General features: G+C 46.3%; 3 protein-coding genes across 6 annotated transcripts in view; 2 read left to right on the top strand and 1 right to left on the bottom strand.

Moving 5' to 3' along the window:
- DDX18 (DEAD-box helicase 18) overlaps window positions 1-2,450 on the top strand; it is a 13,172-nt gene extending 10,722 nt beyond the window's left edge. The window contains exons 13-14 of the mRNA XM_027590916.2: window positions 338-515; window positions 1,551-2,450. Of these exons, the coding sequence (XP_027446717.1) occupies window positions 338-515; window positions 1,551-1,693 (321 nt within the window). The 3' untranslated portion in view covers window positions 1,694-2,450. The remainder of the gene's footprint in view (window positions 1-337; window positions 516-1,550) is intronic.
- Window positions 2,451-28,722: 26,272 nt separating this feature from the next.
- On the top strand, window positions 28,723-41,890 carry LOC113920833 (5-hydroxytryptamine receptor 5B). Its single transcript, XM_027591199.1, has 2 exons — window positions 28,723-29,502; window positions 40,732-41,890. The coding sequence occupies exons 1-2, from the start codon at window positions 28,723-28,725 to the stop codon at window positions 41,065-41,067; spliced, it is 1,116 nt and encodes a 371-aa protein (XP_027447000.1). The 3' UTR covers window positions 41,068-41,890.
- An 8,038-nt stretch (window positions 41,891-49,928) lies between these two features.
- Window positions 49,929-137,750, bottom strand: CCDC93 (coiled-coil domain containing 93). Of its 4 annotated transcripts, XM_027589562.2 has the most exons (26): window positions 137,564-137,683; window positions 134,863-134,997; window positions 133,866-133,968; window positions 133,175-133,288; window positions 131,632-131,726; window positions 123,346-123,457; window positions 118,710-118,808; window positions 117,861-117,917; window positions 108,383-108,483; window positions 100,663-100,699; window positions 97,399-97,491; window positions 97,062-97,112; window positions 96,119-96,205; window positions 80,937-81,053; window positions 78,066-78,128; window positions 74,435-74,508; window positions 72,938-73,019; window positions 72,404-72,475; window positions 71,081-71,134; window positions 69,585-69,647; window positions 66,800-66,908; window positions 63,417-63,499; window positions 61,386-61,423; window positions 59,864-59,948; window positions 54,754-54,867; window positions 49,929-50,328 (listed from the first exon to the last, which is right to left on the bottom strand). In XM_027589562.2, exons 5-26 carry the CDS (start codon window positions 131,712-131,714, stop codon window positions 50,275-50,277), a joined length of 1,728 nt encoding a protein of 575 aa, XP_027445363.1. In that variant the 5' UTR covers window positions 131,715-131,726; window positions 133,175-133,288; window positions 133,866-133,968; window positions 134,863-134,997; window positions 137,564-137,683; the 3' UTR covers window positions 49,929-50,274. The 4 variants fall into 4 exon arrangements, with proteins under 4 accessions (XP_027445363.1, XP_027445362.1, XP_027445360.1 ...); XM_027589561.2 differs by lacking the exon at window positions 134,863-134,997 and having other exon boundaries at window positions 137,564-137,695; XM_027589559.2 differs by lacking the exons at window positions 133,866-133,968; window positions 134,863-134,997 and having other exon boundaries at window positions 137,564-137,750.
- Window positions 137,751-143,688: the final 5,938 nt, after the last annotated feature.

Here is a 143,688-nt window from a genome sequence, read left to right as displayed (position 1 = left end):
TTTGTATTTTGTTTTTTTTTTTTTTAACATTTGTGAGGAAAAGGTAGCCTCCATTGGTAATCACTGTCCTCTGACTCTCCCTTTTCATGAACCAGGTTTGGACTGTGATTCTTTAGGGTTCTTACTATGCTGCTTATCACATTCCTATGTTTCCTACCTTGTTCCAGTTCATACCTTAGAACCCTGACATTCTTCTTACTGCACCCTGATTTTGCCAGTATTACAAAACTTGGAGCAAGTGTATTGGAACAAATGTTTTTTTACAGGATGGTTTTATTCTAATATGTCTGAAGTCTGCTTTTGTATTTTATTGAAACCAGTGTTTTCTTCATTTCAGCTTGAAAAATTGATTGAAAAGAACTACTTCCTTCACAAATCAGCCCAGGAAGCATATAAGTCCTACATTCGAGCATATGATTCCCATTCTCTGAAACAGATCTTCAATGTTAATAACTTAAATTTGCCTCAAGTTGCTCTGTCGTTTGGTTTCAAGGTGCCTCCTTTTGTTGATCTGAGTATCCTTTTCTTTGTTGTCAGGAGTTCATCCGAGGACAGAGGGGCACTTGGCTTGGTGTGTGCTCCGGCGAGGTCTGGTCCGTGTCTGCTTGTCAGCGCCAGCACACAGGAGGCAGGGCTTCACTGTCGCAGTGGGGTTACAGACACAAGACAGCCTGTGCTTTAAGCCTCTAGGAATTGGACAGGCAGACAGGGAGAAGCCAGAGTTGTGCGTTCCGGAGAGAAGCCCAGGGGGGTGCAGTTGCAGGGCTTGGGCTCTTGTGAGGCTTCCCTATATGAGGTCATGGAGAGCAGCATGCCCTGGGGCTGGAGAGAGAAGATGGGACCTCAAAGTGTTTATCCCCTCAGGGCCATGGAAGGATTTCGTACAAGGAAGTTGCAAGACTAGCAGAAGACAATAACCCATAAGTGCTACTCAGGGTAAAAGGCAGAGGAAACCCCTCCAGTTGCAGTTGATCATCTGCACTTCATCCTCATGTTTTCCACCGAGGAAACGAACAGCGAAAGTGAGGCCTGTGAGCTGAGCTAGCGCTGTGGCTCCCGACTCCCGAGGGGACGAGACGGGGGGTCACCGTCCCCCTCGTAGGCAGCGAGTAAGTGTCCAGTGTGGTGCCTACTTGCCGAATCGTTGAGGAAGGAAGAGCGGCTCCTTCAGTTGGTTAAGCATTCCCGAATCCACTCCGAACAGAGGGGAAAGTCATTTGTTTTGACATGGAGCGTGGTTTTTACTGTGTTTCTGTAGACTTGCTGATGTACCTCTCAACTCCCTGTGAATAATTGTCTTCAGTTTAGTTGTGCAGACAACAGTATCAGTATCTAACATGACTGTTACATTGGCTTAAAAGTCACACCTGCTCATTGTAGTCCATGATCACGTGACCACTCCAGACTTCCTGGAAATGGGTCACGTGGGCTCATGGTCGCATTTTTGGGGCGGGGGGGGGGGGGGGACATGCTGGTTGGTCCTCTGTATGGATATTAGGTGGGAGCTCATTGTCTTCGAGTTGCTTGATTTCCTTAACCTTCACCTTTAGACGTGAACAGCAATGACGGCAAGCTTAAAAAGAGAGGCGGCGGCGGTGGCTTCGGCTACCAGAAAGCCAAGAAAGTCGAGAAGTCCAAAATCTTCAAACACATTAGCAAGAAGTCCTCCGACAGCCGGCAGTTCTCCCACTGAAGACACGCCTTCCTTTGGTCTTGAATGGCTTTGTCCTGAAGTGGATGTTTTCCCTTTCTCTAACAAAGGAACTGTTGTGGTTTCAGAATTGGGACTGATGGAACAGGGGTATGAATTGACGTGGGTTACAAGCACCAGGCACTGATACTTCCAGGAGATACCACTCTTATTTGGGGATGTAAAACAGAGTTCAGTTTTTCTGGGTTGTTCAAGAGCAAAGCAAGGGATCTTTTGGATTTTGTTATGACGACAGAGTATTTTAAATCTTTGACCTCCAAATTTGTCATTGTTTTGAGGGGGTGGGGTATTTTTTATTTAAAATCAATTAACATGTAATGTGTTAATGGTTTCATAGGTGGAGTTCGGTGATTCATCAGTCTTATATAACACCCAGTGCTCATTATATCACGTGCCCTCCTTAATGGCCCCATCACCCAGTTCAACCTGCCTTAGAAGGTTGAACTTAGAAGTGACCTGGTACGCTGGGGCTGGTGATGCAGAAGATTGTCTCGGGTTTTTTGTTTTTTTGGTTTTGGTGGTTTCTTGGACCTTAACCATAGTTCCTGACCTCCCCTGAAAATGCTACTGCGGCTAGGAAGCACTTTTAATGTACGGTGCCGTTGGTTTTTATATATGCCAGATTTTAAAGCAGTGAGCCTTTCCCATTTTTTTAAAAGCACAAAGTGTGGGTTATTTGTCACTGTTACTTGAATAAAGCACCCTTAGCAGTCCTAACATTTGTTGGGAACAGTGGGAATCTGAGATTTTTGAGCCTCGTTTACACCAATATAAGTGTAATAATCTGTTCTCCATTTAATAACTTAGCAAAACCCTTCTTGAAAAAGGCACAAAGCAATGACACAGCTCATTCAACTTCGTTTCACGTGGTTTGGATTTTGGTGAACCCTTCCAACTCTGCAGAATACTCAGGAGACGAAGCATCTTTTTGAGAAAAATTTCCCCTTCCAGAACTGTGAAACAGAAATAGGTTTATGATGAAAATTGGAAATGAACAGCAGTCAAAAAAGAGCAGCAAAAGATGGGGGTTTCGTCATGTGGGGTTTTTGTTGTAGGAACTCTTGACTTCCAGAGTGCTTTACGTGTCTTGTTTTATTTCCAGTGCATTTTATAACGACAAAATGGTTATTACATTTTGATCAATTTGAAACCAAAGTTGCTGGCATGGTTTTGCTGTTGTGCCAGTTAATGTTCATAGTTTCCTGTTAAATAAATACAAGTACACTGAGAACTTCAGATGGGGAGGAAACAGCCTGATACAAGAGCATCCCAGTAGTAAAAACAAGAAGTGATCCTTTGAGTCTGGGCTTGGCCACTGTCCCCCTGGCTGGACCTGCCCTAGGGTTCAGGCCTTGACTGCTGGACTCCTGGCATTGAAGAACTCTTCATCTAAAACATCCAGTAACTTGTTTTTCTTTTTTGTTTCAGAAATAGTCATGTCTCAAAAAATACACAAAAACAAAGGGAAAACTCTTTAATCACAGAGTGGGAGTAAAAACTGTCGATATTTTTGTACCTAGCCATCAGGGGTTTTGTATACATACTTTTAAATTTTCTATCAGGAGTGAAGTCATCCTTTACCCCCTACTTGTAACCAGCTTGTTTCATAACGTGTTATTTTCCTGTGTCATTAAATAATTAACGTCCATTTTATATTTCATTTATGACTATCCTTTGTTAATAACCCTGCTTGGTCTGCCTAGACCAAGGTTCTAGGTCCCTGCTCATCACAGAGGGGCTCTCCTACCTTAGCCTGTCCGTGCTTCTATTTGTCCTGCCATGGTTGACGTCCAGGAGGAGTAGAAGTCAGTCGGCAGAGATTTTATGAGTTAAGTACATAAAAAGGTGGAAAGATGGTGCTTTCTACAGTGATGGCTCATTCCAGGTACTTGCGGAGTCAGGAGGTTCTGCTGGCAAGATGGCGCAGACGAGGGACCTCCAGACAGCCAGTCTTGACCAACCTGGCCAGGATTCGGTTGTGAGAGAGCCTAGGATCAGAAAGAGGGTCAGGGCAGCCGCATGTGCAAGGCTCAGTTGCACAAGAGGAAGGGATCCTTGGGCTTCTGTGCTGAGAACACAGCTGCTGGTGGCATGTGTTGGGGCTGTTAACTTGACAAATGGGATTAAGTGGCTTCAGCCAGGCAGGTTAGGCAGCATGAGCAGGGAGCCAGGCAGATCACTCCGTGCCAATAGAAACCTCTGGGTCCTCTGGGCTGCCAGGGACAGTAAGTCCTTGCTTATCTAAGTTTGTTTTTGTCTCAAGTGGCCATGTTGGTGTAAGGCCAAATTCAAGATACCCAGAAAGGATCTTTATTGAAAAATAGGTAGTGGTTAAAAAGGAGTGCTCTGGAACCAGAGTGCCTGCATTCAGATTCCAGCGGTGCCTCTTTTCTGGGTCTGTTAAATGAGGAAGGCAAAGGAATAAAACCTACGACATAAGGCGGTGGGAACTGAATGAGCTAATGGAAGTGCATGGTAGCGTGCCTGGTGGCACAGCTCCGTACCTGTCCGCTCTGTTGAGTGCATCCCCCAGGAAAGGTTTGCTGTTAGTAGCATCGGGTACAGCGACTGGTTGAAAATCCTGAGCCAGCGTGGGCCTTTTGGAGTACAGTCTGGATTTCTGGCCGTTCCTGGAATTGTGATCTGGCCCAGGTTTTAGAAAGTGGTCCAGCTCAGCATCTTCCTAGGGCTACTCTCCATTGTACTAGGTGTTAGGTGGAGGCAGTAATTGTGCCTTCGTGTAATCCTAGGTTGTCACAAATTGAAAGCCTGCTAGGTGCCAGAGTACAGGAATAAGGATGGCCAAGCTCCTCTTAGGAACCTGGTTACAGTATAGAGAAGGGAAAGAGGTGTCCTAAAACAATTGGCAATATTGTTTTCCCAGTCGTGCGATGGATGCACATAGAGATTCCGGCCATTTCTAAGGCTGGGAAATCTGCATTCTTGACTTCTGGTAAACAGTGGCTGGTGGAAAGGTAATGGAACCTCCTCTGCCTATAGAAGGTAGTCCTCTGTTCTGGAACAGGAGTTCCCAGATGCTGGTTGTGCTAGACTGGCTACTTAAGAAACACCAACGTGTTTTAAGCTTTTCTTGCCCCGTGTCTAGGACACTGATTTGCGCCTTTGGTGGGGCAGAAAACCTCTGGAGAGTTCTTGTGTACGGGTAGGTTTGGGAACATCCATACGGATACAGCCTCTTATTAAACCTTTTATGTTCTCATCTTGCAGGGTGAAAATGCCCAATACAGGAAATGGTGTTAGGATGTTTAGTCCTTCACAAATGGGTGGCCCAGAGGAGGCACACAGACCAGGCTTTCCGGAGGGAACGGCTGTGAGTGGGTTTGAATGGCTTACATGGGAAGAGGCACGCTGTAGGTCAGCGTAACAACCATGGCTCCCTACTGCGTCCAGCCGAAGCCTCCAGATCCCCCGTTCAGTTGGAACGCGGTTGATGGGTGTTGGCACAAGAGAGGAAACAGGTTTGCCTTGGCCACTTGTATAGGACTCCGCATCCTCATCCATGTTTAAGGGGGAATGTGACAATTTTTTTTTTTTTTTTTTAAGATTTATTTGATAGCGAGAGAGGGAACACAAGCAGGGGGAGCGGGAGAGGGAGAAGCAGGCCTCCTGCTGAGCAGGGAGCCCAATGTCGGGCTCGATCCCAGGACCCTAGCATCATGACCCGAGCCGAAGGCAGGTGCTCAACAACTAAGCCACCCAGGTGCCCTGGAATGTGACAATTTTAACTGGATGACACTAGTGGACATTTTTCATTGGGGATGCTGCCCAGCGTCTAACCTTCCTTTGTTTGGAGACCATGCCATTTAAAAATGCCCTGCTGGGTCTTCAAAGCACTTTGCATCAGAAAAGTCCCCTGCAGCCAGGACCGGCCTGCAGCCTAGCTTTGACAGATGAGCTATGCCTGCCCCGGCCTCTGAAGGAGGTCCTAGTGAAGCAGGCGGCAGCCTTGTCATCCCGCTCTGGAGGCCGCGGCGTCAAGAGCAGAGGGCACTCTGGCTGGGCCACCCAGGCGACTGGGGCATGACCAACTCTGGTCTTCCAACCCTGGCCCCGTAGCCATCCATGATTGCCATTGTTTCAATTCGCTCCTTTTTAATGAATTCAGAGTAGTTCTCTGTTGCTCATAAGTGAGAAGCCGAGGCCCCTCTAACATCTAGTGATTCTCAGACTGGGTTTCTCGCTCTCCCTCTGTGGCTAAAATGTCTGGGTTGCTCCCCGTCCTTCAAGCTCTCCATGCCCAGAGCTGCCCTGCTCCAGAGCTCAGGGGGAATGGTGGGTTCGGAGCAAGGCCGGGACTGGAAACATGAAAGGCAAGGATGTGTCAGAGGAAGAACGAGTGGCCCAGCTTGCCACCTCTCAGGACAGGTCCTGGAAAAGCTGGTGCGGAGCTGGAGGCAGGAGAAAGCGGTACCCCCGGCATCGCTCAGCCTGCTGGGGGTGTACTGGTCCGGGGAGGAGGCAGCCTGGCAGTCCTCGGGTGGCCCCGGGCAGCGGTTTCCAGAGGGAGGCCGACCTGGGTGGGATCTCAGTCGCACTGCTTACTGTGAGGCCTTGAACCAGTGACTTCCGTCTCTGTGCTGAGGTGCCTGAGCCCTAGAGGGAAGCACAGGATCAAATGCAGTCATGCTCGAGAAGCCTTCAGCACAGGGTGGAGCAGGCAGCTATTAGAAATGACAGCTCTTGATACCTCTTCCAAGAACATCAGGAAAGGGGGCCGATGGTCAGAAACGAGGAAAAAATGATACTCTCTAGGACTTGCCTGCTCTCCCCACCGCCAGCATGTCACGGGTTCAGCGGCTTTAGGCCAAGAAAGTGGCCCTTCTCCCTGTTCTGTTTCCCGAAGCTCCCCAGCAGAGGGCCCTTGGCCGGGGCTGAAAGGGGCAAGGCTGCTGCCGGCCTGTTGCTCTCGCCCTACACCTCTGCATACGGTCCCAGGGGCGGGGGTGACTAGGCTCCGATTTGTGGTAGGGGAGGGCTGCAGGGGGCTGCTTCTCTCCAGCTAGGAAAGGGGGACAGCATGGGGGAGAGCAGGAACAAACACTTGCCAGGCCCTATCATCCTCAAAGCATGCGGTCAGGACGCTGAGCAGCGCGTCTGATCCCCGGGGAGGCCAGGCTCTGACCTAAGAGCTCCACAGACTTGAACTCCTCTACACCTGCGTCCTGACAGCCCTGGGAAGGACGGGTATGCTCCCCGCGTTACAGAGAGGAAAAGGAAGCTCAGAGAGGGTGACTAATAGCTCTTCAGTCAATGGCCTAGCCACTTACGTACGGCACCATCTCTCTGTTGCTCTGGAAAGCGCACTGTCCTGTTCAGCCGGAAGCCAGGGCACCGTCCCTCTCAATGGACTCCTAGGCCGGCTGAGCTGGGCTTTCCTCCTGCAGGAGAGGGAAGGCTGGTGTCCGCAGATGCAGATGGGAGAAACCGGAGTCCTCATGGGGCTGCCGGTGCTGGGCAGGGACATGCAAGGTCTGGCTTGCAGCCCCGACACCAGTCCTTACGGCTACGAGAGCCACTGCTTTGACTGAGGAGAACAAACAAGGTCAGAAACCACATGAGCGGTGGCCTCAACTTCGTTCTCTGTACCGTCTCCCCCACCCCCCCATTGCCGGTTGAAGGACTTTTTTTTTTTTTTTTTTTTTAAGATTTTTATTTGACAGACACGGCGAGAGAGGGAACACAAGCAGGGGGAGTGGGAGAGAGGGAGAAGCAGGCTTCCCGCTGAGCAGGGAGCCCGATGCGGGGCTCGATCCCAGGACCCTGGGATCATGACCTGAGCTGAAGGCAGACGCTTAACGACTGAGGCACCCAGGCGCCCCTGAAGGACTTATTTGTACAAGTGCACATCTCTCAGGATTCTTGGCAACCATTTGAAAAAAGAGAAGCTGCCAAAACCCAGGCTCCTGTATTCAGCCTCGAGACCGTGTTTCACAGCCATAAAAACTGGGGTCGAATGTTAATGGAGCTCCACAGGAATTGAAGAAACTTGAAGACAAGCTATGTGTTGGCCCCAAGTTAGACATTTAGCAGCCGCCTGACAGACGGTTCTACAAACCCCAATGTGGCTCGGAATTAAATTCACCAGTCCATGCCTTAGAGAATTGTCCTCTGACAAATCCAGTCAGGGTCACCCTTTCTCATCTGCAACAGAAAGCACAGCAACTTACCTTTATGTGTGTGTGTCTCCCTTAACTCTTTCAAGCGCCTGGGGGGGCTGTAAATGGGGACCGAATGGCTGGAGGACTCTGCTTCTGTCCATCTTTCTCCTCACCTCTAAGAACCTGCTTCACATGCCTGAATAGGTTTCCATAGCAATATTTTCTGAGCAATAGGTGAACTGAATTGCACTATGGAAGAAGCCCAGGAGAAAATATTAATAACCTGAGAAAGTCCAAATTGTTCCACAAGCCTTGAGGCTGTTAGAAATGAGGGCAGGGTGGATGCATTCCCTGGCGTTTGAGAGTGCAGCCACCCACTCACACAACACAGGGTGTGGAAAGCTACAGATCACCCCAACTCCCCGCCCCTCACCTCCAAGCTACCCATCCCAAAATCTCAAATGACAGAAGACACATGTAAACGGGGAGGGAGGGAGATAGTTGAAACTTATATCAAAAAAGAAGGGCTTCGCAAAGATCTCCTACAGGAATTCCGGGAAGATGGTGGCAGCGATGCCAGGATCATTTTTGGATTTTTCTGAACCCCCACATAAAAGTGGAGCCCCTAGAGAGCAAAACTAAAAAGCCGCAAACAATAATTACAACAGACGTAGGTGACAGGTGTCCCCAAAATACAAGCGGGGAGGGGCGGGGGACAAAGCACGGAACAGCCATGAGACCAGCTTGTTCTCGGCAAAGTGCAGGAGGAAATAATACAGCAGCTGATGGACCTGAGAACAGGAGAACCCCTCCAGAACACCCAAGTGGGACCAGTCAGAGGACGGCAGCTGGACCTGGAGGGCTTTCCCACTCTAGGGTGAGTGAGACACGGTCTGAGCGGCTGGAGGAGTCGCCTCCCTTTGAACACTGTCCAGTGCTTTTATTGAGATCTGTGTTATCATGTAGCTCACATACCATACCATTCACACATTTAAAGTGTTTTTCACCCACAGACTTGTGCAACCACCACCACAACCAATGTGTGCACATTTCCCCCGCCTCAGAGAAACCCAGGACCTATGAGTAGTCGCTCCTCAAGTCCCGTGCCCCAGGCCCTGGGAACCGCTATCCACATTCTGTTTTTATGGATCTGCCTGTTCTGGATCTTTCATCAAAGTGAAATCATAAAACAGGGGGCCCTGTGCGTCTGGCTTCTTTCACCTAGCATGTTTTCAAGGTTCATCCATGTTGTCACACAAATCAATACTTCATTCCTCCCTGTGGCCAAATAATATAGTCCATGGTGTGAATATAACCACATGTTATTTATCCGGTTCTCCACTGATGGACACTCGGGTGGTTTCCCTATTTTGATTATTATAAACGATGCTGCGATGGACATTTGAACAAGTTTTTGTGTGAACATAAGTTTTCATTTCTCTTGGGAATACACGTAGGGGTAGAATTGCTGGACTGAGATAGATCTATCTACCTACCTACCTATCTAAAGGGAGAGAGAGTTATTGTAGAAATTGGCTCACCCGAGTGTGGGAGCTGAGAAGTCCCCGATACGCCATCTGCAAACTGGAAACCCAGGAAAGCTGGTGGTGTGGCTCAGTCCCATTCCTGAGGTCTGGGGACCTGGAGGGGATCCAGTGGTGTGTGTCCCAGGCCACGTCTGAAGGCCCAAGAACCAGGAGCACCAAGGTCCAAGGGCAGGAGAAGATGAGTGTCCCAGCTCAAACGGGGAGAGGGCGATTCCCTCTACTCCTGCCTTTGTGTTCTCTTTGGGCCCTCAGTGAATTCAATATATCTTTAAAAATTACAAGTTTCAGATATACTTGGAAGGGAAAGCCACCAAAATAGTGGGGAATATTTAGGTTTATGTTGTCTTAATGAAAATAAATGTATTTGGCCAAGAATGTGGGGCCTCTCCGCTCAGACCAATGCGAGGTGCAGGAAAGAGACTAAGTTTTCTGCACCGTGCGTCAACAGAGGTGGTGGAGTCGAGGCAGAGCACCACTGAATGAGCCCAGGGGTGGGGGTGGGGGGTAAGCAAAGGCCATCCTGTGCCCACAGCCCCCTCCATGCCCCAGGGTAACACAGCCCCTCATCAGATGGGTGGTTGCACGGTGAGAGGAAGCAGACAAACGCAAATATCATCAGGAGCGGAGTCCCCTCTGCTTGTTTTCACACCTGAAGGGAGGACCGGGGAGATTACTGACTGAAGAAGTCTCACCTCCTCCTCAAGAGCCTCCGGGTACTGCGCATGCCCCCCTGCTTTGGTAAAAGCCCAACCCCGGAAACCCAATATTGGTACATCTATATGGTCACCCCCATTCTGCCTGTCCCTGCTACAGCCTAAAACGAACCTCCAGGCTGGAAGCTCATCCTCCAGGTGGACGCAGGCCAGGCGGGCAAGGGTAGCGTCCTGCTGCTTCAGCTGCCTTCCCTCACCTTGATGTGCCCGGCAGGTGGGGAGAGCCAAGCCAGTCTCCGATGCTTAATTAAATGTCAGCTGTTGAATGTCCAGTAGTTTGTATTTATTTACTTACTAGGGAGTTAGAACACTTTTTCATTATTTTCTTTAGCCATTTGTATTTCTTCTTTTTGGATTGCCTCGTCAGGACCTCTGTGTGCTTTTTTCTAACACTGTATTTTGAAAAAATTCGAACATATGGCAAAGTTGAAAAAAATGATTCAGTAATACCCATCAATTTACCACTGACATTGTACCACTAATATTTAATTATACTTTCAGTCTGCTTTTATTTGGAATTTTGCTTTTTTATTTGTTGCATCGCTTTATCTGTTAGCATTAACCCTTTATTTATGATCACATGTTCTAGCTCCTTGATGGAAGGATTTCTCTAGTTTATTGACTTCCTCTATTCCATACTTCTGCATACGTTTCTCTCTTTACCTTCTATGTTGGTTCACTTTCCTGCCTATCAAAATTCAGGGCCCGGTTGTCTGTCTGCAACTGTAACTGCTTCTTAATCATTAGAAAATTTGTATTTTAAGTGAATCAGTCTATCAAAAATGCAATAACTTAATCTACTTATGAAACAAGGCACTGGTCTGGGCATCAGGAGTTCTGGACTAGTGTGATTTGGGATTTCACCATTTTGGCCCCCAGTTCACTCATCTACAAAAATAGAAAGAGGATAAGATATATTTGCTGGATCTGCCATTCCATTTTATGGAAAAAATAGAATAATAGTGGGATTACATTTTATTTTTTTAAAGATTTTTTTTATTTTTAAAGATTTTATTTATTTATTTCAGAGAGAGAGAGAGAATGAGATAGAGAGCATGAGAGGGAAGAGGGTCAGAGGGAGAAGCAGACTCCCCGCTGAGCAGGGACCCCGATGCAGAACTCGATCCCGGGACCCCAGGATCATGACCTGAGCCGAAGGCCGTCACTTAACCAACTGAGCCACCCAGATGCCCGGGATTACATTTTAAATAGAAGTTAGATTCCAAATTCAGACCATAATGTGGAAAACTTATATAGTTAAACTTTCCCTAGAAAATTCATTAAATCACCCAAAAAATACAGTGTGAATGTCTCTTGAGTGACCCTTGATGGCCATCAATGCTAGGTTCATTTTGGCTGTATTTGCATGCCTGATTAGAGAGTTGACATAATACCTCTCAGTAAATCCAAACAAAACTGATTTTTTTTCTCCAGAAACAGACTTTTTTTTAGAGGACAGGTGAAGTGATTCTTTTTTTTTTAAAGATTTTATTTATTTATTTGACAGAGAGAGACACAGCGAGAGAGGGAACACAAGCAGGGGGAGTGGGAGAGGGAGAAGCAAGCTTCCTGCGGAGCAGGGAGCCCAGTGCGGGGCTTGATCCCAGGACCCCGGGATCTTGACCGGAGTCGAAGACAGACGCTTAAGGACTGAGCCACCCAGGCGCCACAGTTCTTTTTTTTTTTTTTTTAAGAGGACAGGTGAAGTGACTGTCTTGACTTTAGAGGTCATTTCCAATGGGGAAAAATGCTCGTCTCACACTCAGTCAAGTGAGATCCTCACTGTGTGATAGAGACATGGAACCTGAGACCAGCTTCAGATGTAGCAGGTGGACAGCTCCCATGTCACTCCCTCTTCCTCCAGGGAGCACGCTCACTAGAGAGTGGAACTGCGTCTTTTGGGGGCTTTCATCTGTGATAGGACACTCAACCCTCAAAAGGGCCTAAAGTATAAGGGGCTTTTCTCCATCATCTAACGAGAAGTCCAGGGCTTGGGGATTCAGGGTTGGTCATTAATTGCTCTGCGTGATCTTCCCTGTGGTTTCCCTTTTTTTCTCCTCATGGTGGCAAAAAGGTTACAGCAGCTCCAGGAATCACAGCTTCACATGACAATATCCAAAAGCAAGAAGGAAGGCAAGTTTCTCTTTTAGTCTCCTTCTCTTTTTTTTCCCTGAGAGGTAAATATCTTCCTAGATTACCCTAGCAGTTTATCGTTCAATGTGTGGACCATGGACCAACAACACTTGAGAGCTTTTTGAAATGAGAAATTCGACTCCACCCCAGACCTATTGAACCATGATCATTTTCCACAGCAGCTGGACTATTTTGCATTCTGGCAGAAAAGATTAAGAGTTCCAATTTCTCCACACCCTTGACAATACTTGTTATTTTTCATTTTTTATTTTTTTAAGATTTTATTTTATTTATTTGACAGAGAAAGAGAACATGAGAGAGGGAACACAAGCAGGGGGAGTGGGAGAGGGAGAAGCAGGCTCCCCGCCAAGCAGGGAGCCTGATGCGGGCTCCATCCCAGGACCCTGGGATCATGACCTGAGCTGAAGGCAGACGCTTAACGATTGAGCCACCCAGGCACCTCCATTTTTCATTGTTTAAATTATAGCCATCCTAGTGGGTGTAAAATGGTATCTTGTGAGTTTGATTTGCATTTACCTGGTGACTAATGTCTTTAAGCCTCTTTTCATGTACTTGTTAGCATTTGTGTATCTTCTTTGGAAAAATGGTCATTCGGATCAAAAGTGGGTTGTTTTTATGGTTGTTTGTTGTTGAGTCGAAATAGTTCTTTATTTTAGAACCTAGACCCTTATCAAATAGGTCATTTGCAAAGATTTTCTCCCATTTTGCAGGTTGTCTTTTACTAGTGGTTTTTTGATGCACAAAAATTTTTAATTTTGATTAAGTTTAATTTACCAATTTTTTTTTTTAAAGATTTTATTTATTTGACAGGGAGAGACACAGTGAGAGAGGGAACACAAGCAGGGGGAATTGGAGAGAGAGAAGCAGGGTTCCCGTGGAGCAGGGAGCCCGATGCAGGGCTTGATCCCAGGACCCTGGAATCAGGACTTGAGCCGAAGGCAGACGCTTAACGACTGAGCCCCCCAGGCGCCCCTCTTTGGTTGCATGTACCTTTTGTGTTATATTTAAGAAAATATTACCAATGCCAAGATCATGAAGATTTTCCTTTATGTTGTCTTCTAAGAGTTTTATACCTTTAACTCTTACATCTTGGTCTTTGGTCCATTTTAGTTCATTTTTGTATATGGTGTGAGGTAAGGATGTAACATCATTCTTTTATGTGTGGAGATTCAGTTGTCCCAGCTCCATCTGTTGAAGAGGATGCTTTTTTCCCCATTGAATGGTCTTGGCATTGTTGTCAAAATCAGTTGGCCATAGATATATGGGTCTATTTCTATACTCTCTATTCTGACGGTCTATTGTCTATCCTTCTGCCAGTACCACACTGTTTTGATTATTGTGACTTTGTAGTAACTTTGAACTTGAGAATTATGAGTCCTTCAACTTTGCTCTTTTTCAAAATTATTACGGCTATTTAGGGTCCCTTGAGAGTCAGTATGAATTTTAGGATTAAGCTTTCCATTTCTGCAAAACAGCCATTGTAATTTTCAGAGGGATTGCATTGAAACTGTAGATCACACTGGGGTAGTTCTATCTTAACAATATTGTCTACTAATACATGAACACAAAATGTCTTTCCATTTATTTAGGTCTCTTAAAATTTCTTTCAGCAAAATTTTGTAGTTTTCATTTACAAGTCTCACACTTCTTTGGTTAACTTTATTCCTAAAGTTTTCTTTGATGCTATTGTAAATGGAATTTTTCCTTAGTTTCCTTTTTGAATCACCCAGTTGTTTGTATATGGAAATATAATGTGGGACGCCTGTGTGGCTCAATCGGTTAAGCGTCTGCCTCGACCCTGGGGACCCTGGGATCGAGTCCCACATGGGGCTCCCTGCTCATTGGGGAGTCTGCTTCTCCCTCAGCCCCTCCCTCCTCATGTGCTCTCCCTCTCTCTCTCTCTCTCACAAAAATAAATCTTAAAAAAAGAAAGAAATATAACCCAGTTTTGCATGTTGATATTGTAACTTGCAACTTTGATGAATTCATTTATTAGCTTTTAATATTTGTTATTCTTTAGAGTTTTTTACATGTAACATCATGTTATCTGTGACTTGCTTCCTTTCTAATATGGATGCCTTTCATTTATTTTTCTCATCTAACTGCTGTGGCTATAACCATGGTGAACAGAAGTGGTGACAGTGAGAATCTTTGTCTTTTTTAATCTTAGGGGAAAAGCTTTCTGACTCTCACCATTGAACATGATGCTAGCCGTGGGTTTTTCATCTCTATCCTTGCTTATGTTGAGGAAGTTCCCTTCTAATTCTAGTTGATTGAATGTTTTATCTTGAAAGGGTGTTAGATTTGTCAAATGCCTTTTTAAATTATTATATGCTGGTATAATTTTTTAAAGATTTGGAAACAGCACCCAAAGGTCATCTTTCCCCCATTTCATATTCAAAACATGCAAGGGAAGAGAAAGAAAAGAAAGCATTCTTATTTTCCACTGTGATTGCCATTCCTGAAATCCTTAATGGAAGTAATGGCTAGTATTTGGGGAAGTTTTTAAAGAAAGACAACCTGAGAATTTCCAGAATTTGTCATGGAGTCAATCATGGCAGGGTAAGGATGGGTCTGGTTGTAGTGACTTCCATAGCCCTGTATCATTTCATCCTCAATAAAGAACGCTATGATCTTACGAGTTTCATATTTGGCCAACAGAATATAAATGTTACCCCAAAAAGACAACAAGGACTAGCAGCTTTCTTGACTAGATGAGTTCAACTGTCTGATTGCTCAGGAAACAGAAAAATCCCCATTGGACCGTACAGGCATAACGCAAGACATTCAAAAGAGAAAAACAGAGAAAACAAGAAAATCTTCCATGACAAGATCATCTGGGAAGTGAAATGCATTTTTTTTAAAGATTTTATTTATTTGAGAGAGGGAGAGTAAGAGAGAGCACAAGCAGGGAGAGGGGCAGAGGGAGAAGAAGCAGACTCATGGCTGAGCAGGGAGTCCAATGAAGGGCTCGATCCCAGCACCCTGGGATCACGACCTGAGCCAAAGGCTGACGCTTAACCAGCTGAGCCACCCAGGTGCCCCAGGTGAAAAGCAATTTGAATGGAGAGCTTCATAACATAAAATGTGAGCTCCTTGAAAGCAGTTAAGTCTTTTCATAATTTCTTACTTTGCTCCTTTGTGCGTGATTTAATTTGTATCTATTTCCAAAAAGATATACACTAAAAACCCAACAAGACCATGAGTAAGAGAAAAAAAGCTAATTTATTAAAATTATTGCAAAGAAAGGAAACAGAAATATGCAAAAATAATTTCTGCAATTAAGAATTAAATATTAGCTACAATGAGCTACCACTTCACATCCACGAGGATATCCACAGTTTGAAAAATGGAAAATAACAAGTGCGAGTGAGAATGCGGAGAAACTAACTTGTATACATTGCTGATGGAGAACGAAAGGGTACAGGCACTGTGGACCACAGGTTTGGTGGCTTCTCGGTGGGTTACACACAGCATCACCCTATGACCCAGCAGGTGTATTTTCCACCACCAGGTGTATACCCAAAGGAACTGAAGACAGGCACTCATACACTCACTCGCATGTCCATGTTCACAATAGCCAGAAGGCAGAAATAACCCAGCATCCAGCAACAGATGCATGGTTAAACAAAACGTGGTTTACACATTTCAACTGCATATTATTCAGCCATAAAAAGGAATGAGATTTTGATTCTTGCTGCAACACTTGCCCCAGCCTCAGTCCCAGCTCCCTTTGCTCCCCACGTACATCAGTGAACTTTTCACCCATCTCGTTTCCTTCCGCCAACCTTGTCCCAACGCTAACCCAATTGTATAAACTGCTGGCAAAATAATCCTCCTAAACACACACACCGAGGAAGGGGGCAAGCACGGTGGCTCATGCCCGGTGCCCTCTCTCAGAATCCCAGCATAATGTGCCCACAGCCCAGGAGGGGGAAGTGTACCTGCAATGGAACAGCCAGAAGTTCAGGACCAACCACACCTGTCGTGAAATTTGGGTCATTTTTCTCCTTTACGACAACTTAAAAATTAGTGAATTTTTGTTAAAATTAGGTCAAATTGGGAGTGATTTTCAACTACTGGCATCAAGTATTATGAAATCTCTGCCCCCCCCAGTGCCAACAGTCAGAGTCACCTGTACCTAAGCATGCTTCATGTGTCCCAATCCTGCTCCAGCGTGCGTACTTGTTCCTCACCACTTTTGAGGATGTCTCTGTCTGGTGGCCAGGGTTCTTTCAAAACTGATGTCTAACCACAATCGAGCTTATCCAAGCCCTATACCTGTCCCACCCCACAACAAATGCTGTCTGCTTTGCTCATGTACAACTCCTATTTCACAAACTAGGAATGTTCCTTCTCAAATCATTCGAGCAATTTCCTCTACCTGAAGCCTCCTGTGCAGTTCCTGGCCCATTTCAAATCCTACCCCTGGGCAAGTCCCAGCTCTTACCGTACCTCCTCCAGGAAGCCTCCCCTCAGGCCTTGCAGCCCATCAGTGCTTTCCTGTGAATGTGTTGTTTGAATGGTAGCTCATGATTCTTTATTAGTAATCGTCTTGTGTTGCTACCCATCTATTTCATGTGTATTTCTTTTTTTGTCCATCAAATCATGTCTTCTCATGGCTGTTGCAGGTCAGGTTCCCTGGGGCACAGGCGCTGAGGTGGAGATTAGTGTGCAGGAGGTTAATCAGGTGTGACATAGGGGGAAACATCTCCTTTGGGGATGAATGAAGGTTTGGGCTGAGGGAACAGCTGAACCTTGATCTCGCTAACGTCATATCTAAGCCCATTGCCAGGTTCAGAAGCTGTGACTGACCCTTCTGAGTCTTGAGTTGGGCAAAGGGGGCCAGGACTTGAGAGTCTGTGTTGATCGCGGCTGAAGGCTGCTCCCGGAAGGGGCTGCGACTTTGGGCAAGGGACTCCCTCAGTGGAGGCAACTCCGCAAGGAGCTGGGGGTTCAGGACCATCTGTGGCAGCAGCTCCAGGGGACAGAACAAGTCCTTCAGGCCGAAAAGGAGACCTGGGTGTCAACTCTGGTAGCTTAAAGAGGAAGTGAGGGAAGAAAGGGGGAGAATGGAGGGGGAGCGGAAGGGGGAAGGAGTCCACCACGCTAACTTGTTGCGTGTCATCTGGAACAGAGAGTGACGAGGTAGTCACTCCCTTATTAAGGGTGCAGGAGGACTGTGCTGAGCAGTGAAGTGTCCTGACCAAAGGGCACTCTGCTGGCCACCGCTGAGCTGGCGCCGCCACCCACACCTTCAGGCTCCAGAGATTCCCACTTTGTTCTTTGCTCAGGTGGCAAACCAAGCCTCAGGTCATGCCATTGTTCAAGATGTATGTAGAGAGGATGCAGGACAAGTGGGTGCCCAAACAAAGAAAGAAAACCTTGAAAGCCCTCTGCTTTCTCTGTAACCCGGAGAGACCGAGAGAAAAATTCCATACAAGGAAAATGATCCATTGCATAAACCATGTTTTTCAAGGTAAAAGTCAAGTTTGCCTGAAGTTTAAGAGTATCCAGAGACCATACTCTCTGTAAGGGCCAGAAAAAAAGTTCAGACTTCATGAGATAAAAGTATGCCTGAAATGTGTTGGGATCGGAAATTATAAACATCAAAGAAGGTCCATGGAGGAGGCATGATAATCCCACCCTTAGGAAGTCACATTCCAGCAAAGAGAAAGATCAAAATGACAGCGAGGCGGGGGGGTGGGGGGCGGCAGAAAGCAAGGGGGCCAAGAGGAGCCCAGTCAGTGTGATCCTGGTGACTGGAAAGCATTATTCCCTGCTTTCCACTTTGGAAGTTCGTTGAGGCAATTTCTCCCCATCCTGCTCCCGTCCTCCGCCCCCCTGCTTCCCCCACCCCATCACAGCAGGAACATAGGAACCACAGGGCCTCTACTGCAGCAGGAATTTGCAGTCATCTCAGAACCAGACAGTGGTCCCCCGGAATGAAAGTCTAGGGCTTCCGGAAATCATGATACCTCTGCCCTCAAGGATCATGGGCAAAATAGCGATTTTCATCCAGGAGTGTGAGGCAGAACAGGGAGTGAGGGATTTTTCTTAGAATCTGTACTTTTTCCAAATAATTCATGCTTTTCAAAACTTGACAGCTAAAATTCACCAACAAGGAGCACCTGGGTGGCTCAGGCTCAGTGGGTTGAGCATCCAGCTCTTGGTTTTGGCTCAGGTCATTGTCTCAGGATGGGGTGTGGAGCCCCAAGTCTGGCTCTGTGCTCAGCACGGACTCTGCTGGAGATTCTTTCTCTCTCCCTCTGCCCTTCCCCTGCTCGGGCTCTCTCTCTTTCTCTCCCTCTCTCAAATAAATAAATGAGTAAAATCTTTAAAAAAAATAAATAAAATTCACCAACAAGCAACAAATTGTAGGATATTTCCTAATGGCTCTCTGTATTCATCCTATAAATCTAGATATTAAACTTACCGAGTGTCATCTTGTCTTGATCTATTTTTCTCATGTACGCGTCATGCCATTTCCTAATTCACCTTTCCAAATTAAGAGCCTTGGAGTTCTTGGATTCATTTTGTGTTTTAAGCACTTTTCTCTTTTGCTCCTGGGGAGTTCAAAATTGCAACTATTGGTCTTTCTAGAATGTTATAGGATCTGAGGCTAAAGCACCTTGTCCTTGGGACTCAGGGCAGGGTGCAGTATGTAAATTAGCCTACAGGGGGAACGGAGGTGATTCCCGACCTCATTATAGACCTCCTTCTCAATTTTGCCTTCCAGTTCACAGGAAGGCTTACCACTCTCTTTCATGCACGCCTCTCCTTTCATGCCTTATTCTGCTTCTATCCCTTCTTCTGATGAAGGGCCCAACAAGTGGCAAGATGAGCCAGAGGGAATAAGACTCGGGTGGGAACAGACCCAGAGCCCCCAGACTGTTGAACTGGACAGAGTCTTTAGCTGCCTGCTTGCAGTGGATCCATGCTGAGATGAGCCCGGTATGCATGGGGACCTGGGGGGACTGGGTTGTCTTTATGCTCATCATTGACTCGGGAGAACTTTCAGCTCCAGACCAAGGGTCTTTGCCAGAGGACTTGGCTTTCGTGAGAGCGGTGGGATTTTTAAGGGTTGAGGTTTGAATGCATGGAAATGTAAAAACAAAAACCAAAAGCACCCATTTTTGGTACTGTAAAAGAAAGCAGCCTGGGGGGTGGGGTGGGGAAGGAGCCCATCTGCTAATTAAGACTCCAAGAGTAGTGGGAGGAACAATTACTCTAAGGCACTGTCTCTCCCCACATTCCTGCAAACAAATTAGCTCCGACACCCACATAATGGAAAAACAAAGGCCAGTTATGCCTCGATGTTTCCTGGAACATGTTTTCTCTTCCCCATCACCATCTGATTATTAATATTACTTTGATAGTGGGTTGGAGATAAGCCCATTGCTTATCTGGAGAAATTATTTTCCCCCACGTTCATTCAAAAGCAAAGCCACAGTAGTGGGGAGGCTGGGGCCAACACAGAAGCCAAGGCAATTTCTCCCTGGGTGGGAGGCGGGAAAGACCACCACCTCCACGGAGAACGCAAGTCTGGAGGTCTGAGGACAAACGACAGTAGTTTATAGCAGAGAAGAGGAATGTGGTTTTTTTTAAAAAAAAAGTAATAAATTTCAGCGTAAGACATAAATGAAGAAATGTGGTTAACAATCATTTTCTAAAGGCAGATGACACTATGGCAGATGTTAATGTATAGAGGATACCTTTCCAGATTTATTTCCAACTCTAGATGTAACGGGGTACCTGGCTGAGACTAGCTTCCATGCTTTTTAAAACTTGATAAAGGCAAGCAGTGGGTGTGAGGGGGAGAGATGGCTATTTTAAAGTTGCAGGCAGCTTTTTGGTGTTTCTGGAGGTGGAGGCCTGAATTTCACCTCTGCTGGCAGTCAGCTCTTTTGAGTTTTTTGGTTATGCCAAGGCAAAGGGGCAATCCTTTCTGGAACAACAGGTTCCGGAAGCACAAGGAGAGTATTTTCCCTCTGTGTGGAGTTCTTGTCTGCTGATCGTGTTCCCTTAGGGGAAAAAAAATTCCTCCAATGTGGATTGAGACTATACTGTCCCTAAAATATTTTCGTTTGTTCCTGAGGGGTGTGTGTGTGTGTGTGTATGCAGAAGCATGCTTGTTCGAGAACTTAACCACCTGTGATAGGAGCAAAATGGTGCTGGGACCGTAGCCAGGAGCATGCAGTGCATGTCTTCTTTTCATCCTTTCTTCTTAATGCTTCCCATCAGGCATTGTTGCAGATTGAATCATTCTGATTGCAGGGAACATAGCTCTTCTGGGGTTTCAACTAGTATTTGTCTAGGAGAGGGAGGGAACTTTAATCTGGATGGGAGTAGACATGCTGGGGGCTGGACACCCCAGAAATGGGCTACAAGGTGTGAGGACTGAGGGGTTGAAGGTGGAGCTCCAGAAAGGGGAGAAATGTTCAAGGGCCCTCACGTGGAGGGAGGTGGCTAACCCTTGCAAAATGGTGATTTCCAACAGCTATATCCAGCACCCAGGGGTTTTTTTCAGTGTGATTCCTTATAAAGAATGTAGGTTATCACGTGGGAAACCATGTCAATGTTGAGGACCATTCTCTCAGAAACCACAGGAGGGGTACCTAGAAGGATTCAGAATTCCTGTGGTCAAGCAGGACATTCCAGATGGGAGATGCCAGCTAGAGAGAGACATCCAATTGGCCTAAGTCCGTGGTTCTCAACTGCGGCTACTTTGACCCCCTGGGGACATTTGGTAACGTCTGGAGACATTTTTGATTGTCACAGTTGGGGAGCTGCTACTGGCTGCTAGTGGGTAGAGATCAAATGCTGCTAAACATACTAGAACAACAGCACCCCCTCCCCACTGCCCCGGACACCCTACACACAACAAAGAATTATCTAGCGCATAATGTCAATAGTGCTTAGGTTGAGAAACTCTGACCTAGATGGAGGTAGTAAATGCATTTATCATTTTTTTAAAGATTTTATTTATTTATTTGACAGAGAGAGACACAGCGAGAGCAGGAACACAAGCAGGGGGAATGGGAGAGGGAGAAGCAGGCTTCCCACTGAGCAGGGAGCCCGATGTGGGACTTGATCCCAGGACTCTGGGATCATGACCCGAGCCGAAGGCAGACGCTTAACAACTGAGCCACCCAGGCGCCCGGAGGTAGTAAATGCATTTAGATGTTTATATGAAAATATAACAAAAGGCTGAATCTCCAAGATATGAATAATGTTGATTTTAAAAGAAAAGATTGTCTGGCAAAAGGCAACACAACAAGATGTATTTATTGATGGTCAAGAATATGTCAGGTTTCGTGCTGGGGACCCAGCAGCCAACAGAACAAATTTCTTGTCCTCATGGAACTTGTGTTCTAGTTGGGAAAGTAGACCCTTAAGAATCGTGTACATTTCACGTCATAATTATAATGATAGTCTTTGTGAATTGACTCATTTAATTCAACAATCCTCTGAGATATGTGCTACGCTAACCCCCACTTATTGAAGACGGTAAGGCATAGAAGTAAGTAGCTTGTCCATGATCCCACAGCTGACAGACCCAGCCTGACTTCTTGATAGCATTTAACATTGCCTATAGTCAAACAGATTTTAGACCTTAGCAACATGATTTTGGTACCAAAACTTACTTTGTCTTGCTGCTTCCTTCATGTGTAGAATGAAGGTAATAAAAGTATCTCATAAGATTGTTGTCAAAATTAAATGTGTTAATGTATAGAGAGTGCTTGGCATTCAGTGGGGGTTAATGAGTTATATGGAGGAAATGGCAAGTGGATAGAGAATGGCTGAAAACATACTTTAGATGAGTGGTTCTCAAAGTGTGGTCCCCAGATCAGCAGCATCAGCATCAGCATTAGCATTAGCTGGTTATAAATACAAACTCTTGGCCCCCAGCTCAGACCTAACCCCGGGGTGGGGGGGGGGGGGGGTTGGTGTCCCAGCAATCTGTGTGTGTGTGTGTGTTTTTTCCCAGCAATCTGTGTTTTAACAAGCTCTCCAGATGCACACTGAGGTTTGAGAACTGAGGAATCAGATCATTCTGAGGAGGTGATGTTTGAGCTGTGACGTAGGAATTGCTCGAAACCCTGCCCTGACTTCTTCCCTGGCTACAGACTGGTTGCTTTTCTTCTTTCAGTCATTTGGAAATTCTACTTCCTTCCTTCTCTTTTTGCTGTTTCTTTCTTCTACTTAGCTTCCTGCTTAGCAGACCCTTTCTCCTCACCTTCTTTTTTTTTTTTTTTTAAGATTTTATTTATTCATTTGAGAAAGAGAGAGAGCACAAGCAGGGGGAGAGGCAGAGGGAGAGGGAGAAGCAGACTCCCCACTGAGCAGGGAGCTCAATGCGTGGCTCGATCCCAGGACCCTGGGATCATGACCCGAGTTGAAGGCAGACGCCCAACCATCTGAGCCACCCAGGTGCCCCTCTCCTCACCTTCTATGATAAAGTATTTTCCCTGATATCCTTAAACACTGTGAACTTTTTTCCATCTTCAGTGAACTGGCCCTTCCTTCCTCCCTCCCTCCCTCCCTCCCCTCCTCCAGGCAGGTTTCCGAGCCACTCCAGGCACTGAGTAATGCCTGGAGGAGGAGCAGGGAGAGGCCCCACCATATCCTCAGGGACCCTGTCATCTAGTAGAGAGACAAAAATGTGTCCCTGTCCCAGGACCGGCTTCCAGGGCCAGCCTGAGCAAGGACACCAGCGGAGTCTGGGGGTGCAGAGGAGGTGGGGAACAGAACAGCTTCTCACGGGAGGTAATGCTTGTCTGAGACTTAATGAACAAATAGGAAAAAAGCCTGATACAATGATATTAAAAAATCATCTGGAAGAACACAAGGGCAATAATATCAAAGAATGAATGCTTTTTAATAACAGCACAACAGCCCAGAAACAAAATCATGGGAAAGGCATGAAAGTAGTAAAGAGAAATAGAGGGATCAGCTGACTAAAGATGAGAGAAATGTTCTCCCTGTGTTTGCATTAAAAATAAAAGCTGACAAGCCAAAACTGAATAAACTCTCATTTAGTCAGTGTTGGGTGCTTCCTGATCATTCTCTGTTGGTATGTTTAGTATGTTGTTGCTCTTCTTTTGCCTCTAAGCCTTGGCTCACCCTTCTCCCCCTGCCCAGCAGGTAAAAATCCTCCAGGGTCTTAATGTCCATGTCAAAATCTGCCTCCTTCAAGAGACCTTCTCTGCCCTTCCTCATCGGAGGTGATTTCTCTCCTCCAGCAAGACCAGAAACCCTTTTTATACTTCTAATCAGCTGCTGGCGCATTTTGCTGCATTCTGGTGATCAGATTTTCTTCCCTGGTAGCCGGAAGAGATCCAGGACCAGGACAGCATCTTAGCTGCCTTTGTACTAACACCACGTCTTGCTCTCAAGAACCCGGGCTAGGCTCCTCTGGACAGGATTACACACAGCATGGGGATGAGATGGCCCAGACCCCCATTGCCTGCTGGGTCCCACACGACTCCAGAGGAATCGAAGAGTAACATTTCTAAGTCTGCTCAGAAATTTCAATAGCAAAAGTAGAGAGCAGGAAAGCAATTTCTGATCACAGAGTACATTAAGGACATTGATGGAGACAGGATCAATGTATCTTACTATATAAAAGAAAAGCTTATTCAACAAAATGTAATAGAATAAATGCAAAGAGAGGAATGACAGGGGAAAAGGCAGGTGACAACACTGATGAAAATCTGCTCCCTAATTACATTGCCGTTGATCGATAGTCATAAGTTCAGTACCCAGATTCCTGTATTTAGTTAAAATGGGATGAACAGCTCTACATAGATAGAAAATAAGTCACCATGTGGAAAAACGCAGGATTTTCAGCCATTGAAGAAATGCAAATGAAAACAAAATATATCATAATACACCAATTAAACATTTTTCTTCTAATGATAAAAAAAATGATTTTGGCAAGGTTGTCAATCTTTCTCTCTTGTTTCTCCAAAGTCTGGGCCAAGAGAACAATAAATCCATTAAATCTCTCTGAGGTACAACTTGGAAATATGTAAAAAGAACAATCATACTATTCCTTTGTTTCAGCTCAGTTATTAAATTTGGGAGAAAAATGCATCAAAGAAAAGTCCCAAAGGGGCAAAAGACTACTGCTCATTGTAATTTGAAACTCAGCAAATGGAACACCTGTACAGTACTGTGCGGGGCCAGGGCTTTGATGGTCCTTGGTGCCCACAAGCAACAAGCTACTTGCTAAGTGTTCCAGATGTTGTCAGAAGACATGAGACAACAGGTCAGAGACAAAGGACATTATTGCTCTGGGCTAGAGCTGGAGCTGGAGCTCCATGTGTATTTGTGCCGGGTCCCCACATCTCCCAAGTCCCATGGGGGTTACAGACGGGCCTGTGATGGACACCCAGGCCTGGACGGGGTGGGGCATGGACTACTGTGTTACAGGAGTGCAGTGCTGGGCTTGGGGGATCCTCCACCTTCTATGGTGAGCAGAAGCAAGCTTGCCCTGTGCCTGGGGGGAGAGGTCACCCCATCCGTTAAGGCCGCCTGCTGCAAACACAACTCTGCCAAATGGCCTTCGTGGTGAGCAGTCCAGGGCCCTGTATCCGTGGCATGCCCTACAGGAACGTGCAGGAGTGCTCGGGGCGCATGGATCACCTCTCCCAACAATGCCTCTTTTGTTCCTTCAACACATCCATTCAAATTTACTCAGGCACCTTCTGCGTACACAGAACTCGATGTTAAGAGACAGCAGTGAGAAGATTCTCTGCCTAGGAGGAGCTCAGATGTTAGTGGGGAACGCAGGTAACAAAAAGGAATGAAATTAAACAACATGATGTCACATGGTGAAGTGTTGTGAAGACAAATAAAGCAGAATAGTGGGATAGAGAACACCTTATTAATTAATTTAGCTTTCTGATAAATTAGATTTATTCATTACCAGAAAAACCTTCTGCTATTAACATTGCAAAATCTGAAGACATTTGGTTTACTTTTTATAACTTTATTCAAAAGGTAAAACTAGGATATTTAGAATCTCCTTTTTTTTAAGATTTTATTTATTTATTTGACAGAGAGATAGAGAGCGAGCACAAGTAGGCAGAGCGGCAGGCAGAGAGAGAGGGAGAAGCAGGCTCCCTGCTGAGCAGGGAGCCTGATGCGGGGCTTGATCCCAGGACCCGGGGATCATGACCTGAGCCGAAGGCAGACGCTTAACTGACTGAGCCACCCAGGCGGCCCTAGAATCTCTTTTTTTTTTAATGACAAGCCTCTTTCCTGTTGGAAGTGATATTTTGATTCATCAATTCTTCGTTCCTCATTTCGTCTTCCTTTTGTTTATTTTCTTCATCCGAAAGTGTGTTTCTGTGTGTTGTTCATGCTTTACATTCCTCCCACGTATTTCAGAGTTACTTTCTCACTTTGGTTTTAAGCAGAGAGAACACCTTTAGAGAGAGGAATAGATGGTCGATCGGTGGTCAGGGGAGGCCAGAGATGGTGACACTGGAGCAGAGACCAGGATGGAGTCAGAGAATGAGCCTCGCCTGAGGGAAGAGCATCCCAGGGACCCGTTCAAGAAACCTGAGGCCAGGGTGGCTGGAGTGCAGCGAGCAGGCCGAGAGGAATCTGAGATGAGGGGGGAGAAGCCCAAAAGCCCAAGCTGACTTGTAATTGAGACAAGAGAGTTTTCTTTCTTTTTTTCTTAGACAGAGAGAGCCCGAGAGCGCTCTCAAGGGTGGGGGAGGGGCAGAGGGAGAGAGAGAATCTTAAGCAGGCTCCACACCCAGCATGGCGTCGGGCTCCATCTCACAACCCTGACATCATGACCTGAGCCGAAATCAGGAGTCGAACCCTTAACCGACTGAGCCACCCAGGTGCCCCAGAGACAATATAGCTTTCTAACATAACAAACAGACTTTTGATATCAAGTAATTTCTAGAAGAGGGTTAAAGGAAAACAATGAGACTGGACGCCAGTTCAGCGTATAGAGGGCAGCTTGGCTTCGTGGACACATGGGGTGGGGGGTGGGGAGGAGTCGGAAGAGCGGAGTCCCAGCTGTGAGGCACAAGGCAAGTCCACAGACCTCTCTGTTCTCCACCTGCAAATGGGAGTGAGGCCTAAAAGGGGTGTGGGTAAGATCAAGTGAAATAAAATGCGTGCAAAAGTTTTCTTGTTACAAATGTTCGAGGGATTGCAATTGTGCAAACAGGATCTACATCGAAAGACCACAAGAGAGCTGAATGGAAGGTTTAAACTCAAAGTGAGATGGTTGCAATAGTCACCACGTACTGAGCACTTCCTCAGCCCTCTGTAACTAGACGGTTCTGTGATCCTCTCTCCACAGATGGAATTCGTCTCATTTTTGAAATGAGGAAACAGAGTCTAAGTTGCTCAAAGCCTCTCAAGTAATAAATGGTACAATATAAAAAGCGCAACTATGAGGAGAATATATAGAAACATGGAAAGTGTTATGGGAAATCTACAAAGAAAAAATTGACGTTAGGCTTTAAAAATGTATGTGGCTGGGAGCAAAGGCAAGAGAACAACAGTGAGCCAGGCATCTGACTAGGGCGATATGAGTGCTTGTACATTTTTGATATTCTGTGTTCTTGTTACAATTTTGTCCAGTAAAATGGGGAGCACATTATTGTGAAACTATTTCAAAGGCTAGTCCCCATTTTCTGTTAAAGGACCGTCCTCATCATGTGAGTTTTCTCAAAACCATCCAATATCCAGCTTTTGCCAAGACCAAATGCAAAAACCCTGCTCCTTGGCATCGGCACCTGCGTCTCGTTGACCCCAGCCTTTCATGCCAGGTGCAACCCTCCATTCATCTTGCCCAACATCCACACTTCCTCCCTGCATTTCAGGAAGTGGGAAGCCTTCTCCAACCACAGCACCCCCATCTTTGTGACCCGTGAAAAGCCCATTTCTGGGGTTGACACTTACGCCTGTAAGTACACCTGTACGTATTTTTAACTTCGTTGCCTGTTGCTTTCCCCGCCCTACGAGTGTGCTATCAAGTCTGAGTGTGTAAGCAAGGACCGCCGTACACAGTATGCAGAAAGCAGAAAGCACCTACTTAGCAAACGGATGAAGAAGGGAGAGCAGAGAAGGACATTCTTGGGTGTCCTTCCTGCTGGGTCCAGATCCCCAAACATTGCCCCAGGTGCCAGAGGTGGGACTGCTTAGGAGAAGAAAACCCTTCCACCTGCTACAGACTCAGGGGCCCTTCCAGAAAGCGTCTCTCTGAGAGCTGACTCTCAGAGTGCAGTGCCCACTCTGGCTGTTCTAGGATGTTGGCAAGAAGCCAGTGGATGACTTCCGGTCTGCTGCAGTGAAAAGAGAAGGGGCACTTTTGGCTCTGCGGTCATGTTTCTATCCTACACCCAGGAACGGAAGTAATGCAGCCTTGGGTTGAATTAATTATGACTGAATTATTTTTTAAAAGCATGAGACTGAAAATGGGGGGCCGGGTGGAAGGTTAGGGTGATTTCGCCTCTTCCAATTGGTTTCTACCTTTGCCTAAAGGTCAACAAAAAATAATTCCAACCTGGATGTGAAAGCCTGGAAGGTATATAGTACAGTCAGGAATGTTAGCAAATGCAAGGCGGGGGGGGGGGGGGTGAGGTGGGAAGGACAGGTGCAGATACGGTGGGGCAGGGTTAGGGATGGCAAGGACGGGTTGTAATCCCTCCCTCTTCTGGGACCTCTGCCAAACTGCCTAGAGGCTGCGTTCTTTCTGCCCAGAGCCAGAGTGAACTTGTCAAGGCACCACGAAGCCCCTGTGTCGCGGGTGAAGTGGCAGGATGGGGCCGGCTTTAGGAGCTTCCACTTTGGGGTACCTCAGTACCCGAACCTCCTCTTTTAGATATACGTGGGATCGTGATTCGACGAAACTAGAACTCCTCCGTCCGGGAGAGGGGTTGGGGGAGCGCCTCTGTTTCTCGATGTCAAACCGGGTCCGAGGGATCCGCGAGGGTGGCGGCTACGGAATGGCTGCGTGAAGGCCTGTGGATGGTGTTGTGGCGGGTCCCCGGGCCGCCACCCCCTCCCCCGCCCGCCCTCCCCGGTGCAGCCCGGCTCCTGCGGCCGCCCGCTGTGGGTGGGGGCACCTCTCCAACCCGCCCCTGCGCGCGGACACTCAGCGGCGCTCCCGGATTCCCAGCCCTGTGACAGCACGTTGCCCCGGGGACGGCGCGGAGAGGTGGGAGGGACGGGCTCGCCGAGCCCAGCTGGACTCCTGAGGGGGTCCCACTCTCTTTTTTTCTTCCACTGGAAAGGAGATCCACGAGGGCTCCGAGCAGAGGAGCCAAAAGGGGGCTGCGACCCAAGGGGGGGCTGGGTAGGGCGACCTGGACCCCTCTCTGTCCTCCCGGGGTTACGCAGCGACCCCTTCCACGCCCGCACCCGCCGGGTCCCCACGAGCCCGGGGCGGCGCGCGTGTGTCCCCTGCCGGGAAGCCGGGATCCCGCGCGCCGCGCGCCATGGAAGCAGCTAACCTCTCGGTGGCTGCCACCGGCGTCGCCCTTCCCCTGGGATCCGAGGCCTGCAGCATCGGCCCGAGCCCCGGCGGGGTCGTCGGGTCGACCCCCGGCGGTGCCGCCCTGCCGGGCCGCGAGCCGCCTTTCTCCGTCTTCACGGTGCTGGTGGTGACGCTGCTGGTGCTGCTGATCGCGGCCACTTTCCTGTGGAACCTGCTGGTTCTGGTCACCATCCTGCGCGTCCGCGCCTTCCATCGTGTGCCGCATAACTTGGTGGCCTCGACGGCCCTGTCGGACGTGCTGGTGGCGGCGCTGGTGATGCCCCTGAGCCTGGTGAGCGAGCTGTCGGCCGGGCGGCGCTGGCGGCTGGGCCGGAGTCTGTGCCACGTGTGGATCTCCTTCGACGTGCTGTGCTGCACCGCCAGCATCTGGAACGTGGCGGCCATCGCCCTGGACCGCTACTGGACCATCACGCGCCACCTGCAGTACACGCTGCGCGCCCGCCGCCGCGCCTCGGCGCTCATGATCGCGCTCACCTGGGCGCTCTCGGCGCTCATCGCCCTGGCGCCGCTGCTCTTCGGCTGGGGCGAGGGGTACGACGCGCGGCGCCAGCGCTGCCAGGTGAGCCAGGAGCCCTCCTACGCCGTCTTCTCCACCTGCGGCGCCTTCTACCTGCCGCTTGGCGTGGTGCTCTTCGTCTACTGGAAGATCTACAAGGCGGCCAAGTTTCGTTTCGGCCGCCGCCGCCGTCGGGCCGTGCTGCCGCTGCCCGCCACCGTGCAGGTGAGGGGTGGGCCGCCCAACGGGGGCGCGGGGGGCGGGGGGCGCTGCGGGAGGAGGCGACTCGGCCGGCGGGAGAGTCGGCGGCGGAAGCTTGCACACTTGGGGCGCGCACCTGGAGCGCCCGGAGAGTTTGGCATCTGCTGCCCTGGAGCGCGCCCCGAGGGGCGCCTCACCCGCCGCTGGCGCGCACGCGTGGGGCTGGCCCCCCGCGGACCCGGCGCGCGGGGGAAGGGCTTTCACCACCCGCGCACTAGGGCTGGTGGGGGCGCGGGCGCCGAGGAGGCACGCGGCTGTAGGGGGTCTGCAGGGGCAGCGTTACTGGGGAGTGGTGAGGGCACCACCGATGAGCCGAGCCCTTGGGGCTTTCCCCAGGAGCGGTTGTGTCCCTGTGACACGGGCAGCCGCCAGCTTCCGGGTGGCGGCTAGACAGAGCGGGACTGCGGCGGGCTGGGAGCGCGTGCAGAGGACCACGTTCCTGCGTTTTCCTTCGCCGCTGCACCCAGGTCCACCCTCTGCAGTCCAGAAACGGAATCTCCAACTCTGTCGGCCAGCTCCCTGCCAAAGAGGGAAGTGAGCGGAAAATAGAGCCCAAGTATCACTTTCCTCTCACTACCGCAAACTCGGGGTTTTCCTCTAGCGACTTTGGAAGGAGATAGAACCGTCCGTTCAGATCCCAGCTCGGGACATTGGGGGCAGTTGTTTAATCTCTGCGGGCCTCTTTTCCACGTCTTTAAACAAGTTCATTCCTGCTTCACAGGGCTCTTGGTGAGGAAGGATCTCACGAGATGGAGCATGTGAGGCACCAGCACAGTGCCTGGCACCCCGGGGTGGCAGAGCTGGCTGGGGTAGGGATCAACGGGGTGTTGCCTGGCAGTCCGCAATGGGCCAGAACCAAACCCTGGAAATGAATGAGACAGAGGAACACGTATTTGGCAGAACTTCTCTGATTGCATTTAGAACTGGAGCTTTCTGCCTTTTGGCCAGGCCCTAATAAATATCAGCTCCCTCCTCATCCTAGAAGCCCCAAACTTTCCCTTTTTCGGCGGGGGGTGGTGGTCAGGCTCCAAGTCCTGGAGAATAACAACAGGACTTGTTGCCCCTTTCCAAATACAATAAAATAGTTGCCCTTTGTCCACAGGCATACCTTCCAGGACCCCCAGTGGATGCCTAAAACCACAGATATGCTATTTTTTCCTATACATACATCCTGAAGATAGAGTTTAATTTATAAATTAGGCACAGAGGTTAACAACATACCTAATAATAAAATAGAACAATTATACCAATATACTATAATAAAAATTATGTGACTGTGATCTCTCTTTCAAAAATATTGTACTGTACTCACCCTTCCTCTGGTTATGCTATGAGGTGATAAAATGCCCACGTGAGGACATGACATGAGGTGATGACGTAGGCATCGTGACGTAGTGTTAGGCTACTACTGACGTGGATGAATCAGGAGGATCATCTTCTGGACCTCGGTTGATCACAGATAACTGAAACTTCGGGAAGGGAAGTGAAACCATGGCTAAGGGGGCGGGGGTAAAGGGGTGGGGGTGTGTGCCCGAGACCACTGTGCATGGCCCAAGGAAGGACTGCCGGTGGGAGGGGGCAGGGAGAAAGAGACAGTAGGTTTTCTGTTGTTAGTTTTGTTTTAATTTTGGAAAGTTAGCTCAGATACGTAGGCTACGCAAACATGTTTTAAAAAAGCAGGCTCTTTCCTCTTCATTAAATGGCAGAGGGATTTTGTAGCATAAAATAGGAATGTCAAGACTAGAATTGGAAAGTGTTGGTAGGGGAGAGCTTTATTCAGAATTTATGATGTTCTTTGAAAGGTCCCTTGGAAATGCCTGGGGTGATTATAGCTTCTCTGTCTGATTGCGGAGGTAGGGCTGATTTTTAATAGCTACATCAACCCAATGTGCACCTAGAGAAATCATGGCAGAATGGATGCCCGAAAGGCTTGCCAAACCTGAGTTGGGCGTTCATTTTTGAAAGACCCCATCCAGGCAGGTGATACCGAGAAGAAGAGAGTGAACAGGAACCTGGCCAATTCGGGGTGGCCATGGGTGGAGAGAAAGAGCTCGGGGAGGCAGGGCCAGTGATGTGATTTTCCACTTGCTGGCAGTGGGACCCAGGGCAATCCCTTCCCCCGCTCTGGGCTGCAAGTTCTCTTCTCTAATACACAGTATGGGGCTAAGCCCTGGCTGGGGCTCTCCAGTCACGTGATGCTGAGATTACAGAGGGGACCATGTTGGAGAGCATCCCGCTTCCTTAGGCTTCGGCCAGCCCTCACTCAAATGCCTGGGTAATGCTGCTCCGTCAGCATCTACAAGGTTTCTGACCACAAGACACCCAAATGGAAACTTAAAATAATATGCCTGGAATACTATCTACCTTCCCCCCGCCCCGCCTGCTGTTGCCTGCACTCTAGGGAAAATGAGTTGAATTTAGGTCCTGCAACGTGTCTGTTACTGCTTTTTGTGGGTGATAGAAGCACTTAACGGAGTCCGAAGGCTCTGGTAATGGGGCTGTGTACATCCTTCATCTTTTCTGCAATTCTGTGGCCAGGTCCCAACACTGAGATATGATCAGAATGGGACCAGCAAGAGTTCCTGTGCAGTGATTTAATTCTCTGGGGCAAAATGCAGTTTTTGAAAGTAGAGCCGGAAACCAATGTTTACTAAGTGAGTCCTGTCATCCAGACACTGTGCTTGATGCTCTACATCCATCTTCTCTTTCATCTCCATGACCCAGCTGGGTTGACCCTATCATCTCCATCAGTCCGGATCAGCTGAGACATGCTCAGCCACATATGACCCCCAAATGGACAGCTTATCTCACTCTCAAAGTTCAGTGTGGGTCCCCTCCTGCAGAGCTCTCCGCCAGGCAGCATCTCATGGACCTGGACCCCTTGCCATCTTCTAGCTTTGCGGTCTGGAACGACTGGCTTCCAAGGTTGCCGCGTGAAGGCAAGAGATGGATGGAAATAAAGCAGCCTTTAACTGCCTTCCCCCAAAGCAGACACATGTCAGCTCTGTCCTCGGCTCATTGGCCAGCCACTGGCTGTGACATCCAGGGAAGCACGTGAATTATTTGGTGAACACTGTCTTTGGCACCAACCCTCATTTTCCACTTGATAAAACTAAGTCGCCACAGAGTCAGTTCATCTAAGACCACAGAGTTAAAGCGTGGAGAAGCTGAGGTCACTGTTCTTTACTTTGTCATTCCTCCACGCTGTCTGTCTCCAGGGATTTAACTGCTGAGCACTGTTCCACTGCCCTCAGGTACCTCACCTTCATAGGAAGGAGGCAGCCATATCTCAGTCAAGGTGGGGGCAGCATGGGAGCAGGGTCTCAAAACTATGTTCGTGAACTCTGTCCTTTCCAGGACAGCTGACCACAGCTGAGCATGGAGGCACTCCCCCGCTTCTCTCAGGAGGCAGGGTTCATTCCTACCCTGCCCTCCTTTCTTTCAGCTTTCTAGAATGAGCACCACATATAGATTATGTCCTGCTCGCCCCCCTCCAAGCAACCCCCATGGGTCATGATTGTTTCCCACTGGCCTGTGCCCTTTACTATTGAGGAGAAGAAAAAAGCAAAATGAATGGAGATTATGTAGTTGGCTTTTAAAATGTGACATCAAAAACTGTTTTTTTTTTCAATTGTTTGATTACCATGCACAAGTTGATAAGCAGGGTCTGATTATTCATTAGGCACAATAGGTACACTACCAGAACCACAGTACTTTTAGGGGTCTGTGGAAATGGTTCAATTTTAATTTCTTTTAAAATTAGGGGAAGAATGAATATAAGAGCAATGAATATATAATAATGTATCCAGCCTCAGTTATATTAGTCTTCATAATAATATGGTCATAAAATATAATTTTTAATATTTTTTAATGGGAGAAGGGGCCCACAGAGGCAGAGATGCCTAGGGCTCATGAATGTGGTAATGCAGCCCTCGCTGACACCCTTCACTCACTCACTCACTCAATCAATAAACATGTGGTGGGAGACAGTGTGCCCAGTGGTTGAAGAGCATGGGATTTGGAAGCAAGGAGACCTGGATTTCAATTCTTTTTGTGCCACTTATTAGCACTGTAGCTGAGTGACTTAATCTAAGCCTGCATTTCCCCACAGGTAAAATGGAAATATTGCCACCTGCCTCACAATATTCTTGTGATGAGTAAATGAGATAATGGTATATACAGAGTCTCTAAAATAGTAAACCATAAATGCAAGCTGCTGTAGCATCTTCATTATTGTTCTCTAAAATTCCTCTTGTAAGTTTCCAAAAAAAAATGAATGATGATTTTATTCCTCTTACTACTATTACTCACCATCCTAATAGGGGAGTTACTTCTCACTTGTTTAACAAATTAGCCCAAAGCTTAGTGGTGTAAAACAACAAACATGTATTAAGTTTCTGTGGGTCAGGCTTGGGAATGGCTTTGACCTTCTGGGCCCAAGGTCTCATGTGGTTGTAGCCAAGATGTCGGGTGGGGCAGCAGTCGTTCAAAGGCTTGACTGGGGCTGGAGACTGCTTCCAAGATGGCTGACTCACAGGGCTGTTAGCAGGAGGTCTCCCCAGGGCTGCTTAAGCGTTGTCACAACATGGTGCCTGGCTTCCCTTCTTCCCAGAGAGCACAGCAAGGAGGAAACTGCAATGCCTTTTACAGACTAGTGTCAGAAGTTACATGAGATCTCTTCCCCTATAGTCTAGTCACTAGAAGTGAGTCGCCAACTCCAGCCCACACCCAAGGCAAGGGGAATTAGGCTCCACCTTTGGAAAAGTATCAGTGAACTTGTGAACAGATTTTAAAAAACCACCAGTGTAAGACACACAGATGGGTTCAAAATTACTTGAGCGACTGTTACTGACCTGCATATCAGGCACTGTCATAGCCTCTGAAGTTTCAAAGAATGAGTGAGCAAGGTCTCTATTCTCAAGGGATTAATTTTAATAGACCACAACTATATAATTAAAAATGCAGTAAAATCTTATAGGTGCTCTGCTAGAAGTCTGTCCAGAATACAATGAATGGTCCTGAGAGCCTGAATATGGGAAAGCACTTTGTACATGGTCAAGGGCAAAATAGATGTGTAATATTGAGCTGTAGGGTTTGCAACAACTTGGATCTGAGTGTTAGATAATGTTACATTATAAAATATTGGCCTCTCTAAGCTAACTCTCTGTATTAGCATAAATTAAGTTTTTGTGTTGTAAGCATATAGTACATAAGCCTTGAGTGACCTGAAATCTCTACAGAGCCCTTTGTTTTTGTCACTTGTCCAATGTTTAGTTGTCATCTGGACCACCCCAAAGACTAAGCTGCTGGTGGGCCTGCGGGCTTGTCAGAGCTTACGTACAGGAAGACGGTGGCGGAAAATCACCACCCTTGTTCTGATTCCATCTATTAAAAGAACTGTGGGCTCAAACACATTCTCATGCCAGACTGCAAGCTTATTTTAACTTTAGGAAAGTACATTTTATGAATCAAATTCTATCAGTGGTAATAAAAAAATCTGGTTTATGGTTTGATTCTTTTAAGATGGGCACCTAAGAGTCTGCGAGTTTCCAGAAGTACTTGGATGTGTCAAGGAGCGTTTTCAAAATCTGCACCTTCAGAAATGCCCCTGGCCTTCCCGTCTCTACAAACTTCTCCCTTGCTGTTTCCTTTATGTTGTTGTGTTCATTCTGTCTCTTTACCTCTACTTCCATTTCTCTTTTCTCTCTGATTGGATTGTTGGAGAAGAGTGGAGGGGGAGAAGGAGAAAGGCGGGGGGGGGGGGTGGTGGTTAGGCAAATACGGTGCAGGGACCATGTGTCTTCACCAATGACCTTGCAATGATCTACTCCTCAAATCTGTGTGGTTCTTGGAATAGACTGAGCTTTTCAGGGGAACACTGAGATCCAAATTCCACAGTTCTTAACCTTTGGGTAGGTCGCAGATGACTTGGGCTTGCTGCCCAGAAAGGTATATAGGTGCTTAGTCACCCGATTTGCATAGGGCAGTCCCTGAAGCCCATCTCTGAAGACTGATGCTGAGCCTTCCTTCCCCCTGACTTTTCTGAGAGAAGGAACCCACAGTGTAATAGTAACTGTGACTCTCTGAGGCAGGGCTGTAGTTGTCAGGGCATGGCCCCCAAGGGGGGCAAATCAGAACGCTGAGTCTGGACAATACATGTGCAAAAGGCAAAGCCTCCCTTCTTTCCATTACTCCCTCCTCCCTACCCTCCGTGCCAAGAATCTCTGGCTTGGGCTTCCAGGGATTTCAGGGTATGAACTCTTGCCTCAACAGAGGCCCTTCCATTGGCATCCACTCGTAAAATGGGGATGACTCGATCAGATGACATTAGAGCAGAAAACACAGATGTATTCCCCTTCTCAGAATTAACTCCAGTGGATCCTTAGCCAATCCACGGTGACTACGCTCCCCACAAAAATCCACGTTCTCCAAAAACAAGAAAGATAGCAACTGTACCTTATGTTACGATCACACGCAAGAGCTCAGAAAAACTACACTCTATACTCTTGTGAATATAATTACACTGAAGGAAAAGTTATTTTTTTTTCAAGCCCAGCATGCTCTGCTTTTTTTTTTTCTGTAAGAAAACTTCCTGAATTTCTTTTCTTTTTTCTTTTCACACAAGAGAAGCAGCTGAGAAAATTTCCTGATCTAGTTTGTCAGACATACTAGACAGCTTCTGTTCACTTTGAGGAGCTATTTTGGTGAGTTAACTCTGTAAAGTGCCTTTGGGAAATGCACCGTGGAGCTTGGTTATCTCAGTGAACCCTGGGCAGAGAGATTGGAGCCCCAGCTATCCTGCCGAGCTCTGGATAGAAACAGGGAATTCCAGTTACAATCCAGATTGCCTTCAGCCCGAGTCAGAAATCTCTCTGTGTCCTGTCTCCCTCTCAGACGTTGTAGGGCTTAATTCATCACTAGGATCAGTATGGGCGCCCTGACACCAGGCTTAGTAAAGAGTCTCGTTGCCATACTTGGATGCCTGACCCGTGGGGTCACAGTGGAAACTACTGTTTGTTCCACAAGTGATTAGGACCATCCTTCTTCTTTTTTGCTTGTCTCTCCTATTTCTTATTAGATGTTTAATTGACAACATTAGAGGATTACAAATGTTTGTGGGTTCTTTCTGTGGCAGCTGGATTTTTTTTTTTTTTTTTTTTTTTTTTTTTTTTAGAGAAGAAGGAAGGGACAAGGGGTCGGGAAGTTGAGGTTTAAGCGGGCCTCCCGTGTGTTCCTCACAGTAAGCCCACAGCACAGACAAGGCTCTTCGCATTTAGAGGTGTAGAAATGAGGGAATGGGGGGGCTCTGATTAGAACCCTCTCTGACCGCTAACTTGCTCTGAGCATCGCTTCCTTGTTCCTTCCTTACTGGTTGCTGTTCTTACTGAGTAAGATAGCGGCGGGGCGGCGGGGGGGAGCCACCCAGTCACGTACCAGACCACTGTCAGCAACCTGGAAGGTCCGAGATTTTACCCTGCCTGCAAGCTAACAAGTCAGCCTGCCACAGCTCACTGGGCACTGGCAGGAGCCAGGAGACTCTGAATCAGAGTCAGAGGACTTTATTACGCTTGGCACACAGGTCCACAGGAGCGTCATATTGACACTGGTTCCCCTTACCCTCAAACTCGCCCGGGGATGACGTGGAGCAGCCCAGATGGATCTGCATCACGGCAGAGAAACTCCTAGGTGAGAGAGCTCAACTCTGTATTGCCCAGTGTTGGACATTCGATAAACCTGCCTTGTGCCCTTAGGAAACCTGAATCTTTTGTAAGGGGCTGCAAGCCAAGCTGCTGTTTTTCCACTGGGAGACACTAATCTCTATCTTCTAAGGTTGTTTGCTTTACAAACATCCTCGATAAGCCAGTCTAAACTTGGGGCTGTCAGTGCCTTCCTTAGCAGAATGTGCAGAAATGCAAGAGACCTGCAAGAGAATCGTCTCCCCGAAACATCTCCCAAGTCAATAAACTTTTACTATTTTTACTATATGCCATTCATGATACTAGGTGCTAGGGACGCTTCAGGGGCCCAGACACTCATGGTCCCTGCCCTCCTGGCCTGTCCGTGGTGACACAGTGTTCTGAACAATTCAGAATCCTTGCCCTGACATCGGAGTACTGATGGGAACAGTGGAACAGAATGTTTCAAATTGGAACTTGACGGGAGATTCTACTACAGAGTCCCCATACACACAGTGGGTGGTTAATAAATGTCTAAGCATATATTGTCTGGCAGAATTGGTCCTTAATTAATTGTAGATGAAAAAGCCTCAGATTCTATGGAGAGGTTAAGGTAAACTCATCTTTTAGGTCCCGTCCCAGCATGGCAGAGAGAGGCCATACAGGCCTGGAACCAGACTGACCAGGCAGGCGCCTTGGTTCTGCTTTCCCCCCAGCTTGTGTGGTCTTGGCCATGGTGTTTGGTGTCTCCAAACTTCTGTGTATTCAGAGCACCTTTCCTTTTACAGCAGGACCCAAAAATGCCAGGGACTACCGGATATGTGTATCCAACAGCCTGGACTCTTCCCTGCAGATTGGGGGGCGGGGGGAGGTTTCTAGCCAGAGGTCAGAGGCCCCTTAAAGCCTGAATGGTTAGTGTTAGGACAGGTGTGCAGAGGGAAGTCGGGCTGAAGAGGTGAGGAGAGAGAAGACCAATGAGGAAAGACGGAGAAGCTCAGGGATGGCTCCAGAGCTGGTGGCCAGAGACCCTAGAAATCGCCAGGAAGCCATACATGTCCATTCTGAAAAAAATCTCAAGCATATGTATTCTTAAAATAGATTCTTTTGGGGCGCCTGGGTGGCTCAAATGGTTAAGCGTCTGCCTTCGACGCAGGTCATGATCTTGGGGTCCTGGGATTGAGCCCTGCATTGGGCTCCCTGCTCAGCAGGAAGCCTGCTTCTCCCTCTGCCTCTGCCCCTCCCCCCACTCATGCTCTCTCTCTCTCTCAAATAAATAAAATATTTTAAAAAAATAAAATAAAATAAATAAAGATTCCGTTGGAACCCATCCAGATCAATCACCTTTACTAAAGGTGCAAAACAGGTAGGGATTAAGAGTGTGGTCTCTGGTTCAAAATACTCCCGTTTGACTTCCAGCTCTTACCATAAGCAACTGGGTGATCTTGGACAAGGTATTTAACATCTTGGAGTGTTTTCTCAACTCTGAAATGGAGATAATAATACCCCAAATTTTGATGTAAGAATGAATTCAAATCGTCCCTTACAAGACTTAAGCATAGTGTCTGTTTATGTCTGTTTTACAAGACTTAAGCATAGTGCCTGTTTTATGGTTAACTTCTCTGGAGCTGTTCTTAGCCTCTTTTGGCTTTCTATCGGATATTATATTTCAAACGACAAAAACCAAGCTAGTCAGTCTCCTTGCAAACCGGAATCACCATCCCAGGCTGTATCGCGTCTCTCTGCCACTCCGTTTCTTTGAAGCCGTTTCTGGAAAGATTCCACGGTCTTCCCGCATCTCTCTCTGCGAGGGGTGTAGCAGGCTCAGGTGGAAAGTTGGGAACATGGGCTTCTAGCAAACAGATGCCGCGGTGGAGCGGAGCTGGATGCTGCTAACCGCCACAGGGCTGGAGGCCAGGTCCTTTAAACCAACTTACTCAGTGAACTTGCCTTTTCTGTTTCTTTCCCCCAGGAGCCCCTTTGAACTGAATTCACCCCATGTCTTTGCCTCAATAGCATATCAAGGATTTGGAATTTCCGTTCCCCGGGGGAGGGACTCAAGTGCCTGGGAGGCCATTTAGGTCAGCAGAGAAGTGGCTGGAAAAGGGCCCAGTCCTGAGCCCGGAGGGAGGAAAACGACCACGCCACCTTCCACTTCTGCTCCTGCTCTGATAAGATGGTTCCCTCCCCAAGACACGGCTCAGTATTCATGAGATGGTTTCAGGATGGCACGTCTCTGTGGCTCAGACTTGTCTGGTGACTTGAGGATGGTCCCCTATGCGGGGATGGGTCAGCGCGGTCTCTTCTAAAGGAGAAGGGAGACGCAGGTGTAGACCTTTCTGTCGTCATGATCACTGGTTCACTGAGCGGCCGTTTCCTGAGCACCGGCCAGGCACCAGGTGCTGCTGCCGGGCATCTGTGTGTCCAAGGGAAACAGTCCCAGCGCCGGTTCAGCTTGGCCCAGGGTGGGCGGACAGGTGTAATTGCCATAGCCGCACAGATTCTACAGAAGAGGAGAAAGGGGTACCAAACAGGGAGATGTGTTTGAGTTTAGAGGGTTAGAAAGGCCACTCTGAGAGGCCACTCTGCCTCTAAGCTGAGACCCTAGAGGTGAAGAGGAGCTGACCAAAGGATGGGGGTGACAGGGTGGACGGTGCACCAGAGGCTCCTGAAATGGTAGTGAATTATTACCACAAAGGCATTTACAGTTTTTTGTTTTGTTTTGTTTAAGCTAGGCAGCAGAACTACTCCAGAATCTAAATCTGGAATCCATTTAGCACATCGTTGTATAATTTCTTGCAATATTGATGTTTATAGGCTGCCTCACCAGCTGCGCACTTTGTGCCTGGGCTGGGATCTGCTCTCTTTGGGGTCCAAGTCCCAGCCCACTCCATGACTGTCGAATGGGTGCATGTGCCAGGAGTTGTGCCAGGCAGCCAGCACATTCCCAGTTCACTTCACCTCCCCGGTGGCCTTACGATGGAGGGAGAGGACACTGTCACCCAGCTTCACAGAGGGGCAAAAGCAGATTTGGCCACTGGGGCTGGGACTCAAGCCAGAGTCTGACACTGAGGCTCCTGCTCTTATCTGCCACCTTCCCTTTTTATATCTTATTATCTGACATCGTGGGGACCACCACTCTCACTCCAGGGAGAAACTTCAGGGCTTATTTTTTTTTTTTAAGATTTTATTTATTTGTCAGAGAGAGAGCATAAGTAGGCAGAGCAGTAGGCAGAAGGAAAGGGAGAAGCAGGCTCCCCGCTGAGCAGGGAGCGGGATGCAGGACTCCATCCCAGGAAGGCAGATGCTTAACCGGCTGAGCCACCCTGCTGCCCCCTTCAGGGCTTATTTTAACTTACAGTTTCAGGAACATTTTCACCCAACATTTTGGATGGATTCTGGTATAAGCGCATCTTGAGAGGCTGCAGGAGAGGTGTTGGCCACACTGGAGCAAGCCCATGCTGCTTTATCATCCCACGTCAGGTTTTATGTGTTAATCGCACGTTTCCCTTGTTCCAAGGTGAAGGAGGCCCCTCAGGAGGCTGAGATGGTGGTGTTCGCGGCGCGTCGCCCAGTGGTGGCCTTTCAGATGAGCGGGAACTCGTGGCGGGAGCAGAAGGAGAAGCGGGCAGCCGTGATGGTGGGCATTCTCATCGGCGTGTTTGTGCTGTGCTGGATCCCCTTCTTCCTGGCGGAGCTCATCAGTCCCCTCTGTGCCTGCAGCCTGCCCCCCATCTGGAAAAGCATATTCTTGTGGCTTGGCTACTCCAATTCTTTCTTTAACCCCCTGATTTACACAGCATTTAACAAGAACTACAACAACGCCTTCAAGAGCCTCTTCAGCAAGCAGAGATAAACCCAGGGCTCGAGGAGACCTGCAGGTAGGGCCGAGGGCAGGGAACTGGTATTTCTCCCCGCCCCAGGCATCTGGGAGCCTGGGCCCACAAGAGAGTACCGATGACGTCAGAGCCGTACCATCGGGCCTGGACTGTAGGACCTGCAATGCCAAAGGCTCGCCGGGAAAGACAGCGCATGCGTGGCAGGCGTGCAGCTACGCCCTCTTCCCGGGTGTGTGGCAGACATTGCTAATCGATCGTGGCACGTTTCTCCACGGAGCGGGACCTCTGCCTCAGGACCTTTATCAGACAGCGCTCTAGGTACAGCTAACTGGTTGGAACGGACACAGGAGTGGAAGCTGACTTGCCTTTCCTTTATTTAATACCCTGTTCCTCCGAGGGGATCCCTCGGCACAGAGCCCCAGGTGGCCTGTTTGGGGGCCCACTCAGGAGACTGTCTCCTTTGTGAAACAGCCCCCACCTCTACCCACCTGATTCAACTTACCTCCCCCCATCTCCAAGGCGGTGTATCCCAACTGGGGAGATGGGAATCATCTGAAAGTTTTTTTTTTTTTATAAAAAAAAAAAGTGGTGCCACCCATATCTACTGAATCAGGCTTTCAGAGAAGTCTAATTATTGAGTTCTTTTTTCATCAGTGAGAGACAGTGCTAGATGCTTAGATTGTTCTTTAGACCAATTAAATTGGCCTTTGGGAGGGGGAGACTCAGGCAGGAGTGTTTAAAGCTCCCCAGGGGATCCCAGCCGGCCAGAATTGAGGATCCCAGCGGGGTCCTTTCTCTGCTTCTGAACAAGGGGGAGCAGCTATGAGAAATGTTCCCACCACTTCATCATACGCACTTGTATGTGTAATAAAAATATTTTTTGAAGCATTGATTTCTAGGCTCAAAATCATATGTATGACTGATCGATCTCTCTCTCTCTCTCTCTCTCTCTCTCTCTCACACACACACACACACACACACACACATTCACATATGCCATTGAAATGGGGATGACTGCAGTCTAAGACACAACAATCCCAAACTGCCATAGTGAATCTTGGCCTTCCTGAAAATACCAAATGTGGCCCCGGGGATTTAGGGGTCCAAGGGCCTGGATGAGGGGAGATGCCTAGACTAAGTCATGCTGGCCACAGTTCCCCTGATTTTGGGAAGGGCTGGTTGCCAACTGATTAGGTTTTTTCAATGTACCCAAAACATTACACTCCCCCATCGGCTCACCGGATGTTTGAGGTATGTAGACATTCTTTAAGCTTCTACTATAAAGGACCTGTACTTTGGGGTTTATCAGAGAATAGAGGTCCACAGTGCCTTTTCCAAAATCTTTGGGGCCAGATGGGCTTTGGAACTTAGAAGTGTTTTCAAGTGTTAGAAAGGCAATATGGTGTACATTGCATGAATTAGGTAACACCCCCACCTGGGTTGGAGGCAGCAGTCTCTACTCAACCTGTGCAGTAAAATATATGAATATTTATACTGTGAGAAAAGACTAAAAATAGCTAGCTAGCAGAGTCAGATCAGATTTTGTCACTGAATGAGTTAGAAACCACCTCTGGTTACCAAACTTTGTGTTTTTGCAATTGAGGACCCGTAAACCATCCCTGTTGAGGGGAGGGATTCTGAAGGCAGTCTTGGTTCAACTATTCCTTTGTGGCTAGCAGTTGGGACACCACAAAGGTGCTTTGTATGGCTTTCTACGACAGCTTTCGTGGAGTCATAGTTTGGAATTTTATTCTTTCGTTGGAAGATACTTGAAGAAACATGAAATACGTCAATGCACTTCACATAAAAATGTAAAGTCCTCTGTTTCAGTCTTTGTGAAGCATGTTTTCTTATGATAATGAGGACTTTTATTATGTTTCCATTTTTCCCTTGATCAGGAAGAACAGAACCACATTTCTGGCCTAACTTTGGAATCTGTGTAGGAACTGGCATCCTATTGATTTGTGTCTAAGGTTTCTAGCCAGTCTATAATTCCAATTCTTACTTAGGTTTTCCCTAGCCTAGTGTTTTCTGTTCTATTTGTATTTTACTATCATAGTCTGTGTATTTCCTACAAGCGACCTCAAATCCTCTGTGAACCAAGCCAGGAAAGAAAGGAATGGGCACACTGTTGTGTTTGAAGGGTTAGAGCTCAAGCTTGGGGCTCTTGGGGATTTTGCCCTATCCGCTGAAACACACTTGGTGGTGTTAAGAGATCTTCTTCCCTGTCCCTCTCTTCATACTATTTATCAAGCATCCACCATGTGTTGCTGCTGTACTAGGTTTTAGATACAAATGCTCGTTTGATCCTACATCTATCCTGCGAGGTAGGTATTGTCCTCATCGAACCCCGTTCCAAGAGGGTAAATAGCCTGCCTGAGGTCACACGTGAGTAAATACATGACAGAACTGGTATCTGGACTCAAGTTGACCTGTATCCAAGCATGGGGAAGGACGGGAACTCAACGGAAGTTGGCCTGGACTCCATGTTTCAATGTCTGCTTGCGTTTTGCAGCATGAACACTGTACCTGGTGTAGTGGGTCTGCTTGCATTGTTCTAGTTGGGTTCCAGGCAGGAGCCTTAGAGGAAGAATCTAGGTAGAGTTGGTGAGGGGTACTTGTGGAATTTTTTGGTTTGCTCTTCCTACTGGGTAGGATGCTTTACGATCATGTTCATTTGGCCTGGGCTTTGGCTTAATGTAGGATCATGATGGAAGCATCCCAGGCGGAAGGAATTACATATGTGGAGCCCTTCTTAAAAGGAGGTTGCTTGCTTGCTGACTTGGTGGCAACTTCTATTGGACCTTTCAGACTTGACCCTTTTCTTCAGTTAGGGAGACCTTCCCTAACCACCACTATAATTACAAAATGCTTAATTTCTGAAACAGATCAGTTGATGACTGACTCTCTGTAAGGCTGCACCTGTAATTCCTTTTATTTTGTATTTTTTTGTTTTTTTTTAAAGATTTTTATTTATTTCAGAGAAAGAGAATGAGAGAGAGAGAAAGCACATGGGGGGGGGGAGGGTCAGAGGGAGAAGCAGACTCCCCGCCGAGCAGGGAGCCCGATGCGGGACTCGATCCAGGGACTCCAGGATCATGACCCGAGCAGAAGGCAGTCACCCAACGACTGAGCCACCCAGGTGCCCCTGTAATTCCTTTTAATCAGAGTATCAGAATAACAGTCTACTGACAAAGTATCTGATTTACAATGAACATTGCAGGAACTGCTTTAATAACCATAATGTCTCTGCTCTGCCTCAAATCTCTTTGCTTGCAGTACCTAAGATGGAGGTGGGAGGATGTAAGAGGAATTAGTCTCTTCCTTGTCGAGATTCATTTGCTAAAGTATCTTCATGTCAGAATCCAAGTCCACAAAGTCCCAGGTCTGTAGGATGGATGGGGCTAACCCAATGGTATATTTTATAATGTAGTCATGTACAATGGATAAAGTATGCTCCCTTTCTCCCCTTTAGCATGGCCTCCATGTTTCTTCATGCATGTCGGACGGGAATTTGGATTCTGACCATGATTGCTGTATTCCCAGGGCCTGACCACAACAGAAGCTCAAATATTTGTTGGTTGAATGAAGGAGCTATCAGGGATTTATTTTTCTCATGGAACAAGAAATATGGGGGCGAGGGGTCCCTGGGTTGGTTCAAGAGGCTCACCTTCAGGGAGCCAGGCTCTTCCCATCTTTTCACTCTGCCAAGCTCCCTGTGTCGGGATATCTCTTCTCATGGTCTCAAAATGGTTAAGGCCGCTCCAGACACCCTGTCCTTCCCCAACAACTTGCAAGAACAGAAGCTCTCTTAATGCATCTTGCGCTGATTACCAGCGGCAACATCTCCTTGCCTCAGGGGTACCATCTCCATCTTTTGCACCCCCAAGGCCAGAGGAACAGGGGTGGTGCTGTGACCCTCACAAGAGAGGGGCAAACCACTTCACGGTCCACTGCCCCCTCTCCCTATAGCTGCTCTGTCAGAAGAGGCGAGCCCCCTTTCCACTTCCCTATTTCCCCCCAAGACCCAAGAAAAGGAGAGATTCATTACTTTGGGAGTAGGGCTTTAAATTCCTAAGGAAAGCAGATTTATCAAACATGAATCTTCTGTCATGTTTCTGTTTGGTAGAAAATCAAATCAAATTAAGATTTAAAAACTTTATTTTTGTTGAATAGATAATACATGTACATGGTATAAAATTCAAAAGGTACAAAAGATACACAGTGAAAAGCAATTCCCAGCCCTCTTCCCAGAGGCAACCGAAGCTGTCGGGTTCCTGTGCGTCCTCCCAGAGACAGTCTAGGCACATGCTAGCAGGTATGCATGACAGATGTGCATGAATGCACCACGCACGTGTGTATACCCATCGACACACGTCTGCCCCATCCCCTCCCCTCTTTCAAAAACGAGCACTAGTATACCAAGAGCCTCTTGTCCCCCACTTAACCGTGCGCCTTAGGGATCATCCCACGGCAGTACATACAGAGTGACTCTGTTCTTCCAAATTTAACAGCCCACTGGACGGATCCACCATGATTTACTTAACCATCGCCGTGTGTTGGTGGCGGCCGCAGTAAAACTCCTTGTACATGAGGAACACTAGAAGCAGCACTGCTAGCTCAAGAGGTTTGTGCATTTGCACTGTTCGCAGATATGGTCCGACTGCCCCCCATGGATGTGTACAGTTCGTACTCCTGCCAGCACCGCATCCCACGGTTGCTCCCCACTTCCTGGTTTCATGTGGCTGAGTCACTTCAACCAGTCAAGCGACCGTTAGGTTCACGACATACGTGGAGTCAAAAGAGACTCAAGACCTAATCTCTGACACTGGTGTGTTCCCTTTCTCTTTCCCCCTGTCTGGGGAGAAAAAAACCCACGTGAAAGGTAATTGCTTTGAATGGTTTCAGACCTCTGACCCCTCTGTCATCCTGACCTTTGAGGTTCGAGTCTAACAAAGACACTCTGAGAGATTCTCTCAAGCTGCTGAGTAAAACGGTCCACCTGTATGCAAACAAAGCATAAATCAGATGGAAGTTTCAGTCTAAACTCTGCTAATACAGGGATGCAAAGTTGTAATTTAGAGAAGCTCTTTCACGCGGCCAGAATCTCTGGGCCATTGACCCAAGCCGGGCTCTGGGGAGACTGCACGGTTCCTGCTTTCACCGCTCTCCCACTCTCGGGGGTGAGCACGCAACAGACTTCGCAAAGGACGAAGAGATCAAACAGCAGCCTGTGCCACCAAGAGAGACAGCAGGGGAAAGGGTAGAATGTGATCAGGGCTGCAGGCAGACACTGAATGGGTCTGTCGCAGATCAGGCTGTCCCGGAAAGCCACTGCCCTTGACCTTGGACGGACGGCGGACCAGGCAGAGGCAGCAGCAAGGACAAAAACCACGGGCAGGTGCGAGCTCAGTGCATTTGAGGAACTGATGTAAGGCTGATGTGGAAAACCCACAGTATTCCCCACAATGTCAAATGAGCCACACACCAGCTACTAGACCCCCTCGACGCTTTTACACGTTTATCGTGAGAAGAGTGGGGACCATGACAACATGATTTTTTACAAAGCGTTTTTGAGCCCGTCGCCGTGTGCTGTTAGAAGAAATGCTCTGGACTTGGGGAAAAGGACTAAGAGAAGGCCTGGGGGGCCCCGAAGATGCCTCGCATAAGGCACGCCACCTGACTAGTTACCCAGCCACAGAAATGGAAGGCAGGTACCTCACCTTGCTGGGGCTCTTTGTGGGACTGCTGTGCAGTAAGATGTGCTTGTACCCAGAAGCCAGCACTGGACACAAGTAGAGCATAAAGCACTTCCTTAATGTTCTTCCCCAAAGCAAGCTTCAAGCCAGCTCTGCATCTCAGGCTCAGCCAAAGTACCTGCTAAAGTTTATCGCTAGAATGGCTGCTTCACTCGTACACTGATGATCAGTCACATGCAGACAGGGCACGACAAGGCCATGCCTGAGTGACAGAAATCCAGGTGGCCCGGGTCACAGGCCACTGCTTGCGGTCCAAAGTGCCTTTGCTGTCGGGCCTGCTTTAGTCACTACATACATGATCAAGGCCAGCAATAGTCAGCCTGAGGTCATGGGGATGGCGCTGCGTGAGGCTGCAGAGGGCTGCCTGAGGCCTTCCCTGTCCTCTGCTCCTGGTTTCAGGAGCTTCCAAGAGCTACGCTGTTTGTCAAGAAGTGCTTCCTCAGCCTGAGAAAGGCCTGCTATCTGTCGCAGCCCCTCGGCCGTCTGGTCCTGCTTCAGTAGACACTGGCAGGACATTCCGCTACCCACGGAATACGGGCAATGGACCAGAACCCAGTGAAAACCATACACTTGAGACTCTAACAAGACCTTAGGCCTGACAAACCTGGAATTTGCTCTCTCTGTTCAAAAAGGAAACAGACCCCGACGTGTCACTTTGACAGCATTCTCTAACATTCGGAACCTCCCTCTACTGCAATGAGCTGACCCCAGGGACCCATGGGACGGAACCCAGGCCAAGGACAACAAAAAATATGTCCAAATGTCTCCCCGCATGCCTCATGGTCCTCTAGTCTGTACTGCTCAGCAGCTCTGATTTTGGTTTAGACCAAGGCAGCCCCCATGTACTTGGCGAGATGCATGTTGGGGAGGGTGGCACCCCACCCCGAGGCTGGTGGAGAATGCCAGGGTACCGGGTGGCCAGCCCCAGGAAGGCTGCCATGTTAGCAAGCTCATGGCTCTGACCGAAGAGGGGAAACTGAATGCTTCCTGGGGAAGCCTCATTCCTCCAGAAGCACACATTTCATAAAAGTAACTTAAGCATGTTTCCTGCTTTTTTTTTTTTTTTTTTAAACAGAAAAGTCTGTGGGCTTAGCCCAGTACCCAGCCATACTCTGGGCACACAAGATGTCCTGGGAGGAACGCTCCTGAGTGGCTTCTGAAATGAAGAGGGCCTTGGGGCATCACGTCAGCCTCTAAGGCCTGACTGTAAGGCACGCTTATGGTCCTAATTCCTCACAAAGGCACCATCCACTCTGTGGGGCATCTGTAGCAAACACGCAGTTCTCAAAACTGGCTCATGCAGTCCAATCCAAGATGTGTCCAAGGAATAGGAATGAACTTGTTATCTGTACTAGACCTTGTGGATTAAAAGGGGAAAAGAGATCTTCTGATACCTCCCCATACTAAAACCAAATCAAAACGAAATTCTTTGGAAACATACCCAATAAATGCCTCTCACTTTTAAAAACGGTTATTAATTAGTTGCTTTAGAGTAGTCATGCCACACTTTCCCCAATAGCATGGAGATGTGCTATGGAACCCCAGGATATAACCTTCCTACCACTTTTGGACAAATAGACAATTTCATAACTGCTCAAAACGTTGTTGGGGGGGTGGGTCCATGAGCTTCTCAACAAGAAAACACAGATGTTTCCCTGAATCTGAAATAATCTGCAAACTGCTGTCCAGCACCACCCCCCCGCGCTCAGAGTGTCACCTGCTGTCACTTGCTTCAGCTTCATGGGGCCCTTTCAAAAATCAATCTGCAGATGACTGTAGCCGCCGGGGCAGCCAAGGGGCGACGTATGCAGCCCAGGAAGGGCACACTCGGCACAGGGGAGTGTCACTCTGGAAGCAGCCAGCCTCATCAGACAGGCCTCGCTGCCCGGCCACAGAAACCCATGGCTGCTGCTAATCCGGCATCAGATTTCTAAAGTTCTGTCCACATCAGATTTGTTTACTGCACTCATCAGAGAACTAAGAATGAACGTGATGCTCTTGTGACCGCACCGAATGCCCCAGCTGCCTCCATGTATAAGCTTCCATGTGTCACGTCCATACCTACTGACCAGTTATGTGTGCAAGGTTCATGCAGAATGAAGCGCAAACCTCACGCTGGGGTTCACTGAACACGGCTGAGCTGCCAGATCCCTGACAGCCAGGGCAGGAGGGGCTCTGCATCTGGTCTGCTCTGCTCATTTCCAGAGGACACAGTCTACCACTCTGCCTGCCTTCAAGGCCCCCCCAAAGGCTGGTCCCAGCCTGCCTGTCCTGCAGAGACAGGCCCGTCCACTCCTTGCCCAACAAGCATGCTTAGACTCTCCCTGCACCCTTTCAAATTTCTAATTACAGTCGCACTTTATCCGAAATGGCCTTCCCACCTGTGTCCGCCTATTAAAATGCAACTCCCCGTTGCGATCTAGCCCCAGTCCTACCTCGCCCACGACATCTCCTGGATCTTTGCACGCCCCACTGCTCTTCCTCCTCCAGTGCTTTCTGCTCGTGGCCGGTCGCTCTGGCATTTACCACACGCTGCCCTGGGGCTCAGGGACTGGTGCATGAGTCTCATCTCTGTGCATGGCCCAGGACCCGTCCAGAACGTGGAGCTCATGGTGTGTGTGCATAATGGGGAGGGATGCACAAGACCAACCACGCCTGGCTGGTACTCACGTGAGAACTGGGCATATTAAGGTGTCATGCTTGTGTAGGGGTCCTCAATATGAGGCCCCTGTTTTCAATTTTTGGTGAAATAAACTCGAGTTGTGTGTAAGAATTAAACTGATGGCAGCCACTGAGCTTTCATTCTTGCAGTTACACCATTAAGACTGCTGGCTGGCATCTCAAGGAGCCAGGAGCAAAAGGCACCAAGGGTAAGTGAAGGGCCCACGTGACCAACACTCACATGGGCTGGTCATTCAGCTAAAAACCTTTGTTTACTAAAAAAAAAAAAAAAAAAAAAAAAATCTCAGGTGACCAAGCTCTGGGGTCTAATGGGCTATTTCTGCCCCCCCCCCCCCCCCGGGCCACTTGCTGGCTGCCTGAGGTGCAGGGCCTGTGTTTTATACTTCCGTCTCCCCCAGTGCTTACTTCTCACTGGTTGCTCAATTAACATTTGCTGAACAAATGAATTCCTTTTTATTCAGAGAGTCCATACAAATACAGGTACCTTCATATGTGCAATGTTACTGGAGAAATTCAAGTTGACCCGACACAGAACGAATACTGCCCGCATTTCCTCAGAGGATGACAGGTGTTATCCAAGCCATCATGTTTACACCGTCTGATTCCATCAACAACAGAGAGATGAAATGGAAGCAAATGGGAGAAAGAAAATATCCGGGTGCTGAGATTATGACCCCTGCATCTCTTTACTGTAGTGTTCAGAACCATTTCACCATCTTGCAGTTGATACATGGCGTTAAAAGAAAAAAAAAATCAGTGACATACGATGATGTCCGGGAACTTTCAGGAGGCCTTGGCTTTGACCCTGGACAGCAGCACCTCATTCTTGCGGCCCTCCTGGAAAGGAAGCAGAGAACGTGTGCATGAGCTTTCCCAGTCCCAGGAGACACAGTGACTGACCGACTAAACTGGCCCCTTTGCATGCTGCCACCGGCATGATGGAATGGTCGGGACGGGTTCACCTGACCTTCGGTACCAAAATAACTGTAACGACAACGGGCTTCTGGACTGTAAGGCTGAGAACTGGATGATGATTACGCACTGTCATTCCACCAGACTTCACGAAGCCACTGCAATCCTCAGGGGCCAGAAGCGGCCAGCAGATACTCAGGAACCCATCCTGGACCCACTATGATAAGGAAGGGGAAGGTCCTTGGAGCCTGTGGCCAAAGGGGTGACGAAAGGCACACCTCAGCAAGCAGAGCCCATGGCGAAGTTCTTACTCTGACAACAGTGGAGATTGGGTATATCCTTAGCTTTAAGAAAGAAACTCACAGAAGACCGGCTGAGAGACATGCACTGAGAGACACTTCCCCTTTTAAAAATGAGCTGTATGAAATCCATTACTGCAGGCGCCAAGGGAGGTCACTGGTCCCAGCCCGTGTGTGTGGCATCTGGCACCCAGTGGGGCGAGGTCACCTCTGCATCACTCTGTATCCACCTCTTCAAACATGTTCCAGAGCTTCTCACTACGCCTGCTCCTTCCCTCTTGTTCCCACTGGCCTTGACAGCTCAGGATACCTCCACCTGCTAGCAAACAATGTCCCCTCCTTCCTTGGGCCATGTCACCAGGAACCCGGTTTAAGCTGAGAGATGAACATGGTAGTGGGAAGGGCCTGGAGAGGCAAGCTGGAGGGCCCTGGTCCAAGAGTGAGGCCAGGCCTCCAGAAGCCCTGCTTCCCTGGAGATGCCCTTAGTGTGGAAGAAATCCTTCCACCTTAACCCTCTGCATCCAAGACCCCCGAAGTCAGTGTTTCCATCTGACCCCCGAAGTCAGTGTTTCCATCTCCCTGGGCCTGGCTAGGTGCTCCTGGAGGCCCTTGGTTCTTTCTGGAAGTGCCATGGCTCATGGCTGCAGTGACCCTTTTTTTACTAAGTGCCAGTTCACCTGCAGGTACTTAGCCTTCTCCTCAGAGCCGGGGGAATAGCTGGGCTCTGGGCCGGTGGGGAAGGCTGACTGTCAGAAGCAAGGCACTCTGACACTTTTTGAGCACATGTTTCTGGAGGGGGAGGGAGTTAATTGTTCCTGGGCCGTGGGAAGAGAAAGAGGTTGAGTAACATTAGAGAAGAAAGTTGTCCTTTTTAAAACGAGTTATTGAAGAGAAAATAAAATACAATGAAATAAAATAAAATGAGTTATTGCGATTTACTTGGGGAGAAAGCCTCCAGCCAAAAACAAAGCGTGGGTGTGGGGGTAAAGATGCAAAAAGAACAGGGAGACAGTCATACTACTCTATTATTAAATTACCTTCTCTACTTCTGTGTATTTTTTGAAAATTTCCATAATAAAAGATAAAACAACAAAACAATGAATAAATACATTCAGTTGTCACCCACTTGAACTTTTAAATGAGGCAAAACAGCTCAGCAGCATCAACATGGTCCTGTGGTAGCATCCCCGGCAGGGGCCAGTCTATGCACACAAAGCTGAGATGGTGCTGGAACTTCCCAGGACAGGTATCCTGGGCCATCTGTCACCTGCTCTGTGCGAGTGCTCATGAAGTTTCATGCAATCTACCGGAGGCCTTTGGGGAAACTACAGAATGATACTGTCTATCTGTTCAAAGCAAATGCAGAAAGGGTCCTTTAGGCATTTCTTTCCAGAAGAGAAGGGAAAAAACTTCCTTGCCTCTGTTTCTGTCCTACTGAAGAGCGCATGGGGCCCACCATGTGCCAGACGCAGCACTTCAGCCCCCTCGAAACTATGTACTCAAAGTCAGCTTCATGAAAATGCACGGCCTGCATTCGTCAGTGCTAGGCTAGAAATTAAAGCTCTCTTTGGTGACCTTATGAGAGACCGTGGTTTAGAGACGTAATTAATTAACGTAATACGCAATTAAAGAGACTTCAGAGCATGTGTCGTTCCTTGGCCGACTTGCTATTAACACACCTGCTGCGATGAGCAAGCCAGTGGAAACTTAGAGGTCACTGGATGTCTCTAACCAGTGCCTCGACAGCCAAGGAGGCTGGGAGTCAGGATAAGGGGGCACCACTGGAGCTCAGTGAATGTGCAGTACGCCAGACCCGATGAAGGGAACGACGAAGGTGGCCAGGGCCGTGCTCTGCGATGCTGCTGCGCTCTGCATGAAGAGTACCTGCAGCCACCACAAGCGCCACAGACCAGGATGCGGCGGGAATTTAGAACCCAGGAGGAGACCAGGCAGGTGGGGGGTGGGGGGCAAGGAAAGAAAGCAGGCAGAGAGGGTTCTGGAAGAAGACCCCGCCCTGGGATGAAAGTCTGCTCCTTCAGACCGATCTTCCACCACACGTGAGATCTTATCCCGTAACTGCCGTCTGTAAAATAGCACAATTACTCCAGCTGAAGGAATGGGGTGGAAACTGGGGAGCCGCAAGCCTCCGCCAGCACTTCTTCCTCAAGCTGTGGTGGCTGCAAGGAGGGGCCGAGTCACCTCAGAGGAGCAGGTGGAAAGAGTTTAAGAATTCGGAACACTGACACGCAGTTGCTAATTTTAAATTTTTGCCAAGTAAAATGTTAAAAAATAAAGAATACTATCATTTTCATTTCAAAAAACAAGAAAATATGTTTTTTTTTTTTTTTTAAAGGTGAGTCTATTCAGTTGTCTGAAGAACATATATTCCCCTTCCCTTTTTCCCCGATGAGCTTTGGACGAAGGGAAACGGCATGGGCAGGCACATGGTCTAGGGGTCTCAGCGGCCCGGAGGGACCCACGCGTGCTGACGCGAGGGTCTCTGTGCCTAGGGAGGCAGGATCACAGAAAGCCTGATGCTTACCATCTCTGAAGCAACCGTTGCCTTGGGAGGTCATCTTTAGCCTTCAGCCCTGAGAGCGCGTAGTGCTTTTCCATTTCCTTTTATTTGCTTTGATTTTGACAGCTTATACTTATCCTCCTCAACTTATCTTTTTGTTTCTGCTGTCAAAAGGGCAGTGCTGGCGTGTCCCAGCAACATTTAATTCCTCCCCGTTGGGCCTTTTCTCTGAGTTATTTGCATTAAAGGGGGAAAAGAGCTCTGGCCAAGTCCGCACCGCACCCGAGACCTGCCCTGACTACACCATCTCCGTTAGTGCTCCCACCCCTGGCAAAAACTGAAATTAGTTCTCATTTGTTATTACTTGTTTACTAGAGTTTGTGCTTCCTAACTTGTTATCTGTCTCCCCAACCACAACATAAGCTCCTTGACACAGGGAGCGGGTCTGTTTAACAACCTGATATATCCCCAGGGGCATGGTAGGAGCGGGAAGATCATTTATGGAAAGTGTGAGAGATTTTGAAATGTCTATGGGTTGTGGCCTCCACAAGTTAAATTTAAAAAAAAGAGGGAAGGAGAAGTAGAAAAGGAAAAATCAAGAAGGAAGGAAGGAAGGAAGGGAGGAAGGGAGGGAGGGAGGGAGGGAAACAAGTTTTTAAAAATATACAGGAATAAAATTATTGGTATGAAAAGATCATAATTTTTATTCTGTGGACCTAACACCAGGATACAACCTACACCTCTAGCCCCTCTATATTTAACAATCTCTATACTCACTGAAATCACATGGATTTGGGTTAGGAATTCCTGAAAATGAAGCTGCTGATATCCTAGTAAGTGACACAACAAAATCTCCTTTCCAGAAAATCTCATAAGAAAAGGGCAAACACTTTTCTTTCTGGACCCACGGAGAGTAACCCTGCCCAAATGCAGGGAGAAAAGACGGGGACATACAAAATTCAGTTGAGCGCTGGGTGTTATAGGAGGCAGACGGAGTGCTAGATGCTTTCATCCCTCGCCTGACCCAGCAGAACCCACCAAGGAGGCAACAGGTTTGGGGGGATTCAGTCACTGCCCAAGTGCACAGCTGGTAAGTGGTAAAGGCAGGGTTCGAACCCGAGCCTGCCACGCTCAAAGTTCACCCTTCCCACAGGCTTCTCAAGGTCCCTCCCCCACCTCGGATGGGGGGGAAGGAAAACTCCAGCTCTGAATGTGTAACAAATGCTGCTTCCAGGTGGCCTTTGATGTTATTTTACTTGTGAGTTTAATATGCTTACTAAACATGAGGGGAATAAAAATAAAGTTGTGATGTCTCTCAGAACGTTCAGTTCAAGACTGGAGATGGGCCAGCGCACCATGCAGTCCTGAACTACCTGGATGCGGGACTTTACTGTTGGATCACATTGCCGACCTGCTGTTACCCATCCCCAGACCAGTGGGAAACCAGGCAGCCACTCTGGTTTTTAAGGGCTCCTCTTGAGACGAACACAAATCCCCCACAGCCTTCCGTGCCTGGCCCCATCTCCCTCTTACCTCCTTGAACTCCTTCACAGTCTTAAAGTAGAGCCTCTGCTTTTCTAACAGTTCCAAGTACTGGTCATTCAACTGGTCTCTTCTCATCTTGTTCTCTTGCTTCTTCTTTTCCATCTGTTGAAACATTTTGGGAAATGGTGAGGAAGGGCACGTGGTGACCAAGGCCTACAGGCGACACCCAAAAGGTGACTATTACCAACATTTCCAGGGACTTCTTTATATCATTTCTGAGATGGACCTATTTATTTGCGTGATATTGCATAGAGGTTTCTCGAATTTACTCAGCAATTCTATCATTGGGCATTAACTGTCCCGCGTGTGTGTGTGTGTGTGTGTGTGTGTGTGTGTGTGTGTGTGTGTGATTACAACTCCACAACCAACAGCCTGGTGGTTCTCCACCAGGGGTGATCTTGCTCCCTGTGTGTGTGTGTGTGTGTGTGTGTGTGATTACAACTCCACAACCAACAGCCTGGTGGTTCTCCACCAGGGGTGATCTTGCTCCGTGTGTGTGTGTGTGTGTGTGTGTGTGTGTGTGTGTGTGTGTGTGTGTGTGTGTGTGTGTGTGTGTGTGTGTGTGTGTGTGATCTTGCTCCGTGTGTGTGTGTGTGTGTGTGTGTGTGTGTGTGTGTGTGTGTGTGTGTGTGTGTGTGTGTGTGTGTGATTACAACTCCACAACCAACAGCCTGGTGGTTCTCCACCAGGGGTGATCTTGCTCCCTGAAGGGCACGAGGTGGTATCTGGGGATGGATTAGATGGCCACAGCTGTGAGGAGAGGGTGCTCCAAGCACCTTCTGCTAGGAGCCAGGGATGCTGCTAAACTTTCTACAACGTGCAGGACAGCCCCCACACAACAAGGCGTCATCTGGCCCAACATGTTAATTGTGTTGAGGTTGAGAAACTCCTATGTAAATAACTGAGTCCTCTTTCATTCAACGTAAGTGTTGCCATGCTATTGTACGCTTTCAACAATCAAAACTTTAAAAACTCTACAATATTCCCAATCACACTGCTACCTTACCCATTTTTCTATTGGTGGAAAATTTAGGGTGTTTCCAGGACGGTGACCTCATAAACAAAAGGCTGGATGTGGGTTAAAGAGACTTTCCTAAGGTACCTGACAGCTTAGTCTTCCAACAGATATTGCACGGTCACCCTGAAGACTAAACACGGTGGTGACGAGGCGGTATCAATGCTCCCAAAGAGGGTGCTAGAGGGGCTGATGCTAACCAAGCACCTGGCACAATCCATGTGCAAATCCCTATTCATGATCACTACTGTGAAGAGAGTGCCTGCGTTGGGGGACAGAGAGGCGGGTGGGCGCACAGCCTCTTCAGCTGGATGGCCATGGAGGGCTCTCTGAGGAGGGGACACTGGGCAGAGTCGGCAGTGGTATGTGCACTATTTCCGCCAGCAAGTGGGAGCATCACCCGGGTGGTGAGGGCAGAAAGCTGTGGGGGCCAGCTGGTGCCTGGCTCGCAGCAGGTGCTCAAGAGCACGCTGGACGGAATCACTGGTCTTCTGATGCCTGAGCAGGGCTTCCGAGTTACACGTTGGAAGGGATGGCCCAGTAAATCCAGGTTAAAGTTGAACTGGCTGCACTGTATCCCAGTCATACCCCTCTCCAGGCCACGGTCCCATCACCTGGTGAACTGCAACCTGCTGTCCCCACAGCCTATCCCACCCACATGGGCACTGGTCTGCCTGGTCCACTCCTGACCATGTATCCAGCTCCTAAGTCACCTGGTGACCTAATCCTGAGCCCCCTGCCCTCTTCTGTCCATAGGTCTGCACATGGACACCGGTCACATGCCTGAGCCCAGGCCTGGAGTCTGGTAACCTGCCTGCCCCTGAGGTCTCCCAGAGGCGGGCAGTCCCCCCTGGGGACTTTGGTCAGGGCCACCTTAACACTCATCCCTGGCTCAGCAGTCCACCCTGCTCGCTTCTGGCAGGCTTCCTGATGCTGTCCAGATGACTATGGTTCCTGTCACCACTTCCCACAACTGCTAGGAACCTTTTCTGCTGAGCTGGGTGGGACCTCACTGCTGGGTCCCTACTCTTTAAGTCGCATAGTCTGGCAGATCGATCCCAGACCTTTCCTGCCTGCTCTGCCCTCCAGCAGAAAATCTGGCCATGAATGACTATGTCTTAGCAACATACACAGGGCACTTTAATAAATTTAATTTGAATGTCCCCAGGTCCAGCCGTGAAAGGTAGTGTAGCAACCCTGAAACGGACTGACCTTGAGACCAGAGAGGCCTGGGTTCCAAACCTACTTCTGTCACTCACTGTGTACCCCTGGACAGGTTATTTCATCTTTTGGAATGACAGGTGCCCTAGTCGCAAAATAAGGATAATATTACCTAGATCACAGATTACAAGGTATATATGATATTAGTTAAGTGAACAACACATCACTTGGTTCAGGGTCTGTGTTTTGTCTTCACGCTGGACACCTAGAATGCGGTTGGTAACAGGCGGTGAGAGCCCACAGAATCAGAAGCTGACTCCTAGGTCTGGGTTTTATTTTCACACTGTCCTAGCGACCCCTTCCCCAGGTCCACTGTTCCCACTCCTTGCTCACCCCCCCCTCACACTCTAGGTCAGGAACCCTAGATTCTTTTGCGGAGCACTTGCTCCCAGTATTCCAGAGAGCCAGAGACTTCACCTCCTCAGGATGAGGTTAAAATGCCTTCCAGTGGGGCGTCTGGGTGGCTCAGTCGGTTAAGCGACTTCCTTCGGCTCGGGTCATGACCCCAGGGAACTGGGTTCAAGCGCCACATCTGGCACTCTGCTCGGCGGGGAGCCTGCTTCTCCCTCTCCCTCTGCCTGCCGCTCCCCCTGCCCGTGCTCTCTCTCTCTGTCAGATAAATGAAATCTTTAAAAAAATAAAATAAAATGCCTTCCAGTATGACTCTCTCTTCACTCAGGAGCCCTTCCGTGCACCGTACACACCCTTCCTGTTATGTGTACACACTGCTGGTCTATGGTCTACTCCGTGTACATCCCACACCCACCAATTCCGGGGCTGTGTGCTGTGTGAGGACACAGACTCCCCTGCCGCATATACTCTGAGCAGGAGCCACCATGGCATCCATATAGGGAGGGCTATAGTTTTTTAAACAAACACTTCAAAAGACATGCATCCAAACGAATGTTGTTCTGCAAAGACAGCCTTCTTGCATTTGAAATGCCGGCCAATAATCAAACCTGACCAGGAACCCTCTTTGAGAACTGCCTTTGCAGTCAATTGAATGAATTCATTCACTCAGCAAACAGTTCCCGAAAGCCCACCGTGGGTCAGGTGCCGGGCTCGCCACTGGCGATGCTCACATGAGGAAGAGAACCCTCTCTGCCCCTGGGCATCTCGTACCCCACCATCTAGTTGGGGAGACAGACACAGAGCAGCCTCTTTCACTGGTCGGCACTGAGGTACCAATAGCATGAAGCCTGGGGGAGAATGGAGAGAATGAACGGATCACATCTACTTCCTTTCCTAGGAACGCGTCTCTTGGTAAATAGGAAGGGGAAGCCAAAGGAAAAACAAAACAAAACAAAATAATCAATTCCCAGTGTTCTTTACTATGGACAAGAGCAGCTCTGCGGGGTGCTGGGTGGCTCAGTGGGTTGAGCCTCTGACTCTTGATTTCAGCTCAGGTCATGGTCTGGGGGTTGTTAGATGGAGCCCAGCATCAGGCTCTGCGCTGGGGGTGGAGCCTGCTTAAGATTCTCTCTCCCTCCCCTTGACCCCCACTTTCCAGCTTTCATTCTCAAAAAAAAAAAAAAAAAAGAAAAAGCAGCTCCCTAAGGAGGAGCATGATGGCATGACAGGAGGGCGGAAAGGTCCACCCCGCTGTGATCTGGGTTGTTAAAGGCTTGTGCTTAGCTAGGCTCTCCGTCTTCCTCCTCCTCCCTTATACCCTTAGGACTTAGCTCATCAAGAAGGGACCGTCCTGGCTTGGGTGTGTGTACGTGCACAAGGCAGATGACGTGCTGCCTCACGACTGCTTTCATTTTTGGGGCTGAACAGTCTTGTCACTAGTGGTAATTTCTTTTTTTTCCTCCACTGACATCATTTTATGGAAGTCGTTAATGGAGAGATTAATATTTTCGACAGGGAAAGGGACATAAAGAGCTTTTGCCCTTAGTTCATCTCTTGTGAGATGAGATTATAGGAACCATGAAGGCTGGCCTTCTGTGAGTGGGTTTTTATGATGCCAAGTACTACAGGCACTCTTTCCTTCGTGTGTTCGCATTCTGACATCACCCCCTGCACCACTCTGCCCCAAGCTCGAGAGAGGAGATGCCCTGAGTCCCCAGAGTTTGACTGCCATGCCTGAGGACCACTCTGGTGTGATCCACGTTTTTAAAGGGATCAAAAGTAAGAGATTTGGAAGTATTAGCGAAGACTCATCTGGTTATAACAGCAGAAAACTGCAGCTATGTCTGGTTTCTAGACAGTCATGAAATCTTTACTATAGTCAAAACGGCCCAAGTGCAGAGCCACAGAGTGATGAAAATTCCATGCTGGCCCCAGGATGAATGATTCTCTGTAAGGCTATCTCTGGAACTCTCAATGCTTATCGATTCCTCTTTTCTCTTCTGAGGCATAATATCCTCTCACTTCAGAATTCAGTTCGATAATTATTTGCATTTTTTACGGAGGATTCCTGAAAACTAAAATGCTCTCAAGCATCCTAAGGAATGAATCTCTAATGGTAGAATTTCAGGAACCAAAGATCCAGTGAAGAAGAGACTGTGGACAAGAGAAGAAGTCCACTGGTGAAAGTTGGCTTCCTCTTCTATACAATGGGGGTAACACTACTCATTTAGGAAGGCTTCTAGGAGGACTAGCACCATGCTTGGCCCATAGTAGATGTTCAATCCATGGGGCTACTGTTAAGAGCTTCCATTAAACCGCCAGCCTGTGGAGCTGGTGCTGCCCATTGCAGGGTTGGAGGTATGCTGGGAATCCACGCTGCAGACACTGAAGGTGTGTCTTCAGGATTGGGAGCACATTCTCAGGACAAGCAGAAGAGGCCTGCTCTTCCTAAGGCCTTCTCCGTAACCAGTGTGAGATCCGGGCTGCACTATAGAAAACAAGTCCTCTCACCTTCATTCTGCTCTGCTTAATTCCTTCTACGATCTGTTCCATCTGACGTAAAAACTGGTCCCGGGCAGTAGGGGAGGCCATGGCTCTGAAAGAAACAATCAGCAGAGTGAAGACCAGCATGCAGGACGCTGAGGAAGGGGGAGGCATCAAGGAGTCCGCCCAGTGCCCAGAGGATGCCTTTGTGAGGCATGGTGGACTCCTGGGGGCCCCTGGGTCCCAGGCAGTTACGGATTCTAAACTCCGAGGAAGGCAATGACAATTACCCTCATCTCATAACTGAATATTAATATTAATCTTTTTTCCTCACTTTCTCTACAATTTGCTTAAGTATGTATTTTCTTAAAGCAAAACACAATGTTATTAAAACCAACAAAAATATTTCTTACTTTGATGATGACATGGACTGCCTAAGAAATGAATTCCATTTAGTTTTTAGAAACCTGAGGATTCGGAGGTACTGCTCAAGACTGGCAGACATACTCTGAGATTTTCCTAAAACCACGGTCAGGAAATCTGGTTTCATTTCTGAGGGCAGCAGCTAAACGAGTGGATTTCCTGGTGTCCTGAAACCATCCGCTTCACTTCCTGCTCTGTGCTGGGAATGGCGCCACAAGGATCCGAGCACGTGGATACAGGGATTGAGAATTCTCCCACAGGACAGGCTGACAGAGCAGAACTCATCACAGCAACATCACACACTGCAGCCTCTCTCAATTATCAGGAAATAAAGATGAAGGCACCATTTTTAGAAATGTCAAGGTTCTAAGTCACTAATTGAATCTGAATCTTATCAGGGAGCTGTGGTTTCTTTTTGGTTTGTTTTTAGTTAGAAATGAAGCTCCCGATCTGGAGTTTGTAATCCATTCAGATCTTAGTCACCGGTCACCTGCCAGGGGCTGAGAGGTTTGTGCTGGAAGCAAAGGGAGCCTGCTGTATAGACAGCAAGCCCTGGGCTGCTGGACGGTGAGCAGGCCACTGGGCATGCTTGAGGGCTGGTACGACTTGGGTACAGGTGGGCCTTGCCATACAATTTTTGGGGAAAAAGAATTCTTATCTGCATAAAGTAGTTTGGAAGATGCACACTCACCTAGAAACAAGATCTATCAGCAGATTTTAAAAATCTTTTTAAAAATTAGATTATTTCATTATCTAAATTGTGACGCATCCTTATGTGCTCAAGAACTAATGGTATTGATCTAATCTTAACAAGACAAAAGTAATATACAAAGAGAATACAGTAGTGAGACACAAATTACTTGAAAGTTACTTTTTTCCCCCAAGATATTCCTTGGTGTTTCTCAAACTCACTCTAACATCACTGTATTTTTGCAAGAACGCTGAGAAATTTTTGCAAGAACGTGTAAAGCAAGACACAGGCGCACTGTGCATTGGGGGTGAGAGTGTAAAACCACCCGTCTCGCCCCGTCTCGCCCCTCACACTTCCTCTCACGGGGAGGCGAGCCAAATGCACAGTGAAGGGTACAAGGAGGTGCTGCCAGGAAGGAGGACTACCAGTACTTACTGTGAGAAGTTCTCATGAATTGAGTTCAGCAGGCTGATCTGAGGAGGAAAGGAAGAGAAAAAGGAAAAACCATGATGAGCCAAAGGTAGAAAGAGCCCTGCATGGCCCCAACCACTGCAAGGCTGTCTTGTCTCTGCCACTGCTTCTGAAAGCAGCACACCTTGTTTATGGAGATGAAAGAACGTGAGAAAAAGAGCAGCGTGTGCTTAGTCCCACAGTTTTTCCCAGAGCATCTACCTTCTGACAGCCCATGACCCCAGGAACGGAGGAAGAGGGTTCCCAGAAGGGCCTAAATTCCAATAGAGAAGACACTCAGCTACCATTAGGGCCCTTTGGGCAGTTGTCACCAGTCCCTGCTTCCTCACCAAACAGTGTTCTTTATTTTCAGGGCTATCAGCTTAGGGGTGAAGAGCGGGGACACTGTGCCCATCCTGCAGTTTCCCAATGTGGCCAGCTGCTGGGCAGCTCTGAGAGCCCCCTTCCCACGGAGAACACCTTGGGCTACACAGGAGGACCCTCTCTCTGCCCCAGCAATACAGTCCGGGGCAGGGCTCTGAGTCTGAGGGCCAGAAACCTCAATCTTCTTTCTGGCTGTGTCACTAACTCAGCTTGTCACTGACCCTACTTGGACCTGAGTCTGTAACATGGAAATGGTACTCTTGTCCTTAGGACTCCACAGGAATGCTCGAAAGCTAAAACAGCACAGGCGTAAGTTTATCCAAATACAAAGTTCTATGTTAATATGGCTTGGAATTAAAAGGCTCCCACCCCGCCCCTGCATACTCCTAGTTTTTAAAAGAATGCAATAACTTTAAACACTACTGATGAAGGAAGGTGATGGGCTTTCTCAGAAGGGCTGGCCTATCCCTAAGTTAGGGTTGGTAAGTCTTCCCCTCACTAGGCAGAAAGACCCCAAGGCCACAGTGTGTGGCAGAGCTAGCCCCCAGGTCTGACGTAAATCCTACCAAATGCACTCAACTCATACTCAACTATTTATCAAATGCCTCTCATGTGCCTGTCACTGTGGAAGACCCCGGATATAGAGAAAAACAGAACTCAATGCCCCTTCTCAAGAAGTGTCCTCTAGGGAGAGAGACTGATCTGGTTTGATTGACAATAGCCAAGAAAGCTGACACTAATTACACATGCCTCCATTTGGGGGGGGGGGTGTCACGTGAAAGACGCACCTGCGATATCATTCTTATTAAGTGGGCAATTAGTACAGGTGGCAAGGTGATGACGAAATGGACACAAATTCTGTTGACCTCGAGGTGAGGGCGTAGGCAGAACTAGTATGTGTCCGGAGCCACCAGATACAAGGACCTGCACCATCATTTCCTATTCTGTCTCCATCACAGTCAAGCAAAGCGGGTGTAATGCCCTCTTTACAGAACAAAACCCCAATCTGTCCAACTCAAAAGCGCATGCTCTCTCCATCCCACTGTGTTGCTACTATGAAGACCACACTGTTCCTTTTCTTCTTCCTTAAAACACAGCCGCACACCCTGCCACCATGCTCCAATCATCTGTCATCTGAAGTGAGGGAGCCCTGAATCATGAGTGGATTTAAGCTGAGTGTCAAGAGTAATGCGGAGGGGGTGTCAGTGCCCGGGGCACCCCTTTCCACTCCTGGCGGCCACTGATGATTAGCTAGTTTCCCCATGTCAACTCAAACGAGCCCACCATCCCCATTTTATTTAGCTATTCCTTTAAAACTCAAACTAAAGTTTTGCCAACCCAGGCCCCCTCCATGTGTGCCTTCTGAGTCTCTCTAGACATCATTTCTCACAAGGCACTACGAAACCACGGTCCACCAGTCCGTCAGCCCATGCACCTGTGCAACATTAGCTCTGAAGCGTCTCTTACTCTCTAACTTTGTGACCCAGCATGGGGCACACAGCAGGCGCTCCTTCCACTTACACCGACACTCAGTTCGTCTGAGCTTCCTGGGGTCAACAGAGCTTCCTGGGGTTAAAAGCCCTGGTCTCTGCTCTTCTGATTATGTTATTTTCTTTTCATACAAGTTCTTACCTCTTTTTCCAAATAAACCTTTTTATCATCCAGGGTATTATATAAAGTGAAGAACTGCTTGGTTTCTTTGTGCACTGCAGAAACTGTAAAAGTAAAGAAATCAACACACGAATAAGAAAATGCATCAGAACAATCCTAAGCACCCCCTGCCCCAGGAGGCCCACCCACAGGAGCCCGGCATGTCAAGGCGTCTGTGTGGAAGCCCCACCGTGCACACAAGCCTGTGCAGAGTTGCTGCGGGCTGGCAGGAGCCGGCCTGCTGTGACTGGCCCAGCCGGGACGAGGAACCTGGCAGCATGTGGGACGGGTGGGTTTCTCAGGTGAGGCACCCTCGGGGGAAGGTGGCAAGGATGAGGAAGCCACCATGCCACCTCCTCCTACTTAGGTGGTGTCCTCCCTTCCCACACTGCTCCTGAGCAGGAGCCACAGTCTGCTCCCTTTTGGAATCCCTATGCTTAGCACAGGCCTATATAGCAGGCCCTCCAAAATATCTACTAGATGAATGTCGTGCCCTAGGTTAGATGGGCAGAATATGTGCCTAAGGAGTATGAATTTTCTTCCCATTTCTGTGCATATGACTAAGGTGGGAGATCTTATTTACCAGGCTCCCAACATCGTTTCCTATAAAATTACTCTGCATCTCTGTCCACCTCTTGTTTTTCACTCTTCCCTAGAGAATGACATAGGAGGAAAGCACCAAAATCTAGGACTGGGACTGGGCCATATTCACCAGAGGACGAAGTCAAGGGGGGAAGGGTTCCTGCCCCACTCGTCTTCCTGCTTTGTGGCTGGGTGCTTGGGTGGCCCCCACGTGGCTCTGAGCCTATGTGCCTTCCTCATGGCTCTGAGTTCTCTCAGCATATAGCGGGGGATAAAATCCCAAGACCTGGATTCACAGTCAGGCTTTGGGCCTAAGCTGAGCCCTCCAATGTAGCTGTAACCAAAGATCCTGATGTCTAACAGTTATCAAGCACTGGCCGACGGCAGTGGGGTCTGCTTTCCCAGTGGCTCTTGCTCGTTGAACGCAGGTCCCTCTGGAGCAGCATGAGTTGGGGAAGAGAGATAGGCAGAGTGGGCCGTGGGCACTGGTGGTTTCCTTGGGCAACTGCCACTAACATTTAAACCCAAATCTTTAAGCCAATCAGCCAACTTTTAATCTTATTACCCAGTGATAGCTGTGCCTCCCCACAGCGGTGCAGCTCAAAGATGAGTGGGGGCTGGAGATACTGCTGTACATATTTGGTAACAGAGGTTAATAACCCGATACAGGTATTTTGAGGCAACAGTTAAAAATGTTCCCAGTATCAAACTAATTTGTATGAAAATCACCACATGAACTACTCAGTATAAAATGTTATTCTTTTTCTTTTTAAAGATTTTATTTATTTATTTGACAGAGACACAGCGACAGAGGGAACACAAGCAGGGGGAGTGGGAGAGGGAGAGGGAGAGGGAGAAGCAGGCTTCCTGCTGAGCAGGGAGCCTGATGCGGGGCTCGATCCCAGGACCCTGAGATCATGACCTGAGCTGAAGGCAGACGCTTAAAGACTGAGCCACCCAGGCGCCTAAAATACTATTCTTGTTCAGAGCTTTAGAACAGTGGATTTCAAGCCTGGCTGAAACACAGAACAGCCTGGGGAGCTTTTAAAATCTCATGACCAATTAAATGAGATTTTATGGAGGCAGGATCAGGTGATTACAATGTGTAGCCAAGGCTGAAAATCACTGCCATAAATAAACCAATCAACCTTTAGCTTTGTTGTTCAGGAATGTGCCTGTCACCCCTCCTCTATCCAGATTAAGGACAGGGTGGGGGCTGTAGAGATCTGACAATAATAATAATAATAATGAAAATGATACAGATATTCCGGTGTAACTGCTTGAAAATTTATTTGGTGTAAAAATATCCTATCAAAAGGACTTAAACATGTGTCAGGTTTTACTCTGAAATATCCAGATGCAAGGTATTGTTATTATTACTGTTAAAAGCTGGAAAGTAGGCAGGGATACAGAATTACGAGAAAAGGTTTAAAGATTAAACTTAAGGCAGAAACTAGGGGCGCCTGGGTGGCTCAGATGGTTAAGCGTCTGCCTTCGGCTCAGGTCGTGATCCCAGGGTCCTGGGATCGAGCCCCACATCGGGCTCCTGGCTCGGTGAGGAGCCTGCTTCTCCCTCTGCCTCTCTCCCTGCTCGTGCTTTCTCTCTGTATCTCTGTCTCAAATGAATAAATAAAATCTTAAAAAAAAAAAGGCAGAAACTATTTTCTGCTGAGAAGCTGTCACTGTCGATTCTTGCCTTTGACCATTGGAATCAAGCTCGAGGGCCGTGTTCAACATCAGGATGGGGGCAGGAGTGAAAGGAAGCATGACTCTGACCCTAGTAAGGACAGTGCTCTGGCCTGAACCAGGAAGGATGTTCGAGAGGCTGGGGGTGCTAGACAGTGATCCCCGTGACCAGGAGGAGAAATAGGGTAGGGAGGCTGAATTCAGTTTTGTATCTGTTGGGTCTGACAGAGTTGAGAAGGGGTGCTAGGCATAGGTAACGAGAGGAGTCGAAGCCTAAGCTGTGTGTCAAAGTGCATGGTGTATTGAGGGGCGGTGTGTGGACCGGGGAAGCCAGAATGTGGGCTCAGAGAAGGAAAGGGGGCCTCCAGGCAGGCCGCTTAGACTGGGGAGGTTCTGGAGATAATAAGGAGAGACATTTTCTTCAGGAGGCCCAGGGAGCTCACTGGACAGCAGAGAGAGGGGGGACATGATAGGTGTGGGTATACAGACCAGCTAGCATGCGTGCAGCTGAGCTCTGACACAAGTTAAGAACAGCTATCAGGGTGGCAGTGGGAACAGATAGGCAGTGACACTCTGAGGGTCACTCTGAACCTGACAAGGCCAGCTCACTGATTCCAGCTGAGAGAGACCAGTCCTGGATTACTGGGTGAATATAGTGCTGTCAAAGTCAAGGATCACAAGGGCAAGAAAGTTCATCCAGAAAAACAATGAATGAGGACTGATCCAGAGAGGCTCTATCATGGAGTGCTCATGTCCCGTGGGAGGCTGGAAAGCGGATGGGGAGCTCACTGGAGCCCACTGGCTGACCAGGAAGAAGGCGGGTTCAAAACGTCATGCTAAGAGCTCAGTTAGCTCAGTCTGTCCACAGAGAGGGTGGCAGAGCACCCTAATGCTGCTCCTGGGGTTAAGGGTCACTTAGCAGTGGGTTATGGGAATGAGGGCAGGGGGGGCCTGATGATGACAGGGAGCCCCTTCTGGTGGTGGCTTTCACCAACTATGCTATGATGCACACCCTACCACGCTCATGTGGGACAGAACCCTCGCCTCCCGTGCCTCCCAGGACCAGTCCTGAGAGTGTTTGTGGTTGATGCACGTACTCTGGCGGTAGAGTTCAATAAATCTCTTCTGATACTGTATTAGCTCAGCTCGGCTGGGTACTTCATCAATCTTGCGATGCAAAATTGCTATTTCTCGATTTCTTCGAGCCTAAATGCAAAAGGAAGGGGGAGACAACACTATTTGGTAGAAGGTCTTACATGTTCTCTGGGGAGCCAAAATACTGCCCCCACCTCCTTCTGAGCGTTAACCACACACCCCATCCAAAAATCCGCTATTGGCTTGAGGTCCCCATCTCAGATTCTGATGGACCCTCCTCCCACTTCATGACACATGGAGAAGGTGTGTGTGTGGCTATGAACTAGAACCAGAGAAGGCAGCAAATGAATGGCTAGGGATGGAAGATCCTACACGGGAAGGGCTTTTGTGGACAGCCCTCGGCCATCCCTCTAGGCCCCAAAGCACTCAACAGTAGCTGATTCCACCATCACCAGGTGGGGAGTGGGAATGAAAAGGAAGGCCTCCCAGATGACGAAGAAAGGATGCCCCCCTGCTGCCTCCATATAAATTCCAAATTCCTTAGCCTATTGAAAAGCTCCTACAATTTACTCCTACAGTATCTTTCTCGCACTTTCGCCCGACCATGGACTGGGGGTACAGGAGCCAAACTGGCCACTGACGGCACTGGGGAGGCAGAGCAGTGCAGTGTGGACGGGCTCCCACACTGTTCCCTTTCTTCTGTGCCACCCCATCTTGCTCTTCAGTCTGCCCCGCTCACAACAGCACGTGGGAGGTCTCTAAGTACTGAGGAAAGACAAGCCTCTCAGGGAGAAACCCACCAGGCCCAGAGTAGGGGCTCTGTGGCTCTGGTCGGAGGGAGAAATGCGCATGTCCTTTAGGCCAAGGCTATCCTGTTCCTGGGTGCTGAGGCTCTGACTCCAGAATTTTTGTCTTTTTTTTTTTTTTTCCCCAAGAATCTTACTGTTTTTACTGCATCTTTAACCTCTCCCTTTCTACTGGCTCCCCCTTCTCACCAGCATTTAGATAGGCTAAGGTCCCTCACCCCTCTAAAGCCCTTCGCTAAGCCCCGATCACCTTTCAGCCAGCAGGCTCTTTCTTCGGCAGCAGCAGCCCAGCTTCCTGAGGGCCAGCACCCCCAGGGCCTGTAGCCGCCCCCACGCCCGCAGTCATCCGTCTCCCCACTGGCAGCTGGCTTCTCCCAACACCGGCCGCACTGCTCTCACTAAGTCACCACAGAACTTCTCTGGGAGACAGTTCATGGATAATTGTCAGCTTCCAGCTTCCTTGATTTCTAGTAAAATTTACCATTCTCTCTGCTGAGCCCCCTGCTCAGCCTCCACAAGACCCTGGCTTCCCCATCCCTCCAGCTACCTCACTGGGGGGGGGGGGGGTTCATCCTTTGCCACTGCCTGTCCTTACACAGGTTTCACCCCACTGTCACAGCTCTGGTTACCACCAACATAGTGCCGCCACCTAATGGCCAGCCCAGACTACCCTGAGCATCAGACCTGACACCCAATCACTTCTTGGACATGTCTACTTGGTTGAGTGTCCCAACTTTCAAGAGCCGCAAACAGATCTCAGTAACACTCCTATTCACACACACCCCCTTGAACCCTATTCTTTTTTTAATGCTTTTTCTCAATGAATACAGGTACCCACCCGAGTCAGAAATTCAAGCACCATCCTTGACTCCTCTGTTTCTTTGACTCAACTGATGCTAAGTTCCATCAGATATGGCTTCTCAATCTCTCCCATGCCAGTTCATGTCCGCCCAGCCCCACGGCCCCCGCTCGGGCTCCGGACCCCAGCAGGCTTATGGTTTTACTGTAGCTTCCCTCTAGGGAGTCTGAAGCTGCCCACGATTGGCAAGTTGCATATCAACTCCCTTGTACTTTGATGTATAGGGACATATCTTGGTTCTCAAATAGCCAGCCAGCTCCCAGAAGATGGGCCATCCCATTTACTATTCCTGGTGCCTAACACAACACTGAATATACATAGAGTAAGCACACAGTCACAAAGTCTTCAAGTATGCAGCTGTATATTTTCCTGGTTTCATTTAATTCTGTTTAAAGATTAGCAGTGTCCCTGTATCAAGGACAAATCTGATGCACCCGAATTTAACCAAACAGCTCAGCAAAGTAAGCAAGAGCCAAAGATAGGAGAGACAGGGACTCACTAGCCCCTGCAGCCCTTTGGCCATTCCCGTTGGGAGCCTGGCTTTCTCTTCCCGGAGAACAGGGAGAAGGCCCAAGCCAAAGGACAACATGAGCTAACTCTGGGCTTCCGAGCTTCCATGAGCCAGATTCTGGCAATGCCAGGGATTTTGCAAAGAAATTTTGACTCTGTGTGACTTCAGCTTTGGAACCAACCATATTTGATGGCTTTCTTACAAACCTCCAAGGTTATCAAATAAGACCACTAAAATGGGCACGTGATTTTAGAGGAAAAGTACTAGACAAGAGCTCTGGAACTTGAAGGCTAGCTTTGGCACTTACTAGCTGCTTGACTTTGGACAAGTACTTAACTGATTTGAGTCAATTACTTCATACAGAAAATGAAGCTAATACCGACTCTCCACCCCAGAGATCTCTATCAAATCCATCGAGATGACCGTGAAAGTAACGTACCGATGTGAGGTGCTACTGTCAACATCTTAAACCCCACAGTTCAACTCCAGACAGAACAATGGAAAACGGCAGCCTCCGTACCTGTCGTTCTTAGATACCGAGACTTCCTAGTTCTCTACAGGATACCCAGATAAGTGTATTTATGTGTTTTTTTGTTCTTGCTTTCACTTACCTGTAGTAAACGGATCTTGTAAAGTTTCTCTTTCTCCATGTTATACCGTCTGTCTAGGTCTTCCTAAAAATTGGAAAAGGACACAATTATCTAAGAGCAGGAAACTTTCATTCTTCGATAAAGTCTTTTGGAACTGAATATTTTTATCATATCTTTCCATTCTGAGGCTCCAATTTTCTTTTCTCAAATGGCTGAGTTTAGGGCCTGGGTCTTATGTGAAGTATCCCCCAAATTTATGTGCCGCCCCAAAACTATGATGATAAGGAGATAATTACTACTTAAAGAATCTGTTGTTCTAAGTCCCTGTGTTTATAGTGACACTGGTTTGCTTTCTATGTTTCTACTTAGAGCTACACTGTCCAACATGATAGCCACTAGCTGTGTGTAGCTATTTAAATTTACATTTACTGAAATTTAAGAATGTTCAGTTTCTCAATTGCAATAGCCACACACCAAGTGCTCAGTAGCCACAAGGAGCTAGTGGCTATCATACTGAACAGTGTAGCCACAGAACACTGCCATCACTGCAGAAAGTTCTTTTGGACAGCACTGAAGTACAAGAGAGGAGCTACCTCTCACTGAGCCCAGTGAGGTAAGACATGGTTAGATGGTTTGCTACATCAAAGAAAGCTATGAAAGGGGTCAGAGGTGTCCTCTCCCCCAGCACATGTGTGTACACGTGCGCACACACCCCCACACTCAGGCTCCTCCACAGGGCTCAGCTGCACGTAAACCCCACACGACTGTACTACAGGACTCCTGACGCTCATTCTCTAGTCTGAGGGCACAAAGGGAAGAGGCAAACATTAAAGGAGGCAAGTGTTTAGAGTTTTCCTGCTTTGCTCTTCTTCCTCTTTTTTCTTTTTTTCTTTCTCCTGGATGTTTGTTTTGGACGGTGGGGAGCACTGGTTTAACTCAGAACAGGGGTCAGCAAACTACTGCCCATGAGTTAAACCATACAACCCTTGGGCCAAATTCACGTCACTGCTTCTTTTTGTGAAGAGCTTTATAGGAGCACAGCCATGTTCTTTCATTTCCAGACTGACTATGGCTGCTATAGCAGGGCTGGCACACCACGCTGAACCTATTTCCTATCTGGCCCTTTACAGTTTGCTGACCTTGGAATTAGTACAGTAGAGTTTTCCCCCCTGCAGCACCCCACCCCTCAGAGCCTACGCGCTGTGACCAGCCTGTGTGGCGAAGGCATGCTTCTCCCCTTCTCAGCTGAGATGCCCGAGCAGACACAGATTGCCTGCACAAAGTGCAAGGAGAAAACCCACCAGAATGGCGGTCTTCAGGACCATCCCTGCGGAGACTCTGCTTCCATCTGAGGGGCTGTGTGTGTACAATGGGGCAATGCCCCAGAGAGCCCGCACGGGAAGTGGTGGTCATAGAGAAAACTTCAGTAGGCCTGAGAAACTGTCAGGGGAGGGTACAAGGCTGGCCACCACTCCCGTGGAGGACAATGACAGTGCTGAGAATGGGTGGATACTTACATTATGAGTCATCCCAGGGGTTAGGGCACCATGTGGCTCTCCAGCAGATAGGCTCTGAAAGGATGAAAAGGAATGCACACATTCCTGAGTAAGGGGAATGGGACAGAAGCTGTGGGTCTGCATTGTAGGAAGGGGTGGGGGTGGGGAAGGGGGACCGTGTCCTTGGGCCCCAGATTTTAAATTCTTAAATGGGTGTCACACCCAAACAAGCTAAACGGCAACTGTCTTTGAACGTAATAATCCCTCTAACAAGATGTGATTGCTAAGAAGAGAAACAGGATCCTGAAAAGTCTAATTTGTAGAAACTCAGAGGCTGACTGGGCTGACGAACTGAGCCCGAAAGGTTCGGTTCTAGAAACAACCGGAAAGACCAGCTGTGTGATGACGGTCCCAGGATACCACTGCACTGGGAGGCCAGACTCTGCTGCTCCTCCGTGCCAGTCCCGTGCCACCAGCACGGAGGCACCTCCAAGACCGACGTGCTACATAGCCAGGGGCCCGGTCCCTGAGTGGAGGGCACGTGGACAGGTGCTGGTTGGCTTGGAACCGCCTCTTCCCCTCCCTGAGCCCTGAGCTGCCCCAGCCGGTTCTCAAGGGAGGGAGTGCAGTCAACGGACTCTGAGACCATGTCCAGCTCGCGCAATCTAAGCACAAGGGGGCCTCAGGGAATGAGCTTGGAACGAAGTGTGAGAAGGGGAAACACAAACAGCAATCCCTACAATCTCATTTGGTGAGAGAAACACTTTTCTTTCTGGCCTGTGTTTTAACTTAACTTTTAATGGAAGCTCACACTAGCTCCTCGGAGGAGCAAGTCCTCTGTCCTGAGAGCAGCTGGTCGGACGTGTTCTGTACATCCAGCAATGTTCAGTGCGCTGGGGCTCTGACGCTACCTCTTGTTTTCTGCTTCCCCCTGCCTTTTAGGGGTGGGGCCTGTCCTTAGGCAGGAGTGGAGGATGGGACCAATAAAGCCGTACAACACTTAGAGAACAGGTTCCCTGGGAAACAGAGCTCAGAATTCCTAGAAATGCCCCTTCCCTAAATGGAGAGAGAGGCCAGACTTGTCATTTGGTTATTGCCGTCTGGGGTGGCTGCTTGGTGCACACCCACTGCTGCCTTTTACCCACCAGCGGAAGAAAAAGGGGAGGCATGGAAATCTAAGAAAATCCTGTGCTGAAAAGAGTTGGGAAGTGTGTTTTCAGAGGACCAGGTTATGGGAACTGGCCGGTCCTTCTTAGCGTCAGACTCTCTGCTGCAGTCCCCCAGAAATCCTTCCACTGAGAAGTCACAACAGCACCTAACAGGTCCTTTGGAGCCTGTATTTACCTTCTCCTCTCCGCCTGGTGCTCTCTCGGCTTTCAGGTTTTCAATTTCCTGCTGCAGCCGTGTCATCTCCTCCTTTAAAAGTGAAACAAACATTTACAAAACTCAGACAAGCTAGGAAATGGACTTGTGCACGCACCGCCCCTCTGCTGGACTGCCCGGAACGAGGGCTTATCACACGACACACAGACAACCTACTTTTACAGGACAGCCCTGGGTTCACATGATGTTATTCTTTCACACTTTCTAAGACTTTTAAATATATACATACATATATGTTTGTAAATTAGTGTTTGTTAGACTGTGCTCTCAATTTGGGGTTTGGCACACCCAGTTACTAATCTCACTCCCTTCCGGCACCCCTGGGGGGCACCCACTGTAGCACCCTACTCATCTTACACAACTGACAGAACTGCTCCAGGATTCTACTTTTCTGATGGCACCCGAGTAGGACGCCGCAACGGGATAAGGGGAAGTAAGGTGAGAGATTTCACAAGAGTCCTGGTTCAAGGTCTGCTGACATCAAGCAACACTTACTCGACAATGTGCTTTAAACTCTTGTTCCTGACTTTTCAGATTTTCATTCATGGCTACAAGTGCTCTCAAGTTCTGCAGGATACTGAAGAGAGAAGACCAAACAGTGACATATGGAAAGCTGTTAGGATTTTCTGAATCACAACTAAAACCAAGCCCCCAGCTAAAGAGGGACTCCCTTTTTATTTTCCTTTGTCTCTCCCAAGACTGTCTAATGGGTTCTCCACAAGTGATAATGACTACCATTTAACTGACATTATTACTCATTTATATACCCAAGCCCATCAGGCCCCGTCCAAACAAACATCACAGAACCCAGAATTAAAATGTCAACTGCAGAAACATCAATGAGTTTCAAGAGTCCTGGATCCTTGGTACCAATTACTCAACAGTCCTCAGAGCATAGACAGCATCATAAACCGTTTCTAATTTCCATGAAAAGGAAACAAATTGCTTAGGGTCATTAAAAGAATTAACTGGAAAATAAAAACGTCAAGTATCTGACAGGACTTTGCTCCATATCATGAAAGAAGGGTTTCTAATTATCAAGCCAAGTAATCTGTGGGTACTTCTTTGCTAAAAATGTCCTTCAGGGGCGCCTGGGTGGCTCAGTCATTAAGTGTCTGCCTTTGGCTCAGGTCATGATCCCAGGGTCCTGGGATTGAGCCCCACGTCGGGCTCCCTGCTCGGCAGGAAGCCTGCTTCTCCCTCTCCCACTCCCCCTGCTTGTGTTCTCTCTCTTGCTGTGTCTCTCTGTCAAATAAATAAATAAAATCTTTAAAAAAAAAATGTACTTCAAATCTGGGGCTGCTCAATCCGTGCCTGAGGCTTTTTATCATTCAAATGAGTGACATCCAGGGAGCTTTGACCACCTCACCGATTTGGTGCTAAAAAGGTCAAATGTAAGTGAATCTCACATGTAACTTACATTGTTAAAGACAATTTAAAATGAAGAAAAAAAAAGCCCAGCAGCTGTTTCTTAGTTAATAAAAAAAAAATAAAGTAAAATACTGCACCTTTAATCTTTAATTTAAGCACCTTTAATCCCAAAGAGGCGGGGCTGAAATGTTAACAGTAAAAAATCTGGTAGCCAGGGTTGACGCCAAGGAGGACTGGGTGGCTGGGGCACGTGGGGGGGGGGGGGGGGGCAGGGAGGAAGACGTTCACCACATGCCTTTTTGTTCTGCGAATGTATTATTTGGTTCTCAAAAACAGAAAAACCAAGAAAAGCAAAAGTAAAAATGTGCTGCTTCTCCTCCCAAGGGGAATCAGGAGAACGAGGGGGCCGGCTCTGTGCGGCGGCACCATAGGTCAGCACGTGCCTGAGCAACGGGGAGTCGCCACATTCTGGATAGGGCATGTGCAAGGAAATGACCTGTGTGGGGCTGGAGGCAATGACCCTGGGCTCCTTGGTCCTGTGCTCAAACAAAATAAACCACCAGGCACTGGCAGACTTAACTTTCTTCAAGGAGAAAATACACATAGGCTGAAGCCTCTCACCTGGGATCCGCTTTGGATTCTATCTTCTCCAGGGCCGCTTGCTCTTTGTCCAGCTTCTCACTGTGATGCTTCAGCTGCGAGAGAGAAAGAAGGTGCTGCCGCTCGGGACTGGGGAGGACAGCAGAGTGAGTGCATCCTCCCTCCCCAGGCTCACATCTGCACCCCGCGTCTGGCCGCTGGCCCAGCCCACCGGACCTGGCTGCACGCTGGAGAAAACAGGTGGACGAGAGAAACAGGATGGGGTGGGGGAGGACAGCACGGAAAGGTCCTTTTGGTACAAGAAACCTTGGCAATAGCTCTAAGTCACAGCAGCAGATGGTTGGAAAGCCAAAAGTAGTGCCGACAGCAGGTGCCTCTCGGCAGGTCAGTGGGAAGGGGGAAGTAAGAAGAGGCTACGAGAGACAGACCTGGTTGAAATGCCACACTACCACGGTCATGGCTCTGAGCAGGGCTAGGTTAAATCCATCTTCTTGAATAGCTTCACTTTCTTCTTCTGAGTCAGACAGTGAGGATTTAAAAAGAGAAATTTTAAAGAAACTCGGGTTTCCATTTATAAGGTGTACAGTTATATCACAGAATGTTAAGCCGCTAAAAAAAAAAAAGTAAGAATAAAGCAGCTCTTTTATGGTGATTTATCTCTAGGATCTACTGTTAGCTGGAAGAAAACAATGTACAAAACATCAATGCCATGTCTTTCCAGTGTGTATAAGAGAATGTATACCCTGAATGTATACATGTATAAAAGGATATACATGTTACCTGTATATGCATGAAATATTTCTGAAAAGATTCGTAAGAGACCAGTTACCCTCAGGTAACTATATGGTTGGGCTACAGCGGTACAACCTTTGTACTTTCTGAATTTTGAACTATGTGAATTGTGTTACCTACTCAAACAAAACCCAAAAAAACAAGAAACAAGTTAAAAAAGGTTCCAAGGGTGCTAGCTGAAAACAGAAGAGCACAAGTTGCAATCAGCCCTTCTTGCCTCAAGTCCTAAAAAACCCAGACAATTAGGGTCAACTACAGGAGCGGGTACCTCGGGGCCAAGAAGATGGCCAACAGAGAGGCAGGGCTGAGGAGGCCTGCGGTGCGGGATCAGCAGACACAGGAAGGACGGTCTGCGGGGCTGGCGTCACAGTGGGAGAGCCAGCTGGGCTAAGCAGTGAAGCCTGGCTCCCCTACCCTCGAGCTGGAGCTCAAGCCCCAGAGGCAGGCAGGCTCCCAGAATCGGCCAGACCTGGGTGAAAGGCGGAGTGCCCAGGCCCCAAATACCACTTACTACTGGCTGATCTCACCCAACAGTAGAAGCCACCCTTCCAGAATAATCACCCGAAGCAGGCTGGAGGCCATGGGGACAGAACCCACGCAGCTGGTAACGGGGAGTTTCAGAATCAAGGATAAGCACACCACCAAGGACTATCAGACACGTGAAGGAAGGTAAGACCACAAAATGAGAAAGGTAAAACAGAACAAATGAATTTTGATCAGAAGACAGTTTATAGATCAAGAAAAACCTTAGACACCATTAATGCCCTGAGAGAAATGGGAGAGAATACTGCATATACTACAAAGAACCAACCTCACACACAGGAAATTAAAGTCGGGATTGCCGAAACCAAAAAGTGGACAGGCTCGCTGCGGGCAGCCCACCTCTGCAGGGGCGCGCAGCCTCTCTGCGGGCGTCACGTGCTGCCATCTGTCCTTGACCTTCCCTGCCCTGCTCGACTTTACCCAATCTTCCAGAAAGACAGGTCTTCCCTGTTTTTTGAGGCCGCCAGGTTACCACGGGAGGGCAGGAGTCACTGAGAAGGTGAAATCAGGGCCCATGGGGGGGAAAGGGGTCAGAGTGCTTGTGTCGGCCAATCCTTGAATGGAACGGATAAGGAGGCTGAGACCCAAAGGTGAAGTTCATTACTTATTCAGGGGTCTGGTCTTCAGTATTCTGACCAGTCAGGCTTCTTCGGAAGCTGCTGAGTGCCAGGTTTGGTACAGATCCCATTTTCCTATAGATGGGACTTAGTGTGACTGCCCTACTATACAGAGTGAGCCCTCGGAGAGGTCTTTGGGGCCACACAGACAGTGCTGGGGTTCTGGAAGCCTCTGCACGGCTTCAGTAACCCATCTGCAGAACAGGGATGGTAACAGCGTTGCTAGTGTGGTCACAGAGAGTCGGGGACTGGTAGAAGGGAGGTGCCCAGGGCACACCCAGCACACACTGATGCTGGCTGCTATGATTATCTGAGGATAAGAACACCATCTCCTATTATTGACTTAAATCACACTCCCTACCCTTCTAGCACATGAAAGGAGCTCAACAAATACCCGACTTAGGACAAAGAAAATGACTTGAGAGCCACTTAGGATTTATATCCTAAGGCACGTAAGTGTCTTAGGAAATTGGTATCAAGACGCTTTGCCTTTAATCTCGCCCAGATGGTTATACAAAAACTGATCCATGACTTGGCAAACTTCACGCCAGGGACTCTGTGGCATTAACGTTTAGATAGCAGCAGGGTTCCACCCCAGGAGTCGGCCATCCAACCCATAGGAATGCAGTCACCGAGCAGTGTAAAGAGAGCTCATCTGTCCAAATGCAACACAGGCATCTTTGGAAATAATGAAAAAAAATTCACTCTAACTCTCATTCTTTTGCCTGCCCTTTTCAAACATTCCGACAATCACTGAAGAGACGAGCCCAGGTCAGAATTACAAAGTTTTGTCAGCATGACAGCAAGGTGGTGCCACATATGGCTACAGAAACAAGAATTTGAAGTGGGCAAATTTCATGTGAAATTTAAAGAAGGGGGGTGGTTGCCTTAGTCTCAGAGAGGTCTCTGAGGATCAGTCTGGCTTCCACACAGTTAGGGAAGTACTGGGCGGGCCCTGCGTGCGGCCCTTGCAGAATACAGCTAGAGCTCGAGCACGGTCAAAATCACGAGGAGGGACCATCACATCCAGATGAGGGCAGCTTTCTATGGAAACGTGAGGGACACAGATATCGAAACCCCTCATGACAGAGCCGGCATCAGAAGCGTTTGTTTTCCTGGCCTGGTTGCCTAGGCAATGAGAAGTGGGAGGTAAACAACACTCCGGCTGATGGGAGGTGGCACACTCGAAACCCAGATCACGTGGTTTGAAATATACCCATCGCCCTCCTCCTCCTGAGACCCTGTCCCCCATCCCGCCTAGAAGTAAGCCGGCAATTCTGAACAACAAATGACAGCCCTCTGCAGTTCTCTCATCGTATCAAAAGAAACCCTCTCAGTCTTTAAGAATTCAGGATTTCGAAGCTATTCTAAGGCCTGCGGCTTGTGGAGGTTGTAGCGGAGTGGGGCCCACTCACCGTGAGGGGCCCTTCAAGTTCTGTGAGGCCCGTGCCCTGCCCATCAGCCTGGCCTTCCACAGGAAGCCCTTCCCGATCCTCAGGGCCCATGGCAATGTCTCCTGCCAAGATGGCTGAGGCTTTAGAACGTGGGAGCACGGGTAACCTGAGGGCAGGGGTCATGCACTACCACGTGCTTGTCCTCTGTCCCCAGATGGCCCCGAGCCCTGAGACCCCACACAGACTGACGATAGAGGGCATTCCATTAGTGGTGCAGGTCAAAAGCGGTTCTGAAAATCTCCTCACCTCTGTCAGAGTTTGCTTTGTTTCATCGTATCTGGCTTGTAGGCTGGTATGACTTGCCTGCAGCTGTGAAAGAAAGAGAAAAGATATCTGCTCTCATTCAGTCCTCACAACAGCACAGCTGTGGGTGGGATCCCTGTCTCACAGATGGGAAAATGGAAATTCAACAGTTTAAACTGAGTGAATGTGGGAATTTCAGAATGGTTGCCAACAACAAATGAAGAAAAAATTCATATAATTAGCACCAACCACACATCAGGTGACAAACTAGATATTCTACATAAATCCTATCATTGAATCTACACAATCAGTGAAAGAAGACATTTTTCTTATTCTACAGATGAGGAAATAAAGACTCAGAGGGGTTAAGTTACTGGACAAAAGTTTCACGGCTGCTAACTGATAAAGCCAGGATTCAAATCCAGGTCTGACTTTTCTGTATGGCTACAATCAGTTCACTTAACCACTGTGCCCATTCCCAGAATACAAACTGCATTTCACAACTCAGGATTCTAGCACAGAATGACTGACTGGCAAACAATCTGAGATAGAAGAACAAATTCAGGACTTCAACACGAAGAGACAGAAAATGAAATACCTTTCCTGTTCAAAGTTACATGACTGTAAACTTACATCAGGAAAATGTCATTTCTCTTTTCCTTCCTAACAGATATAACCTCGTGCTGTCTGTGAACTTTTAGAAATCTGAAAACATTCATCGAAAGCTCAGAGGGTTTGTACAATTCCACTTTTGAAAAGGGAAAGTGGCAGAAAATGACATCAGACTCTGGTGGTTACCCGCATACAAATTAGCAATGAGAAATTTTATCCTGTATCTCAATGACTGCTTCAAAATAATTTGCCCCATCCTTGAACATGTAAGCAACCCATTAAGAATTATGTCGCCTTCAGAAATCACTACTCCTAAATCACGCTTCTAGTCTGATGAATGGTTACCTTTCCAACAAGGCCTATCAAGTAGCCGACTCAAGCACAGAGCAAGAGTGATAAAGGAGGGAAGCAGGTGGCCCTGGCTTTTCCCTTTTTAAAGGAAGCCATCTGTGCAATGACAACTTTCATTGACATGTTGTGTAACCGGCAGAGAGCATTTCTGGAGAGTTTGTTTTTCTCTTGAAATACTAGTGACTGAACTCTTTCTTGAAGCCCTTTTGTGGCTCCAGAAAGGGGTCCTAGCATTCCGCACCTTCCTGTCCACCTCTCACCCGCGCACCTACCCAGCCACCGCTCTGACATTTACCCAGTGCTCTGCTCACATGAGGTGTGTGGGAGGAGGTGACAAACATGACACAGTCCTTGCCCGCAAGGATCTTGACCAGTGAGCTGGGGATCAGAGTATGAGAATAGCTGGGGCAGAGCCAGGCCCAGAGGAGGACCAAGGAGAGTCTGGCTCAACAGGGCATCTAAGGAAGGCTTCACAACAAAGACTCACGCGAGCTGGATCTTGGCAGGGACGTAGCTTGCTAAGAAGGGAAGACTCATCTCTTCCCTTTGATTAATTTAACTAATAAGAGCTCTCTTCATCTGCTCATCTGACCATCTTTTCTCAAATAGGGGATGCCCCAGTAGCTTAGCCTACTTTTTATCTTGCTGGAATCCTTCATGATTGTCCTACCCTCATTTTCTTCTTCATCATTAACCCCTAGACTCACCCCCAAATTCAGCAGCGGGTTACCACCCCCTTTCTGGATTCCTCTTTCCTTCCTCAATCTCAGGTTTCTGCTCAGCTGCCTACTAGCTGCGGACCCTGAGATGCTCTTTACTCCTTCTCTTGCTTTGCCCCTCCTTCCATGTCTCTGTTGGGCTAGGACTCTCCCCACGGTTGTCACCAAGGCCACGAGGGCATCCTGCTTGCTTTCCACCTGCATGATCTTGGAACAGGAGTTCTTGGATTTAAAGAGTTTGGATTCTCTCATATACTGTTGGTAGACATAAAAACTGGTAAAATGGTGAATAATTTGATGGTTTCGAGCAAAATAGAAAATGCCTGTATTTTTGACCCGGCAATTCCACTTTCTAAAATCGATCTTACACAAATACTTACATATTTGCACAGAGATGACTGTACAAAGATGTTCATGGTAACATAAATTTGCAGTTGGGGGGGGAACCCTGAAACAATCTACATACCCATGAACAGGGGACAGGTACAGTAAATTACAGTATGTATACAATATGTTGCACTATGAAGTCAACTCAAAACAATGAGGTAGATCTTTATATTCAAAATTTTGGTTTTACCATTAGTAAGCTGTGTGATCACAGGCAAAACTACTTCACTTCTCTGTTTCTAAGTTTCCTTATTCATAAAATGAGGATAAGAGTAGTACACTACTCCTCCACAAGGATGTTGTGTGAAAAGAATGAGTTAGTTCTTCATTCATCTCCACAGCCTAGTTTTATGCCTAGCACAGCGTAGCGCTCAGTGAACATTTGTCAATCAATAAACGCTATTCTTAAGTCTTGTGATTTTCTAGAACGAGGTTGGCAAATTTTCTCATTTTGGGCCAGATGGTAAATATTTTAGGCTTTGTGAGCCACATTTGGGAAGGGCCAAGTATTCAATATTTTAGGCTTTCTGGGCCATGTGGTCTCTGCTGCAACTACTTAGTTCTGCCCCTGGAGCTTGAAAGCAGCCACAGAAAGTATGTAAACAAATAGATGTACATGTATTCCAATAAAACCTTACTTACAAAAAACAGGTGGCAGCTGGATTGGCCCAAGGGCTAGAGTGTGCTAATCCCTGTTCTAGAACCTCCATTCTAAAATAAACATCTTCACTCCTTCCCCAGTCTCTCCCTTCTTGAAGAAAAGTTTCTTATTACTTGAATGAAATTATAAAAAGAAAACACCAACCTCTTCCAGATGTTTGGTCTTCTGCAGAATCTGCTTGTTCAAGGAGATGACTTTTCGACGATGAAGTTGGGAGGTTCCTAATTTTTCTGGACTTTCTTCAGCTGACAGCTCAGACTGCTGTGGGAAACAGGGAGGGCAAGCCCAAAGGATTTAGTAAGCCCACCTCAGTTTACAAAAGACAGACCCATCCCTGCTTACCCTGGGGCAGAGCACAACTCGGCAGCCTGTCAAAACCAAGCCAGGGCAGCCATGGGGTCTTATGCAAAACCCAGGTCCAGAGAAGAAGATTCTAAAACAATGATCAAGATCCTTACCAAGGGAATCTGCATTCCTGGCAGAGGGATCAGCATGTGCATAGGAATATGTAACTGTCGTTATGCTGGTATCATATAGGCAACAGGCACCGTCGAAGGAAGAACATGGTCATATCAATATCTTTGTAAGACTGCTCTGGAGTTATCAAGAATGATGAAATGATTCACTTTCACTGAAGTATTGTAAATACATGGTCAAAAAGTTTAACTGTTTGGAAGCATTTATCATGAAAAGCAACAAACAGCCTATTAGTTTATTCCCCCCGCCCCCCATTCATGGGTCAATTCCCTTTTAACCATTTCTTGTTTCTACTCTTTTGGTGTTCACAGAGGATAGATCTGAGAGGGATGGAAGTGGCTGATGGGGCAGCAGGAGATTCCTTAAACTGAATGTGAGGAGGGAAGGGAGAAAAAGGGTTGAGCAGGCAGCAGAGACCTGTCAGGCCTTGAAGTGAGTCAGGGAGAGATTTCTGGGTGAATGCAGCAACAGCACTGAGAAACCACACAGAGGAGGAGGTAGCTTGTTATGGACACGGAACACAAACATCAGCCTCAGGACAAACAAAAGGTCAATTTTACGTTTTTTTTGTTTTTTAAGATTTTATTTATTTGACAGAGAGAGAGCACAAGCAGAGGGAGCAGGCAGAGGGAGAGGGAGAAGCAGGCTCCCTGCTCAGCAGGGAACCTGATGTGGGGCTCAATCCCAGGACCCTGGGATCATGACCTGAGCCGAAGGCAGACACTTAACCATCTGAGCCACCCAGGCGCCCCTACTGTTAATAGGAGTCCTTCTAATACTTCTTAGATGATCATAAAAGAGCTTAGATGAGCTTTATTAAACAAATGCCTATTTCCACCACATTTCCTTTTTGACTGGAAGTATCCCAGTACCAAACTAAGTACTGACTTTAAGCCCAAGTGCAACACAACTATTTAGGTACTTAATTTTTCCTGCATGTTTTAGCAGTAATCATAAGCTTGAAAGTCTAGAAGATCTGCCCATGGGGAAAAGAGATGGGAAAGTGAGGAGGAGGAGAAATTGGATGGAATAGTCACCATTTATTTTGGTTAAGGATTTCCCTGAATAATTCAGCGGCACTACTAACAGATGATGAGTTTTTGCTGCTTAATGGCTCCGGAGGTGGGGAACAACCAGCAGGATATGGCTGCATAAAACAGTAAGGAATATGGCTTTCCATCTCCTGGACTGGTGGGCCATCAAGGAAATAGAAAAACTAAGCATTTGGTATTACAACATATCTAGCCTTGAAACCTGGGACTGTGGAAACTGTCACTCCAGCTTATCTGAATCTCTGGGAATTGGAATTAACTTTTAAAAATACATTTGGTCGTATCAAGATATTCACAACCTGTAGTCTAGGGAGGGAGAATTATTTCTGAAAATGACTTGAGTATAAAAAAAGAGGGTGGAGGAAGGACCACTCCCTCTCAATTTCCAAATCACTTGTCGGAAACAGAATTATAATGAGCTAATTATATCTCCTTTACTTTGATGGTGTCACCCTGAACTATGCCATTAATTTGGCCACTTTTGTCTGCTATATATTTAATAGCTTTTTCTTATAATTCACTTTCAGATTTGGGTTTTAACATCCAACTCAGATTCCTGGACACTGATTTCCTACATGTCTCTGGCATATCTTCAGAGCATTTAACTTATCTCGGAGAATTACATAAGCCTTCTAGCTCATGATTTATTGACATTTGAAATAGAATTCCCTGTTCGTTGGAACTACCCCACAGGTTATGTCCCTATGTTTGATGTCAGGATTATCTTGAATATCCTGACCTCCTCCAACTTGCCTGTGTGGCTCTAGACCAGATAGAGCTGTGGGCTGGCAGGCTCCAGGGGAGACAGTGTCTCGCTTACCCCCCAGACTTCCCTCAGTCTTTGGGGGCAAGCACATACTCATTCAGTGCTGTTCTGCACCTCTGGTCTGGCTTGGATGGTGTCTCCAAGTTTTAGAAGGTTTGCTGATGAACTGCTTTTGTGGCCAAGGTCCTAAGACCATGAAAAGTGTATTTCCCACCCAGCTTCTTTACCTACCTGGCATACATACAACTTTGTTTTAAAATCAAGGCCTCTGACTTCGCTTCTAAGAACGCTTCTTACAGGAAAACCAGTAGTTATCTTGATATCTGGAAAGAAGGTTTCCAGGCTAGTTGGCTATCTCTTTCTCTTTTTCTCCCTCTTTTACTATCTATCTAGATTTAATGTTTAGCCACATGGTCCCTCAAGACCCTCATAGGGGTCTTTGGGGTCAAAATCTTTTTCTTTTTTTTTTTTTTTAAAGATTTTGTTTATTTATTTGATGGAGAGAGACAAAGTGAGAGAAGGAACACAAGCAGGGGGAGTGAGAGGGGGAGAAGCAGGCTTCCTGCTGAACAGAGAGCCCAATGTGGGGCTCGATCCCAGGACCCTGGGATCATGACCTGAGCCGAAGGCAGACACTTAACAACTGAGCCACCCAGGCGCCCCCATTTTTTTCATTCTTATTCTCTCATGATTATACAGTGAGGTTTTCCAGATGTTACATGTCATGTGATAATATCATTGCTTTAATGTTAATATATAAAGCATTTATTATTGTTCTTTGTAAATGAATTAATATGTAAGCTACTGAGACCTCAGTAGTCTTTAAGAGTTCTTAAAGGGTCCTGAAACTGAAAATTTTGAGAACCACTACTTTAATCTAAGCGGCCTGGCTCACTAGAGAATCATGTATTGGTCCCAACCATTGATTAGGCAGCCTTATTAGGAAGGAACTCTAATCAGTGGAGTGGGCCCATCCATCACTTATATAACATTGAGAGAGGAAAGTTCTTTCACTAGACAGGTGATTCAGAGAACCATACACATAGAGAGAAAATACTTACAGTGCACAGAAAGAACCTTGAAGTCACTCTACAAACTGACTATATCTGTTATGATATGCTCTAAGCAGACATGGGCTTTCAAAATCCTTTCTTTTATTGATAGGTAGCAATTCTCATTGCTAAGTGCAGTCCCTTAAATTTGAATCTGCAAAGCATTAATGTATGATAATATCAGAATACTAAATGCCATTTCCATATCTGACATTTCTCTAGCCCAATTAAAATGAATAATATGCACATAAACAGGCCCATAGTTCAATGAATTTGTAGGTTCCTCTGTTTGCCTTTGAGTCTAGAGATGGTGCTATGCAAAGTGCCTTGTTTAATGGGAAGTTATTTTTGTGCAGATATAACAATTTATTCTAGAGCTGAATTGAAGAGTCTTAACCTAGGCAATGGAAAGCTGATGGCTCTATTTTTCAAACATACTTTTTGTTAAGCAATCTAGAGACTGATAAGGGCAGAAACAGGTCTTTAGAGCAGACTGATAAAGGCAAAAACAGGTTTTTAGAGCATCTGGCATCCTGGTCACTGACAGTCACAGTGAGAAGGAAATTGAAGATGACGAAGTTGATCTGGAAGGATGAGACAAAGCTAGACAGATGGAGAACAGGAGAGGAAACTTTAAAGTAAATCCTTGACAGAAAAAATGTAAATCCTTGGGGCATCTTAACGGATTTCTACATGAAAAGTGCAATATCTCTCCACGAATGCCAATCATCCACAAATAATTCCATTTGTGTTTACACTGGAGGGAGGGCTAAAGAACCAATCTAATTTTGTTCAACAATTTCAGATTAAGAACGTGCTTTCAAAACTGCAGTGTGGATTAAGACGACTTCTAGTGCAGATTCAATGTTTCCTAACAATTGACAGATATTCACAACTTCCACTGTTAGGGGAACCAGATTTAAATGTCATTCGATAATATTAGTTTTGTTCAAAATAGTAAATTCCTAAGAGAAACAAAAAATGATTACTTTAGCTAGAACTATATACTTTTATAATGAAAGAGACCCCAAAGGTTATCTACATATCAACTTTCTTCTTAAAATAGGAATCTCTCCTATATTACCTCCCTCCCCGTACTAAAATACCATCCCTAAGCTGTCAGTAAGAAAGATCCCTATCACATGATACAGTTCTATGTCCCGAACAGACGGACTTCAGTTTCTGGCACCTTGATGAATCCTTCTATTGAAAGCAAATAAACAGATGATATAAAATATTTTTATTTATTTATTTATTTAGCGTGTGCATACACACAGGAGGTGGGGGGTGGGAGGGAGAGAGAGAGGATCCCAAGCAGACTCCCTGCTGAGTGTGGAGCCCAACATGGGGCTTGAGCTTAGGAACTTGAGTTCATGACCTGAGCTGAAATCATGAGTCAGATGCTTAAGCAAGTGAGCCACCCAACACCCCAGAATATTTATTTTTTAAATATTAAAAAAAAAAACCTATGCGCTAGCAAGAATGTAAGAAAACCTGCAAGGCCAAAGAGTTAGTGAAAGCGGAGCTCCAGGAAAGTATATATAACCACTGAGGTTGGCTTTTCTCTTGAAAGTACTTGCCAACACCAGGTGATCTCAAGTGTTGATTTTTATCATTCAATAACCACTTTGCATAAACAAGTGAAAGAAGAAAAAAAATCTGCAGTGAGAATTTGTAACAGATTGGTCCAGTTCTGTAATTTAAATGCACACACTACGTGGATGGTCCAAAAAACCCACAAGTCAAGCCATGTATGTGATGGACTTGGGCTGGGGTGTCTCCAGATGCTTGCCAGAAGTAAAAGCAAATCCCCTCTGGAAGAACAGAGATTCAGCTCTAGGCTTCAAAGAATTTCTATTGGTAAATTTCCAGGGCATATGAACTCACAATCAAAATTTGAAAGCATGTACAAAGTATGAGCAAAAAGCCAGCAGAAACCGACAGAATCAGACCTACAAAGACTCAAACACGTACATGGCCATTCTTCCCTGAAGCAACGGAGATTAAGTATAATTGCTCTTTCACGTAATAGATTTATCTAAAAGTATCCACAGCTCTTTCCTCTCCCCTTGCTATAAAACATGTCAGTGCCCTTCCCCATCTTGGCTACTACCCTCTAGAAATACTCCAGCTGACAAGTGACCTTTTCAAGTACTCTTCACTGGAGTCTGAGCCCTGCAGATGGGATGGGACTAGCACTCACCCTCTTTGCTTCCATTGACGAAACTGGATAAACATTCTTCAATATTCCTGACTCCCACTAATGAAATCCCATGAATCTCAAAGACCCATATTCATGTAACTGCTGAATCTAAGGCACAGCTCTGGGTTCCAAGGTCGGCAATATGGTATATCTGCCCAGAAAGCACTTAACATTTAGGAGGCATGAACAAAATTGAGAACTTCCCACTTTTATCTCCATGAACTACTGTCAGGTCAGATGGTAGGCTCACCAAATCCTGAATTGGTATCACTGATTTTTCTGAAATGAAATGAAACAGTTCACATATACCTTCTTTAACAAATGAATTTGTTTGGGCTCAACATTTCAATCTAAGATATTTTTGAATGTTGATTCTTTTCTCCAGTATGCTAGCCACCTCTTCTTTTTTAGCTTTAAGTGATGTCCAAAACTGACAAAATTAATTCTATGCCTTTATCCCAATTGATAAAGACTCTGAAAGATATAGGTTGTGCTATGCACCTTGAGACAATCCTACCAGGTCGACAATTCATTAGCTGATACCATTGTTTTCTCTTTCTTTTATTGTTACTGTGTATTGCATCAGTCCCTCAGATTTTAGGAAATCTTGGAATATTTTAGAAACCCCACATTTAGCATCATGATCTCCAGATTTATAGGGTTCCTGAATCTCTAAATTCGGATTACAGTTTAAAATCTCGCTATCCCACCTTCCTTTGCTTTGCTCAATTAACCTTTACTCAGACCCTATTATGTGTGAGGCACAATGGTAGGTAGTGGGGACATAGAAAGAGACACAGACCTTAACCCTGGACCTCCACAGTCTAGTCAGGGAAAACCGACTCACTCACAAATAAAGCTGTTATCCTCCACATTTTCTCCAAGCCTAAATTGTGCCACAGAGGAAGAGAGAGTTTTGAAAGCTCTTCTTGTCCTGTCTTCTACCTCCCTCCTGTTTTTCCTCCCTTCAACAAATGTTCATGAAAACCCTATTATATTGGGCACTGGGTGTATACAATGATCCCAGCCCTCATTTACAGCAAACAGCCTAGTCCTGGGAGACAGGTAGAGACAAATGAAAATAGCGCGTAGTTAGCAGTGCTTGGACGGAGGCTACCAGGAGTGGAGCCACAGGACATCACAGAAAAGCCCATCTTAGGAAGGAAAGTCACCCTTCATGGCCACTGGGTGAGTCTCCGCACAAACTTGCAGACACTTGTCAGCCTCTACTGAGCATTTCTTATGCGTTAGGCAACAGAGATACAGAGATGAAAGATGAAATCTTGGCCCTCTGGAAGTTTACAGATTTAGGGTGTGACTTGTCTAACACTCGTGACCTTGTGTGAAGAAACGCAGTCCAGAAGGAAGGAGTATAAAAACCAACCCCTGGGGGACGCCTGGGTGGCTCAGTTGGTTAAGCAGCTGCCTTCGGCTCGGGTCATGATCCCAGGGTCCTGGGATTGAGTCCCACATCGGGCTCCTTGCTCAGCGGGGAGCCTGCTTCTCCCTCTGCCTGCCTCTCCCCCTGCTTGTGTTCTGTCCCTCTCTCTCTGACAAATCAATAAATCAATAAATCAATAAATCAATAAATCAAATCTTAAAAATAAATAAATAAATAAAAATAAAAAACAAAACCAACCCCTGGGGAAAAAAAAAACACACCAACCCTTTTTTCTATCTGTGGTCACAGCAGGAGGTTCCCAAGAAGACAACTTCTCCCTTGTCCCATATTTCTTCCCTAGCTCCACATGCTAATGCTGCTGGAAAAAATGGTAAAAATGCTTTTCTGTGGTGGGGCTGGCTGATGGGATTAGAAACATTTCGTATCTAAGCTGACTAGAAGCCACAGTGGTTCTGACTCAGGCCTGATTCTTATAACAAAGTAGTCAGGGTCTCCCAGCTCCAAAGGTTCCTAAGATCTGCTAATCTCAGCAAGGTCCCTGGGGATCGGTAACTTTCCTCAGTCCCCAGCCCCCCTTAAACTATCCCTTTCCATTTCACCTCAACTGGGTATAGTTTTAAAAAGTCATTCATTGGGGCGCCTGGGTGGCTCAGTCGTTAAGTGTCTGCCTTCACCTCAGGTCATGGTCCCAGGGTCCTGGGATGGAGCCCCATATCGGGCTCCCTGCTCCCTGCTCCGCAGGAAGCCCTCTCCCACTCCCCCTGCTTGTGTTCCCTCTCTCGCTGTGTCTCTCTCTGTCAAATAAATAAATAAAATCTTAAAAAAAAAAAAGTCATCCATTCTGCCTATTTATTCCTAGGACAAAAAGTTCAATATCCACTTTACCAACCAGTTGGCTTTGGGCACATACTGACATTTCAAATGGCAACACAAACCAAATAGCAACTGGCATCCCTTTGAGATCACACAGGTTATATTATTCTGTAATTTCTCTTTTTACAGGCTGACTGGCCACTAACTAGGAGCTCCTGGAGGCAGCACCCTCGTCTTCCTCATACCTCTGCCCTGCCCCCCATACCTGACGCCATCTGGGACACTGTGTGCGCACAACAGGTGTGTGCTGCAGGAGGAAATCATCCCATCTCGGGGCTCAGTTCTGTCAGTCCTCTGGCAGAAAAGAAGTCAAGTCAAAGACTGAAAATATCTCCAAAATGATACCAATTTTCTTTGTAAATGTTTGAAAAAGCTAACTGGAATAGCCCTACCTGGAAATACAAAACCAGGGTAGAGAGACAACAACACAAAGGCAGTTACCTCAAGAGGGTGGATGACATATTAACAACTGACTCTTCTGGGTTAATCCCATCCGATTTAGACAAATTCCCTGAGGAGGTGCCAGCTGCAGCGTGTGCCTAGCATCACTTGGTTTCTAACAGTTCCTACAGGGGTCCACTATCACCTATTCATTCTCACTCCAGACCGGCTGCCCATCAAGCGGCTGGCCGCCGCCTGGCCCAGACAATTGGCCCCCAGAGGAATATGTGACCTAAGCCATGGCAAACAGAGATTGTCCTTAGGACTTCACACACAGAAGCGGGGAGGGTGCTAGAAGACTGACAGTCCGTGGTGAAGCTGCCAGGTGGCAACAGAGGAGAGAAACAAAGTGAAGCCAGGGCAGAGAGATGACAGACACAAGCCTGCTGGAGTCCCTAGGACCCCTGCATTCACAGACCTCCCAGTTATGACAGCTGATAAACGTTCCCTTTTTGCTTATTCCATTCCGGGCAGCTTCTATCACTTGCAAACAAAAGGCTCCTACACAGCATACTGTCCAGGTGAGCGAGTGCAGAACTTAAGAGTCAGCTTTCTTTGCTGGTTTTGCATCATAGTGGAATATAAATTATCACAGAAGAGAGGGACAAAGTCTAACCAAATGTGGTTGTCTGCATTCTCTAGAGGAGACTTTCTTTCCTTTGTGCTTTTATATGCGCAGCCCTGACCATACCCTGGCTATGACCTCTTTTCGGCTACACCCAGCTCTAATTACCTGAGCTCCCCCAGGTGCTCCTGAAAGATATAATTTCAAGACAGTCTGGGCTTCCGATTAACTGCCAGAGAATGGTCCTCAGAATCAAAAGTTCAGAAGCAATGGTGCCAGAATTTCTTAACTGCCGGAAAGGAACATTTCCGAAACCTATTAAGAAAAAGAATTCCTTCCACAAATAAGTCCTTTGATGGCCGAAAATTCATCAAGAAGTTGACAGTGTTCTGGCCAGGATGTTACAACCTAGAGGGTTGTAGGAGATTCTTTTCCAGTGATATGAAAAGCCACATATGCACACACCCCAAACAGAAACTTCCACAGCTTTTAGCAGCATAGATGTGATTGTGTGTGAGTGCCTGGGCCACACCATTTTCATTTTACTTATTTCTGTGGCTAGTTCCCAACATGACCTGGCCTCTTCTCTCTACTTAGCCCAAGGTAGGCAGCTGGATGGTGAAAGAATCTAAAGAGGCTTTGTCACTGCAAGCCTGGAAGGCAGACGTGAAGGATGACGGCAAAGGAGGCCTTCCCTGCTTTCCCCTGCAGACACTCTACCTTGCCAAGGAGACAGGTTTCAAAGTCAGACAGTCCTGTATTTGAACCTGGAACTTCTTAGCTACATGATACTGGACAAGTTACTGAACCCTTTAGTATCCTCATCTGCAAAATGGATATAAAATCACATACTTACATACTGAGCACCAACATTACCAGGTCCTCGGCAAGGCTCCGAGGTTACAGAGAGGAGTAAAGCATGGTCCACATACACATAAACAGAGTTTCAGCTGCACATGAGTAAGTATAATGATGAAGGAAGGCAGAAGATTATATGCAAGGAGGCAACCCACTGCTCTGAGAATTAATGAGATAGTGGTATACAAGGCACCGAGCACAGAGAAGGCACACAGGATAGATTCTTCTGATTCCCCAAGGCATATCTGTGCTTCTAGATTTACAAAATGTTCTAAGATTCTGTCTCAGGGAGATGCTGACCAAGGAATGATTTAGCTGGCTGTCAAGTATGAAAGTGGTTGAAATGGTACATGGTTGGTTAACATGTGGCATTAGGGAGAGTCCCCACTTGCCCTTCTAGGGACCTGGCACCTTCCCTGGGTCAGCTTCCTTCCCTTTCTTCTGGCTCAAGCTAGTGGGGGATTGCAGAGCAGAAGTGGGTTTTCAACAGTCAGGCTTTTTAGCGCTTTGCAAATCACAGTCACAGACTCTCCTTCCCAGTAAAAATGAATGCTAAGATGCAGTGAGCATATTAGACATCAACACCAAAAAGCACAGCAGTGTCTCATCTAGCACATTCTGAGAAGGGCATTACCCTTCGAAAAAAAAGGGGAGATGCTGTTCCTTGGCCAAGAGCCTACATGAGCTCATGAATTATATATCTGGAAGCTTCTTCACATTCCTCTTCCCTGCTGCTTTACAGGAACCATATTAAATTGAGTTACATATCTCAGAGGTTTGCTTTGAAACACATGGGCTACTTATCATGTTACACTACTATAAGAACTTGTGAACGTTACAAATCAAAGAGAAGCCTGCACATGTGTTTTACCACATTTTTATATCCCAATGCCTGTCAAGTTTCCAACTTGCACCAGGCCGGCTGTTCGATTCATTCCTTGGTCACAAAATCATTTTCACTCTTTCATCCTCCCAAAACTATCTTGTCCCTTTCCTTTTCTTCACTAAGCAAAAATCCATCCTGTTCACAGCCTAATTTGGGTTTCTTTCAAGTGCCTCTGATGGCTTCCCTTTGGGGCATCCCTCAATCCCACCCCCACTTCCAAGGGATTCATTACTGAAACCCTGAAGGTAAGGGCATGGATTTTAGATAAATTGCCAGTGCCTGGTATCAGCCCAATTCATGGCAGTAAGATTAGATATATATATATATTATTTATTTATTTATTTGATAGAGAGAAACAGTGAGAGAGGGAACACAAGCAGGGGGAGTGGGAGAAGGAGAAGAAGGCTTCCCACTGAGCAGGGAGCCCGATGCAGGGCTCAATCCCAGGACCCTGAGATCATGACCTGAGCTGAAGGCAGATGCTTAACGACTGAGCCACCCAGGCGCCCCTCATGGCAGTAAGATTAAAGTGAAATACAAACACACTGTGGTGGACAACCCACAAAAGCCCTATCCTTCTGCCTCCTGGTGTTCAGGCCTTTGTGTAAGCCCCTCCCCTGAATGGGGGTGAGACCTGTGACTTCTTTCTAACCAACAGAAAACAGCAAAGTGATGGGACAGATGTGAGTGCATGTACATAGCTATTACAGAGAAGTATAATGTCTAGCCTATGAGGAGGTGCTCTCCCTTGCTGGCTTTGATGAAACAAGTGGCAATGTTGGGGAAGGCCACATGGCAAGGAACTGAGGGCAGCCTCCAGCTGGCAGCCAGCAAGAGCTGAGGACTTCAGCCAACAGGCTGAATGCTGCTAACAACCACATGAGCTTAGAAGTGGATCCTGCCCCAGTTGAGCCTCAGATGAGAAAGCAGCCCCGGGCAGCACCTTCATTGCAATCTTGTGAGAGTCCTAAACAAAGAATCCTGCTAATCTATGCTCAACTGCTGACCCGGAGACTGTGAGATAATAAATGTGTGTTGTTTTAAGCTACTATCTTTGTAGTAATATTGCTATGCAGCAATAGATAACTAATTATATGAACAGAGGAAAAGTAAAGTAGCCTCTGGCATCTGAAAACCGACCTGGCATTCTCAGCAAGGCCTTGATGTTGCTGGGAGTTGCCCTGCACATACTAGGTCTTGGTGTTAAACATAGGTAATTCCAAAGAATGTCAACATCACACAAGGTCTTGAAGATGAAGGCAAAAACATGACCACTCTGTAATCATGTCTGAACACGGACAAAACCTAATCGTTGCTCAAATCACAAAAATGGACCAAACATCCCCCTATACTGGCTAATATGAGTACACTGCTTTAACCCTGACTCATTACCCCATCTTTTTAATTGTTTTTCATTCCTCCATCTTATAAAATTTATTTAGACACTCTTCTATAGAATTGCCCTTCCTTAAAACATCCAACACAAAGCAAAGCCCCTACCTTCTTGGTCCTTCCCTCAAAACCCCTAAAACAAGCCCAAATCCCATAGTACGTCTTTTCTAATGCCTCCTTACTGAGATGCTGTATGGCTTCTCGCTCGTGCACAGTCTCCCCCACCAGTACCAGCAATAAATCCTACTGTTCAACTACAGTGTGCTCCTCGTGATCTCTGGTGGGAGGCCACTGATAAAACAAGAGCAAACAATAATGCAAACAACTACAACAAAGTCAAACATAACTTCATGGAACTTGCATAAAATTAGAGGAGTGTAAACCAATAAAGAAAGAGTCCATATACAGTTTAAATTAGATCAAAACCACAAAAATACAGTAAGCTATCTCCAAGTAAGTATAAAGAAATTATGAATAAATGGTATTAGGAGAGTGGACAGGAGGAGGAAAATTAGCACGGATCCCATTAGACTAAATAAAAGTGAACTCTACATAAGTTAAAGAATTAAACATAATCAGTAAAAGACGAACTGAAATGTAATGGATTACTTTACTGGATCCATGGAAAAATGATGACCCTGTCACCTGGAAACAATAACAAAAAGATCTACTGATTTAGGTACAAATTCCTTGTTTATAATGAAAAGCAATTCAAAAATAAAAGAACAGCCAAGAAATACTTCCGTGATGAAATACATAAATATAGAATACAGACTATATACAAATTTACAAGAAAAACATCACATATCCAAAAGATAAATGAGTACAGGGAATAACAGACAATTTACATAGTAGAAAAGAGAGTAAACAAAACATGGAACCATGGTCCAACCTCTTGGGTTGAAAGAGGTGCCACTTTATGGTACTAAAGTAGCAAGTTAGACAAATGAACAAAGTTGGAAATGTGGGGCCATGGTGAAGCCCCTCATCACTGACAGTATTTTATGTTGTTACAGCTTATTTGTAAAGCAACAAAGAGAAGTCATAACCCAACATCCAACTCCTAGGAAACCTTTTAGTAGAAACTACCTGCTCAGAGTTTACGACAGCGTTATCCACAATGGCAAACACAAACAAAAGTCGAACAATAGGGAAATGTTTGAGGAATTGGGCTGTACTAACACACGGATTATCCAATATTCAAATAACCGCAAAGGCTAGAAACACAGAAAATGTTTAGGATTTGAAATCACATAAAAAAAATGCAGACTATAAAAAAGCAAATGAAAGCGACCATTAGCTGAATAGCTATCACGTGCCAGACACTGTTTGAGGCATTTAGTCACATTTTACTTAATCTTCACAACACCCTGACAGCAAAGTAATATTATCCCATTTTATAGGGGGAGATACGAGGGCAAAGAGGGGTTAAATAGGTTGGTCAAGGTCATATAGCTGGGAAGTAGAGGGGACAGGTATGAACCAAGGTATGACTTCAAATGCTGTCTTTTTAACTCTATCACCCTACCTCTTTTAGATATACATGATAGCTGCAACTAGGAACAACCATGGATATGTGGGACAAACCCTGGGGGGTAATATGTAAATGTGAGATGACTGTGATATGGGAATAGGATTAATAGGATTTAATTTTAAAAATCATTACCTTTGATGCTGTATGATCTACATACATAATGCAAACAACACAATCAAGCAGTGAACTCTGGACCTCTAATTCTTCATGAGAAGTTTAATTATATATGTCCTTAGAAAGAGACCTGTCCAAAACTACTTCTAATGTCACTCTCTTCTGGAAGAATGGAATGGAGGTAGAGAGTGCAGCCACTCGTGTTGGGTATAGATCACTCTACAAGGGTGAGGAGGGGAAAGTTCAGGGGATAAGAGATCCAGGAGACATGGACATGCAGAGCTGACTGGGGAAAGAGGTAAGCTTCAGGACTCCCAGGCAAGGAGAGGCATATTACCAACAAAGGAGGGTCAGCCTGCTGGCTTTCCCTCTTAAAATAATCTGAGCTCCTATCTGCCTGCAGTGGGCAAGTATGAAGACAAAAGTCAGGGCCCCTGCAGTGAGTGCCCCATCTTCTAGCTGTCTTTTTTAAAAAACTGGATTCAGCAATGATATGGGGCAACATAAGGGCAAATGTAGATTCACACTCTTGCCATCCATGTGTGTGCTGACCACAAATCAAGAAACTTTCTTCTTGGGGCAATGAATGAATCATTCTCCTCAACTACATTTTGAAGGCTTTTAAGCTGGTTTGTACTTTTAGGATTATCTAAGTCATTTTCCGGTCAAATCTCTGAGGACACTTTGACCACAGTCACCTTTCCTGGGTGGCAAATTGAAACAGAGGACACTTTGGACTCTATGAAAGTTGGATTAGAAAACCCATAGTAAGAAGCACTGACTTGGCGGGGGGTGCATAGGGGAAACATGAGAATCGCACCCCCAGACATTCTAAGCCATTTTACTCACTGTATTGCTCAAAGACCCCTCACTTGGTGGGAGGTGACCACCTGCTGTGTTTACAGTAGGTCATAACTCTCAGTTTCAGGAGACATCCCTTCCCCAAGTACATCATCTGTGTAAAATCACTTCAGGAGAATATTGCACGGAGGGTCAGAGCAGAACTAATTTGTGGTCAAGGTTCTGAGACAGGGAAAGCAAAGCTGGATGTTTCAACAGACATCAACATTTTAGGGGGATGGATTGAGTATGGCCGGGAAAGGAAGGATGTGGAACAATGCCCTGTAAATCTGATTTTACTGATACTACATCTTAGCCCGACCAGAATCAGTTACGTGCAAAATGATTAATCACTGTTTCCCTGAAATAGTCAAGGTCCTGCTGCCCATTCTTAGGATAGAAAAAAATCTAACACTGAAATTATGACTTTCAGGCTTTAGTTCATTCTACACCCTTTTAATAAAGTGGAACAAAAAATTTTGCCTTGGGCTTGGCTGAGTTATGGAGTTTGTCTCCTAAGTGGCAAAGCTTATTCTTAGACCCAATCACCAAACTGAGCCCGAGTTATAAGAAACCTGGTAGAGAAGGAAAAATGTCTGTGCTATACCTCAGGAATCTATTTATCAGACGCGATCATTGCTCTTGAGAGACAGGTTTTCTCTTTATATGTATAGAAAAATAGGCACTGCAGAAGAAAATTAACTGAGCTAACGGGCAAATGCTGACAGCTTTGCATGGCATGCATGTTTTTGACAAATGTTGCTGGTGAATTACAACTTGACTCCATCGATGATGCAAAAGGGTGTAGGGACACAGAACAAATCCTGGGGGCATGACCTGAGGCAAAGACTCCAGCCGGGCCCCCACGTACCTTCTCTGCATACTCGGACACAATCTGCTTGATCTCGGCGGAGCAGAGTCCCACAATTTGGCCTACTGAGCTGGCGGTGAGGCGGCTCTGCAATCACAGGGAGAGAGGTTTCTAGGTCATGCCTGTCTTTCACAGAACTGGAAAATCTGAACGCCCTGAGTCATAGAGCAAAAACAGGTAATATTCCCAGGGGGAAGAATACCCTGGCTTTTGTTTAGATATCCATCAAAAAGGAATGGGGAAAACAAGCCTTGGGCCAAATGTTAAGCCATCTCTCTACCTTCTGAGTCATTCGGTTGATTGTGCCAGATTCTCCCTGGTCCCTGGGTGCCCCTGGGAAATCATTCTTTACCCCAAATACCCCATCTCAGGGTCTCTTCCTCAGCATCACTGACAGAGCCTGTAGGGAACATGGAGGGCTGACGACTCAGGGGAAAAAGAAGGACAAATGGGAGAGGAACAGGAATCTTAGAACTCTCCAAATATCTTTTAACTACCACAGGCCTTTCCTGCCCTAAGAAGGAGGGATCCTTTCAAAGCCCTTGGTGAAACCTTTTGGACAGGACTTGAGCTCTGGAAGACCAACGATAAATGAGGTGTTCTATTTTCTACCCCGATGGCGTGGGAAGGAAACAGAAGACGAGGGCTCTTCTGGCATGAGTGGTTATGGAGAGGCAGGGCTGAACCACGGCTCCTCTACAGAGGGTAGAGGGACCCTCCCAGGGGTCCTTCCAGACCCCCAGAGGTTCCCAAGGACGGCAATGCTATGCACTGGTAAAAAAGCTTCCCGAAAGAAAGACCCTAAGGAAAGAGGAAGCACTGAGTACTGAAAAGACAGGGCTCTGATGAAGGGGGTCCCTCTGGAAGGAGGCCCCCCGGGGCAGCGCGGGGTGGTTCCACGTCCCCACCTCCACACCGCGCCCCCCGCGCAGCCTCCCCTCACCTCCTCATTCGCCATGGCAGTCATCTTGGTCATCAACGACTGAATACGCTGCTGGAAGAGAAATGGGGAGAAGTAGCAGTGAGTGGACCCCAGCGCCTAAGCCTTCCTCAGTGGGTCTACACAGACCTTTGTGGTGCAACCCAAGGGTTGTTTACTTGCTCTCTCATAGTGAGGCTCATGGGAGAAGGGGTGAGAAAAGGAAACTGGAAAGAGTGTGAGAGGCCAGCTAACAGCAGTGTGGGAGGCAGCTAGCCGTTTTGCAAAGCTGGGGATGAAGGGGCAATTTTTCCCCAGATGACTGAAGCACAAACCCCAGGGACCTACGTGGGCCACACACCTCTTCAGCAGCTTGAAGCTCATCTTCCTCATGGGCATCAGCTTTTTCCGCAGCCGAGAGCCCTGAGGGAAGTGCCGTTTTCTTGTCCTCGGCCTGGAAAGGAAGATGCAAAAATAGCTGGGCCCTGGAGACAAAGACTCAGTAGAGAAAGGACAACAATGCAAAGGGACACAGATCTGTGAAAGACAACCCGCAGATCTGGAAAGGTGAACGGGTCCCTGCCAAGCAGTGGGGAATCTAGAGACCTGAGCTTCCAGTCCAACCACAGACCGAGCAGGTCGAGCTGCTCTGCTTGCTGATTCAATTCCTATCAGGTCGCACACATTTGCCAGACTTACCCTTTGACTGGGGCTCCCCTTTGCTTTAACGCCTTCAAAAGCAAATCACTGCCTAAAGGAGTGTTTTACTCAAACAGCCAGTTGAGACCCATCAGTGGGACATGAAAGTCCCTTAGCAGGTATGGCCAGCATCTACATAAATTAAGCAAAAATAAGAGAACAGGACACACCAGAGTGCTTTGCATGTAGTAAAGGGGTAAGTACTACTGTCTGAAACTTTTATTTTGGAGGGTGTGTGTGTGTGTGTGTGTGTGTGTGTGTGTGTGTGTGTGTGTGTGTGTGTGTGTGTGTGTGTGTGTGTGTGTGTGTGTGTGTGTGTGTGTGTGTGTGTGTGTGTGTGTGTGTGTGTGTGTGTGTGTGTGTGTGTGTGTGTGTGTGTGTGTGTGTGTGTGTGTGTGTGTGTGTGTGTGTGTGTGTGTGTGTGTGTGTACCGAATCATGATGAAAAATAGAATTCTTACTGCCGAGAGTGGTCAACAGTTTAAAAACCACTGGCCTGAAGGATAAACATCAAACTGCTTCACCTGGTGATCAAGTTTTTTGCTCTGGACCCAGCCTCAAGCTCTAAATGTACCCAACACCACACTCAAGACACCTGGATTAAACACTGTTTCTCAAACCTGCACTGCAAGTCCAGAGTGCTTGGTGTTAACTCCATCTCTGCACCCACCAGCTGGGTGACCGTGGGCTTGCCTTCTCTGGATATCAGGGTCTTCTTGGGTTGAAAAAGAGAACTGGCGGTCTCAGACACCCTCCTTAGACCATCCCAATGCTAGAAAGCTTTTCTATAACCTGCCTATAACGGACCCCAGAGAACACTGTGAGCTCCTAATTGCCAAGCATACAGGTATCCCCTGCTTTCGGAAGCTTGTGTTAGGCCACTCTGCTTTCACAAAAGACCTACATTGGTACCTACTGTTGCTGACCAAAAGACATCTGAAAAAGATTTTTGCTTTTACAATAAAAAGTGAAAGTGCAAACAGTTTTCAGTGTTTGTTTAGCCGTGAGCCATTAAGAGGGAGTGTGTAACCTTGGCGGTGAGGGTGGGCTGCCAAGCTCCTCCCCTGGGAACGACACTCAGCATCTCAGCATCAAGCCACCAGAGCTTAGAATTGTATCTGAGCATCTGTGCTTTATCTCAATTTATTTTGTGTGTCTCTTAGTACGGCGTGTGTCAGAAAAGCCTAAGAGAGGTTATTTTTTGGGTCTAGGAATGCTCAAAAATTTTTTCATATAAATTAATGGCAATTGCTTCTTTGCTTCACACCATTTTGGCTTATAAAAGGCTTTATAGGTATACTCTATTTTGCAATAGTGGAGGAAACCCGTATCTGTATTTGTAGACAAGCCCAAGGTGAATACTATTTAATGGGCATCACATGATTTTTCCAATCATAATTAATATACCCAATACCCACACACACATTCTTTTCAGACTAACTTACATACCAAATTGAATGTACACGTCAAATTCTTATCATATATCAGATGCCACCTGACATATACTCAAATCCAGAAAACACCTTGCTTTGGAGGAAATGACTGTTTAGTTCAGAATAAACACACCACTGTGGAAAAAATAAATGACGAGAAGACCAAGAAAGAAGCTATCCTAATCTATGATAAATAAATAAATGCCACTGATAAAATAGCTAGTGCTTATTAAATATCTCCTGTGTGATGAGTCAGCCTTCCCACCGATGCTGCAAGCTAAGGCACAGCGAGTCGGTACACTGTCCGAAGTCATGCAGGGGAGCGATCTGAAACCAGCCAGCCTGACTTCAGCACACACGCTCCCAGTCACCATCCGTGCCCTCCGCTGACTGCGACAGCAACCACCACCTAACACAGAGGGAGGCTGGGAGCCGGGACAGGCTTCGTGGAGAGACTGAAGGATAGGGGTTCTGGACAGAGGGGGTCGGGGGGAGGCCGAAGAACAGAGCAGAGGGAGGAAGCGTCCGATGCAAGAAACTCTGGGCGTCTGCTGGGGAGTGAGGAAAAAAAAGGGTACCCATAGATCTCAGACTCTAGGACTCTGCTTTTTAAGAGGCCACTGACAACTTTAGTTAGCACTTTATTATTTAAAAGGCAGTGGTCAAGAGCACAGGCTTTGATGTCACAGACCTGGGTTCAGATTCTTATTATGGCACTTTAAGGGCTTACGTGATCTTGGACAAATCCCGGAGCCTCCCTGAGCCTTGCAACTTTCTGACCTCGGCTTTTCTGAAAAAAGGTACTGTCTTCTTCATAGAGTTTTTTAGAGAAGTGGAAAAAAAAAAAAAAAAAACATGCAGAGCCCTGAACAAAGGGACTGAGACACAGTAAGGGTTTGGCACTGTAATATTTACATGACTGCCCTGCAGCTGACAAAATTAAGGGTCATCAATAAATATATAAATTAAGGGAAATTTCTGAGACTGCTCTGTGAAGTGAGAAACCCCATCTTGACTTACCTGAGTTTTCCACCCTAGGTTGTCTTAGGGCAGGCCTGCAATATATGGCTGTGTTCTATGTCACTGGCAGCACCCTGCTCACACCTGTCTAGGGTCTCCCTCATCAAGGGGGCAGCGCTCAGGGCCCTGAAGCGGACTTCATCTTCACACCTCTGGAGTTAGGAGAGCCCACCTGGTTGGCCCTGGGGCCATGATTCCCATCACCTTTCACTTCTAGCCCTTCCATGAGGCTGCTGCTTCAGCTCTCTGGCCTGCAAAGGTAGCATGCCGCAGCTACGAGGGAGATCCAGGGGCCCAAGGTAGCTGCCACATCCCCGCTGCCCCGGGGTTGCTCAGGGACCGGAGCCCGGTGCGCCGCAGTGCCATCCCCCCCACTCTTGCTAGGCAGGTGGCCCGTCAGGGTCAGACAGAGGCAAAGGGGAGGGGCGCTTCCATCTCTCCAACGTTCTCTCCCGTTATCCTTGCTTTTCTTACCTTCTCTGTTTTGCTCTGGCGGCTAAATCCGTATCTCCTGCAGGCCACAAAAAAAGGGGAGATCAATTACTATTCAAAAGTCACACAAATTTGGGGTCAATGCATTTTGGTTGGATTTTTATATGAAAAGCACCAAAGAAAATTTAGACCATATGGTAACTGGAGAAAATGTTTTAAGTGCCTGAACCACAGACATATTCCACTGTTTTTGAATAAAGGGTCAGCCATTCTATTTGCCACATGAATACTATAAATGGGAACTCTCAGAGGGCACAGAGTGCAATATTCTCTTTAAGTGCAACCATTACTCTTTGAATCAGGAGCTGTATTTCAGGCCCAAAGTTTAAGCTAAAAGGCTTAAAACTTTCTGTATAAACAAATGTGAGTGTATTTGTTCGGGCTAAGGATGCTCTCTAATGGTTATGTTCAGAACCTGGAGTCCGGCCCGTTTTCCATTCTCAGACGCAGCCCAACCATGATGCCAACAATGTTATGTGTTCACTTCAGGCAACCTTAAATTCAAATAAACTCACAAATGCACTTTAGTTTAAATTAGTTTATTTTTTAGGTTCTTTTTTTTTTTTAAAGCAAGTGTAACAATGCAGAACCCATTCGACCTAAAACAAAAAGCATGATGCCAAACACCACACCTCACTTACCTTCAAGTAGTTTCTAAAGAGACAAAGGTACATGCCGGCCATTTAAGAAAAGCAAATGAAGGACTCTACCCTCGCTCACGCCATGCCTCACCCACTGGGCCGGTGTGCTGGTCCCCAGCCTTACTGCACTCCCACTCCTCCTCACTCCCTCTCCAGCTTCCCAGTGGCCTCGTCTGCACGCATCAGTGGAGGGCCTCCTCCCTCTGGGGCACCTTCATCAGGGCTTCCCTTCTATGGCTCTGCCTAGCAACCTCCTAGCCTCACCTCCTCACCTGACAAGCTCCTGTGCATCCGCTGCCCGACAGAGAGCTGTGCCCACGCCGTGCTGTTCTCCTACTTCCCATTCGCGCCCACACCTCAGCTCTCAAGCCACCTCTTCTGCACGTGTTCCCCCCACCTCCCAGATGGCGGTCACGTCCAACGGTCTGTGTGCCTGTCTGCACCCTCTTCCCAGAGGGCACGAGAGCTACTTTTTTTATATTTTGTATTTCTAACGTATGTTGAACAAATAAGCCCAACAGAAGTGGAAGAACATGCAGGAATCAAGAAGCCAAAGCATCACCTAGCCTTGCGGTATGCTGTCATATAACTGGAGAGACCACAGAGTCCCGCCCGGGCAGTGTGCCCATTCATTCAGCATAAATGTCCAGGTATGAAGTGCAGCCGACTGAAGGTAAATTCGGAGTGTCCACACACAGTTTCTAAAGGACCTTAGGACAGATTCTGTGCATTAGTTTCACAATGTCTACTGCATCTTCCTATACTACAGAGGCTGGGAAACAAAAGACCCTATTTTCTTTTTCTTTTTTTTTTTAGCGGGGGGAGGGGAGGGCAGAGGGAGAGGGAGAGAGAATCTCTAGCAGGCTCCACTCTGAATGCGGAGGCCGATGCAGGGCTCCATCTCAGGACCCTGAGATCATGACCTGAGCCGAAATCAAGAGTCGGACGCTTAACTGACTGAGCCACCCAGGCACCCCAAAGACTCTATTTTCTCTACTCCCTTGCACCCACGGCTTGGGATGCAACGTAGGCCCCACCAATCAGGTGCACTTCCTGGCGATGTGAATGTGCAGTAGCCAGCTGAGCACAGAGGTGTGTGGTGCTGCTGTGGATCACAGAGGTGACCTGGTTCTGGGGCCAGCAGCTGTGGTGGCAGCATCCTGATCTGGGCCAAGGTGGCGTGGTTTGTTTGTCAGCAGCCGTGAGGCCGGCGTCCCCACCCCACAGGCCACCAGCTGGCCGCCCCACGGTGGAAGCAGAAGCAGCATCCTTGGGAGGCTCGGTTCCGATGTGCTGCCTGGGAAGTGACCCCGGTTCAGCCTGGATCCCACCTCTCAAACCTTCCCAAGGATCCATGGAGTCAACCGCTATTGCTGAAACTAGCTGGAGGAACCCTGGTTGGTCAGAACCCTGACCAACAGAGGGTCTCACCACAGTTCCCCACTCCTAGAAGTAACCTTGCGCCTTGGGTGTTCCTTCGTTTTCCAGGTGTTTAGTCTGTGGAGACCCTCAGGGCAGATGACATACCCTCAGGCAGAGAGCCCTCATCTAAGGACCCAAAACTTTCTGGATTTTCCAAATAAAGCATTTGTAAACAACTAAATGTGAGTGACCCAGTTACTGCCCCTTCTACTCCTTTGTAAAGACACAGGTTGTGGGAAGACCCTTCTGACCACCCAAAGGTCTAAGTAAGGAAATCAGTGCGCTCATCCCACAGGCTACAATAATTACCTCGAATCCTATAAATCTGTCTGTTGTGCTCCTGGAGGGAGTGCTTCACTCATTTTTTTTTTTATCGTTTTTTAAACTGAGATATGACTCGTATCACATAAAATTTACCATTTGAAACGATATACTCCAATGGTTCTTAGTGGATTCGCAATTTGTTCAACCATCACCACTATCTAATTCCAGAACAGTTCCATCACTCCAGAGAGAAACGCCATACCTATCAGCGGTGAGTCCCAATTCCCCCTCTCCAGTCCCTGGCTACCACTCATTGGTTTTCTGTCATTTGATGGATTCGCCTATTCTGGACATAACATATTTACAGAATCTTAGATGGCCGTCTATAATTGACTTCTTCACTTAGCATGTTTCAGACAGCTCCATTTGCTTTTGTATCCCCAGCACCTAGGACAGCGCTTGGCACACAGTAGGTACTCAATAAATGTATGCTGAATGAGTAGAGTCCATCTGATTTTTCTGAAGGCCTCCTTCGCTATGTGACATGATGAGAAGGCTTCCATGACAAAGAGCTGTCCTCGGTCGCCTATTAATGCCTGCCTCATTATGTTCACTGGTCAAGATGTCTCTGGGAGACCTCCATGTTGTTTGGCCTATCATCCCTCACAAAGAACAAGGGGATGCTTCAACTTATTTCTACTACAAAGCATTTACTTCTCCTTTATCTTTCACACGTATGCTGCTCTACCCTCCCGCCTCCCTCTCCTGTTGCCCTGTCTGCCCTGCCCTTTCCTCACAAGTGCCAGCCTGATCGGTGCTGCCAGGAGTTGCCAGGAGCTTTAATCTGTTTCCACCTTTCCCTGTGTTAGCTCTGACCTACCAGCCCTGCTGATGTCCTACGCTGTCAGCACCGACCGAACTCTGGCTTCTTACCCCCCCTTTATTTCCTCATATCCTACACCTCACACTTGATCTTTAACATCAAGGATGTACATCTTCTAGAACAGCACAGTCTGAAAAAAAAAAATGTTAAGAGCCAAATAGATAACTTTAAATTAGTAGGTTTACATATTCAAGTTATTTCAAACTTAAACTTTTCTCCAATAACTAAATCAAGCATGAGTCTTTAATTTTTTTAATGTAACTTAATAAATTTTTTAAATGTAACTTAATTAAAATTAAAATTCTGTTCTTGAGTCACACTGGTCATACTTCAAGTGCTCAACAGCCACATATGGCTAATACTACCGTATTGGTAATTCTAGAAAATAAACTAACCTTCAAAAACAACTGCCACAGGGCAAATTAAGTCAGATATCAAATATCTGGAATGTGAACACAACAGGGGCATAAAAAAGCCCTAAATACTAAGGACTGTGGACTCTGTTCTTCGTTCATTCCACAAGCATTTCCTAATTTACTAAATACCTTCTATAAGCATGACACAGGCCTTGCCATCGCAGAGGATACAAACAGGTTGGGAGAGTCATGTCATATTTCATTTACTAAGTACAGAATGACTTCAAAGCAACTAAAATTAGGCCTCAAATAGTGTGGAATAGGCTAATGCCAGTAGTCTAGTGGTTATGCTTCAAAATTCCACCTCCAAGTTGTTAGAGAAAGCCACAGGCCCAAGGTACAGTCACTTGCCCCTGTGATAGCAAACCAAGACTCAATTGCAGTGTCAACCTCTCCAGGAGTGGAATTTCAAGCTAATCAATCTGGAATTTTCTGGTCAGCACCAAAGAGGTAATCTGTCACAAGGGCCCTCTCCATCCTCCAAAGGAAGATGAGGTAATCACCTCAGAAGACCCCATCTCTTCCCCCTAAAGGAAGGTGACCTTGCCTGAAACAATCCTTTGTTTTCTTTTGTTAATAACTTTTTACCCTACCCTCCTTCCTATAAAAAACTTCCATTTTGTACAGCTCCTGGGAGCTCATCTTTACTTGCTACATGGAAGGCTGCTGAATTCATGAATCACTTAATAAAGTCAATTAGATTGTCAAATGTACTCGGTTGAATTATGGTTTTTAACAAAGTCAAATATACCACATATAAAATGCATTTCTCCACAGCGGCAATTTTATAGCATGGTTAGGTGTTTTAATTTAGCTCCTAAAAGCTGACTGGACCCGTACCAAAACTGAAATATGATAGACGTGCAACTTTGTTTAAGTCTAAAATCAAAACCATGAGTCTTGTTTTTCCAATACCATAACACTTAAACCAATCTATCCATACATGAACAGGCACACACAGACCTTAAGGCCTTCAGCACGGCTGACAGGGCTCAAAGTCCAACTTCCTTTCAGCAAGTAAGTAAAAAAAGGTGGAAGATGCAGGAATGCTGACCTCAAAGCCAGATGTACGATGGGCCTAGGCTAATGAGTAACCTTCAACCCCAAAGAGTTTCAGACCTTCTTACTCCAGGAGTCAAAATACTTGCCCTCTTATCAAGAGGTGAGATAGACAGGAAACCGGAGGCACTGACAAGAGATGGGGGATGTGGATTCCTAGGTGGGGATGAGCAATTAAGGGGCGCCATGATGTTCACAGTGATGGGAGAGACAGGATGGAGGAGGGTGAGTCCCAGGGCCAGTGGAGGTCCAGCCTGGCTTGGCTGGGGAAGGGAAGGGGGAAGAGCGGGTGACGCTTCTCGCAGGGCAGGCAGGGCTAGTGCTAGGGGTGTAGACCAGAGGGACAAGAAGTAAAAGAAGAGGTGCATTTGAATCTACAGGTCCGATTGAAGGGCATTTGAGAACTGAAAACTGTTGCTGCTGCTGCTGCTGCTGACAGCGCCTAGCAGTCAACGTTTACTGTTTTCTGCACAGGACAAACTACTCAGAGCTCTTCATGTGTGTATTGCTACGTGATCCTAATTTAAGGGCAAGACCATTTGTCCAGGGGACAGTACTGACTGAACACTGAGGAGAAAGTCTGATGGCCACAAAGGAGGGGAAATGAAACGAACACTTGCTGGGGCTGCAAGTTTTGTCCAATTTGCTCCGTCAGTTTTAATGACCACTCTCTTCTTGTTCTGTGTCAGACCAAACAACAGAGACTGGGCCTGTGTTTCTAAAACCAGGAGCCAAACTTCCCCTGGAGACTCAAACAATACCTGGAGCTAATGATAAAAGCACCTACGAGGGTCCAACAAACCTGAGTTCAAGTCCCAGTGTGAGGCTCCTAATAATTCTTAAGAGTAGTTAATAGTTGACTTTGGGCAAGTTACTTTTTAAAATTTCTCATGCTGTCTCTACCATTCTCAAAGAAGAGAGTTGAGCTAATTAAACCATCAGAATGTCCTAAGTATCCACTTCCCCACTTCCCACAAACTCAGCCTCTCCCCATCAGGAAAGCTATAAAGAGAGTAAAATAACCTCTCTCCTAAAAAAAAAAACAAAATGCTTCATCGAACACCTACCCTAAGCTTGGAACTCAGCAGAAATCAGCCTGACCCCACCAACAGGAACCAAGATTGAGGTCGACACACTCTGCTCTTTCGTACACTCCAAATCTGAGAGGAGTCACAAAGAAAACCTGTGCATTGCTCCCTTCCCTAAAGAAAGCCCCGCCAGGCTCTGGACCCCAACCGCACCAACCACTCCTGAGGATGGGCAGGGGTGTCCTGAAGTGACCCGGTCATCACATGACAATAATGACTATCCTCTATGACACACGCAGTTTAAAACTGAGAATTTCAAAACAAAATAGGGAAATATTACCAGCCTGGTCTCGGTGAGGTGGACAATTCACCGAATCTCTGACTCCTTTTCACCCCCAGGAGTGTCTGAGTATCCATGACAATGGACAAAAAATGGAGGTATGAACAATACCAACTAAGAAAACCACAACATTCCCCTGAGGATTCTTTGGCCCTGGAACATGGGACACCCAGGGAGGTTGTCTCTCCAGCTGTGGCTCACCCGGAGCAGTGTGGCCTCACCGGCCCACCTACAGCTGGGGCTTGGCTGGAAAACCCTGTTGCAGTGCCCAGGGAATACAACTCAGAAGGGCCCCACACCTGGCTTTTGTTGCTATCTTGAAATTCTTTTTTTTTTTTAAGATTTTTATTTATTTGTCAGAGAGAGACACAGTGAAACAGGGAACACAAGCAGGGGGAGTGGGAGAGGGAGAAGCAGGCTCTCCGCCAAGCAGGAGCCCGATGCGGGGCTCGATCCCAGGACCCTGGGATCATGACCTGAGCCGAAGGCAGACGCTTAATGACTGAGCCACCCAGGTGCCCCTTGAAATTCTTAATAATTAGTCATTCCTAGTAATTCTTATTTTATCCCGGGCCCCATAAATTATGTAGATGGTCTGGTGGTGCCTGACTCCGAAGAGGAGTTCAATTCACAGCCGTGACTGGGGAGCTGTGGAGCAGCCATCAGACCCGGCTGAGAGCCAGCACTAACACCTTCCTCTGAATGAAACAGACTCGCTTTCATTCTTAGGAAGGACGGACCTGACACCACACAAGCCCCTCAACAAGAAAAAGAAAAAAAAAAAAGTGTCAACTTTTTGGGGAAATTTTTTCCATTTGAAAGATAAGGTATTGAAGCCAATAAAGCCTAACTTCCTTCCGGTTGTGTCTGGTGCCTCAGAGGGGGTAAGCCTTCAGATGCTCACTCAGGGAGGCGAGCTGTTAGTCCCAGCCGCCCAAAGAGGGCTGGGATATGAGGCAGAGCAGCATACAGCAACCACTCCCAGGATAAAGAAAGGAAGCACAAGGAGCCATACTCACATCCAGGAATCAGTTATCCTATGTAGAAAATGCAGGACATAAATGAAGGTTAATACCCAAGGTCAACCAAGAAATTCAATGAGGGCAGCACTTCTTTGTGTGCTTTTTAAGTAAAAAATGAGGATAAAAGATAAAATGGCTTTTTAAAAAATTAGGAAGTTATTAAGAAGTGACAAAATATTTCTAAATTCTTCATCTTCCTGCTCAGGACAATCCCTCATGGGAAACCAAAACTATTACTCTAACACTTAGAACTACAGTAATTGTTTTCGATTCTGTAGTTTTCCCTGAAGATTTTAACGAATGGCAGGGGCATGAAGGGCAGACCACTCCTGGCCTCTGCAAATACCCCCAAACACCCCAACTCCCCAGGAGGGCAGAGCCAGGGTGCACAGTTAAACACACATTTCCGGAGGGCAACTGCAAAGATCAGGCCTCCACCATCATGAGGGAAGCTACCCAGAGAGAAAAGTCCCTGGTGATGGAAATCTTGGGCCAAAAACAGTAAACTCAGGTCAAAAAAACAAACAAACAAACAATCCAAATTAATCTCAATGAAGCAATCCAAATCAGCTTTTCTTCTCAAGGGTTTTATAAAATAGACACCTCAGGCTGGGTCCCCTTCATTACCTGCCATATTCCAAAAGCGTGGCATGGACTCGAGATTCTTCATCGAGCAGCTCTTCTGCTCCCTGTTGGCGTTTGTATTTCCGACGGGGCTTGTAAACATCCTAAGAAGTGGATGAGACAGATGACTTACTGAGTGTGAGAACACTCTCCTTCTGAACTGCCTGCTGGGTGCATCCAGCCAGTCAGGGGAGCAAGTCTTTCCCCATCATGGTGAGTGTGCCCACCTCCCGCAGGAGAACAGTGGGCACTCAGGGCGGCCACCTTCAAGGAGTTTGCTCCTTTGACATTCATATAGGTAGCAAATATTTCCACTCAAGATATTGCTTGTCAACTTTAACTTGGTGTTTCTTTTTTTTTTTTTTTAAGATTTATTCACTTATTTTTAGAGAGAGGGAGAGAGTGAGCGAGCGTGGGGGGAGGGGCAGAGGGAAAGGGAGAGAGAGAATCCCCAAGCAGACTCCCCGCTGAGCATGGAGACCAACGCGGGGCTCAATCCCATGACCCTGACATCATGACCTGAGCAGAAACCAAGAGTCGGACCCTCAACTGACTGAGCCACCCAGGCGCCCCCTTGGTGTTTCTTTTGTCCTATGGCATTTTAATATTTTACGTGGTCAAACTTATCATTTTATATCTTACTTCTTATTACCAGGGATTGTAAAAAAAAAAAAAGTTCTTGTATGTTACTTGTATAGGTTGTACTTAGCTTTCTAACCTATTCAGAAGCTTTTTTTCCTGAAATGGAAAATTAAGAATCCCAACATCATCAGTTTAATAGTCCAGCCTTCCCCAGATCTGAAATGGCATACATGTGTAACATGTACCAATGTTACCCTCTTCAATTTCTCTTGCTTTATGGACCTTTATCCTGTCTCCACTGTTCTTTTTCAAATTTCCTGGCTATTGTTAAACATTCTCTCGTTCAAATGAATTGTAGCATCAACTTGTCAGGTTCATAATAAATAACTGTTGAGTTCTGATTAGAATCACACCAAATTTATAGATTATTTTGGAAAGAACTGGCATATTTATAATATTGAATCTTGCCTTGTGAAGCAAAGACTATCTCTCTATTCAGATTTTTTTATTCCTTAATAAAATTTTCCAGAAAAAAATACAAATTTTCTTGTCACTGCATATCCAGACCTTTCCACCACCCAGGGCCACAAACCAGTTAAACAATCACAGGTGTATAGGTTAACCCAGGATCCTTAAAAAAAATTCCTTAAATGGTAAAGGAGATTTCAATTCCTAGACTCTAATAGCAGAAAAGAAGAGTAGATACAAACCCTTCAGCAATAGTATCTTTTTTACAAAAGTACCAGGCTGAGGTTTATTAAAAAAAAAAAAAAAGTATATAAAAACACAAAATGCTCTATCAACTTTCACTGACTTTTAAAATTACTGGAGTGTGATTTAATTATAAATGTAGAAGCAAACACAGATCTATTTTGTATAGGACACATTCTGAAACATAGTATTTCTTGAACAAAGTACGTGGCATGTAGTAGGTGCTCAATTAATGTAGTTCTTTACCCCTAGATGACCTGATTTAGCATCCTGCTCCAAATGAATGTCCTTCTTGAGTGTCGAGCCGGCAGTCAAATAATATCTTAGTAAAATGTGTTCAGGGCTCTGGGTGCAAGTAGGCAAATATTTATTCAAGGGAGGTATTCCAGTTGTTCATCCCTGGATCTTTTCTTCTCCACGACCAGAGTTCATCACAACTAACCTCTACCTGGACATCACTAGGACAAGCACTACTATCAGGTTTCTTCAGATAGTAGTATTTTTATTCCAAGTAGAATTGTACCTCCCTTGATAATTCTTGTTAACTTTATTATTTTACTTTTTATTACAAAAAGTTTCAAACATAGAGAAAAACATCCTTTTGTAACACATACTATGTAATTTTAACAATTCTGTAAAAGAAAAGGAATGGACTAGGGTCTGGGATGATGCTGGAGTGTTGTTCTTATGACCTGCTGCCAGAAAGAATTCCTAGTTTGCTGCTGGTGTCTACATGAATAGGAAGCTATAAATAATGTAAAACAGATTCATGGGGAAATGCAACATATAATGAATCCACATGACATCAGTTACTGCATATGATTTAATTCTCACTGAGCTCTACTATTATAGCAGCACTATATAATTGAGCTTAACTGCTATCTTCCTTAGTTACCACTGATAGAGTCAATGACCCAAGACAGGAAATTGGATTCTTCTAAAAAAAGGACTGACTCCAAAACAATAGCATACTGAAACCAACAGCTACAAGGACCTTTTATTCTGGGAAACACTGACAATGTTGGCCTTTGTGTAGTTATTCCTTACACTTGAAAGCACCTCATATACACCTCACCTTTGCATTTTATAACTGTTCCCAGAGGTAGAGACAGGGCAGATGCTGTTACCCCCACTCCACTGCTGAAGAAGCAGAGATTAAATTAATTTGTCCAGGATCTCTAAAATAGTATTAGGCCTGGCCCTGGGTCCCCTGGCTGCTAGTCCCAGGGTTTTTCCAATACCCTCACTTGCTTCTGGTGGGCATTCCCGCCACCCTCCAGCCATCTCAAGTGAGTCCTCTCACGAGACCGCCACATACCTGAGGCTGCCACATGGATCATTACAGCGGTTTGCTTAAATAACAAGGACCTAAATGTCAGAGGCTTTCAGGCCAACTTAAAGAACTACTGCTAAGTCACGCTTTAAAGCAACAGTGTCAGAACCACTGATGTCTAGTCTGGTCTCTGTCATTTACTAGCTCTGTGACCTCGGGAATTCCCTTCAACGGGCCTGTTTCCGTCTCTGTAAAACCAGGGCTAGACTAATAGCCCTTGAACAGGCTCTTGTTCTCTGTGCTAAAGGACACATGAGCAGGGTGTGAGAGTCACAGATTTCTACCTTACAGGTCTGGCTACAGGACACCAGTTAGGAGAATTCCTGAGTCACATTTCAAATGGCAGGGGAGGGAAGTGGGAGAGCACAACATCAGGGCAGCGTCTGCAGCAAAGATTAATCACAATTACGGCGGGTATCTCCTTTCTGAAATAATGAGCAGGCAGTGAGACAGCCACCATCAACTTGGCATTCTCTGGTTAAGAGCTCCAGTGGGCCAGGCCACACCCAGGTCGGCAGGGAGTGACATTCCCCTGACTTGCCTCCACTGACCTCAACACATTCTCTCAGGGCTCAACCCTCACAGACATGCCTCAGTCCAGGAGCCCCACGAACTAACTCTGTCTCACCTAACGGGGCTCCACAGATGTCTCCACCATCAAGACCAATGTCCTGAAAGATCCTGTACAAAAAAGTTATTATAATTGGGACAAATATATTTGCTTGTTCTTTTTTTTTTTTCCCCCATTCTCACGCTAATAAAACAACAAACGAAACAAAGCCCCTGGGTACTAAGTGAGGGAAATGGAAGACCAATGGATGGCAACTATTTCTGGAGAGAGGAACAGGTCTGCAGGGAGGAGGGTGAGTTGGGGAGGCAGAGTTTTCTCCAGACTTTGTTACTTTTCTATTTTCTTTCACATGAGCCCTGCTCTGCTCCTTCAGGACCGGCACACATCCCACCGCAGGGTTCCTTGATTCGAACAGTATAATTTGCTGGTAAGACTAAGGTCACTGTATTAAGTAAAGGAGCCAAAGATGGCTTCTGCACGTTGGCTCTTAGGTTTATTTCCTCACAGCAGGCTGAGACCTAATGGCTCAAAAGCACGCCAGGGCCAAACTCAAATTTTTACACATCCAATTGTTTCGAACATGGCCCAAAGAGGCAGATTTTTAGCCTCTTACAGCCTGTCTATGTTGCATACTCTACAAAACTGTGTTTGCTAACCACAGATAGGATAAGCCCTGGGACTGTAAAGACCCAAAACTGCTGCTGCAGATCTCTTTCAGAGACCTCTGACTAGAGTTCCTCTGTGCTGTTGCTGCGTGACGTGGCAGTCTCATGGACAATCTCCAGGACCTCCTGGGGGGTCCCCTTGCTCCCCTCCCCTTCTGGATGCAGCCCTGGTGCCTTGAACTCTGGCTTGCTGTGAGGGATTGACTGCCCCATCTTACAAGCAAACCTGTCAAAGCATCACTCCAATAAAGCTTATGTGTGCTGCTTGCCCCCTCATGGTCGTATCTTTTTCCTTGATGAGACCCCAAATTCCCTTGATTCCTTTACTGCTTTTACCTCACCTCCTACAGCGCAATCTGATACACAGTGAGTGTGCAACTAATATTACTGAATGAATACGTGGACAAACAAGCTTTTAGTCCTAACCCCATAACCTACTACCTGTCTGATGTGGGGCAAGTTACTTTAACCTCTGTGATTTTCCATCTCTAAGAAAGATACAAGTAGAGTTATTGTGAGGATTAATTATTTCATAGTATCTGACACATAGTAAGAGCTAAGTTAGATAATATATATCTAAGCTAAGAGATATATATATATCTAGGATAGATAGATAGCTATACTTTTTTGGGGGAAGGGGCAGAGGAGAGGGAGAGAAGAATCTCTGAGCCTAAATCAAGAGTCAGACGCTTAACCGACTGAGCCTTTTGCTTGTAAAGATATATATATATATATATATATATATATATATATATATATATACCCTTTGCTTGTAAGATATATATTTTTAATATACATATGTATATATATTATTATTGACAAAATGTACTGACAGTGTTTTATGTATGTAGCCACATTTATATTTTATGTGCTGAACGAAAAGGCATTTCTCATAGCATTTCCTGTGGAAGAACACACTGGAGTAATAACTTCAAATGACATGGTCTCCTAGGTGATCCTATTAAGTTCTGCAAAACATTTCTTTCAACTAAACTGGAAGTTCTAAGAGTCCTTCCCCCCCCTCTATTCTTATACAAAATTCTAAACATTACCAAAAAATGTTCAATGAATAAACAATTACTTTTTGGAGCTTTGGGTAAAATTTGACAGGTACTCTTAGTCCAGGTTAACAGGGAGTAACAGACCTCACTGCACAGAATGGATACTTGAGGGATACGAGGGCTGACGGCTCAGATGAGGAGGAAGTAAGCTGTAAAACAGCACACTAAGTGACGAATGAGCGACTGTTATGACACGAAAAGGAAAAGGTGGTAAGGGGTGACCTGTCCTGCATGGCAAGAGTTTTATTTCTTATGTGCTTTGAAAATACACCTCCCATCACCCTTCTACAAAGCAGCTGGCTATTCTGTAAAAAGGAGGTATGGAGAAGCCAAGAAGTAACACATTTCAAGAAGAAAGCAAAGTACTGGGAATAATCCCCAAGAGGAAGAAAAATGAGGCCAAGACAAAGAGAGAAAACCCCAAAGTGATGAGTGCAGAAATTCAAGTTCACAGCAGCCTTTCTGCCTGGCAATCTGCCAAAAGGTACTAACAGTCTTAGGCATAACCTCTGACCCAATTCCATTTCATCCAATGTTTCCTAAGTAAATAAAGATCAAAGGAAAAACTTAGCTATAAGAATGTCCTACATAATGGAAAAAAAAAAAACAACAAAGTGACCTAGTTAAATTAATACCACACAATGAATAATCTACAGCCTGTAAAAAGGCTATAGAGGTATTATTGGCATGGAAAGACAGCGTCAATTATATTGTTGAACAAAAAATAAAACAGAATATACAGTATAATGCCATATTTAGGGATCTCTAATTTTCTGTATTGATATCCCTAACTTTGTATTTCCTACTTGGAATATATATCAGTAATTATCCCTGGCTGATGGTATCACAGTGACTTAGTCTTTGTAATTTTTCCCCATTTCTTCATTTTTTGTTACTATTACTAAGGTACTAGTACAAAATAAATATAAGCTTTTTAAAAAAAAAAAATGATGCACCAAAAAATGGCTGGGCTACATAACCAAGGACAAGTACAAAAGACTGGAACAGTCCTATAAGGAGGGCTAAGGATAAGAATGAGTTAAATATTTTGAAAAATATTAAAATGTTTAATATTTATTTTTTAACAAGAGGTTATATCTAAGCAAGAATAAGTAAAAGCCTGCTGGTATTATGTTCACAGATGAAGAAAGACAACAGGATTGTCTCCACTTGGCAGACATTCTCTAGCTGGACAAAGGATCTTCAAGTGGAAAAGTCACAGTAAACAACCCCGCAGAGGACTGACGAAGTGGTGGGAGAGCACCTAGCCGCTCTGGATGCCTCTGAGCCTCTGGGACCTAGATGAGTAACATCTCAAGAGTCCTGAAATAAGCCAGGATCATTGCTATAAAACTGGTGCCAGGAGTATGTGGGAAATCAGAGTCTAGGCGAAGAGAGGAAATGGGAGGAGCACCACACCTGTCATGTTTGAGGGGTCTGATGTAAAACCAAAATCTGGCTGCCTCTTCCTATTCTGCAAATATGGAGGTAAATTTGTTAACCTTTCTGGCTTCAACTTTCTGATTTATAAAACAGAAATAATAATATTTCTCGCTGAGTGTTGGAGAGGCGCTAATGAGACGATGCTTGTGAAATGCCTAATTAGGTGCCAAACACACAGAAGGCCCTCAATCAGTACGCGGCAGCTACAGACACATATTACAAAAGGCCGGGTCCAGAAATTAGGCACCTATTGTGTGACCTTATTTGAGTCTGTAAGTTACCATTCACAATTTAAGTTTGGGATTCTAGATTCGTTGATAAGGAGCAGGTAAGAAACACTGGTGAGGCATGTGAAGGGCAGAGCTGGGAAAAGGGTAGAAGGAGAGGGAAACTGCCTTCAGAACCCGAGACCTACAAAGAGCCACAGCTTCTGGTCTTTCCAAAAGGGTAGAAGGAGAGGGAAACCGCCTTCAGAACCCGAGACCTACAAAGAGCCACAGTTTCTGGTCGCTGAGGAAAGACTTCATTCCCTTCACTACGGGACAGATTTCCCTTGGGGAGAGTGGCGACGAATGAAAACCAGCACGCTGTTCCATTCCTTCCAGGACTCACGAGGGTAAGCTAGGGACATGCACTGCAACCCTGGAGTCTCAGTAAGCTTCTGGAACTCGCATTTCAAGGCAAGGAAGTGACAAAGCACTTGCAGAAGTGGTAGGCGGGAGGGAGGGAAGTGAATGGTAATGGAGCTCAGCTAAGAATCCTAAGAAGACAGCATCTGGGAGTGAGGGGTAAGAAGAAAACAAATAAAACCCAAAGGCCAGCTCTGGCCATCCATCAAAATTCTTATCATTCCTGCTACAAATGTACTGACAGTCAACTAAGGAGTAAGTTCATACATAAAAAAGGAAATCGACTGAGCAATCTGAGCTATTATCAAGAGACTTGCAAATTTTTCCCATTTTCCTTTATCTTGATATTATTTCTGAATTAGCGGTAAACAGCATTTTATCTAGAGGCCCACAGCATAGTAGTTACAAGACTGGGTTTGCATCCTGACTCCATCATCACCAACGTGACCTTGGGCAACTTATATAACCTATCTGTGCTTGAGCTTCCTCACCTGTAAAAAAAGGAAGAAAACACTACTACTTCAGACGATTGTTGTATGGACTAGGTAAGTTATATATAAATGCTTACAACAATGTCTGGGCACCAGGTATTTGTCATTATCATTACCTCCTTAATCGTATGCAGTCACATTACCAAGCAGAAGAGGAGGATTTTCTTTAAAAACTCCATTACAAATAAGAGGAAAGAATGTGTCTCTAGAGGCCTGAAATGTTTAATGGGTATGGAGATGCCAGGCCCAGTTCCATTGGTAGGATGACTGATAGCTACGCTGGCCTTTTCTTCCCGGTGATAAGGCTGAAAACCATTATTTCTCACTCTCTACCCAGGGCTCAGAGTGAGATTTACACAAGAAGATATTCAATTAAGCATTTAGAAAATTTTACTTTTGTTTACCGTTTTTGAATAAGTAACACACAGACTTGGTAGAACATTCAAATAGGACAGCCTTTACAGGGAAAAGAGAATTTCCCTTCCTCTCCTGCCCCGGGCTCCCCAATTCCCTGGATGAGAGGTAATGCCATCACTTGGTTCTCCTAGCTTTCCAGAAATGAAGCATCATTTAAAACAAGAGAAAGCAACCACATATCCAACAAACTGGTTAATATTTTTCATGACAAATGCAGTTAGGAGGAATCCTTAATAGCTTACAAAGACACTATATTGATAAGTTAAAAAAAAACTGCAGTTTTATTTAAAGTATGACTCCAATTCGGTATAAAAATGCACATTAAAAACATAGAAGAGGGACACCTGGGTGGCTCAGTTAGTTACTTGTCTGCTTTTGGCTCAGGTCATGATCCTGGTCCCTGCTCAGCAGGGAGTCTGCTTCTCTCTCTGCCTGCCACTTCCCCCACTTGTGCTCCCTCTCTCTCACTCTCTGACAAATAAATAAAATCTTAAAAAAAAAAAATGGAAGAAATATGTCCAAGCACCAAAAGAAACTGCTTCTTTGTTGTGAGATTAAGGTTGATTCTCTTCCTCTGTATCTATCAACCTTTAAAAAAAACCAAAAAACTTTAGGGATGTCTAAACTGAACAACTATTTCATAACCAGAGGAAAAAAAATTACTCTTATGTCATATCCTGTCCTGTTATTATTATTTGATACCGCCACCGTATCTGAGAACAGTATCTGGCTTCAGAATGTAACTATCTTGAAGGTTTTCCACTCCTTCCATTTCCAAAATGGAATTATGAAGAAGATACAAATCACAACTCTAAAGTGACAAAGATTTTTCTTGTTTAAAATGAGCACTTCATGTCATCAAATGATTGTTACTCTTTTTAGAGTGATCACCTTGAAAGACCACACATGTATTCTTAAAGTAGGGGGAAAAATGCAAAATAACACTACGCATTGTTTTTGGAAGAAAGCGAACTTACCCCCAGGCACTGTGGCTTCACTCCCAGCAGCTCAGGTAGGAAGGCTGGGGCTGGGATGGGGTGTGTGGCACTGAGAAGGTTCTGCTGGGCTCTGGCCCAGAAAGGTTTGAAAAGCTCTCCTCTGCCCCTTGCACTAGGGGGAGTGGGCACACGAATGCAGACTCCCTGGTTAAGATTCACTGTAGCAGTGACCAAGGCCATCCCAGTGTGTCCCACACAAAGCTCAGGAGCTGTTCTGCCTCTCCAGAGCCATCATGGGGTGCTAACCTCAATTTACCACACCTCTAGTTCAAGATGAGCTATTCAAAGTTTACACCTGCCACTGGCACAGATGAGGAAAGGCTATGGGTTTGGAAAATTTCTCCCGGAAAACTGGAACTAAGAAAAACACAAGGTAGTGGTTATGCCACTTTCTACCCATAAATGCTGGCATCCAGGTACGGGCACTGAGGCAGGAGGGGCTTCCCTCACACACCCACCCGAGGTCAGCACCTGGGCAATCCCAGGAGGGACTGGGTAAGGGTTTTGGGATTTGAATCACGGGGCTATCTGGAGGCTATGAACTTATGTCCTTCCCTTACACAGGGGCAGGGGAACTTACTGAAAGGTCGACAACTGTCTTGATGGCCTTTTCTTTTCTCTTTATGAAGTCATCATCCTGCAAGACAAAACACAGGGATTAAACAAACCCTGTGTGCAGACTGAAACTCAACCGGACTTCTCAGAAACCTGTCTTACAAATTGATTTCTCATCATAGCTTTGCCTGCAGAAGCCTCAATCTTCTAACGAACTGGAATATATTCTACATGGGTAGAAGCTAGGGCCTCTGCAGATGGCTCCAAAACAGATCCCACAGCAGTAAGAAAGGCAGGGACCACAAAGTATACTGGTGAAGCCAAGCATTCTTGTTCAAATCCTTATGAACTCTTGACACCCTGGGCAAGCCACCTAGTCTCTAAGCCTCAGTTTCACCATCTGTAAATGGGGACACCACCACCTACGTCAGAGAGCAGCTGTGAAGATTAAAGAGGAGAAGGCATGTGATGGGCTGGGACTGAGTGTAGTAAGTACTCAGTGGCTATCTGTTGTTATTATTGTGGTGGGGGTGGTTACTATTAAACTGTTATTATAGGAATGCCCTAGGCAATGACCTAGGTGGTCTCTTGAAAAGCTTTATATGACGATTAAAAAAAAATACTCATGTTCTTATAATTTAATAAAAGTTCTGAATCAAGTACTAAAACTGAGAGAAAAGGAGAAAATTGCAGGGCTTTACACCCAGGGCCCATTTAAAGAGGCAGTTCTGACAAACAAGGATGCTGCCCAAGTAGGGGCAGAGACATCACACAGAGGAGCCTGAGGCTGAGCTTACTCTGCTCCTTCCTGGGGAGTCTCTGAGTGTATACATATGGTCGCAGTTGGATGAGAAAAGAAAAGGAGAATACTGACCTCAGGGAGACTGTAGGTTTTCTGGAACTGGGATATGGAGTAGGAGCGGATGTAGTCACCCATCTCTTCCTTTGTTTCTATAGCTCGCTTCACCAGCCACTGGGAAAGAGAGTTAGGAAATGTGAGGGTAGGGATGAACCACCACTGTGGTAAAGGCCAACTCAGGGATGGTACAACTCATGAACCCAAATAGCCATACCTGAACTGGCCAGGTGATGAGAAACTATCTGCACCTACTGTCCTATGCGAAAAGCAGCCAGTTGGGCGTCTGAGACGCTGAGATCCAATGGGATCTAGAGCAGAGTGGCTGTGGAGGAGCCTTAAAGCCTCACATTGGATGCTCAGGCCTCAGTTTCCCTCTGTGTAGAGGTGAGAATATCATTTCTTTCACATCACAGAGCTACTATGGGAGCAAATGAAATCACAAGGACCAGAATGCTCTATAAATGCCTGAAGCAAACACAAATATAGTTACACAGACACCTGGTTCTAGTGGCAGATCTGAACGTTACTCTCTTTCTTGTGCTGCTTGCACCACAGACTGGGGAAAGGGAAGAGAGCCTCAGAGAACATCTAGTACAATCCCTTGTCTCCTTGATTGCAACAACCTCCCCCAAGTATTCAGATTTGAGAACAGGCTTGCTGAGTACACAGCCCTAGGCTTCAAGGGAGCCAGGCACTCACAGCATTTGCTCTCTTAATCCACACAACATTATAAGGTGACTGTGCCAGCCACGTTGTACAGACCTGAAGCTCAGAGAGACTACATAATCTGTCCACTGCTCCGTAGGTAGCAAGCACAACAAGGCTGCAAGTCGCAACTCAAAGGCTCTTCCACACCGGAAGACTGGACATAGGAGTTTTATTAAATGTTTTCCAGCTTTACTGGGCTGATACGCAGAACTAGCTCTTCTTCATTGCTCCCTACTTATAATTCCAGTTAATGGCAACACATAGGCACACCCCCATAACCTGTGGAAGATCCAGGTGCTCTGAGAGAAAGAATGCAAAATACAGAAACACAGCCTCTGTTTCTCCTCCCTGGCTCTTCATGCATTTCCTTTATAACTGAAGAGCATTAGGGAGGGGGATGCCGTCTGTCAGAGTCACCATGCTCTATCCAGAGAGAGCTACTACATCTCGAAAGCAGTTTGTGGACAGTAGTTGTATTTCCCCATGAGCACCGCGCACTTGGCAAGGCTTAGCTACCTAGGAAAGCAGACACGTGGCACACGGCATGGTGCTCCTGCAGAGACAGACAGAATGCTTACTCGCAGAGGGCAGCCAGCTCAAGTAAAGGACATGTTTAGGGCACAGCTGCCCAAGATGGGGGTGGGTGCAAATAACTCTATGAGGAATATTCTTTTGTTGTTAGTATCTTCCATTCATTTCCATCAGTCCACTCCACCCCACCTCCAAACAATGACCCAGAAGTCGGGACAGAAGATCAGACAGTATTCAGAGCTTCTGTAGCCCCTCTCTCGCACCCCGACCCAGCACCATGGCCCAGGACAACTAAGGAGGCTGACTCCTTGCTCAACTCAATTTCTCTCTACTTTCCTTTGGATGGGGAGATCCAGTTTCTGGACTTTCAAAGTTTCTTTTTCAGATGTTCCTCCATGAATTAGATCTACACTGAATTGTTACTTGGCTGGATCCTGGTGAGTGTGATGAGATGAGGAAGGTAAGGAGTCTTAGGATTCAGAGAACTGGTCGCTGTTTTGGAGTTCCTAGAGTGAAGGGCTATGGAGGGAACCTCTTGGATAGCCGAGCTCTGCCGCGGGTCCTTAGCATTCGAGGAAAGTACCTACCCTCACGGGGTTCACCTGTCAGGCATGGGAGAAAAAGATGTGATCTAGAACTACCGGGGCCGGAAGTTAGACCCATTCTTCTCTGGGCTGGCATCCAGAGTGTTCTTAAGCTGTGCTAAACAGTGTGAACACAGGTGGTGAGCCTCTAGAGGCACACAAGACAGCTAGCTCAATGACTGCTCTTTCACTGGTCTCCAGCAAAACAGGCAAAAACTACAAGCATGTGGTGAGTTTCTCATAATACTTTCATAGTATTCCATTGAAAGGACTGTTCTTTATTCTGAGATTGGGGGTTAAAAGGCCTTTCTTTTGGGAAACGACAGAGATAGTTGTTACTTAAAACAATTTCTTTATTGAAGTAGAATTGATATACAATGTTATATTAGTTTCAGGTGTACAACATAGTGATTTGACAGTTCTATACATTACTCAGTACTCATCACCATAAATGCAGTCACCATCTGTCACCACACAATGTTACTACAATAGTATTGACTATATTCCCTATGCTGTACTTTTCATGTCTGTGAGTTACCTGTTTTAAAACTGTAAGTTTGTATCTCTTTACTATTCCCTTCACCTGTTTTGCCCATCCCCCATCCACCTCTCCTCTGGCAACCAGCAATTTGTTCTCTGTATTTAAGATTCTGTTTGTTTTGACAGTTGTTACTTTCAAAGATATTCTTACCTGGCAAAATACAGGTGGCAACCATGGCTCAGCCTCCATTTTTGCTTTAAAATTTTACACATCCATGTAATTAAGAAATCTGGGAACTACTAACCTTGGTTCTCACATCCAGACAGGAGGCCCCCCCCCCAGCATTCCATGTACAACATGGAACATTCAGACGTTCGAAATACCCAAACTAGCGACAGACAATCACTTCCCTTTCATCACCTCCTACTGAGACCAGATTTTTTGCTCTCAAAGTTCTAGCCTAGGGCTGAGTAAGGTCTAATCCCTAGAGATTCAGGCTTTGGGGGAAAAGCCAACAACTTCACAGCATGGTGGTGGTGGAAGTTTCAGTTATAAGCAACACAGGGTCCCTATTACCTGTTTTCACAAAAAGGATCAGGTACCAACCTTGCTGCATCAGAGAGAGAAAATCCAATGAACCTAATGAATCAAATTCTGAGTTAAGGGGTGCCTGAGTGGCTCAGTCGTTAGGCGTCAGCCTTCGGTTCAGGTCATGATCCCAGGGTCCTGGGATCGAGCCCCGCATCGGGCTCCCTGCTCCGTGGGAAGCCTGCTTCTCCCTCTCCCACTCCCCCTGCTTGTGTTCCCCCTTTCGCTGTGTCTCTCTCTGTCAAAGAAATAAATAAAATCTTAAAAAAAAAAAATTCTGAGTTAAAGTCTTGGCTTCCAATTTAAAAATTTCATAGGATTTGATTGAAAGTCTAATGCAGGGGGAAATCCCCAATAACAGTAACAAAACCAGAAACGACTATATAACACTTATAAAGCACTTACTAAAACGTGCCGGTCCTTCAGCTAAGTGCTTTCTACATATTAACGTACTTAAGTCTCATCCTGTCAGGTAGGTACTATTATTGTTTCTATTTAACAGACGAAAAGTTAAGTCATTTGCCCAAGGTCACGCAGCTAAGTGACAGAGCCAAGATCTGAACGCAGGAAGTCTCCAGAGTCCACACTCTCAACCCCTGCACTATACAATCTTAATGCAGGACTGGGAGACTCTTGAAGCAGGGGCTGCATGAATGGCAGAGTGGGAACAGTATAAGGTTCAGTGACAAGGGGTTTAGACTGCAATCTTGCTTGTCTTGCACACGAGTTCTCTGCCCCTGAGCAAAGCAGTTACTCTCTGCATCTCGCTTGCCTCAGATGTAAGGACTGGGATTCTAATAGATGCTTCAAAGAACTCTATTAGGATCACTCGCAAAGCGCTGTTCACACAGCAGGGCCTTTGCTCCTCCTCTTTTCAAAGTGCCCAGAGAAGGCTGAGACACCAGACTGCAAGGATGTACGGGGCTGAACAGCATGAGCCACTTAATCACAAAGTGTTGGAAAACAGCCAGTGTGGAAATAACCTCCCACCAGACATCCAGTCATCAAGTAAAGACTAACTGCCTACATGGTACCAGACTTTCCACGAGGTACTGGAGACACTAGAGTGAGCAAGGCAGCTATGGTGCCTGCCCCCAAGAAGTTCATGGTCTGACAGGAGGGGCAGAAATGACCAGACAGATATACAGGGTGACAAACTATAGCAAGGAAGATTCCTACAAAGGAAAGGAACATGGTCAGTATGAATGGATAAAGCAAAGGAGCCTGTTCTAGATGGGGGGGGGGGAGGGGTGGTCAACAGAAGCTTTCCTGAGAAGATTTGGTAGAACTGAAATCTGAAAGATGAATATGGATTAAGTAGGAAATGAGAGAAAGAGAAGAGCTTTCCAGCCTGAGGGAAAGGCCCTGTGACAGGAGGAAGCATAATGTGTATGAGAAAATTGGAAAGAAAGTCAGAGGGGGGCCAGAACAGAAAGAATAAAGAAGAGCGAGGAGTAAAGTCAGGCTGGGACAGGACCAGAGTATGGGGGGCTATGGAGTTCTATCTTTACCAAAAGGGCAATGAAAACCAATTAATGGGAATATTCAAAGATCACAACAGGTGGCGGTGGAACCAGGGTACAAGGGATGGAATACTGGCTACCTTCTGAGAATGACATCAGAAGTATCACCCTGCCCTGCTCCCCTAACTCCACGCCACACCCGTCAGACCCAGGATCTAGGCCAGATGGCCTGCTAGCCAGACCCGCTGCAGGAATCCTGATGTGCAGGGGACAAGAAACCACAGAGAGGCTCTCACCTGGACAACAGGAAATATGTGAATAAAATCCATGCCCTGGATCTGGTGGGGCTCCAGCTGGTGTGGACACTTCATCCTTGGCAGGACTGAGACGATTTTTTCTGATAGTGCTCTGTTTGGAAAAAACAAGCAGCAAAGAGTGAGAACACCACTAAGTGGCCCTTAAGACATCTCTCAAGTCTGGGCAGCATTCCAGAAGACTGGGGCTTTTCAGTGCCAGACCATGACCAAGCTTCCCCTGGCTGCCTGCAAAATGAGAAAAATAAGCCCAATTTAGGTGGTATGTATGCATGCGTGCGACTGAGGCCACAATACTGCTTTCATGCTTTATTCCAGAATTTTTTTCTCCCTATCTTTTTTATGTTAAACCACACTGTTTCGTTATGAAATTGTGTTGATGTTTGAGGTAGTACTTATTATTGAACAACCTCACATGGCAAAATAGAACGTTTTCGGTGCCCCATGTTCTTTTACATTTTGTTTTACTGACCTACTTTTTCCAAAGATCTGGGAACCACTAGGTTACGCATTAAAAAAATTGTTCTAAATATCATTCAGGCAACAAATAATTACCAGGCCCTGTGCCAGGTGCCCAGAATATTAAGACAGAACATGGGGCCTTATACTTAAAAAAAAAAAATTGGGAGTTCTTCACTGTCGTATAAAAGTATTTTTAAAATAAAAAATGGCCTTTCATTTTTTTTAATACTTTAAACTTAATCCTAGACTTGGGGAAACCACGTGCTTGTTCTTTTTTTTCCAGAGAGCAGAACTTTTTTGCTTCTCACGAGGGGCACTCTTGATGTCTCTCCAACACCTTGCTTCAGTCCTAGGAAACATCGGGAAGTTGGGGGGGGCAAGAATGGGGCTCCCTGAGACCCCAGAGCATCCTTCTAGCTCAGTCAGGAGGCCAGCATCCTCCCCCTGCTCCCGCCTGTACCTGGGTGGGGCACTTACACGGCTGGAGTGATAGAGCGATCTGTGTGCAAGTCCACCCCACGGCAGACTTCAGTTCCCTTCTCTACTCAGCTGATGTTTAATCTCTAGATGTCGGGTTCCTGTTTCTTACATCTTAATTGGATCAGACTCAAGAGGAGAGAGCAGAGGTTATTTAGTGGGTCTGCCTTGAGAAACAGTCGCAAGGCATGTCCTTATGGGGCCATATGGAGAAATGGGGGCCTCTGGCTCAGCTTACATGGATAGTTTAGGTTAGAGTCCCACCTAAAACCCTTTAAAAAAAAATCTTAGCTGGTTACAGCAGCTACTGTGGCTTTCTCTGCAAGTGAGGACTATTTCCCCAGGTCTTACCAGAAGCTTCAAATTCAGCAAGTCTGGGTCTACCCAAAGTGTTCCTTGTTCAAAGAAACTTTTATTTTTCTGCAGCTCCATAATCCTTCCCAAAAGACAGACACCCTTAAGACCAACATCTAACAAAGGCCTGGATGACAGCAATTATTGTCCTACCTATGCTGCCCTTAGTATGTTCCATCCCCTTGGTCTTGGTGGGAACTAAGTAAAATTTAGGGAGAAAAGCTAAGCGGCTCCCCAAGGAATGGTCCCTGGAGAATACACAAGAAAATTATGTTTATTCCTGGAAAGTAGTTTTACATGGTGGCACCAGGGTTAAAACTGCTGAGAGAAGTAGTCACACCTGTAGCTCCACGGATCATAATATCAACGTCAAGTCCAATATGTTAAGAGAAAAAAATAGGGACAGGGGAAAACAGACACCCCACTGCATACATTCCCAGGAGGGAAGCCTATGGGAGAACATTTTCAGCCCCAGCAGAGGGAGTGCATATGTGAATTATCCAAAAGGTCCGAGACATGGAAGGAAATTGTCATATGCTTCTCAGCCACTACTGCAGTCTCTCCTTTCTGAGCAGCCTGTCTTTAGGACACATGCATCTTTTTTGTCATGAAATGTGTGGCTGGCCCAGTAGGGAAGCCTATGGCTGTCCCACTGTTGCTGGGGCTCAAATGGGATAGCTTGGTGGGCAAGTATTAACGAAACCAATTGGCAGCATATTTAAGGTCCTCTCTATAACACACTTTATTTTTTATTTTAATCTCCATCAGACTCTCATGCCTTGTTTAATTTCTCTGAAACTTGTGAGGGGAAGAGATTGGTGCTTAGTTGGCCCTGTTCCCTAAACTCCAAGCTTAGCAAATGAAGATGACCCAGACTTGGCATCCTTGCTCAGGGCAGGTATTAACTATTGATAGACATGGGGCATTTTTGCTCAGTTATATTTGGGTTCAGTGGGAGAAAAGGTCCCCCTAGTGGCTACAGATCTGAGTCTGCACAGGGTTACTGGTTGCATGGGCAACTAAAGTAGCTTAAAAATAAGAGGCTCGGACCCCCAACACTATCTAGCCCAACCCTCTCCACCTTCAGACCGGGTTGTCTCTGGCCACTCATCAGACACTGACTAACTTCCCAGGTCATAAGGGCCCTGAGGGAAGGATGCCCTGGGTCACCTCCGGGTTTATAAGCCTCTTAAACCTGCCTCCCAGAAACCACTGCCAAGACTGAGGTCTTACTTGGCAGCATATGGAAGCAGCTGGAAGCACAAACATTGCTGGCCCGAGGGAGGGACGTGAGGGAGACACAGGCAGCCTGGGGATAGGAGGCAAAAGTCAGGAGGACTTCTTGTAGAAGCCCACCAGCCCGTTTCTCCCTGGAGCTCAGGGTAGACCCTCTGACTTTCTGAAAATCTGGGAAAGTGACAAATGCAGAGGTCCCCAGTCAGGTTTCCTAGCCTAAGATATGAACAATGCCCACTTGTTACTACAGGTGATTGGTCGGATTCCTTCAGTTTTTAAGAGTGTTCAGTACACTGTTTCCTCCTCCACTGCAGTTTGAAAGAGAGTGAATTAAACCACGGTCTAAATTACAGCTCCACTGCTGGCTCTGGAACTTCTGGCAAGTCACCTGATCCCACTGGTCCAATACTCCCATCATATAACAAGGAATGATGCCTGTCCTACTTTATTCAAATTTACTGTGAGGATGAAATAGTAAAATGCATGCACAAGTGCTCTGCACCGAGGTGCCTCCTACTTGTGTGTTACTGAACTCAAATAGAAGCCTAAAATCTCATGACCTCTGGGCACAGGACTCTGCCATCATGGGGCTTTAGGACAGGCTGGGAGGGTAGAAGGAGGATATAGACAGAAGGCAGAAGCTCATGAAACCCTCAAGAAAAAAGGATCAACAAGAACAGAAAGGCCTCAATTGGGCACACAGAAAACAACCTGAAAGATAATGAAGCCCTCAAGAGGCAAGTGCACTCCTCAGACAGTGCTACCTGCCCCCCCATCATATCAGCTGGGACATACTGAGGCACTGCAAACGTAAGGCTAATAGTCTAAATTGCACCTAACCAGAACATACTACAAAACCAAACAGAAAAGATTTTTGAATAATTCAGTACATTGCTAGGAGTCTTGGTGGATCTTCAGTCCTGCAAACCGCTGTCTCCAGCTCTGCCCACAATTATAGCTCATGGCTCTGCACTTAAAAGCACATCAAGTACTTACAAGAGAACATAATACTGTATATCCTCAACCCCTAATCCAAACCCTTTGGGGCCACATGTGTTTCAGAATTCAGAACTTTTTAGATGTTTGCACATTCCTATACCTAAGAGGCATATACTATATATTATGTAGAACCCAAGTGAAAGCTAGAGTAAATCATATATACTGTATATTATGTAGAGCCCAAGTGAAATCTATACTTGAAGAAATTATTATTTCTGCAGCAAAACTTATGAGTGTTCACCTAAGTGGGATCAATATAGACTATAAATAGCCTTAAAAAAGTTCAGGTCATGTTTTGTTCCCAAATGAGTTTTGTATCCACACTGAGAAAGAAAAAACCTGTTTTCATTGTTTTTTAGATTTCAGATTAAGAATCTGTATAAAAACACTGTACTCTAGTATCTATTAAGAGTACTGTCACACTGATGGGAAAGTATCATAACCCCCAAGGACACCAAGGTGAAAAAGAGGCTAAGAACCACTGTAAAACACCAAGGGAATTTAGGAAGAAGGGATAGAGAGAATCTAGGAAGTGGTAAGACTGGTGCAGAAAGAATGCAACTGAAAGAAACCCCAGCATATCGGGGGTGCCGCAGGTATCAAAAGCAATCCCTTAAGCTGAAACAGAAAGAGGCTTCAATCAAGAGTGTCCTCGAGAAGGTGTTGAATTTATGTTAATAAACAGACTAAGAATCTGGCTGATCTTAGCTACAGGTAAGGCTATGTGCTTCCTTGTCAAAAAGAAAAAAAAAAAAGGCAATCAGAAACTCAAGGAAAACAAGCTGTATAATTACGGGACAAATTACAGTGTGCCTGATTTTCAGTGGCTTTTCGTAGAGACCACCTCCACTTGCTCAGGCCAAACACCTCAGAACCATTCTTGACTCCCTCTTATTCACACCGAAATCCAATCTGTCCTGACATCCGGTTGTTTCTACCTTCAAAGCAGATCCAGAATCCCTCCACTGCCAGCCCACTGTCCTGGCCGCTATCTCCTCCCGCGAGCCTGGCTACAGTATGCTAAAGAATCTCCCTGCTGCCAACTTCACCCCCTTAGTCAGTAATCAGATGGTTCCTTCTAAAACTGATTATGAACAGATTATGTTCTTCCTCTGCTCAAAACCCTTCAAGAATTTACCATCTCACTTGGACTACTCAAAGTCTTTACTCTGACCTACAAAGCTCTACCTGATCTGGCCCCCACAACCTGTTTGCACCTTTTCCATTGCCCGCCCTCCCCTCCCCCCCCCCCCCACCTCACTATACTCCAGGCAAGCTTCTGCTTGGAGCCTTCACACTCACAGTCTCCCTTGCTTGGAACCCTCTTTTCTCAAGTCTTAGCTCCCATATCACCTTCTCAATAAGGCCATGCTGACTTAAAGTTATACAACTGCCTCCAAACCATTTCCCTTTTCATATACCCTCCCAGCTGTAATTTTTTTCCATAGCATGTATTACTTCTATATATAATTCAATTATTTATTAAATTAGTTGTTTATGGTCTGTCTCCCCCCTGCAAAGACTCTAAGCTCTGTGAGGGCAGGACATTTTTCATTAACATATCCAAAGTACCCAGAACAATGCCTGACCCACAGCAGGGACTCAATAAATATTTGGTGAGTCAATGAATAAATAAGGATTCCGTTTGACTGCAATATTTTGAATATTCTCTATCAAACAGCACCATTATGGTCCAGAAGATTACATTTCTTTTTCTCTGGCACCACCACAATTCTTAGTTCTTATTAAACACTGTTTATAGATTTACTTTTAGAATCTATCTGTAGATAAAGCATGGACAATTTAATAGCTATTATAGAAAATAGACTATAAATATTATGCCCTGAACATTGTAAGAATAATGATATGATGGTAAATGGAGGCTGAAAGTAAGAAGGAAAAACATATAGCAAAACATTTACCATACATAGCTAGGAACCAGGAAAAACCATCTTATGAAAGTGAGTCAAAAAACAGAAGCTTATATAGGTTAAAGCTATTCAAGTGATCCTAGAAAAACAGATAATAATTACAAGACTGGAGGATGGGAGACAAAGGGGATGTAGTGAGTAGCACAGGTGAGCTAAATTCCTCCTCTTATCAGATCTGAATGAAACATACAAAGTTAGAGATGTGGAAGTGAGCTCTCTGAAAAATATAAAACCTAAACAGGCAAAGATGATTCTTCCAGGGAATAAAACCAGGGTACTGGGAGAGACATTAGCTGTGTATTTTGTTCCCTTTGGCAGTATTTGAATTTTTTTTTTTTTTTTACTTCATGGATGTAGCACCTACACAATAAAAACAAAATAAACACACAAGAATAAAAATCTATGTCTGGATTTAGCCCAGCCGGCAGAGAGCAGAGCCACATGCCTAGACTCTATCCTGGAGATTCCCAGTAAAGGACTCTTCACGACAGGTCACTGGCTGTGATGCCCTGGTCCCAGAATGACAGATGCTACAGATGTAGAGCTCTGCTATTCATGGCGGGGCACTCACAAGCACAGTGTCACAGAGAACAATATGTCCTCTTTAATGAGCAGCCCAGAGATGTCCTTTGGTCTTATTATAAGAATTTTGGTGATTCTGCATGGAAACTGTGACTTGGGTAATTTATCACGTTTTTCTCTTGTTATTGGCTGCCAGAAAGCTTAGAGCCGAATCTGTGGCCCACCCTTAGGAAAACAAGGCATGTTGTGGCCTATGACAAATGCTGTAGCCTTATCCCCAACTTGATTTGTTTTCCTTTTGCTTTGCTTCGCCTTTTCTCTATCACTGCTTCATATACATATTTGTAAGCCACCTTTAATCCATTTAGAAGAGTTTTTTTCCTGGGGGAGAATAAAGCTTCAGAAAAATGATTAAATAAGTCACAGATGCACACAGATCTGAAATCACAAATCCCTCTCCTGACAGATAAGGGAACTGAGGCTTGTCCAAGGTCACACAGCTGCCCAATGGCAGGGCTGGGCAGAACTGGGGACCCCTAGTGGTCTAAAGAAATCCCCAAGCCCCTGGTGAGCTATGGAAGACTGGGCAGGCTACACTCAGGTGAAACCTCTAGCAAGGAGTCCATGCTGCCTTCTCTCGACGGCAGGCAAAGTGAGGCTCTGCCTTACACAGAGGCAATGGGGAAGGAAAGATTCTCTCCTCACTATTCAACTTCCATCCAATACATTCCTTCCAGCTGCCTTTGGAAAGAGATAAACTAAGCAGTCACTGGAAATTCTTAGAGAGCATTTGAAAAAGTATGAGAGCTGCTGAACATCACTCATCATTGGGGAAATGCAAATCAAAACCAATGAGATATTACCTCACACCTGTTAGAATGGCTAAACTCAAAAAGACTAACTAAAAAGATAACACTGGCAAGGCTACAGAAAAAAGGGAACCTTTGTCCAGCTGGTGAGATTGTAAATTGCTGCAGCCACTATGGAAAACAGTATGGATGTTCCTCAAAAAAATAAAAAAATAGGGGTGCCTGGGTGGCTCAGTCATTAAGTGTCTGCCTTTGGCTCAGGTCATGGTCCCAGGGTCCTGGGATCGAGCCCCGCATCGGGCTCCCTGCTCGGTGGGAAGCCTGCTTCTCCCTCTCCCACTCCTTCTGCTTGTGTTCCCTCTCTCACTGTGTCTTTCAAATAAATAAATAAAATCTTTAAAAAATTAAAAAATTAAAAATTTTAAAAATCATAGAACTACCGTATGACCAGCAATTTCACTTCTGAGTATTTAACAGGAGGAAATGAAATCAGTATCTCAAAAGATATCTGCACCCCACATTCACTGCAGCATTATTTACAATAGCCAACCATGGAAACAACCTAAGTGTCCATCCATGGACGAATGGATAAAGAAGATGTGGTGTGTGTGTAAACACAAACACACACACACACACACACACAAACACACACACACCGGAACATTATTCAGCCAGAAAAGAAAAAAGGAAATCCTGCCATATGCAGCAACATGGATGGACCTTGAGGGCAACATATGAAGTGAAAGAAGTCAAAGAAAAACAAATACTGTATGATTTCACATGTATATGGAGTCTAAAATAACTGAATTCATAGAAACAGAGAACAGACTGGTGGTTGCCAGAGGTGAAGGGTGGGGGGTGAGGGAAACGGGTGAGGGGAGACAAAAGGTACAAAAGGTAGTTGGAGTTATAAGACAGATACGTCCTAGGGATGTGATGTACAGCAAGGAGACTCGAGTTAACAATACCGTGCTGTATATTCCAAAGTGGCCAAGACAGTAGATGTTCATATCACAAGAAAAAGTTGTGATAAGAAAGTTCATATAAAGTTGTGATAAGAAAAAGTTCACATCACAAGAAAAAACATTTATAACCATATGAGGTGATGGATGCTAACTAAACTTACTGTGGTGATCATTTTGCAATATATATACCAAATCATTATGTTGTACACCTTAAATTAATACAATGTTATGTGACGATAATCTCTCAATGAAACTAGGAAAAAAGAAAGAGAGAGAGAGACAGAAAGTGTCAGAAATAGTCTGAGCATTAAAGGACTTATAGGCTAGCTATGTGACCGTGGCTTCTATCAACCTCCATTTCATAATCTATAAAACTGTGATAATACCTATTGCAATGAAAATTAAAATGAAATATGTAAAGCATCTAGCACAACTTTTGGCACATAGTAGACTCTCAGAAGTTAGCTCCCTTCTCCCCTTAAGGCTCTTCTGTGGCAAACTCTGATAACTTACATTTTTTGTCCTATTGTAGAGTTTTCCTGAAAGAGCAAATCAACGTCTATGTCAAAGCTGCACGTGGTAATGCACCAAGTCATTCCTCCTACTACCTGCAAGACACAAAGAAAATATCTGTTTTCTCATTCTAGTTTGGGGAGAGGGAAAGAAATGGAAGGGAGAAAAAAATACAAGTTTTTACAGAATCAATGACCATACAAAGTATGTATCTTTAGAGAGAGACTATATGTGTCCTTCTGACTCCATCAACTACAATTCATCTAAAATAGCACCACTGAATAAAACTTCTGCAGCAATGGAAATGTTCTGTGTCCATACTGTCCAATACACATACAGCTACTGAACGCTTGAAATGTGGCTAGTGTGACCGAGGAGCTGACTTATATTAATGAAATGGACATATCATTCACAGATCCTCTTTATACTGAGGGGGATGGACATTAATTCTCAGCCAGGAGAAGTCTTAATCCAGTTTCAGGTAAGTGCCAGATTCCAGAGGAATTATGTGTTTTGCAGATCAGACAGGCTGACAGACACTTGCAAGGCTCAAGTTGTGGCTCATTACTGAATTTCCATACATCTTGTTTTTTTCCTGTATCTAAAGAAGAGGAGAATCCCTGCTCTACTTTTCTCAGAGGACTTCTCAGAGATGCAAACGAGACTGAGGTTAAAAAACCACCCTGAAACAAAATCCTTTTCAGATATAGCTTGATGGGGACTCTGATCTCTGGCTGTGTTTAGACACATGTGAGATGCCGATAAAATACAGATTCCAGGCCCCAGTCCAGATCTAACCAAACTATCAAAGGGTGAGGCCTCAACATCTGTATTATAAAATAGTCCACAGTGATTGTTATGCAAAGCCAGGCCATGGCCCACTGGAGCACTCAACACTTTCTTCCACCGGGGAGATTTCCTGGCCTGCTCTGTCTGATCTGGAAGCTTCATTTCTGCTGCACTTACTGCATCGTGACACTGATTCTATGTATGTTGCTTTACTTGTCTTCCTTCCCTATTCTATAGAAGCTGGGCTCTTTGAGTACAGGGCCTTGGTCTGATCTCTGTGCCCTCAACATTTATTACTATGCCTCGTGCACGATTCTTGAAGGTTCTGCTGAATTAAGACTTTACCCCATAGTGACTTCTCTTTCCTCCAAATTCAGAATTTACCATCATTAGAATATGTGGCAATTGTGAGCACACTGACTTGGGACAGCTCCTTATTAACTCAGATTTTATCTTACATAACTTTTATCTCTCCACTCAAACTGTAAGTTCCTTAAAAGGAAGAACCATTTCTAATGCTTTTTTGCACTTCCCAAAGTTCTGTACACAGAAAAGGAATTCAAGGCATATCTACTGATACATTTTTATTTTCTTGTAATAGGAAACTGGAACACTTCTAATAACGAACCTGAATCAGAGAGAAACATGGACACTGGAGAAAGTAAAAACACAATCTCTCCCTCTTTTCTCTGCCCTGGTAAACCATTCCGTCCCAACAAAACACAGCCTAATGATTAGAAAGGTTTCCCCTTACCTTGTCAAAAGGTGATAAGCCTTTAATTCTTGCCCTGAAATACCCAGCTGCAACCAAAAGCTCCAGAATTTCAGTCAGCTTGACATTTTGTTCTTCATCTTCTCTTGTTTCTACCTAAAACAAAAGTTAAAAGTTAGGCTGGTAAAAGCTAACTTAAATAAAGGAACACTGGGTGTATCCCCTGATGCCACAATTTAATAGCTAAGGAGCAGGTGACATTGGCTGTCCCACTGTTCATGCAGGAGCGTGGGGACACAGGGTTGCCATAAGGAACAGTGTCCTCAGGCGTCAATGAGCTGTGTTAATCGTCCGACGTGGTGGGAGCAGATACGGGAAGATTACAGCACATTACCTCCCTGTTCTCTAACACACTGTTTACTTGACAGGTTCCCGACTAAATTATAAACTCCTTACAGACAAAAAGAAGGTTTTTTGTTTTTTGTTTTTAAACTTCATGCACATCTTGGTCCCAGAAGCTACTGACAAACAGGGCAAGAACAAAGAAGGGATTTCAGATATGTATCTTTCTCTGCACTTCTCTTTTGGATCCCTAAAGCAAATACAAGGAGGGCTTTCAACCTAGATACACTGAAGGATGATTACTGCCACATAATGGGATTGCCTTAAAAATAATAAATTCATCTAATGTATGAATAGGGATCTGATTTTAAAAAGTTAAGTTGTATCTTACCTTCACTCCCAGGTGTTGATCTACAACTTAAAAACAACTGAAATATTCTAGTACTTTTGCCTCCATCTGCTTTCATGAATGGTACCTTTCCTCTCTTCCATTACTGCAGAACATAAAAAACCAGTACTCTATATAAAACACGGCCAATGTATAGCTGGCTCAAATTCTTGTACCCACCTCTGACTACCCCTCACCCAACAATGCCTGTAAACTCTTCCTTTACTATACATGTCACATTTACCTTCTTCCCTTTTAGTTACACTTCATGCCAGGACTATTGCAATAGCCTCTCAATCTTTCTTCTGTTAATCTGTTTCCCTTACTCCTTCCTAAATCACAGCTTTTGCATCTTCCCTCTTTAGCTCATCCCCCAGTCCTTATCATTAACACATCATACACTGTCTGTAAGATAAACTCCAAAGTTCTTGGTTTGGCATTCAGATCTTTGGCTGCAACCTATCTTTTCAGCTTCATCCTTTACCTCCCTCTAAAACAACCCAGTTATGGTTATGGCGAGTCTCAAGCATGGCTCATTCCCCTTTCTTCACTGTTCACACCCCTTCCCTTCTGATATTCTCTAACCACCCAGAAACCAGCTTCAAATTCTAGCTCCTATTTGATGCCAACCCTGATGAATGCAGCCTGAAATGGTCACTCCTCTGCATTTCTATTTTATTTATAGTTCTTGCCATTCATACAACTAAGTTTCAACCTCTTCTCAGTAAAATGTCTGGTGTTAATATATATGCCTGTCTTTTGAAATGGGCTATTAGCTGGATCAGGAAAGGACCCATATATCATTCAGTCATGTTTAACACCTCTTCTGAAGTAGCATTAGGCTCAAAGGACAATTAAATATGGAATGACACGTTCAATCATCACATAAAGTGCATGACCTATGCCAGTCATGGATTAACAAAATGTTTTCATAGTCATGACACTGATAATGGAAATTCAAGTTTATTTTGAAGTACAAATGCCAGGAGAGGGAGCTTACAGATTAACAAATAGTTGAACGAAGAATTATTAAAGTGATTGACAGTCTCTTGCAATAGGAGGTGGTACAGGTGACAGCTTGTTTTACTCCTCTCTCAAATCACCTTGGTCCAGCCTATCAAAGTATTCCCTGGTTCTTAGGGGACATGAAAAACAAAGTAATATTAATTATTCACACATTCTCTTCCTTTGCAAAAGATGTGGGATAGTTAAGCAACATCTCTAAGTGGGGAGACTCAAAGAAATGAGAAGGTAAAGAGCAATATGGTTCACAAAGATGGAGTAGAAGAGAAAAATGGGGTGATAATAAGTATTTTCTTAAAACTCCCAGGATGTAAAAGAGGAACCCTTCATTTGTTCAATCATCACTTATCATGAAAACACTTCCAAGAAGAGGACATTTCATCCCAGGAGGATCATTCCTGCTTTGCCTTGTACCTAATGAACACCCACTGGCCAACCCCAAGGCAGATGCATGGCCCATGTTTTTTTATCCACTCACACCCAGAATGGAGAAATATGTACACTTTTGCAATATAACCTGTGAAATAACGTCTTGGTGCAAGACACTGAATGGAGAATGTTAATAAGACTCCACATTCACTTCACAGATTAATACTGAAAATGAGAAAGGGCTAACACATAGTGACTGAAAGAATACCCTCTCTTGAGGGTATAAAAAGCCATCAGATTGGTTAATACATCCATTGTTAAAAAACTAAAACTCTGATAAAGATGAAAGACTGTGAGCTCTTAAACCAGGCACGCTAAATGTTCATTTGCTCTGTACTGTAGTTCACGGAAGCTGGAAGGCAGGGCCAAGTCTAGCTATCTTCCTGTCCTTCACAGACATACAGTAAAGGGTTTAAAAAATTGAATTTAAGGAATTAACTGGATGAGTGACAGCTTAATGACACAGACTATCCATAGTCATATGTACTGGTCTTTGAACTAAATGATAGTAATTTAACTATATCTATCCTGTATGCCTCCTAATTGCCAAGAACTGTCTTAGGTTCCTAGAAAAGTGACACATCAGACCCAGCCTCCTGGCAGTCAGAGAAGGGTTAAACGAAGGACTCAGAGGATCATGTTGCTTTTTACTTTAGAAAGACCCCCCCCCATTGGGGTGCCTGGGAGGCTCAGTCATTAAGCCTCTGCCTTCCGCTCAGGTCATGATCCCAGACTCCTGGGATCCATCAGGGCTCCCTACTCAGCGGGAAGCCTGCTTCTTCCTCTCCCACTCCCCCTGCTTGTGTTCCCTCTCTCGCTGTCTCTGTCTCTCTGTCAAATAAATAAATAAAATCTTAAAAAAAAAAAGACCCCCCATTTATAGTACTGTGGGATACTCAATTGGAAGGATTTAAGGTGAAACCTGAGAGGCCAGACAGGAGTCAGTAGCAAAAGGCCAGGCAAAAACTTGATGAGAACATAAAATAAACAAGTGACCAAAAAAAAAGAAATATCAAATACCAGGATACAGTTCTCAGTCTTCACAATCCCCCATTCCATCGATGTAATTTGCATGTAAGGTTTTACCTAATACAAGGGTTCTGACAACATGCCATTTCTTAGGTTTTCCTAAGATTACAACAAAATAGACTTACATTCTGGGAACATACACTGACAGATAAGTCTGTCCTTCCATCACTATATCCCCAGCCTTTAAGCACAGAACAGTGATCCCTCAATTACTGGCTACTTGTGGGATGAAAGAATTGAGGATTGGCAGGGGGTGGGGTGGGTGGGATGACAGGCAGTTGAAAGCGAAGGAACCACTCAACATGTCAAGGTATCAGTCCTGCCAAATGCCTGCTTCAGAACTTTAGGAGGGGGGGTAGAGGTGCAGTGTGGGTTCCATTTCTTTCCAGAATCTAGTACTTTAGACTTAGCTTTGGAGTAAAGCGACTGGAAGACACGTGCAAACCACCTAGCTATATGACACTTGCAGCCAAAAGGAAATGCACGTTCCCTTTATTCCTAGCCAATGTGGAAATCCGCAAACCACTGATTATCCTATCCCTCAGGATCCGGTGAGTATTTAATAATAAACACCCCTGAAGGAAAGGCACCCGCTACGTTCTGGGGAAGCAGCCACGCTTCCGCCAGGCGCTCTGCCGGGCCACACAGCGCGTCGCCTCCAGCACACAACCCAGGGCGCGCACGGTTCCCAAACTTCCTGCTGCTACAAGGGTCTGGCGTGCATTCCCTGCACACACCGAGGCGAGTGGGGCGGGCCGTCGGGACCCCGCGGCCCCTCGAGGCGGCAGCAGGCGCCACAAGGTCACCACCCTTTGCACAACCCGAGCCCGGACCGTCCCAGCACGCGTCTCGTGACTCCCAGGGCGCAGCAGCGCCGGGCTTCGGGGGAGCCCTGCGGCGCTAGGGGTCGGGGAACACTGCCTGGGGGAAGTGGGACCCCGGGCCCCGCGGCGCCTGGGGCTGCGTGGGGCTAGGTATTGGGCTCAAAGACCACCTCCGTCCCGGGGGACCCGAGAGCGGCTGAAGTTTGTCTCCGCCCCCGTCCAGGCAGGGGGATCTGCTCGGTCCCCGGCGCACTGGGCCAGCTCTCCCCGCGGGGGACACACCTGAGAAGGGGGCGGGGCGCCCCAAACGTTGCCCGGGACCCGCTCTGCCAGCAGCCCCGCGGGCTCGGCCCTCTCCTAAGAACCCGGACGTGTCAGGGAGAGGGAGGTCCTTACCTCCGGGAGACCCTGGCCCTCCGGCCCCTTGGTCAACCCCATGGTCCTGTGACAGACGTGCGGCGGCGGCAAAGATCGCGGAGCGTCCGGAGGAAGCTGTCCCCAGCCGCGAAGCTGCTACCGGGGTGGAGGCAAAGCGGGAACTTCCTCCGTAGCCGTTGCCGCCGCCGCCGGCCGGGAGCTCGGCTGCCCGGCGGAGCATGCGCGCTAGGACGCGAGCGCGGCGCAACTGCGCCTGCGTGAGAGCAGCCCGGGGCAAGGCGGGTCGGCGGGGAAAGCTCGAGCTACTGTCGCGTTGGGCTCTCGGGCCGGTGTTCGCGGGACCCTAGCTCCGGAGCTCCGCAGTTTTCTCCGAGGTGCTTTACAAAAGAGGCGATTCCTTCATCTCGGGGAAATTTTGCATTTTGGCTCCCTCTCTGCGTTTCACAGGCATCGGATGCCCCAAGTGGGGGTGCTGTCCGCTCCGTGAGCCGGACTTCGGAAGCCCCCTCGCTCTGGTGTTCGAATTCCGGCATGAATGCGTTTGGGAATTCCAGACCCCGGCCCGGTTCTAGCTGAATCGGGGTGTCCCCTGCTTCACGCGCACTTGGGCAAACTTCTCGCTGCATATCCGGCCCAGCGAACGGAGCCCCCGAGAAAGGCGGCACGCCCGCTGCTTCCACAGTGTTCCAGCCAGTGCGTCTTGTTTCCCAGGAAACCCGGTTTGGGATAATATCCCCCTTCTCCCAACATCCCTAGCTCTGAGTGTTTCTTAGGAAAAGGTCATCTCTGAGAGTGCAACTCGGTTTTGACGTCATTTTAGCTGCCAGGTCGCTTACAAGATGCACCCCTTGTCTGTCCCAGAAGATGGATGGCAGTTATATTTTAAAAGGGTTGTCTCCCGGGCCACAAGACCCCCTCCAAACACTCACTTGCTTCAAAGGGGCTTCTCCAGCTTTATGAATTTATTTATTTCGTTTTAGCGATGAAGAAAGAGGTGACATGAAAATTTGCTGTATAAGAAATCGTTCCCTCTGGGGGGGGATGGGGGGGAGTGGGGGATGTGAAGTTCTGAGCTCCTAGAGATCAAGAGGTGTGTGTGTGTGTGTGTGTGTGTGTGTGTGTGTGTGTGTGTTTCCTCTCTGCATACCTAGCATCTTAATAAGTAGATACTCAGTAAATGTTTGTCCTTGAAGGAATTCTTTGGGCTTTTTGGTACTCTTCCTGGAGTTTGTCCTGACGCAATACCCATGTGGTCTCAAAGGCCCTAAGAACTACCATTTCCTTCTTAAATGCAGTTTGCTAATACTGCTAACAAAACTGTGTGCCAGGCAGCCCAAATTTGAGAAAATTGAATAAGGAAATTAAGGTGTTGAAATGGGAACTCTCTTAGCAGAGTTATGTGACATCTTGCACTCACCCATTGGGAAGCCAATGAATCTCAATTTTTAAGGCACCCATTCTCAACTTCCCAAATGTATTTATTTTTGTAATTTTAAAATCGCCCTTCCCTGAGGTGGTATAGGATGAGAGGGAATGGAGGATAATTTATGGCCGCTCTTGAATGACTAGAAAGTATTGATACCTGGGAACAGATAGCAAAATCTCACATAGCAGGCAAGCCTAAATAGCTGTATATAAAGTAGTTCAGAGAATAGGGTCTGGAGAATAATAGAACTCAGGTAGGCCACACACAAGTTCCCTGTTGTAAATACCTTTGCAATGTTTAAATAAACGAGCAGCTAACTTTCCCAGTTTTACTGTCTGTGTGAGGTGACAGTAGCAGAGTTTGGGTTGGGAGCATGCCTTTTTTTTTTTTTTTTTTCCTGAAAGATCCCAGCAAAATGGCCATGGCAGCAGTCAAGAAAGCTTGGGCTTCCTGTGTTTGAGAGCAGAGCCCCAGTGCAGCTTTGGAGAAGACCTTGAACAGACAATGTCAGAGAAGGAGGTTTGTGAGGACTTTGGAATAAATGCCTCTCTGTCCCTCTCCACTCAGGGTACCCATACACACATTTTGCAACCCTAGTGGGATCTTTGGGGATTAGGGATCATTCTCTCTCTCCTTTGCACATTCAGTGTAGAGCTGTGTGATGTTTTTCTAAGTGTAAGATTCTCAGGAACCTCACAAATAGTTTCCCTTTTTAGGTAAAAAAAAGGGGGTGCCATAGTAAAGAGCTTCCTGTTAGGATTACCTTTATCCTGAATGAAGTTTTCTAGAAAGCCTCAGTCATTTTGTTCTCATTTCTCCCAGCCCTTCCAACTTGGTTCTTGCTGTGACCAAGAAGGAGACTATGAAGTCTTAAAGAAGGAAGGGCTCTTAAAGGCATCCTGTGTGTGTTTAGGGAAGTAGAGTGACTAATAGCATGTTAGTGGCTGTGCTGAGACCAGAGCCCCAAATTTCTGATTCATGATGTCCTTTTATTCATCTATCAAACATTTATTCATCCAACAAATATTACTTCTATGTCAATGGCTCTCAAACTTGCTGCACATTGGAATCATGTGGGGAGTTTTAAAAGCTACCAAAGTCTGGATTCTACTCCCAGAGATTCTGCTTTAATTGGTCTGGGGAAAGACATAAATATGGGAATTTTTTTTCCCTTGGAGTATATTGTTTTACATGCAGCACAGTAGTGAACAGTGACTTCATAAGTTTCTTTATAGATCACGGTGGAACACAGAATTTAAGATCCATAAATGAGCTAAGAGTCTTTAAGTTAAATGAGTTCTTCCTGAAAATTTTTAATCATATACTAATCTATTCTCAAGCAGTAAAGTTTTACAACACACCATCCGATATTTAGCATATCACATTTCTATAGTAAAAAATGAAGGCCCGGGTGGTGCAAGCAAACCTAAACCTCCTCTGCTTCTGGACACAACCCAGCACGCGCACACACACACACACACACACACACACACACACACACACGCATTCTGTATCTCCTGAAGAAAATGAGATCTCACATTTTCTTGGTAAAGTGATTTAATAATTAAAAATTTCTTATTTTGGGTAGGCAAGATTTTTAAAATCTGAAATCTTTAAAATTTCACAGGTGATTCCAATAAGCAGCCAATTTGAGCCCCACTCTCCTCTGTGCCAGGGAATCGTTCCTGGTGCTGGAGAAACTAGTCAGCAAGCCAGACAAGATAGTTACTGCCAGAAATGAAACATGCCACTTAATAAGATAATATTGGCTAGATTAATGCTCTTCAGGAAAGAAAAAAATCCCAGTGTAAAATATGATGGGGAATAGCTGGAGCCCAAGGCTCTTCCAGATGGAGGAGTGAGGGTAGGACTCAGGCACTTTCTGAGGGGAGATCTAAGTCTCAAGAAGGCGCCATGAAAAGAGCTCAGAGGAAAGCATTCCAGGCAGAAGGAGCATCTGGGATGTTCTGGACAGCCTCTATCCCCCCTCCAGACCCACTGTTTCTTCTCTCACCTTGCTTGCCGCCAGACAAGGCTGGCTGGTAAAGGCTTTATCAGCAGGGCCTGGCACGTCAGCACCTGTAGTGTGAGGAGCTGGGGTGTGGGTCCTGGAGGGTAGAGTCTTGGGAGTCATTTGGCAAAATGTACCAAGAACTTAAAAAATATCCTTGGATGTGATGCTGCCACTTTTAGGGCTTATGTACAAAGATCTTCATCACAATGCTATTTGTGAGAGAAAAACCTGGAAACCATGTCAATAGCCCATGAAAGGAGTGGTTAAATACATTTTAATGTGTCCATTTTGTGTGCCAGTAAAAATGTTTACTGCAGCAGGCCATGCAAGAAAAGGGTGAGATGAAGCTAGGTAAGTAGGAACAATGTCTGCCTGTCCTGTCAGAAAATCAGTAAAACATTTGAAAGGCAAACTGGAAAAATGTTCATTACCTGTGACAAGAGTTCTTACAAATGAGGAAGAAAAATTTAATACAAAAGTGAGCGAAAGAAAAAAAAATTGGACAAAAGACTTGAGAGAATTTCTAAAAGAAATGGTCACTAAACATATGAAAAAAATTCTCATTAAATAATTAAAAAATTAAAATGAGGTACCTTTGCATGAAAGTAATAATTACTGTTTAAAGGACATTAAACCGCCATTGCACTCCCTAGTCAATAAGTAAGTTTTAACGAAGGTTCTAGGGGGTGATTTGGCAAAGTCAATTTTTCGCCACGTATGCATCCAGTGCCTACTGTGTGCCAGGCACTGAGAAGCAATTTCAATGAGGGTGGCAGCAGTGATTCAGCATCCAGGGGGCATTTGGAGTTTTCACAGTGACTGGGAGGTATTATCAACGTTTAGCACCCAGCTGTTATGGATGTCAAGGCTCCTGCATTGATTTTGAGTCATAAGAATTGCTTTGGCCAAAGGAATGTGGGAAGCTATGGGATTGTGCCAGTTTGGGCTGCAGTGCTAAGAACTCTTCTGTGTTTCCATCACTCTTTTATGGTCATTCCATCCATCATGAGAACCTACCCAGGCAGCCGTTGCTCCCCCGGCCTGAGCCTCTGACTGAGAAACAGGCATGAGAGAAGGGAGGGAACCTGAAACCCCAGCCCAGCTCAATCCAGCCAGCCCTGTGAGCAGGATATCAATGTTTGGTCTGAGCACTGAGATTTGGAGTTGTTTGCTAAGCATGGTCATCATGGCATCACCTGACTGATACACCGTACGTACAAGGAAGAATTGTCCCTCCAAATACCATCCCCTGCCTGGCAAACACTGGATACAGAAAATGAACAGTGGAGTTGTGGGATGAACGTGCAGTCAACAAATAATCACATCAACAACTATATGTTTGCATGGTGAAGTCAGTGCTCTTAATGGCAAGTTAAAAGGTGGGATGAAAAAGAGAAACAGGAGGTATGATTTTGAGTGAGAAGTCAGTGAAAGTTTCTCCAAGGACATGACATTGGAGACCTGGAGTTGAGTAAGAGTTAGACACAGAGTAGGGAAAAGCATTTCAGGCTGAGGGACCTGCATGGCCAAGCAGAGGAGCTCTGGGTGCCTGAGGGGCTGGAGCACAGAGGGCTCAAGGTGGTTGATGAGGCTGTGGGGCCCAGATCAGGCAGGACCTGTTGGACCATCAGAAGGGGTTTGGATAGGGATGCCTGGCTGGCTCAGTCAGTTAAGCGTCTGCCTTTGACTCAGGTCATGATCCCAGGGTGCTGCGATTGAGCCCCACATGGGGCTCCCTGCTCGGTGGGGAGTCTGCTTCTCCCTTCTTCTGCCCTTTCCTCCCTCTCGTGCTTGTTCTCTCTCTCTCTCAAATAAATAAATAAAATCTTAAAAATAAAAGAAGGAATTTGGATCTCACTGAAGCACCAATCAGATGGCTTAAGAAAAATTGTTTGGTAAACATTTAGTCCTATCACTGGAATCAATTCAGCCCTTGGTCTACAGAAATGGACTTTGAGTTTCAAATGTCCGCAGTGGCAAGACTGCTCATGTAAAATTCCTACTACTCTTCAAGTTATGGGGACTTGGTAAACAGCCGCAACCAAAAATCCAACCCTGACACTGTCTGGAAATGTAAAAAAAGGAAACAATGCACTCAGGAAATTAACATTGTCCTAGGAATTATAGTTCCATCAAGCTTCCATAGGAAAGTAAATAAGAGAAAACCCAAAATTACTTTAGAAGAGATGACAAAGAATACTTTTTCTGGATCAATGGACTTCTTAACTAGCAATAAAGATACATTATGCTTTCATTATCTTGAAATCAAATAAGACGGAAATAATTTACTCTTAAGATTCACACATGTATTGTAGATTTCTAAAATGTTATCTTAAGACCCTTCACGTATCTCAATAGAGACAAAAACTGCTGCCATGTTTCTGGATTATTTTTTGGACTTGTTAACAACAAAATTACTCTATCCACAAATAGAATAACACAAAAATCATGAGTTTATAAGATTGCTTTTAAGTAATCTAAAATTGTAAAACATCACTCTAAAAATTATAATCATAACAAGCATTTATTTGAACCGTTGTATCATCCCTTAATAGCAATAAAAGTAAGAGGAAAAGAAATCTGAATTACATTAATAGAGAAAAAAATCTGTTGCTGTTCTTGATCTTCAGAAGTGGACTCATTACAAGTGGGATCAACTTGGAAGGTGACTCACTTCTGTTTTCGGGTTGTGTGGACAGATGA

Source organism: Zalophus californianus, chromosome 3, assembly GCF_009762305.2.
Source record: "Zalophus californianus isolate mZalCal1 chromosome 3, mZalCal1.pri.v2, whole genome shotgun sequence".
Classification (NCBI taxonomy): domain Eukaryota; kingdom Metazoa; phylum Chordata; class Mammalia; order Carnivora; family Otariidae; genus Zalophus; species Zalophus californianus.
Note: the sequence above shows the minus strand (reverse complement) of the source record. Positions and strands in the feature narration are given on the sequence as shown.

What these genes read in the sequence shown, in the direction of transcription:
- LOC113920833 (XM_027591199.1), top strand. Translation starts at nt 28,723, where the DNA reads ATGGAAGCAGCTAACCTCTCGGTGGCTGCCACCGGCGTCGCCCTTCCC. An exon ending in CGCTGCCCGCCACCGTGCAG is followed by an intron (nt 29,503 to 40,731) that starts GTGAGGGGTGGG and finishes CCTTGTTCCAAG; the next exon opens with GTGAAGGAGGCCCCTCAGGA.
- CCDC93 (XM_027589559.2), bottom strand. Translation starts at nt 137,605, where the DNA reads ATGGGGTTGACCAAGGGGCCGGAGGGCCAGGGTCTCCCGGAG. An exon ending in AGTTTAAAGCACATTGTCGA is followed by an intron (nt 72,476 to 72,937) that starts GTAAGTGTTGCT and finishes TCACTTTTAAAG; the next exon opens with GAGGAGATGACACGGCTGCA. An exon ending in CTGTGAAGGAGTTCAAGGAG is followed by an intron (nt 50,329 to 54,753) that starts GTAAGAGGGAGA and finishes CTTCCTTTCCAG; the next exon opens with GAGGGCCGCAAGAATGAGGT.